Source organism: Petromyzon marinus, chromosome 59 (assembly GCF_048934315.1).
Source record: "Petromyzon marinus isolate PM22_M1 ecotype Great Lakes invasive population chromosome 59, UKy_Petmar_22M1.pri1.0, whole genome shotgun sequence".
Classification (NCBI taxonomy): domain Eukaryota; kingdom Metazoa; phylum Chordata; class Hyperoartia; order Petromyzontiformes; family Petromyzontidae; genus Petromyzon; species Petromyzon marinus.
The window spans coordinates 545,261-651,886 of NC_133725.1; the positions used below are offsets into that span (position 1 = coordinate 545,261).

Below are 106,626 nucleotides of genomic sequence, written 5' to 3' on the forward strand. Positions count from 1 at the left end.
TGTGGTTGACGTTGTGGTTGTTGTTGTTGTTGTGGTTGTTGTTGTTGGTGCCAGGTGTTCCTGCTGGACTTGTTGTGGTTGACGTTGTGGTTGTTGTTGTGGTTGTTGTGGTTGTTGTTGTTGTTGTTGGTGCCAAGTGTTCCTGCTGGACTTGTTGTGGTTGACGTTGTGGTTGTTGTTGTGGTTGTTGTGGTTGTTGTTGTTGTTGTTGGTGCCAAGTGTTCCTGCTGGACTTGTTGTGGTTGACGTTGTGGTTGTTGTTGTTGTTGTGGTTGTTGTTGTTGGTGCCAGGTGTTCCTGCTGGACTTTGTGGAGGCGACGCAGGTGGTGTACAGTCCGCACCGCGCCAGCGAGCGCAACCGAGCCATGGAGCGCATGGCGGAGCAGATCGCCACACTGTGCACCACCCTCAAGGAGTACCCAGCCGTCCGCTACCGCGGGTACTCACCGACTCGCTCACCGACTCGCTCACCGACTCACTCACCGACTCGCTCACCAACTCACTCACCGACTCGCTCACCAACTCGCTCACCGACTCACTCACCGACTCGCTCACCAACTCACTCACCGACTCGCTCACCGACTCACTCACCGACTCACTCACCGACTCGCTCACCGACTCACTCACCGACTCGCTCACCGACTCGCTCACCGACTCACTCACCGACTCGCTCACCGACTCGCTCACCGACTCACTCACCAACTCACTCACCAACTCGCTCACCGACTCGCTCACCGACTCGCTCACCGACTCACTCACCGACTCGCTCACCGACTCGCTCACCGACTCGCTCACCGACTCGCTCACCGACTCACTCACCTACTCCACTCACCGCTCCACTCACCAACTCACTCACCGACTCGCTCACCGACTCGCTCACCGACTCACTCACCGCTACGCTCACCGACTCACTCACCTACTCACTCACCTACTCCACTCACCGCTCTACTCACCGACTCACTCACCACTCCACTCACCGACCCACTCACCGACTCACTCACCGCTACGCTCACCGACTCACTCACCTACTCGCTCACCGACTCACTCACCGACTCGCTCACCGCTACGCTCACCGACTCACTCACCGACTCACTCACCGACTCACTCACCGCTCCACTCACCGCTCCACTCACCGCTCCACTCACCGACTCGTTCACCGCTCCACTCACCGACTCGTTCACCGCTCCACTCACCGACTCAATCAACTACTCACTCACCTACTCCACTCACCGCTCCACTCACCGACTCACTCACCGACCCACTCACCGACCCCTCACCGACTCACTCACCTACTCACTCACCGACTCGCTCACCTACTCACCGCTCCACTCACCGCTCCACTCACCGACTGTGCGTGTACTGTGCGTGTGCTGTGCGTGTACTCTGCGTGAACTGTGCATGTACTCTGTACGTGCTGTGCGTGTACTCTGTACGTGCTGTGCGTGTACTCTGCGTGTACTCTGTACGTGCTGTGCGTGTACTCTGCGTGTACTCTGCGTGTACTCTGTACGTGCTGTGCGTGTACTCTGCGTGTACTGTGCGTGTACTGTGCGTGTGCTGTGCGTGTACTGTGCATGTACTGTGCGTGTACTCTGTACGTGCTGTGCGTGTACTGTGCGTGTACTCTGTACGTGCTGTGCGTGTACTGTGCGTGTGCTGTGCGTGTACTCTGCGTGTACTGTGCGTGTACTCTGTACGTGCTGTGCGTGTACTCTGTACGTGCTGTGCGTGTACTCTGCGTGTACTCTGTACGTGCTGTGCGTGTACTGTGCGTGTACTCTGCGTGTACTCTGTACGTGCTGTGTGTGTGCTGTGCGTGTACTGTGCGTGTACTCTGCGTGTACTCTGCGTGTACTCTGTACGTGTACTCTGCGTGTACTCTGCGTGTACTCTGTACGTGCTGTGCGTGTACTGTGCGTGTACTCTGCGTGTACTCTGTACGTGCTGTGCGTGTACTCTGCGTGTACTCTGTACGTGCTGTGCGTGTACTCTGCGTGTACTCTGCGTGTACTCTGCGTGTACTCTGTACGTGCTGTGCGTGCGCAGGGAGTTCCCCCCCAATGGGCTGCTCGCTCAGCTGGTTCAGGACAAACTCAACGCCTATAAGGCCGACGACCCCACCATGGGCGAGGTGAACTCGCTCACCCGCTCACCTGCTCACCGACTCACCAACTCGCCCACTCACCGCTCACCCACTCACCCGCTCACCCACTCACCCGCTCACCCGCTCACCCACTCACACGCTTACCCACACACCCGCTTACCCGCTTACCCACTCACCCGCTCACCAACTCACCCACTCACACGCTCACCCACACACCCGCTTACCCACTCACCCGCTCACCAGCTCACCCACTCACCCACTCACACGCTTACCCACACACCTGCTTACCCGCTCACCCACTGACCCGCACACCCACTCACGCGCCCACCCACCCGCTTACCTGCACGCCCGCTCACCAACTCGCACGCTTACTCACCCACCCGCACGCTTACTCACCCACCCGCTTACCCACTCACCCGCTCACATGCTCACCCACTCACCCACCCGCTCACCCGCTTACCTGCACACCCGCTCACCAACTCCCCCGCTCACCCACTCACCCACCCGCTTACCTGCACACCCGCTCATCAACTCACCTACCCACCCGCTCACCCACTCGCCCACTCACCCGCTCACCAACTCACCCACCCGCGCACCCACCGCTACTAGGCCACGCTTAGCCCCGCACGACCCCGTGACCTTGTACGACCCCCTCGTTCACCGTGACCCGCCAACCCCAATTCCCCTCCCCCGAGGCCCCGGCCACCTCGAACCGCGACCCCTCCGCTGGCCTCTGCCGACCGGCCGAACCCCGCGGCGACCCCGCGGTGACCCCGCGGTGACCCCGCGGCGACCCCCGTGCCTGACCCCCGTGCCTGACCCCAGGGCCCGGACAAGGCTCGCTCGCAGCTGCTGATCGTGGACCGCGGTGTGGACCTGGTGTCGCCGCTGGTGCACGAGCTGACCTTCCAGGCCATGGCCTACGACCTGCTGCCCGTCGAGAACGACGTCTACAAGTGGGGGGCGGGGGGGCGGGGGGGCTGGGGGCGGGGGGCGGGGGGTGAGGGGGTGGTAGAGGGCAGGGAGGGCGGAGGGTTAAAGGGCAGACATCAGAGGGTTAGGGGAAGGTGATTGTGTTTGTCAGTCCGTGTTCAGTTGTCTCACCTGTGTGTGTCTCACCTGTGTGTGTCTCACCTGTGTGTGTCTCACCTGTGTGTGTCTCACCTGTGTGGGGCTCACCTGTGTCTCACCTGTGTCTCACCTGTGTGTGTCTCACCTGTGTCTCACCTGTGTGTGTATCTTACCTGTCTCACCTGTGTGTGTCTCACCTGTGTATGTCTCACCTGTCTCACCTGTCTCACCTGTGTGTCTCACCTGTCTCACCTGTGTGTGTCTCACCTGTGTGTGTCTCACCTGTGTCTCACCTGTGTGTGTCTCACCTGTGTGTGTCTCACCTGTGTGGGGCTCACCTGTGTCTCACCTGTGTCTCACCTGTGTGTGTCTCACCTGTGTGGGGCTCACCTGTGTCTCACCTGTGTCTCACCTGTGTGTGTGTCTTACCTGTCTCACCTGTGTGTGTCTCACCTGTGTCTCACCTGTGTGTGTCTCACCTGTGTCTCACCTGTGTCTCACCTGTGTGTGTGTCTTACCTGTCTCACCTGTGTGTGTCTCACCTGTGTATGTCTCACCTGTCTCACCTGTCTCACCTGTGTGTCTCACCTGTCTCACCTGTGTGTGTCTCACCTGTGTGTGTCTCACCTGTGTCTCACCTGTGTGTGTCTCACCTGTGTGTGTCTCACCTGTGTGGGGCTCACCTGTGTCTCACCTGTGTCTCACCTGTGTGTGTGTCTTACCTGTCTCACCTGTGTGTGTCTCACCTGTGTCTCACCTGTGTGTGTCTCACCTGTGTCTCACCTGTGTGTGTCTCACCTGTGTGTGTCTCACCTGTCTCACCTGTGTGTGTCTCACCTGTGTATGTCTCACCTGTCTCACCTGTGTGTCTCACCTGTCTCACCTGTGTGTGTCTCACCTGTGTCTCACCTGTGTGTGTGTCTCACCTGTGTGTGTGTCTCACCTGTCTCACCTGTGTGTGTCTCACCTGTGTCTCAGCTGTGTGTGTGTCTCACCTGTGTGTGTGTCTTACCTGTCTCACCTGTGTGTGTCTCACCTGTGTATGTCTCACCTGTCTCACCTGTCTCACCTGTGTGTGTCTCACCTGTGTCTCACCTGTGTGTGTGTCTCACCTGTCTCACCTGTCTCACCTGTGTGTCTCACCTGTCTCACCTGTGTGTGTCTCACCTGTGTGTGTCTCACCTGTGTCTCACCTGTGTGTGTGTCTCACCTGTCTCACCTGTGTGTGTCTCACCTGTGTCTCACCTGTGTGTGTCTCACCTGTGTGTGTCTCACCTGTGTGTGTCTCACCTGTGTCTCACCTGTGTGTGTCTCACCTGTCTCACCTGTGTGTGTGTGTCTCACCTGTGTGTGTCTCACCTGTGTGTGTCTCACCTGTGTCTCTCACCTGCTTGTCTCACCTGTGTCTCACCTGTGTGTGTCTCACCTGTGTGTGTCTCACCTGTGTGTCTCACCTGTGTGTGCGTCTCACCTGTGTGGGTTATCACCTGTGTGTGTCTCACCTGTGTGTGTGTTTGTCACCTCTGTGTCTCACCTGTGTGGGGCTCACCTGTGTGTGTCTCACCTGTGTGTGTCTCACCTGTCTCACCTGTGTGTGTCTCACCTGTGTGTGTCTCACCTGTGTCTCACCTGTGTGTGTCTCACCTGTGTGTGTCTCACCTGTGTGTCTCACCTGTGTGTGCATCTCACCTGTGTGGGTTATCACCTGTGTGTGTCTCACCTGTGTGTGTGTTTGTCACCTGTGTGTCTCACCTGTGTGGGGCTCACCTGTGTGTCTCACCTGTGTGTGTGTCTCACCTGTGCCTCACCTGTGTCTCACCTGTGTGTGTCTCACCTGTGTGTGTGTCTCACCTCTGCCTCACCTGTGTCTCACCTGTGTGTGTGTCTCACCTGTGCCTCACCTGTGTGTGTCTCACCTGTGTGTGTCTCACCTGTGTCTCACCTGTGTGTGTGCCTCACCTGTGTGTCTCACCTGTGTGTCTCACCTGTGTGTGTGTGCCTCACCTGTGTGTCTCACCTGTGCCTCACCTGTGTCTCACCTGTGTGTGTGTCTCACCTGTGTGTGTGCCTCACCTGTGCCTCACCTGTGTCTCACCTGTGTGTGTGTCTCACCTGTGTGTGTGTCTCACCTGTGTGTGTGTCTCACCTGTGTATCTCACCTGTGTGTGTATCTCACCTGTGTGTCTCACCTGTGTGTGTCTCACCTGTGTGTGTGCCTCACCTGTGTCTCACCTGTGTGTGTGTCTCACCCGTGTGTGTGTCTCACCCGTGTGTGTGTCTCACCTGTGTATCTCACCTGTGTGTGTGTCGTGTTCCAGGTACGAGACGACGGGGCAGGGAGAGACGAAGACCAAGGAGGTTCCCCTGGACGAGGACGATGAGCTGTGGGCGTCACTCCGACACAAACACATCGCAGAAGTGTCGCAGTGAGTACCATCAACACCATCAACATCAACAACATCAACACCACCATCACCATCAACACCATCACCACCATCAACACCATCAACACCATCAACATCAACAACATCACCACCAACACCATCACCATCAACACCATCACCATCAACACCATCAACACCACCAACACCATCAACACCATCACCACCAACACCACCATCAACACCACCAACACCATCAACACCATCACCATCAACACCATCAACACCATCAACACCATCAACATCAACAACATCACCACCAACACCATCACCATCAACACCATCAACACCATCACCATCAACACCATCATCACCATCACCACCATCAACACCATCAACACCACCAACACCATCACCACCAACACCATCACCACCAACACCATCACCACCATCAACACCATCACCACCATCAACACCATCAACACCATCACCACCACCAACACCATCAGCACCATGGTGTTGATAGTGATGGTACTCACTGGGACACCTCTGCTTGTGATGATAGTGATGATGGTGGTGATGGTGGTGGTGATGGCGGTGATGATGGTGGTGGTGATGGCAGTGATGATGGTGATAATGGTGGTGGTGGTGATGGTGGTGGTGATTGTGGTCGCGATGGTGGTCGTGATGGTCGTGATGGTGTCTGGTGATGGTGATGGTGATGATGGTGGTGGTGATGGTGAAGGTGGTGGTGATGGTGGTGGTGATGGTGGTCGTGATGGTGAAGGTGATGGTGATGGTGTCTGGTGATGATGGTGATGATGATGGTGGTGGTGATGGTGGTCGCGATGGTGGTCGTGATGGTCGTGATGGTGTCTGGTGATGGTGATGGTGATGATGGTGGTGGTGATGGTGAAGGTGGTGGTGATGGTGGTGGTGATGGTGGTCGTGATGGTGAAGGTGATGGTGATGGTGGTGGTGATGATGGTGTTTTTGGTGATGATGATGGTGATGATGGTGGTGATGGTGGTGGTGATGGTGGTCGTGATGGTGGTCGTGATGGTGGTGGTGTCTGGTGATGGTGGTCGTGATGGTGGTCGTGATGGTGATGGTGATGGTGTCTGGTGATGATGGTGGTGATGGTGTCTGGTGATGATGATGGTGATGGTGTCTGGTGATGATGATGCTGATGGTGGTGATGATGGTGGTGATGATGGTGGTGATGGTGATGATGGTGGTGATGGTGTCTGGTGATGATGATGGTGGTGATGATGGTGGTGATGATGGTGATGGTGGTGATGATGGTGGTGATGGTGGTGATGGTAATGATGGTGATGATGGTGTTGATGGTGTCTGGTGATGATGATGGTGGTGATGATGGTGGTGATGATGGTGGTGATGATGGTGGTGATGGTGATGATGGTGATGATGGTGGTGATGATGTTATCTCCAGGGAGGTGACTCGCTCACTGAAGGAGTTTTCCACCAACAAGAAGATGGCTTCATCCGGAGAAAAGGTGTGCAGCACCATCACCACCATCACCACCGCCATCATCACCATCACCACCGCCATCACCACCACCACCACCAGAACCACCATCACCACTATCGCCACCATCATCACCGCCATTATCACCACCATCATCACCGCCATTATCACCACCATCAGCATCATCACCGCCATCACCATCACTATCACCACCATCACCATCATCACCGCCATCTTCACCACCATCATCACAATCACCACCATCATCATCACCACCATCACCACCATGACCACCACCGTCGTCACCACCGCCACCACTGACGGCCGTGCCCCCCACGCCCCGTGCCCCCCACGCCCCGTGCCCCCCACAGACCACGATACGCGACCTGTCTCAGATGCTCAAGAAGATGCCACAGTACCAGAAGGAGCTGAGCAAGGTGACCACAACCACCACCACCACTACCACTACAACCACCACAACCACTACAACCACCACAACCACCACCACAACCACCGCAACCACCACTACCACCACCACTACAACCACTACAACCACCACCACTACCACCACCACAACCACCACCACTACAACCACCACTCCAACCACCACAACCACCACAACCATCCCCACCGCTCCAACCACCACAACCACCACCACCACTACAACCACCACACCCACCACCACCACTGCAACCACCACAACCACCACCACAACCACCACTACCACCACCACTACAACCACTACAACCACCACCACCACCACAACCACCACCACTACAACCACCACTCCAACCACCACAACCAACACAACCATTCCCCACCACAACCACCACAACCACCACCACAACCACCACCACCACTACAACCACCACAACCACCACAACCACAACCACCACCACCACAACCACCACCACCACAACCACCACTACCACTACAACCACCACAACCACCACCACTACAACCACCACCACAACCACTACAACCACCACTACAACCACCACAACCACCACCACAACCATCCCCACCACAACCACCACTACAACCACCACAACCACCACAACCACCACCACTACCACCACCACAACCACCACCACCACTACCACCACTACCACTACAACCACCACAACCACCACTACAACCACCACAACCACCACCACTACCACTACAACAACCACAACCACCACCACAACCACCACTACCACCACCACTACAACCACTACAACCACCACCACCACAACCACCACCACTACAACCACCACTCCAACCACCACAACCACCACCACTACCACCACAACCACCACTACCACTACAACCACCACAACCACCACCACCACCACTACAACCACCACCACAACCACCACCACTACAACCACCACTACAACCACCACAACCACCACCACAACCATCCCCACCACAACCACCACCACCACTACAACCACCACCACCACTACAACCTCCACAACCACTACCACCACCACAACCACCACCACCAGTACCACTACAACCACCACAACCACCACTACAACCACCACAACCACCAACACTACCACTACAACCACCACAACCACCACCACAACCACCACTACCACCACCACTACAACCACTACAACTACTACCACCACCACAACCACCACCACTCCAACCACCACAACCACCACCACTACCACAACCACCACCACCACAACCACCACCACAACCACCACCACAACCACCACTACCACTACAACCACCACAACCACCACCACAACCACCACTACAACCACCACCACAACCACCACCACTACAACCACCACTACAACCACCACAACCACCACCACAACCATCCCCACCACTACAACCACCACAACCACCACCACTACCACCACCACAACCACTACCACCACTACCACCACTACCACTACAACCACCACAACCACCACTACAACCACCACAACCACCACCACCACTACAACCACCACCACCACAACCACCACTACCACCACCACTACAACCACCACCACTACCACCACCACAACCACCACCACTACAACCACCACTCCAACCACCACAACCACCACAACCATCCCCACCACAACCACCACCACCACAACCACCACCACCACTACAACCACCACAACCACCACCACTACCACAACCACCACCACAACCACCACCACTACCACTACAACCACCACTACAACCACCACTGCAACCACCACAACCACCACCACAACCATCCCCACCACAACCACCACCACCACTACAACCACCACCACCACTACAACCACCACAACCACCACTACCACCACCTCAACCACCACCACCACTACCACCACTACCACTACAACCACCACAACCACCACTACAACCACCACAACCACCACCATTACCACAACCACAACCACCACTACAACCACCACAACCACCACAACCATCCCCACCACAACCACCACCACCACTACAACCACCACTACCACCACCACTACAACCACCACAACCACCACCACTACTACAACCACCACAATCATCCCCACCACAACAACACAACCATCCCCACCACAACCACCACCACCACTACAACCACCACAACCACCACCACTACCACCACCACTACTACAACCACCACAACCATCCCCACCACAACCACAATGACCACAACCACCACCACTACTACCACAACCACCACAACCATTCCCACCACCACTACGACCACCACAACCATCACCACCACAACCACCACAACCACCACCTACACCACCACAACCATCTCCACCACAACCACCACCACTACTACCACAACCACCACAACCATCCCCACCACCACAACAACCACCACAACCATCCCCACCACCATCACAACCACCACAACCACCACCTACACCACCACAACCATCCCCACCACCACAACCACCACAACCACCACCTACACCACCACAACCATACCCACCACCACCACAACCACCACCTACATCACCACAACCATCCCCACCACCACAACCACCACCTACATCACCACAACTATCTCCACCACCACCACAACCACCACAACCACCACCTACACCACCACAACCATCCCCACCACCACCACTACCACCACAACCATCACCACAACCACCACCACACCACCACAACCAAACACCACGACCGCCACCACAACCCACCACAACCATCACCACAACTACCACCACAACCACCACAACCAAACACCACGACCACCACCACAACCACGACCTGCACTACCAGCAACCAACACCACTACATGACCACCACCACCATCAACCTGCACCACCACGTGACCATTACCACCGCCCGTGCTACCGACCCGGCCAACCCGGGGTTCGATTCCCGCTCACGACCACCAACACCGCTGACGATGATCTCGACAGGTCCCGGGACTCCCCTAGGTCTACTCGGCCTCAAATGAGTAGCGGGTGGTGGTGCATCGTAAACATCGCCAGCGGGGAGGCGGCCAGGCATGCTGCTGCCCACCCCCCCACCCCCCACCCCCCCCACCACCCCCCCACCCCCCCCACCACCACCCCCCCCCCACCACGCCCCCCCACCACCCCACCACCCCCCCCCACCACCCCCCCCCACCACCCCACCACCCCCCCCCACCACCCCACCACCCCCCCCCACCCCCCCACCCCCCCACCCCTCCGCGCGCCACGGCGGCAGCCTCCGTAGGCGCTTGCCGCCCGCTCACGGCACTTGCCCCGGCGGTGTGTGTGGGCTACACGGGGGCCTTTGTCTTTGTGCCCAGTACTCGACGCACCTGCACCTGGCCGAGGACTGCATGCGCATGTACCAGGAGGGTGCCGACAAGCTGTGCCGCGTGGAGCAGGTGACACACACACACAGTGACACACACACTCACTCACACTCTCACACACTCACACACACACAGTGACACACACACTCACACACACTCACACACACAATCACTCACACTCACACACTCACACACACTCACACACACTCACACACTCACACACACTCACACACTCACAGTGACACACACACTCACACACACCGTGACACACACACACACTCACACACACACACTCACACACACTCACACACAACAACAACAACAACCGCTATTCGCCACTAAGTGGCGGTGACGTCACCACGACGCTTGTGCCAGGCCATGTGCACCTTGAGGCCACGTGAAGTGTCGAACGCCCGCTGGCAGGTCACAGGGCAGACCCAAGTGCCACAGGTCGACTGACTGAGATGACTGAGATGACTGGCTGATGCCCCCTACTGTGCCAACCTGCCAACCTGCTGTGCTTTAGCCACCCGGTGCTCCGCTCGTTGTTGTGAGCGTCGCTCCTCCGCCCTCCGTTGTTGTTGGAGGGCGACTGCCTCCAACTGCCCAGTAGCGTCCTTCATGAGCCTCCTCCACAGAGGCCGATCTTGACACCGCTGGTACCAGTCATCAGCAAGTCCACTCAGCTCCACGTCCTCCTGTACCACATCACTCCATCTCTTCTCTAGCCCGTGCCGCGCCCGTCTTGCCCCTCGATCCGGCCGAACAAAAGCTGTTTTGGCATGCAGTGGCTGGGAATGCGGGCTACATGACCCAGCCAACGCAGCCTTGCCTGCCGGAGGAGCTCACCGATGGGACCATGCCCAGATCTTTCAAGGATTTGTGAGCTCCTCACACAATCCAACCTGGTTAAACCCAGGATGGATCGTAGGCAGGCTAGCCTAAATGTTTCTAACCGGCGATGATGCTCCATTAGGGGGGTCCACGTTTCGCAAGCATAGAGAAGGGAGGGAATGACCGTGGCCGAGAAGACCTGAAGCTTAGTGCGGAGCGACAGACCAGGTAGCTTCCACACAGCGTTACGCAACCGATGAAAAGATATTGCCACTCGACTGATTCGGAGTGAGACCTCTGCTGTTAAACTGGAGCCGGTCGTAAGCACACTGCCCAGATATGGGAAACTTTCCACTCTCTCCGCAACTGCCCCATCACCGATTGGGAGTTGTGGGGGTGGAGTGTCCGATGGTACAAAATACCCAGGCAGGTGCTTAGTTTTGGTGGGGCTGATGGTAAAGCCCCATCTCTTAGTGGCACGCTCCAGTCTCAGCAGCAGCGTCTCCAACTCCTCCTCTGAATGAGCAGCTATTACCAAATCATCGGCATACATAACGTGGTTGAGCAATAGGGAGCCATCCCTTGACCGCACCCGGGCATCGATCAGCCTCCCATTGTAGCTGTACCAAATGGAGATTCCCCCGGTACAGCCATTGAAGGCTTCACGAACTACGTGGTCAAAATAGATGTTACATAATGTGGGAGCCAGAGGACATCTCTGTCGCGCCCCAAGGTGTACAGGGAATGGCTCTGACTCCCGACCACGTAGTTTTACCCAGGCCCGCTCACCATCATGAAGGTCCTTAATGATCATGAGCAGAGGGTTAGGGACTCCAAAAGCACGAAGAACAACCCAGAGCCCAGGCCTACTGATGGTATCATAGGCCTTGACCAGGTCAATAAAGCAGAGATGTAGGTCTTGTTGGAATTCCCTACACCTCTGCTGTAGCAGACGGACAGAAAATATGGCATCTGTGCAGGACCGCCCTTTCCTGAAACCGCATTGGGGCTCCGCAAGCCTCTCCTCAGCGTACCTGGCAAGGCGATGCTGAATAATCCTTGCCAGGACCTTTCCCGGCACACTGAGGAGTGAAATGCCCCTGTAGTTGTTACAGTCTGTGCGGTCCCCCTTCTTAAAGAGGGGAACCACCAGGGCATCCTTCCAATCCTGCGGAACCCGTCCAGTGGTCCAGACTGTTGTTATGATGTCATATAGGGCAGTCTGTGCACAAACGCCACCCTCCCTCAGCATTTCGTTTGGGAGATCATCTCTACCCGGTGCCTTTCTTGGTTTCAGACTCCGGATCGCCTTCAGTATTTCCTCAACAGATGGCACCTCAACCAGCCACTCACAGGGGGTAACTTCTTCCAATATTTGAGGCACCGCAGCCTCAGCAGGGTCATCCTCACTTTGTGCCACGATGTTTTCCTGGCTGAGGGATTTCCCTCCCCCAGGACCTCACAGAAATGCTCAGCAAATCTGCAAACCTGTTCCTGGGGGTCGGAGATTGGATCACCGTTTTTTTCCCCTAATGATGGTAATAGGTGTGGCGCTGCAGGTTACTTTTTTGATGGAGTTAAATGGAGATTTGTGATCGCGGGCCACTGAGGCAGACTCCATCTCCTCAGCAACACACACACACTCTCACACACACGCACTCACACGCACGTGTCCGTGTGTGTCACTCCGTGTGTGTGTGTGTCACTCCGTGTGTGTGTCACCCCGTGTGTGTGTGTGTGTCACTCCATGTGTGTGTGTGTGATACACCGTGTGTGTGTGTCACTCCGTGTGTGTGTGTCACTCCGTGTGTGTGTGATACACCGTGTGTGTGTGTGTTACTCCGTGTGTGTGTGTGTCACTCCGTGTGTGTGTCACTCCGTGTGTGTGTGTCACTCCGTGTGTGTGTGTCACTCCGTGTGTGTGTGTGTGATACACCGGGTGTGTGATACACCGTGTGTGTGTGTGTCACTCCGTGTGTGTGTGTCACTCCGTGTGTGTGTGTGTGATACACCGTGTGTGTGTGTGTTACTCCGTGTGTGTGTGTGTCACTCCGTGTGTGTGTCACTCCGTGTGTGTGTGTGTGTGATACACCGTGTGTGTGTCACTCCGTGTGTGTGTGTGTCACTCTGTGTGTGTGTGATACACCGTGTGTGTGTCACTCCGTGTGTGTGTGTGTCACTCCGTGTGTGTGTGTGTGTCACTCCGTGTGTGTGTGATACACTGTGTGTGTGTCACTCCGTGTGTGTGTGTGTGTCACTCCGTGTGTGTGTGTGATACACTGTGTGTGTGTCACTCCGTGTGTGTGTGTCACTCCGTGTGTGTGTGATACACCGTGTGTGTGTGTTACTCCGTGTGTGTGTGTGTGTGTCACTCCGTGTGTGTGTGTGATACACCGTGTGTGTGTGTGTCACCCCGTGTGTGTGTGTGTCACTCCGTGTGTGTGTGATACACCGTGTGTGTGTGTGTCACTCCGTGTGTGTGTGTCACTCCGTGTGTGTGTGATACACCGTGTGTGTGTGTGTGTTACTCCGTGTGTGTGTGTGTCACTCCGTGTGTGTGTCACTCCGTGTGTGTGTGTCACTCCGTGTGTGTGTGTGTGTCACTCCGTGTGTGTGTGTGTGTGATACACCGTGTGTGTGATACACCGTGTGTGTGTGTGTCACTCCGTGTGTGTGTGTCACTCCGTGTGTGTGTGTGTGATACACCGTGTGTGTGTGTGTTACTCCGTGTGTGTGTGTGTCACTCCGTGTGTGTGTCACTCCGTGTGTGTGTGTGATACACCGTGTGTGTGTCACTCCGTGTGTGTGTGTGTGTCACTCTGTGTGTGTGTGATACACCGTGTGTGTGTCACTCCGTGTGTGTGTGTGTGTGTCACTCCGTGTGTGTGTGTGTGTCACTCCGTGTGTGTGTGATACACTGTGTGTGTGTCACTCCGTGTGTGTGTGTGTGTGTCACTCCGTGTGTGTGTGTGTGATACACTGTGTGTGTGTCACTCCGTGTGTGTGTGTCCCTCCGTGTGTGTGTGATACACCGTGTGTGTGTGTTACTCCGTGTGTGTGTGTGTCACTCCGTGTGTGTGTGTGATACACCGTGTGTGTGTGTGTCACCCCGTGTGTGTGTGTGTCACTCCGTGTGTGTGTGATACACCGTGTGTGTGTGTGTCACTCCGTGTGTGTGTGTCACTCCGTGTGTGTGTGATACACCGTGTGTGTGTGTGTCACTCCGTGTGTGTGTGTCACTCCGTGTGTGTGTGATACACCGTGTGTGTGTGTCACTGTGGGTGTGGGGAGCGGTGGCGTAGTGGTTAGTGCTACCAGAGTTCCATTCCCGCTCACGGCCAACAACAGTGACAAATATTCCAACCGGTCATGGGCCTCCCCTAGGTCGACTCAGCCTCAAATGACTACCTGGTGGCGGTGTGCAGCAAACTTCGCCATTGGGGGAGACAAAGGCGGCCGGGCGCGGTGCCGGCCACCCACCCCCTGGTGTGCCGTGACGGCCTTCGCAGGCGCACTTCGCCTACAGCACTTGCCCCGCCGGCGTGCGAGCGCTACACGGGGGACCTTTATCTGTGTGTGTGTGTGTACGAGTGCAGGACCTGGCGACGGGGCTGGACGCGGAGGGGGAGAAGGTGAAGGATCCGATGCGCATCACCGTGCCCATCCTGCTGGACGAGAACGTCAGCACCCTGGACAAGATTCGCGTCATCTGCCTCTACGTGCTGCTCAAGAACGGTGCAACCTGCCCGCCCGCCCGCACGCCCGCCCGCTCGCTCGCCCACTCACTCACCTACTCGCTCACTCGCTCAATCACCTACTCGCTCACCTACTCGCTCACTCGCTCGCTCACCTACTCGCTCACTCGCTCAATCACCTACTCGCTCACCTACTCGCTCACTCGCTCGCTCACCTACTCGCTCACTCGCTCAATCACCTACTCGCTCACTCGCTCAATCACCTACTCGCTCACTCGCTCAATCACCTACTCACTCACTCGCTCAATCACCTACTCGCTCGCTCACCCGCTCAATCACTCAATCACCTACTCACTCACCTACTCGCTCACTCGCTCAATCACCTACTCGCTCACTCGCTCAATCACCTACTCGCTCACTCATCCGTTTGCTCATCCGCTCGCCCACTCAATCACCTACTCGCTCGCTCATCCGCTTGCTCACCCGCTCGCTCACTCACTCACTTATTCGCTCGCTCATCTGCTCGCTCACTCACCCACTCACTCGCCCGCTCGCTTGCTCACTGACTCGCTCACGCACTTGCACGTGCGTCCACTCGTTCATATGGTCGCCGACTTGCTCACTCACACACTCACTCACCCAACTGCTCGACCGCTCGCTCGCTCACTCATTCACTCACTCACCCACTCACTCAATCACCCACTCAATTACTCATTGATTAACTAATTCACTCACCCACTGGCTACTCACTCATTCACTAATTCATTCAACAACAACAACAACAACAACCGCCGTTCACCACTAAGTGGCAATGACGTCACCGTGGTGCTTGTGCCATGCTAGGTGCACTTTGAGGCCATTTCATTTACCCGCTCGCCCACCCGTTGACCCACCCGCTCACTCGCTCACCGATTCACCGACCACGTGGTGCGCGGTGCCGCTCAGCGGTTGGCGCGACGCCGCCCTACGAACCCGGCAGGGCCCCGAGGTCGGTGCCCGCTCACGGCCACCGACGCCGGCGACGATTATCTCGACCGGGCCCCGGACCTCCTCTAGGTCGACTCGGCCTCAAATGAGCACCCGGCGGTGCGGTGCGGAGCAAACGCCGCCACCGGGGAGACAAAGGCGGCCGGGCGCGGCGGCGCCGGCCACCCGCCGCTCCCCTCGCGCGCCGCCGCCGCGCCGGCCTTGGCAAGTGCCGCTCGCCGGCGGCACTTGCCCCGGCGGTCTGCCGAGGCTACACGGGGGACCTTTGCGTGCGGTGCCGGCGCGTGCAGGGATCACCGACGAGAACCTGCAGAGGTTGATCGACCACGCCAAGATCCCCTCGGAGGATGCCGACATCATCACCGCCTTGGCGCACTACGGCGTGCCCGTCATCGCCGAGGTGCCACCGCCACACCGCCACACCGCTACACCGTGACTCCACTCACCTGTGTACTCACCTGTGTACTCACCTGTGCATGTCTTACCTGTGTACTCGCCTGTGTACTTACCTGTGTGTGTCTCACCTGTGTACTCACCTGTGTACTCACCTGTGTACTCACCTGTGTACTCACCTGTGTACTCACCTGTGTACTCACCTGTGTACTCACCGGCGTGTGTGCAGACGTCCGCGCGCCGCAAGAAGCAGCCGGACCGCAAGGAGCGCGTGGGCGAGAAGACATACCAGCTGTCTCGCTGGGTGCCCGTCATCAAGGACATCATGGAGGTGATCGCCACCTCCATCGCACGGTCGTGAGACCCACCCTACAGCTCACCCTCTCGCTCGCTCACCCTCTCTCGCTCGCTCGCCCGCCCACCCTCTCTCTCGCCCTCTCTCTCGCTCGCCCTCTCTCTCGCTCGCCCTCTCGCTCGCCCGCCCGCTCGCTCGCCCTCTCGCTCGCTCGCCCTCTCGCCCTCTCGCTCGCCCTCTCGCTCGCCCTCTCGCTCGCCCTCTCGCTCGCCCTCTCGCCCGCTCGCTCGCTCGCCCTCTCGCCCGCTCGCTCGCCCTCTCGCTCGCCCGCTCGCTCGCCCTCTCGCTCGCCCTCTCGCTCGCTCGCCCTCTCGCCCGCCCTCTCGCTCGCTCGCCCTCTCGCCCGCTCGCCCGCCCGCCCGCTCGCTCGCCCGCCCGCTCGCCCGCTCGCCCGCCCGCTCGCCCGCTCGCCCGCCCGCTCGCTCGCCCGCCCGCCCGCCCGCCCGCCCGCTCGCCCGCCCGCCCGCTCGCTCGCCCGCCCGCCCGCCCGCCCGCTCGCTCGCTCGCTCGCCTGCTCTCTCGTTTGCCCGTTTGCTCGCCCTCTCGCTTGTTCGCCCGTTCGCTCACCCTCTCGCTCGCTCGCCCGCTCGCTCACCCTCTCGCTTGCTCGCCCACTATCTCGCTCGCTCACTTACCCTGTCGCTTGCTCACCTTCTCGCTCACTCACCCTCCCGCTCGCTCACTCACCCTCTCGCTCGCTCACGCTCTCGCTCGCCCTCTCACTCGCTCACTCTCCTGCTCGTTCGTTCACCCTCCTGCTCGCTCACTTACCCTGTCGCTTGCTCACGCTCTCGCTCGTTCGTTCATCCTCCCGCTCGCTCACTCACCCTCTCGAGCGAGTGAGCGAGGGATCGAGCGGTTCAGGGTGACATACACAATATTATTGTTGTTGTGAATAGGCAAGCGGCTGACTCAATGGGTGAACAGGTGAGCGAGTAGGTGAGTGATGGAGATAGTGAACGGGTGCGAGCGAGCGATTTGAGTGAACAGGTGGGTGAGCAAGCGAATTAATAGGTGAGGGTGTGAATATGTGATGAAGGGAGGGAGTAGGTGAGCGAGTGAATGCATAGGTGAGTTAGCGAGAGATTGAGCGAGTGAGCAGGTAGGTGAACAGGTGAGCAAGAGAGCAACAAAGTGAATAGGCGAGCGAGTGAGTGGATAGGCGAGCGAACAAATGGGCGTACGGGTGACTATGCGAGTGAATAGGCGGGTAAATAGTCGAGCGAGCGAGCAGGCGAGCGAACGAGCGAGCGAGCGAGCGAGCAGGCGAGCGAACGAGCGAGCCGGCGCGTTAACCGGTGCCGCGTGCGCCCTGCGCGGAGCGAGCAGGACGCCATCGACGACAAGCTGGACGTGAAGCTGTGGCCCTACATCTCTACGCGACCTATGACCTCGGGCGGCTCCGGGGCCGTCAGGTGACCACCCCCCTCGCCGCCACCAGCGTGGCCATCGCCGCCAGTTCGGCATGGTTGTGTGGTTGTTGTGGTTGTGTTGTTGTGTTGTTGTGTTGTTGTGTGGTTGTGTGGTTGTGGTTGTTGTGTGGTTGTGGTTGTTGTGGTTGTGTTGTTGTGGTTGTGTTGTTGTGGTTGTTGTGGTTGTGTTGTTGTGGTTGTTGTGGTTGTGTTGTTGTGTGGTTGTGGTTGTTGTGTGGTTGTGGTTGTTGTGGTTGTGTTGTTGTGGTTGTGTTGTTGTGGTTGTTGTGGTTGTGTTGTTGTGGTTGTGTTGTTGTGGTTGTGTTGTTGTGGTTGTGTTGTTGTGGTTGTGTTGTTGTTGTGGTTGTGTTGTTGTTGTGGTTGTGTTGTTGTGGTTGTGTTGTTGTGGTTGTGTTGTTGTGGTTGTTGTGGTTGTGTTGTTGTGGTTGTTGTGGTTGTGTTGTTGTTGTGGTTGTGGTTGTGTTGTTGTGGTTGTGTTGTTGTGGTTGTGTTGTTGTGGTTGTGTTGTTGTGGTTGTGTTGTTGTGGTTGCGTGTGGTGGTGGTGGGGAGCGGTAGTGTAGTGGTTAGCGTTACGCTGAGCTACCAACCCGGTGACCCGAATTCGATTCCCACTCGTGGCCAACACCGGTAACGATTGTCTGAACCGGTCCCGTGCCTCCCCTAAGTCGACTCGGCCTCAAATGAGTACCTGTGAGACAAAGCGCGCCGTGCCGGCCTTCGTAGGTGCTACTCACGAGCAGCACTTGCCCCAACAGTCTGTAACTGTCTGTGTGGTGGTGGCTGTGACCGTGGTTGTAATGTGTTTCGTGAGTGCGTGGTTGTTGTTGTTCATTGCAGTTGAATGCTCATGGCTGTGTGGTCGTGAATGCTTGACTGGTTGCATGGTTGTGAATACGTGTTGGTCGTGGTTGGTAGTAGTCTGTAGTGGTTGGTCGTTGTCGGTAGTGGTAGGTAGTGGTTGGTAGTGGTCGTGCTTGATCGTGGTCTGTAGTGGTTGGTAGTGGTAGTGGTTGGTAGTGGTTGGTAGTGGTCGTGGTTGGTAGTAGTAGTGGATGGTAGTGGTAGTGGTTGGTAGTGGTCGTGGTTGGTAGTGGTCGTTGTTGGTAGTGGTCGTTGTTGGTAGTGGTAGTTGTTGGTAGTGGTAGTGGTTGGTATTGGTCGGTAGTGGTAGTGGTTGGTAGTAGTAGTGGATGGTAGTGGTAGTGGATGGTAGTGGTAGTGGATGGTAGTGGTAGTGTTCGTGGTTGGTAGTGGTCGTGGTTGGTAGTGGTAGTGGTTGGTAGTGGTAGTGGTCGTGGTTGGTAGTGGTTGGTAGTGGTAGTGGTCGTGGTTGGTAGTGGTAGTGGTTGGTCGTGGTTGGTAGTGGTTGGTAGTGGTCGTGGTTGGTAGTGATAGTGGTTGGTAGTGGTTGGTAGTGGTTGGTAGTGGTAGTGGTAGTGTTCGTGGTTGGTAGTGGTAGTGGTTGGTAGTTGTAGTAGTAGTGGTTGGTAGTGGTAGTAGTAGTGGTAGTAGTAGTGGTTGGTAGTGGTAGTGTTCGTGGTTGGTAGTGGTAGTGGTTGGTAGTGGTAGTGGTTGGTAGTGGTCGTGGTTGGTAGTGGTAGTGGTTGGTAGTGGTAGTAGTAGTGGTTGGTAGTGGTAGTGGTTGGTAGTGGTAGTGGTTGGTAGTGGTTGGTAGTGTTCGTGGTTGGTAGTGGTAGTGGTTGGTAGTGGTCGTGGTAGTGGTTGGTAGTGGTTGGTAGTAGTAGTGGTTGGTAGTGGTAGTAGTAGTGGTAGTGGTTGGTAGTGGTTGGTAGTGGTTGGTAGTGGTAGTAGTAGCAGTAGTGGTTGGTAGTAGTAGTGGTAGTAGTAGTGATTGGTAGTGGTAGTGTTCGTGGTTGGTAATAGTAGTGGTAGTGTTCGTGGTTGGTAGTGGTAGTGGTTGGTAGTGGTAGTGGTTGGTAGTGGTAGTGGTTGGTAGTGGTTGGTAGTGGTAGTGGTTGGTAGTAGTAGTGGTAGTGGTTGGTAGTGTTCGTGGTTGGTAGTGTTAGTGATTGGTAGTGGTAGTGGTCGTGGTTGGTAGTGGTAGTGGTTGGTAGTAGTAATGGTAGTAGTAGTGGTAGTGTTCGTGGTTGGTAGTGGTAGTGTTCGTGGTTGGTAGTGGTAGTGGTTGGTAGTAGTTGGTAGTGGTAGTGGTTGGTAGTGGTAGTGGTTGGTAGTGGTTGGCAGTAGTTGGTAGTGGTAGTGGTTGGTAGTGGTTGGTAGTGGTAGTGGTAGTAGTAGTGGTAGTAGTAGTAGTAGTGGTTGGTAGTAGTAGTGGTAGTAGTAGTGGTTGGTAGTGGTATTGGTTGGTAGTGGTTGGTAGTGGTAGTAGTAGTGGTTGGTAGTGGTAGTGGTAGTGTTCGTGGTTGGTAGTAGTAGTGGTAGTGTTCGTGGTTGGTAGTGGTAGTGGTGGTGTTCGTGGTTGGTAGTGGTAGTAGTAGTGGTAGTGGTTGATAGTGTTCGTGGTTGGTAGTGGTAGTAGTAGTGGTTGCTAGTAGTAGTGGTTGGTAGTAGTAGTGGTGGTGTTCGTGGTTGGTAGTGGTAGTGGTTGGTAGTGTTCGTGGTTGGTAGTGGTAGTAGTAGTGGTTGGTAGTAGTAGTAGTGGTTGGTAGTAGTGGTAGTGGTTGGTAGTGGTGGTGTTCGTGGTTGGTAGTGGTAGTGTTCGTGGTTGGTAGTCGTAGTGGTAGTAGTGGTAGTAGTAGTGGTTGGTAGTAGTAGTGGTTGGTAGTGATAGTGTTCGTGGTTGGTAGTGGTAGTAGTAGTGGTTGGTAGTAGTAGTGGTGGTGTTCGTGGTTGGTAGTGTTCGTGGTTGGTAGTGGTAGTGGTTGGTAGTGGTAGTGGTAGTAGTAGTGGTTGGTAGTAGTAGTAGTAGTTGGTAGTGGTGGTGTTCGTGGTTGGTAGTGGTAGTGGTTGGTAGTGGTAGTGGTTGGTAGTGGTAGTAGTAGTGGTTGGTAGTAGTAGTGGTTGGTAGTGGTAGTGTTCGTGGTTGGTAGTGGAAGTGTTCGTGGTTGGTAGTAGTAGTGGTGGTAGTAGTGGTAGTGGTTGGAAGTGGTAGTGGTTGGTAGTGGTAGTAGTAGTGGTTGGTAGTAGTAGTGGTGGTGTTCGTGGTTGGTAGTGTTCGTGGTTGGTAGTGGTAGTAGTAGTGGTTGGTAGTAGTAGTAGTGGTTGGTAGTGGTGGTGTTCGTGGTTGGTAGTGGTGGTGTTCGTGGTTGGTAGTAGTAGTGGTTGGTAGTGGTAGTAGTAGTGGTTGGTAGTAGTAGTAGTGGTAGTAGTAGTGGTAGTAGTAGTAGTGGTTGGTAGTGGTGGTGTTCGTGGTTGGTAGTGGTAGTGTTCGTGGTTGGTAGTAGTAGTGGTTGGTAGTGGTAGTAGTAGTGGTTGGTAGTAGTAGTAGTGGTAGTAGTAGTGGTAGTAGTAGTAGTGGTTGGTAGTAGTAGTGGTAGTAGTAGTAGTGGTTGGTAGTGGTGGTGTTCGTGGTTGGTAGTGGTTGGTAGTAGTAGTAGTGGTAGTAGTAGTGGTGGTTGGTAGTGGTTGGTTGTAGTAGTTGTTGGTAGTGGTAGTGTTCGTGGTTGGTAGTGGTTGGTAGTAGTAGTAGTAGTGGTAGTAGTAGTGGTGGTTGGTAGTGGTTGGTTGTAGTAGTTGTTGGTAGTAGTAGTGGTGGTTGGTAGTGGTTGGTAGTAGTGGTGGTGTTCGTGGTTGGTAGTAGTAGTGGCAGTGGTAGTAGTGGTTGGTTGTAGTAGTTGTTTGTAGTGGTGGTGTTCGTGGTTGGTAGTGGTTGGTAGTAGTAGTGGTGGTTGGTAGTGGTTGGTAGTAGTGGTGGTGCTCGTGGTTGGTAGTAGTAGTGGTAGTAGTAGTGGTTGGTTGTAGTAGTTGTTGGTAGTGGTAGTGTTCGTGGTTGGTAGTGGTTGGTAGTAGTAGTGGTGGTTGGTAGTGGTTGGTAGTAGTGGTGGTGCTCGTGGTTGGTAGTAGTAGTGGTAGTAGTAGTGGTTGGTTGTAGTAGTTGTTGGTAGTGGTAGTGTTCGTGGTTGGTAGTAGTGTTCGTGGTTGGTAGTGTTCGTGGTTGGTAGTGGTGGTGTTCGTGGTAGTAGTAGTGGTGGTTGGTAGTAGTAGTGGTGGTTGGTAGTAGTAGTGGTAGTGGTTGGTAGTAGTAGTGGTTGGTAGTGGTAGTAGTGGTTGGTAGTAGTAGTGGTGGTGTTCGTGGTTGGTAGTGGTGGTGTTCGTGGTTGGTAGTGGTTGGTAGTAGTAGTGGTTGGTAGTAGTAGTGGTGGTGTTCGTGGTTGGTAGTGGTGGTGTTCGTGGTAGTAGTAGTGGTTGGTAGTAGTAGTGGTTGGTAGTAGTAGTGTTCGTGGTTGGTAGTGGTGGTGTTCGTGGTAGTAGTAGTGGTTGGTAGTAGTAGTGGTTGGTAGTAGTAGTGGTTGGTAGTAGTAGTGGTTGGTAGTAGTAGTGTTCGTGGTTGGTGGTGTTCGTGGTTGTGTCCACGCAGCTCGCGCTACGGCCACTGGCACGAGTCACGTGGCGCCTCTGAGTACCGCAGCGGCCCTCGCCTCATCGTCTTCTTTGTGGGCGGCGTGGGGCTCAGCGAGACGCGGAGCGCCTTCGAGGTGTCCCAGGGCGGCACCAAGTGGGAGGTCATCGTCGGTGAGCGGGGAGACGCGCCGACACGACTCGCCGGGACTCACCGACACTCACCGACACTCACCGACACTCACCTAAGACTCACCGACTCACCGACACTCACCTAAGACTCACCGACTCGCCGGGCATCACTGACACTCACCTAATACTCACCGGCTCGCCGGGACTCACCGACACTCACCGACACTCACCTAAGACTCACCGACTCACCGACACTCACCGACTCACCGACACTCACCAACACTCACCTAAGACTCACCGACTCACCGACACTCACCGACTCACCGACACTCACCTAAGACTCACCGACACTCACCAAAGACTCGCCGACTCGCCGGGACTCACCGACTCGCCGACTCGCCGGGACTCACCGACACTCACCTAAGACTCAGACTCGCCGGGACTCGCTCACTCGCCGACTCGCCGGGATTCACCGACACTCACCGAGACTCACCGTCACGCTCACCCCATTCACCGTCGCTCTCACCGTCTTCACCGACCTCACCACCGCCGTGACCCTCGCCGTGACCCTCGCCGTGACCCTCGCCGTGACCCTCGCCGTGACCCTCGCCGTGACCCTCGCCGTGACCCTCGCCGTGCGTGTGCCCCTGCAGGCTCAACTCACCTGCTGACTCCACAGAGGTTCCTCTCCGATCTCCGCCACCCGGACTTCCGCCAGGGGTCGCGCGTCTCCTTCGGCGGGGCCGGAGCCCCCGACAGCTGAAGCCCCCACCCACACCGCCCCCCCCCCACCACCTCCCCCACCACCTCCCCGACACACCCAGACACCCAGACACACCACCCCCCAGGACCCCCGCGTCACTACCCCCTGACCTCTTCCCCCGTGTCACGACACCCCCCCGCGTGATCCCGAGCGCCGCCCGGCACCGCACGCTGTTGAGTGGAAGTGAGGTCTCGCCGTCGTCACCGTCATCGCCGTCGTCACCGTCATCGCCGTCGTCACCGTCATCGCCATCGTCACCGTCATCGCCATCGTCACGGCAGCCGTGCGCGCCACACACACGTTGTGAGAATAAAGCCGTTGTCGTCATCGTCGGCGTCGTCATCGTGACGTCGTAGTCATTGTGACGTCGCCGTCATCGTCATTGTGACATCGTCGTCATCGTCATTGTGACGTCGTCGTCATCGTCATTGTGACGTCGTCGTCATCGTCATTGTGACGTCGTCGTCATCGTCATCGTGACGTCGTCGGCGGCGTCTTTGTTGTGACTTCATTCATCATCGCCGCTATAGACGCTGCGTAAAGCGTGCGTTTAGTACTCGCCGCCATCATCGTCATCATTACTACTGCTACCATCATCACTACTAACACCATCACCACCATCATCAACATTACCACCACCATCATCATCAACATTACCACCACCATCATCACTACTGCCATCACCACCACCATCATCATTACCACCACCATCATCACTACCCTCATCACCACCATCATCACTACTGCCACCATCATCACTACTGTCACCACCACCATCATCACCATCATCCTCATCACCACCACCATCATCATCATCATCACTACTACCACCATCATCACTACTGTCACCATCACCACCATCACCACCATCATCATCCTCATAACCACCATCATCACGACTGCCACCCTCACCACCATCATCATTACTACTACCACCATCACCACCATAATCACCACCACCATCATCACTACTGCCACCATCACCACCATCACCACCACCGCCATCATCATTACTACTACCACCATCATCATCATCATCACCACCACCATCATCATCATCACCACCATCATTATCGTAGAGGTCATCACCGTCTTTCGTTCACCGATGAGGTGTGTGTCTGTGTGTGTGTGTCTGTGAGCGAGGGCGTTTGTGTCTGTGTGTGTGTCTGTGTGTGTGTGTACACGTGTGTGTACAAGTCTGTGTGTGGACACGTCTGTGTACAAGTCTGAGTCGGTGTGTACCCACGCCTGTGTGTGTATGTGTGTACACGTCTGTGTGTGTGTACCCACGTGTTAGTGTGTGTGTACCCACGTATGTGTGTGTATACGTCTGTGTGTGTACAAGCCTGTGTGTGTGTACCCACGTCTGTGTGTGTACACGCCTGTGTGTGTACACACGTGTGTGTGTGTGTACACGCCTGTGTATGTGTACCCACGTCTGTGTGTGTGTACCCACGTCTGTGTGTGTACACACGTGTGTGTGTATACGCCTGTGTGTGTGTGTGTACCCACGTCTGTGTGTGTACACGCCTGTGTGTGTGTACCCACGTCTGTGCGAGTGTGTGAGCGGTGGCGTAGTAGTTAGCGCTACGCTGCGCTCCGAACCCGACGTCCAACACCGGTGACGATTATCTGAACCGGTCCTGGGCCTCCCCTAGGTCGACTCAGCCTTAAATGAGTACCTGGTGCGGTGTGTAAACATCGCCGCTGGGGAGACAAAGGCGGCCGGGCGTGGTGCTGGCCACCCACCCCCTCGTGTGCAGTGCTGGCCTTCATAGGTGCTCGCTAACAGCACTTGCCCCGAAATTGTGTTAAAGGTTATACGGGGGATATTTGTCGTTATGTGTTTGCGTACACCTTTGCATGCGTATGTGTGCGCGCGCGTGTCGGCATGAATGTGTCGTGCGTACACACGTGTGTGTGTGTCGCATGTGTTGGCATGTGTGTGTCGTGCGTACACACGTGTGTGTGTGTGTCGTGCGTACACACGTGTGTGTGTGTCGCATGTGTTGGCATGTGTGTGTCGTGCGTACACACGTGTGTGTGTGTGTGTGTCGTGCGTACACACGTGTGTGTGTCGCGTGTGTTGGCATGTGTGTCCAGCGTGTGCGTGCGTATTTGTGTACGCGCGTCTGTACATGCGTGTACCTATGTATGCGTGTTAGCATGTGTGTATGTATGTGTGTATGTGTACGTTCCCGTGCGTGTACGCGCGTCTGTACGTGCGTGTACGCGTGTTGGCATGTGTGTGTGCGCGTGTGTCTGTGTGCGCGTGTGTGTGTACGTGTGTGTGTGTGCGCGTGTGTGTGTACGTGTGTGCGTGTGTGTGTGTACCTGTGTACGTGTGTGTGTACGTGTGTGTGTACGTGTGTGCGTGTGTACGTGTGTGTGTGTACGTGTGTACGTGTGTGTGTGCGCGTGTGTGTACGTGTGTGCGTACGTGTGTGTGTGTGCGTGTGTGTGTGTGTGTACGTGTGTGTGTGTACGTGTGTGTGTGTACGTGTGTGTGTGTGTGTGTACGTGTGTGTGTGTGTACGTGTGTGCGTGTGTACGTGTGTACGTGTGTGTGTGTACGTGTGTACGTGTACGTGTACGTGTGTGCGTGTGTGTGTACGTGTGTGTGTACGTGTGTGTGTGTACGTGTGTACGTGTGTACGTGTGTGTGTGTACGTGCGCGTGCTGCATGCGCCGAGGCGGTGCCGGGGGTCTCTCCCGCGTGCCCTCACCCCCCCCCCCCCCCCCCCCCCGTGAGCTATGCACGCGCGAGTCGCCTCGTGTCGTCGTTGTGGTGGTGATCGTCGTGATCGTCGTCGTGTTTCGTGTCCCCCGTCGCCCCCTCGTGTTTCTCGTGGTGAGCCAGGGCGCATGCAGCACGAGCCCTGCTGTGCCGTCTGTGTCACCGCCGCCACCGCCGTCTAAAAGCCGTCAACGGGTTCGACTTTGTGTTGAGAGTCCCCAGGCAGGGACCGCGCCTGTGAGCGACACCGCTCACAGGCGACCTTGCGAAAAGGAGCCCCATGCTCTGAATGCGCGATGGCTCTACGTACTCGCGGAGACGCACAGAGATCCAGAGACTTTGTGTCGAACCAGAGAGACCCACAGAGACCCATACTAAAACTAAACTTTATTATTTTACCAGGTAAGGCCCACTTGAGCTATAACGCCCTTTTTCAAAAAACACCCGGCCACAAATGAGAGCACAACGAATTGACTAATCGTGTGTCAATGTACAGCAGCCAAATACTCTAAATGTGTGTGTGGTGTTTCTCAAAGTGGAGGGGGGAAACCGGAGGACCCAGGGAGAGAGACACGCAAACTCCAAATATACAACAGGCGCTGTCAGGGTCGGGATCGAACCCACGACCTCCTGCATACCACGCGAGGGAGTTGACATCTCCTAGCCAACGCCTCGAGTCCGGGCTCCCTGACCCTCCAGACAGCGTCAACCCTCGCTCTGACGCCAGCCTCGACGTCAAACCCGGCCCCTGGACCCGACTCCCAGCCCTGACAGAAGCTCCACAAACTCCAACCCCTGACCCCCTACACCCAGGGCACAATACAACGCAGAGCCATAGCCCTGAGCCCACACCCTGCCCACACCCTGCCCAGTCCCTGCCCACACCCTGCCCAGTCCCTGCCCAGTCCCTGCCCACACCCTGCCCACCCCCGGCCCACACCCTGCCCAGTCCCTGCCCAGTCCCTGCCCAGTCCCTGCTCACACCCTGCCCACACCCTGCCCTGTCCCTGCCCAGTCCCTGCCCACACCCTGCCCACACCCTGCCCACACCCTGCCCTGTCCCTGCCCACACCCTGCCCTGTCCCTGCCCACACCCTGCCCTGTCCCTGCCCACACCCTGCCCACACCCTGCCCAGTCCCTGCCCAGTCCCTGCCCACACCCTGCCCACACCCTGCCCAGTCCCTGCCCACACCCTGCCCACACCCTGCCCACACCCTGCCCTGTCCCTGCCCACACCCTGCCCACACCCTGCCCAGTCCCTGCCCAGTCCCTGCCCACACCCTGCCCACACCCTGCCCAGTCCCTGCCCACACCCTGCCCACACCCTGCCCACACCCTGCCCTGTCCCTGCCCACACCCTGCCCACACCCTGCCCAGTCCCTGCCCACACCCTGCCCTGTCCCTGCCCAGTCCCTGCCCACACCCTGCCCTGTCCCTGCCCAGTCCCTGCCCACACCCTGCCCACACCCTGCCCTGTCCCTGCCCACACCCTGCCCTGTCCCTGCCCAGTCCCTGCCCACACCCTGCCCTGTCCCTGCCCACACCCTGCCCACACCCTGCCCAGTCCCTGCCCACACCCTGCCCACACCCTGCCCAGTCCCTGCCCACACCCTGCCCACACCCTGCCCAGTCCCTGCCCACACCCTGCCCTGTCCCTGCCCAGTCCCTGCCCACACCCTGCCCAGTCCCTGCCCAGTCCCTGCCCACACCCTGCCCAGTCCCTGCCCACACCCTGCCCTGTCCCTGCCCACACCCTGCCCACACCCTGCCCTGTCCCTGCCCACACCCTGCCCTGTCCCTGCCCACACCTTGCCCACACCCTGCCCTGTCCCTGCTGCGGCGGCGTGGCTGCGAGTGACTTAGCTGTGTGACTTGTTCCCGCTGGTGGTAAGAGTGTAGACTAAAAGATTTCGCGTTTCCGTGGCGATGAGACCGTACCGATGCCGATAGCGACGGTAATTTGCCACATTGCACGCTGACTGCCCCTACTGGATCCAGTAAAAAAAAAACCTTACTCGGCCTCACGGGCACCACGCCACGGATCTTGTGATTCATTGTCGTGGCTTTGTGAGAGAGAGGGGTGGGCGACGTGATGACTCGAGACCCCGACACCTCTTGATGACCACGCCTGGGCTACGCACGGTACAAAACGTACAAACATACACCCCTCGGAGCGAGTGTGAGTGGGAACCCTGGGAGGGATTGTAATTGGGACAACCCCTAACCCCAACACATCCCTAACCCTCGAACCATTAATCCCGATCCTAACCCTCTAACCCGCACCCTGAACCCTAAACTCTCTAACGATCACCCCCTAACCACTAACCGCTAACCCCTAACACTCTAACCCTGCATACTGTACATGGCCACTCCGGAGCACGCGGGCCCGCTGCTCTGACCCAGGCTCTAATTGACCCCTTGTCACGTGACCCGACTCCACAACCGTCAACTCAAAAACGGGCAGCCCGCGTGCGTCACGTGACCCCCCCTTTCTCTCCGCCCTCACACCACGAGTGACTGCGGTAGCAGTTTAACACGTGCTAGCAGTTTAACACGTGGTAGGCGGCTTTCGCGACCAATATCATCCATAAGAGGTTTTTGTGGGGGTTAGATAGCGTAAATATACGTGTCGTTTAACCCCCCACCACCCGACACAGCCAACCAGTAAGAGTTGTCACGTAAACGTCACTGGCGCTCCTCAAAAGATGCAGAGATTCAAAGGAAATACCACGCAGTTAAAGTAACTCATCACATTAAGTCACTTAAAGCTCATCAAATACTAGACAAAGCTAGTGAATTGTTGCTGAGAGAGAATACAGCGCAATAGAAGTGAACTAAGTCACATTTATAAAGCTCCAATATCCTTACACGTAAAAATTAGTAACAGTGTCTCTGGAATATAATCGACAATTACACAGCAATCAGCTAATGTATTTAACAAAACTTACACTACTGAAATGAACAAATTTGCTAGACTAACAAAACTCTCAACTAAAAATGAACATTTTATAAACTAAACAGTTATCAACAGGACTAACGTTGAATGATCCAGCGATATGGTTTCAGTCCTGTCTCAAGGCCCTAACTTTGCTGATGCCCTCACGTACAAATCCCTATCGATGAGACAATTGCTGAAATGGAATCAGCCGTTAGACGTCTCCCCCACAATCAAGCATCAACTAATACGTTGTTTAAATGCATGCCTATACAGGGCACCATACTTCAATAGGGATTACCGTTGGCACGGCTATTTTAATACACACAACGAACAGGAAAGATCGGTGTGCTCGCATAATGCACATGCATCATGTACGTCGACTCAAGAGCGCAGAAGCGTGGTCACCACATCTACGCCTCTATATAAGGAACGAAACAGGAGGACTTCTCCACAAATCTGGCTGTCGCCTGATGAAGCTAGTTGTAATTACTGGCGAAACGTCGTACTCGGATTGTAAATGTTGTGGCTTGGCTCTCCAGCACACCGGTTAGTGCTGTACTAGTGACGAATTGGCCACGTTCTGTTGACGTGACAACCCTTACTAGTTGGCTGTCGGGTGGTGGCGGGTTTAACGACACAACATTTATATATTTACGCGATCTAATTCCCCAAAAACCTCGATGAGTGATCGTGACCTCGGGGCAGCCTTTGCTTCTCTGACCCGCGGTGCTTGTTATATCAAAGGCACGGGGTGGCAGCGAGCCGGAACGTCTATCCCCGTGGGTCACCCGGGTGGTGCTGAAGCCCATTTCGTGTGTACGTTGAACTTCTTTCGCACCGTACTCAGTCAACCGTGATCATCGGAGGTGCAGTGTTGAGTCTATGGGCAGTGTTGAGTCTATGGGTAGTGTTGAGTCTATGGGTAGTGTTGAGTCTATGGGTAGTGTTGAGTCTATGGGCAGTGTTGAGTCTATGGGTAGTGTTGAGTCTATGGGTAGTGTTGAGTCTATGGGCAGTGTTGAGTCTATGGGCAGTGTTGAGTGTATGGGCAGTGTTGAGTCTATGGGTAGTGTTGAGTCTATGGGTAGTGTTGAGTCTATGGGCAGTGTTGATTCTATGGGTAGTGTTTAGTCTATGGGTAGTGTTGAGTCTATGGGCAGTGTTGAGTCTATGGGCAGTGTTGAGTCGATGGGTAGTGTTGAGTCTATGGGCAGTGTTGAGTCTATGGGTAGTGTTGAGTCTATGGGCAGTATTGAGTCTATGGGTAGTGTTGAGTCTACGGGCAGTGTTGAGTCTATGGGCAGTGTTGAGTCTATGGGCAGTGTTGAGTCTGTGGGCAGTATTGAGTCTGTGGGCAGTGTTGAGTCGATGGGCAGTGTTGAGTCGATGGGCAGTGTTGAGTCGATGGGCAGTGTTGAGTCGATGGGCAGTGTTGAGTCGATGGGCAGTGTTGAGTCGATGGGCAGTGTTGAGTCGATGGGCAGTGTTGAGTCGATGGGCAGTGTTGAGTCGATGGGCAGTGTTGAGTCTGTGGGCAGTGTTGAGTCTATGGGCAGTGTTGAGTCTATGGGTAGTGTTGAGTCTATGGGTAGTGTTGAGTCTATGGGCAGTGTTGAGTCTATGGGTAGTGTTGAGTCTATGGGCAGTGTTGAGTCTATGGGCAGTGTTGAGTCGATGGGCAGTGTTGAGTCGATGGGCAGTGTTGAGTCGATGGGCAGTGTTGAGTCGATGGGCAGTGTTGAGTCGATGGGCAGTGTTGAGTCGATGGGCAGTGTTGAGTCGATGGGCAGTGTTGAGTCTATGGGTAGTGTTGAGTCTACGGGCAGTGTTGAGTCTATGCGCAGTGTTGAGTCGATGGGCAGTGTTGAGTCGATGGGCAGTGTTGAGTCGATGGGCAGTGTTGAGTCGATGGGCAGTGTTGAGTCGATGGGCAGTGTTGAGTCTATGGGTAGTGTTGAGTCTACGGGCAGTGTTGAGTCTACGGGCAGTGTTGAGTCGATGGGCAGTGTTGAGTCGATGGGCAGTGTTGAGTCTATGGGCAGTGTTGAGTCGATGGGTAGTGTTGAGTCTATGGGCAGTGTTGAGTCGATGGGTAGTATGTACGTATGAACTTATTTCGCACCGCACGTAGCCCACCGTGCTAAACTCGTCTAACAACAGGCACACAAATGTAAAGACGAGAGAGACATTCCCTAGTCGAGTTGATTTTTTTATTCATAAAATCCACGCACGCGTGCACGCGCAAGGACTTCACTGGTACAGCAGCAGCGGCGGCGGCGGCATCCCAAAGCGACGAGTTGCAGCCTTAGGAAAAAAACCACATCGGGCCGCCAAGACACAGACGAGAACCGTTCCAGATCGGACACGGCGGGGGCGGTGGGGGGCAGGGCACCCCCCCACCCCAAACCCACCCCCTAGTCACAATCACAGCAGCAGGCAGTGCAAATGTTACAGACCCCCCCCACCCAGCCCGCACAATCGCTTGCGAAGCAATGGACGAATGAATGAATGGATCGATCGATGCCCGAAAGACACCGGCGGAATAGCAATCTGCGTGGAGATCTCTCCCCCCCTACCCACCCCGAGCGGTACAGCAGCAGCTGCAGCCTTGCAGCACAGCAGCAGAGCCGCTGGAGTGATTTTTTCCCCCTACACTGCCAGAGGCGCGGTGGCGAGCGTAAGGATCGGTCTCCGTGCCCACCGTTGCTCGCATGTCGAGAGAGCTGGACGACGACTCCTCAATATCGGGGCGGAGGTGGTGGCTCGAGGCCACGTACACGTGGCCTGTAATTCACCAACCCTCGCTGCTGCTGCTGCCGCTGCCGTACTCCACCGTGCTGGATTACAGGCAGCCTCGTGCAGCACCGCCATCAAGCTAGTCACACGGCTCGTCACAAGGCTCGTCATACGGCTCGTCACACGGCTAGTCACAAGGCTCGTCACACGGCTCGTCACAAGGCTCGTGACACGGCTCGTGACACGGCTAGTCACAAGGCTCGTCACAAGGCTCGTCACACGGCTCGTCACACGGCTAGTCACAAGGCTGGTCACAAGGCTCGTCACACGGCTCGTCACACGGCTAGTCACACGGCTCGTCACACGGCTCGTCACAAGGCTCGTGACACGGCTCGTGACACGGCTAGTCACAAGGCTCGTCACACGGCTCGTCACAAGGCTAGTCACAAGGCTAGTCACACGGCTCGTCACAAGGCTAGTCACAAGGCTCGTCACACGGCTCGTCACAAGGCTAGTCACAAGGCTCGTCACACGGCTCGTCACACGGCTAGTCACACGGCTCGTCACACAGCTCGTCACAAGGCTCGTGACACGGCTCGTGACACGGCTAGTCACAAGGCTCGTCACACGGCTCGTCACAAGGCTCGTGACACGGCTAGTCACACGGCTCGTCACAAGGCTAGTCACACGGCTCGTCACAAGGCTCGTGACACGGCTCGTGACACGGCTCGTCACACGGCTAGTCACACGGCTCGTCACACGGCTCGTCACACGGCTAGCCACACGGCTAGTCACCTGGCTAGTCACACGGCTAGTCACACCGCTAGTCACCCGGCTAGTCACACGGCTAGTCACCCGGCTAGTCACACGATTCACCTCCACATGCTCCCCCCCACCCACCCCAGCAAGGAAGGCTGTCGAGGTCTATTGTATTGTGGAGTGGGTTGTTATTGTTGTTGAGTTAGCAGGCCTGACACAAGCTGTTACTCCACCATTAACCGCTTGCTGTACACCATGCTGCACGAAGACGATCGATTCTTGAACTCACGACGCAGTTTTTTTTTATAAATGCACAAGGGGTTGTTCACATCGCCTACCACAACGTGAAGCGTCTTCGTGCCAACAGTGACCTCACCCATGCCGCGTGACTCTACCTTGTGACGTCACCCATGCCGCGTGACTCTACCTTGTGACGTCACCCATGCCGCGTGACTCTACCTTGTGACCTCACCCATGCCGCGTGACTCTACCTTGTGACGTAACCCATGCCGCGTGACTCTACCTTGTGACGTCACCCATGCCGCGTGACTCTACCTTGTGACCTCACCCATGCCGCGTGATTCTACCTTGTGACGTCACCCATGCCGCGTGATTCTACCTTGTGACCTCACCCATGCCACGTGATTCTACCTTGTGACCTCACCCATGCCGTGTGACTCCACGCGCTGCCATACAACTCCACGTTTGGTGGGCAATGCGCGGAAGCGATTTCTTTCACATTTGTGACATCCACCAATGTTCTGTCGTCGTTCAACCGCAAGGAATAATAAATATTGCATCTTCCCTCGGTCCACACTTTTGATGTCTGCCACTTAATCGCAGACCACACGTACAGCGCCACCATCCTATTACATAAAGGGCTCCACCAAACGGTCACCGCCACCTTTGCTTGCATTCCACGCAACGTGCAGCAGAGTGCAAAGCCATGCAAGTCATTCCACATCATTCGTTAACAGAGTCATTCCGTATGCTCAGTCACGGTAACGTGGCTTCCCGGATACACGGCCAGCCCATCGGCTGCTAACACTCAGCATCCCAGGATGGGCTCGGCACTCTCAAGAGAACACACCTGTCTCTCAAAATACTGGGGGTTAATTCAGGGTCGGGGTGGGCCCTGTATATATTAGTAGCGTGATACTGCGTGCCCTCGAAATGAGGGGAGTGGATATACCGCAGTCATGACGTCAGATCGTAGCAATGCGCCACTGTCACACGGTTACCGCTCGCTCTCGTCGAGAGGACGACTCGGAGGTGCGAGGCGGAACCACAGACAAGAAGGAAGGCAGCAGCCACACAATAAGTCAGCGCCAACAATTGCCCGAGCTCTGCGGTCTTTTATATGCGGTGTTATCGGCCAATTAATGGAGCGTTTATACGTGTGGGAGGAAACCAGAGCACCCGCAAGAAAGACCCACGCGTGTGAGGGGGTAAACACTCGATCCCATGCAGGCAGAACGGGGTTGAGCGCACATCGTTGCTGTACCGCCATCTCCTGGCAGAGCCAGGTTACAACTCCGGCTTGACACCCAAGGGGAAGGGAGTTTCACACAGCCACCTGTGTGCGGTGATCCACCAACCCCTCGCTGCCGCTGCCTCCACATCTCTGGATGACAGTGCGGCGCACGCCGCTTGCGGCCTAACGTCCATCCCCCTGCCGCCGCCCGGCCAAACCACGGCGCGTCCCTCGCACAGCGTCCCCCGCACAGCGTCCCCCGCACAGCGTCCCTCGCACAGCGTCGTGTCTCTGCAACCAAGCGTAGAAGGCGCAAACCCCCAAAGCCCACAAACGCAACGGGCGCGCAGCAGAGCGCTGCTTGGCCCTCGTCATTAAGGGCCGCGTCCCCTCCACACGCCGCTGCGCTGGGGGGGGCAAAGACCCCCGGTGCCGGCGGCTTTTGGGCGCCGGCGGGGATGGCCCCCTAGTGCCGGCGGGGATGACCCCCGGGCGCCGGCGAAGATGACCACCGCGCGCCGACAGGGCCCCAAGCTCCCTAGCGGACGCTTTGGCGATGGCTGCAGATGGTCCAGAATTGGCGCGGGATTTTCCCAGTGGGTTTCTAGCGACGCATTTTGAACGTGTGCTACGTGTTGCTCGACACATATATATACACATATATACACACACACAGCGATTGCTTTCACGGTATACATTCAGAGCAATGTAAAGAATAGTACGAGCTGTAAAATGAGGCAGAATTTGGTCTTAAAAGGAAATAATGGGAGTTTGTAGGGGAACAAAAATTGATATAAAGGGGGCAACCCACCTCCACCCACCCCACTAAATTACTCCGGTATTTTGAGGACACGTTGCATTACTCTGGGTCGGGGACACAGCCGGTCAAACGGCATGCACCACACGCAGCGCCTTGCAAGCTCACGGCTTACGGCCCACGTACGAGCCTATCCCACCAAATGCGTGCAAAGAATTGAGCAGCGCTGCCGCCCATCGCACGAATGCGTTGGGGTCATCTCTCAGTCACGCCTGAACGCGTTGGGGTCATCACTCAGCCATGCCTGCACGCGTTGCGGGTGACTGGACACACACAACACCCCAGTGGCCGCTCGCCTGGATACACGGACGGGTACCGGTCAGCGCAGTGCAGTCGGAATTTCAGAGGTGACCGCTTCGATTAAATCTCCCAAGCGCCGGCAGCAGACAACAACGGCGCACATTTCTTAAACCCCCCGTACCGTACCCTACCAACTGCCTCGGACCACCCAGCAGCAAAAGCGGAGGCTTCGCGGATAGTCAAGCTGCAGGTCGTGTACGGTGGGGTAAAGCGTGGGTACTGCCTGCATGCCGGCCGGGAGGAGTCAACGCAGACGAGGAGCGGGAAAGGCGGAAAGCGGCCGCGGTGCCGAGCCGGCGCTACCGACGATTGCCAAGGCTCTGCCATCCTCTACGCACGAAGGTGGTTTCGGTCAATTAATGAGAGTTTATACACATGGGAGGAAACGGGAGCGGTCGGACAAAAAAACCCACACAAACCCCGTGCGTGCGAGGGGTGGGGGAACACACCCGTCAGAGATGGAACACATGGAGATTCAGCCACATTTCTGCCGTTACCACAATTCTCCTGGCGAGCCAGGGAAGTGGGGGGGGGGGGGGCTGGGGGTCCGCCTCCCGAGCGCTCCCCTCCTCCGGCAGTCGAGGGGCGAGGCACCGCTCCTTTCCACCAGCGGCGTGACGCGAGATTCCAGGTGCTCGCGCATTCGACCTTCGTCGCACGGACGTGCCGGCGCTCCTCCCCCGCGGACTCCACACCGCCGGGGGAGGAGAAGAGACGGGCGAGGGAGGGCAGCGAGGGAGCTGCGGAGGCTGTCGGCCTCAGCAGATGGTGTCCGTGTTGAACGCGAGCTGAGCCTGCGGCGAGACGGAGGGCGGTTTTGGGGGGTGGAAGCCAGCGGGAGAATGAGGAGGGAAGGAAAACCGTGGGGGTCCCTCGAGGCCCCCGACGTGCGATGGTCCCTCGCTTGTGTGTTGAACTGGCGGTACGGAGTCTGGCGAGTAGCTGGTCAGGGCAACGGTCGTTTGCATATTTTTGTTGCGAATGTTAACCCGAGCACTGGTTTGTGGGCATTAACCTCTTGTGGTCAAATGTGTCCGATTTTCTCCAGGGTGAGAACATCTTGCCACGGTGGCTAGGAGATGTTAACTACCTCGCCTGGTATGCAGGAGGTCGAGGGCCCGATCCCGACCCAAACGCCTGCTGAATATTTGGAGCTTGCATGTGGTCCCTGTGGTCATGTAGATTTTTCTCCAGATCCTCTGGTTTTTCCCTCCACAATTAGAATCAACGTTTAGAGTATTTGGCTGCCGCTATAAATTAACACGTGATAAGCCACTTTGTTGAGTTATCATTTGTGGCCAGGTCGCTTCAGAAAAATATCTACATAGCTCAGTGGGCCTCACTTAGTAAAATTTAAAACAGTTTAGTTAGTTAACAAGTGGTACGGAAGCTGGCAGGTGGTTATCAGGGCAACATGCATTTGCATATTTTTTGCGAATGTTAATATAATGAGCTCTGAGAATAAGTTTTTTCCCATTTTTTCTGGCAACAAAAAAACACCTTTTACAAGGAATCATGTCTGCATTAACCACAATACTTGTGGTAAGAATGCAGAAAAAAGGGGAAAAACCTATTCCCATATTTTGGTACTGGCAAAGGAGGTCCCATGATATAATGTGTTCTGGTTTGTGTCTCCAACTTTTGGGCATTATTAATAACCCCTTGTGGGCAGCGAGTCCGGTTTTCTGCAGGGTGAGTCGCTAACAGCACAGCACCACTTTACACTCGAGTCTCACTCAAATTGGATCAAGTCTACGGGAGATACCGCGACCCCCCATGCTACGCAGGGGACGGACGGACAAACGAACGAACAGAACCGATGGGATGAACACGGTTGTTGTAACTTGCCAACTCGCCCATTACTGGACGTCCAAATTCCTCCTACAGTCTACAAAAAGATTCAGAATTCATTAAGGCTGTCAACCTCAGCGGGAAAGCGTTGGTAAAGTAGTAATAATAATTATAATAAGCAGCTCACCCTGTCCTCCTCGAAGCTCACGAGGCCGTCCTCGTCGCCGCTGACCAGCTGCTCGTCATCGCCGGCGCACGGCCCGGCCCTTTCATCCTCCTCCTCCTCCTCGTCATCGCCGCGCCGCCGCCGTGGCGCTTCCCGGATGAGCGCCTGCAGCTCCGCTGAGCGGGCAGCACCGCGGCACAGCCAGGCCGGAGCCGGCGGCGGGCAGGCCGGCGACAACGGTGGGCAGCACGGGGGGCAGCAGGGGGGGCAGCAGGGTAGGCAGCCTGCGGCGCCGCGGCCCGGCGCGACGGGGCCCGAGCCGCTCTCCTGCTGCTCGAGATTGTCGCTCTGCTTCTTGGCGAAGTTCACGAACACCTGCGGGTCGCAACCGTACCGGCACCGTGACCGCACCGCACCGTGACCGCACCGTGACCGCACCGTGACCGCACCGTGACCGCACCGTGATGGCACCGTGACCGCGCCGGCGTAGTGACCGCTTCGGCGCCGTAGCCGTACCACACAGTGACATTCCAAGTTCCCCCGCCCTCCGCTGACTTTTGTCAGGATCTCAGCGAAACGGCCTCAGTGTCTCTGACACGGCCGTCGTGAACTCCCCCCCAGAGAGCGACACACACACACGCACTCACGTTGTCGAGCGTGGTCTGGCTGACGGAGTAGTCCTCCACGCCCAGTACGTCCAGCACCTGCTCCATCTTGGTGAAGACCGCGGCGAGCGACAGAGTCTCTGACTTGAGCTGGTACTGCACCTTGGTGTGGTGCCTCTCCTGCACGCACCCCGCGTGGGTATCGCACACACCGCACACACGCGGGTGTCACACACACACACACACCGCACACGCACGGGTGTCACACACACACCGCACACGCGCAGGTATCACACCGCACACATACCGCACACGCATGGAAATATGAGCAGATGTTGGAAATCAGCCGAGCCATGGGAAGGCAGCAGCCGCCACCCAGTGAGGACCCGGTGCTACCAACAATTGGGTCTCCGTGCGAGTCTACGGCTCTACTCGATGAGTCGCCGTCACCTTGAGCACGGCGTCGGGGAAGCTGCGACTGAAGAATCGCAGCACCTCCTTGACAAGCAGCGTGGAGCGCGTGCGGATCGTGATCATGTAGCCGTCGCCGAACCTGCATCGTGGGGGGTGGAGACACGGCACGCAACAACATCATCGCCATCATCGTCGTCATCGCCGTCATCATCGTCCGCCGCCGTGGAGTGTCCTGGTTAAAACCGGGAGGGGGGTTTGGTGGGCTGCCCACCTGTTCTTCAGGTGCTGGATACTGCCCAGACACTTGAAGTGACCGTTCACCATGATGGCCAGCCTGGTGCAGAGGGCCTCGCACTCCTCCATGCTGCGTGGAGAGGGGGTGGCAGGGGAGAGACGGGAGCGATCAAGCGAGTGGGTGAGCGAGCGAGCCAATGGGTGAGCGAGTGATTCAGCTGGGGATTTGAGGACAGCGCTGTACGGAGACAGTGAGTGGGCGAATGAGCCAGCGAGCGAGCAAATGAGTGAGCGAGTGAGTGGGCGAGTGAAAGGGTGAGTGAACGAGTGATTCAGCTGGAGATTTGACGTCAGCGCTGTGCAGAGACGGTGAGTGGGCGAGTGAGTGAGCGGGCGAGCAAATATGAGGGAGCGATTTCGCTGTGCGCAAGACAGAGACAGGGCAGGGGGGTAGGGTGAGCACCTGTGGGAGGTGAGCACCACGGAGCGCCCCGTCTTGATGATGTCCAGGATGAGGTTCCACAGGAAGCGCCGTGCCTTCGGGTCCATGCCCGTCGTCGGCTCATCCTGCCACGAGACGGCACGGGAGATCGTCTCGCGAGCATCTCAGCCGGGAGGGGGTCGCTCCCCTCGGGTGTCTCGTGGTTTGCGTCCGCAAAGAGGTCATCGTTTTCAGAAGCTGTCAGTGGACCTGATAGCACTTTCTACTGTTTTACTATTTTTTTTATTTTACCAGCTAAGGTAGCTCTTTTTCAGAAGCGACCTGGCCACAAATGATAGCTCCACTAAAATGGCTTATAATCCATAGAGTTAGATCGCGTAAATATATGTGTCGTTAAACCCACCACCACCCGACACAGCCAACTAGTTTAACACGTAGTAAGCCTACGTGTTAAACTAGTAAGCCTACGTGTTAAACTGGCTTACCATCATCGTGTGGAAATTTATAGCAGCCAAATACACTGAACGCATGAAGTTGATTCTACATGTGGGGGGGAAAAAACGGAGGACCCGGATAAAATTCCACGCGACCACGGGGAGATAGATACGCAAACTCCAAATCTACAGCGGGGGTCATGGTGGGGATTGAACCCACGACCTCCTGCGTACTCAGCCAGGTAGTTAACATCTCGCCACAACGGTGCTTGTTTTATTAATTTATTTCCTTTTAAAATCGGATTCGACCGAGGTGGCCCACTGAGCCGACACAGCTGAGATCCTGGGTGTGAGCCAGGTTAATGCTGTCGATGCTGTTGAAGAGGGCAGTCATGATGATGGTGGTGGTGGTGGTAGTGGTGGTAGTCGTGGTAACATTGGCTGTGGCCGTGGCGGTGGTGGCGGCAGTGCTGTGGCACCAGGAAGATGAGGGGCGGGTATCCGATGAGCGCGATGGCGGTAGACAGCTTCCGCTTGTTGCCTCCGCTGTAGGTGCCGGCCGGTTTGTCCGCGTAGCTCGTCAAGCCCAGCTTCTGCAGGGCCCAGTTCACTACCTGCACACTCACACACACACAAAGATCCGCCGTGTAGCCTTCACAAACTTTTGGGGAAAGTGCTGTTAGCGAGCACCTATGAAGGCCGGCACGGGAGTGGGTGGCCAGCACCCCGCCCGGCGATGTTTACACACCGCACCAGATACTCATGAGGCAAAGTCAACCTAGGGAGGCACAGGACTAGTTCAAATAATCGTCACTGATGTTGACTGCTAGCAGGAATCGAACACTGGTCACTGGGTTTGTCACGTGGCGCGCTAACTGCTACACTACCTGCACACACACACACACAGACAAGATCACCCGTAGAGCCTTAACACTGTTGGGGAAAGTTCTGTTAGCGAGTAGCACCTCTGAAGGCCAGCACGGCACATCGTCTCACCCACACAGTAGATTTTTGCAACAAACGCTACGCGTAACTTCTGTTGATAGACTCTGATCATAGCGTCCCCTCCAATAGCGCCTCCCACATCACCCAGCATAGCCGGGTCTCTATACATTTGTTGATACAATACAAACGGGGATTTGATTTACGATCGTTTATTTGGTTAGGCCACTACCTAACGATCTGGCTAAAATTCGTGTCAAAGCCTTGCACCAGCCAGCACAGCCTAACAAATAAAATTTCCACGTGGTGCTCTCGCGTTTGTGTTTGCATGTATGTAGCACCTCCATGGCACCGTACGTAGGCAACTGTGCTAATCGGAGGTGCGGCACATTTTTATATTTTATATTTGTTTCAGGATCTTGTCCTGATGATGGTCGACACAGTTCAAACATCCGTCGTATCTCGGTGACTTTGACGACGACGATGACGGTGGTGACATTGACGACAATGGTGGTGACGTTGACGACGACGACGACAATGATGACGCTGACGATAGCGACGATAACGACGTTGACAATAACGACGACGATGCCGCAGTCTCACCCTCTTCTCGTCCCTCCAGGGGATGCCGCGCAGGCGCGTGTACAGCTCAAGGTGCTCGCGTGCCGTCAGCTCGTCGAAGAGCGCGTCGAACTGCGGGCAATAGCCGATTGTCTGCTGCACCTTATGCTGGTCGCGCAGCACGCTGGGAACATAGGGCACAGCAGCAGCAGCAGCATTATCAGCAGCAGCAATGTTAACAAGCAGTATCTTCATCATCAGCAACAGCAGCAGTGGCAAAATCGTTATGATCATCAGCCGATGCTCATCGTTGCAAACAGAGCAGTAGCTGCATTACCATCAGTGCGGTGGAAGCAGTGAGGAGTAGGAGCCTACCTAGGGCCATTGAAGAAGGCCTCCTAACCTACTTCCTGCTGTGACGAAGTTGATGGCTCACGGAGAGATCTGATCGTGGGGCGAGGTGGTGCGGTGGAGGCAGTGGGGAGGAGGAGGCGACAGTGAGGAGGAGAGGCCCACCTGTGGCCGTTGAGGAAGGCCTCCCCTACCTTCCGCTGTGATGGGGTTGGTGGTTCACGAAGACATCTAATCGTGTGGCGTGGCGGTGCGGTGGAGGAGGGTCCCCATCTGTGGCCGTTGAGGAAGGCCTCCCCTACCTTCCGCTGTGATGGGGTTGGTGGTTCACGAAGACATCTAATCGTGTGGCGTGGCGATGCGGTGGAGGAGGGTCCCCACCTGTGGCCGTTGAGGAAGGCCTCCCCCCCCGTGACGCTGGCATCTCCTGTCAGCATCTTGAACGTGGTCGTTTTGCCGGCGCCGTTCACTCCCAGGAGGCCGAAGCACTCTCCGGGCCGCACGCCCACGCATAGCCGGTCCACGGCCAGGATGCGGCCCATCTTGCGCGAGTGGTACACCTGGACGGTAGTCCACGGCATTCATAACAACGACGACGACGATAATTTTACAAAAAGTCGCCGCATGAACACCGAGCATCTCGATAGCGCCTCCTTACATCACCCGAGGACGCCCCTCTCCTTGGAAGGGGTCGCTCCTTTAATGGCAGGGGTACCGTGGCAGGGGTACCGTACGTATGTGGGTATGTTGAACTTCTTTCACACCGTACGTAGCCAACCGTGCTAATCAGAGGTGCAGGGTTTAGTCTGTGGACAGTGTTAGCCTACGGGCTGTTAGTCTATGGACAGGACGTGTGTGTGTATATGTATGTAGAACTTCTTTCGCACCGTACGGAGCCAACCGTGCTAAAATCGGAGGTGCGGGGTAAGGACAATAAACTAATAAACAACAACAACAAGCAGTCCTAAAGAAATACGTTTTCACAAACCAACCACCGGTCCCACCACCGCTCACTAGGGGCAAGACGCCATGACAGACGAAGCCGGCGCTCTGTGGTCTGCCAGTCAGGGGGGGGGGGCGGGGTGGGGGGGCACACGAGGCGAGAGGCCGGAGGCTGCGCACGGAGAGGGGGGGACGCGTTGAGGAGGAGCTACCTTGGTGAGGTTGTCCACCTTGAGGACGTCGCAGTCGGCGTCGCCCCTCAGCACGCGCCTCCTCTCCGCGGAGACGTCCACGTCCTCCCGCTCCACGGGCTGGCTGCTCACAGGCACGCGCCTGCAAAGACAACGGACCGTTGGTGCGAGTGCCGTCAGCGAGGAGTTGCAGCCCTTATGAAATCCGGTGTGCCGCACGAGAAGGGGGCGGGGGGTCGGCGCCACGCCCCGGGCCGCCTTCGTCTCCCCAGTGGCAATGTTTACACGTCGCACCGGGTACTAATTTGAGGCAGAGCCGACCTAAGGGAGGTCCAAGACCGGTTCAAATAATCGTAAGGCCCACTGAGCTGTGTAGCTTTTTTCAGAAGCGACCTGGCCACAAATGATCACTCAACGAAGCTGCTTATCACCACCACGTGGAAATTTATAGCAGCAGCCAAATACTCTAAAGGCATGTTTCTAAATTCTGTCCGGCCGAACAAAATCCGCTTGGGCATGCGGTGGCTGGGCATGCGGGCTTCACGACCCAGGTTACCTGGGGTAACATGCAGCCCCGTTGCCCGGGTAACGTGCGTGACGGACTCCTCACCTGGGCTTGCGCAGGAAGTTGTACTGGCACATGACGGTGATGAAGAAGCCCACGACCCCCTCCACCGCCATGGCGACGAGGCTGCGGGTGATGATGTCCCACTTGAAAGGGGACTTGGCCTTGTCGGCCTGACCTGAGAGCACGCACACACACAGGGGTCGCGCACACACACACACACAGGGGTCAGAGACATTGAGCCGGCACCAATGAAAATCTGGGTTCGAGCCCTGGGTCTGGCTTTCTCTCTCTCTCTCACAGGGGATGGGGGCATAATGGCCAGGTCAGAGACGCTGAGCCAACACCTCTGAGATTCTTGGGTTCAAGACTTGGGTCTGGGTGTATCGATCAGTGGTTCACAATGGCCGTTGTCGCCGTGCCAGCACTGGTGAAATATCGGTTTGAGCGTTGGTGGGGGGGTTTCTCGTCTCCGGCCACGGCCATTGTTGAACCCCCGTGGGGTGCCAATGGTGGCACACGCACCGATCTTGATGTAGTACTCGTTGATGTACTCGTTGTAGGCCAGGTCCATGAGTCCGTGGCCCAGGTTGTAGTTGGGGAAGATGAGGAAGATGGTCTTGAGGTATTCGTTCACGGCCTTCAGGTCCTGCTCACGACAAAAAGACAAAGATTTCCCCCGTGTAGCCAGTGACAGACTGTTTGGGTCAAGCGCTGTAAAGCGAGCAGCATCTATGAAGGCTGGCACACGGCACACAAGGGGGTGGGTGGCCAACCCAAAGCCCGGCCATCTTTGTCTCCCCAGCGGCGATGTTTACACACAGCGCCAGGTACACATTTGAGGCTGAGTCGACCTAGGAGTTGGGCCAGGACCGGTTCAAATAATCGTCACTGGTGTTGGCCATGAGCGGGAATCAAACTCGGGACGCCGGGTTCGTAGCGCAGCGTGCTCACCGCTACACACCCGCTCCCCATCCTGCTCACAACAAAACAACAGCAACAGCACACTTGAGACCGTTCATCAGAACACAGGCGGTGGTGGCTACAATGCTGAGCACGGCGTGGCCTGGAATGCCGCACCGTGGAGGCAGCAGCGAGGGTTGGTGGATCACCGCACAAATGAAGCCCTTCCAGTGGGTAGGCGTTGAGGAAGAGCTGTACCCATGTTCTGCCAGGAGAAGGCAGTACATCTCTCCCCTCTCATCTCACCCTACTCTCCTCCACGCACTCTCCAACCTCTCCCCTCTCATATCACTCTACACCCCTCCAAACACTCTCCTGCCTCTCCCCTCTCGTCTCTCTCTACACCCCTCCATGCACACTCTCCTGCCTCTACCCTCTTGTCTCTCTCTACAGCAGAGCAGAAGAAGATGACTGTCAATCCTGGGCTTCAACAAGGGCAGGGATGGATGGCGTGGATGGCTGGGGTATGCGAGCCTTGGACAGTAGGCGCAGCAGAGGCGAGGGAGAAACGGCGGGGGGCAGCAGCGCCCTCACCTTGTCGTGCTCGAAGAGCTGCAGCATGAAGGTGGCGACGGTGGCCGTGATGCCGATGAAGAGGTTGATGACGATGAGGAAGACATAGGCCGTGCTGGGAACCTCGAACCAGAACGACGCCGGATACATGATGGGGGTGATGGACCAGCTGTGTGCACGCACACAAAGATCTCCCATGTAGCCTTGACAGACCATCAGGGCAAGTGCTGTTAAAGAGAATCCGTGAAGGGCAGCACAGCAGACGAGGGAGTAGCGGCCAGCACCACGCCCAGCTGCCTTTGTATCCCTAGCGCTGATACTTACAGGTCGCACCAGGTACGTATACACACACGCGCACATACGAAGACAAACATCGCCCCGTCTAGCCTTCAAAGCTGTTGGGGCAGGTGCTGTTAGTGAGCGCCTATGGAGGCCGGCACGGCGCGTGAGCGGGTGGTGTGGTCAGCACCACTCCTGGCTGCCTTTGTCTGTAGATGTTAACTACCTCGCTTGGTATACAGGAGGTCATGGGTTCGATCCCGACACCGATGCCTGTATATTTGTATTTTGCATGTCTCTCTTCCTGTGGTCACATGGATTTTTTCGCTGGGTCCTCTGGTTTTCCCCTCCACATTTAGAAACATGCGCTTAAAGCATTTGGCTGCTATAAATGTCCACGTGATGATGACGATGAGCCACTTCGTTGAGCTATCGTTTGTGATAGCCAGGTCTCTTCTGAAAAGAGAGCTACATAGCTCAGTGGGGGGCCTTACCTGGCCTAACAAAAATCGTTCGTATTTGGTGGCTATGAATGTCCACGTGATAAGCCACTTTCGTTGACCTATCATTTGTAGCCAGATCGCTCCTGAAAAATACCTATATAGCTCAGTGGGCCTTATTTGGTAAAATACAAAAATTGTTTAAATCACTTTTTTAGTTTCTCCCCGGCACTGTGATATGGGCGTACGTCGTTCCGTGTCCTATGGTGCGTGCCGTGCCGTGTCTTGTGCCTGTGTAGAGACGGCCGGGGTGGGGGGAGTGGGGGGAGTGGGGGGAGTGGGGGGAGTGGGGGGAGTGGGTGGAGTGGGTGGAGTAGGGGGAGTGGGGGGAGTGGCATCGTGCTTCCTCACCCGTAGAGCAGGAAGAGGGCGAGCACGGCTGGAAAGTTGGTGGGCGAGGTGTAGGCCGGTAGATCGAATACAAACAGGATGATGATGCAGAACGTGGCGGGCACCAGGTAGTTCAGCTGCAGCACAAGCGGCACACGGCCACACACTTGCTCGGTCGACCGGCGATTCGATAAGTTAGCCAGGCAAGACGTTTATTGGTCGGTCGGTCGGTCGGTTGGTCGGTCACTCAATCAGCGAGTTGGTAAGTTAGTCAGGCAATAAGTTCATTGATCAGTCAGTCGGACGGTCAGTCAATCAGCGAGTTGGTAAGTTAGTCAGGCAATAAGTTAATTGATCAGTCAGTCAGCCGGTCAGTCAATCAGCGAGTTGGTACGTTAGTCAGGCAATAAGTGTGTCGGTCAGTCAGTCAAGTCAATCAGCGAACCGGCAATTTAGTCGGGCAGCGAGTTGGTCGGCCAATCAGTCGGTCAGTCAGTCAATCAGCGAGTGGGCGAGCGAGTCACTGCGAAATTTCGCACCGCATGCGAGACGCCACTGACCATGTCCCACACGTAGTTGGCAAGCCAGTAGATGACCGGGTCGCAGCCGCTGACGAACTGCAGGTGCTTGGCCTTCGTGGACTTCTCAGCCACCAGAAAGACCACGAAGCTGGCCGGCACGAACGACATGGCCACGATGATGAAGATGGCGATCACCACGTCCGTGCCCTGCAGCCTGACTCGACAGCAGCAGCGACAACGACAACAGCCGCCGTTTGCCACAGCACGTGTGCTCCCCACTGCCACCCGGCGCTCCGCTCGTTGTTGCGAGCGTCCCTCCCCTGCCCTCGTTGTTGTTGGAGGGTGGCTGCCTCCGACTGCCCAGTAACGTCAAAGTGCGCCTCGTCTCACATTGCCTGGTGGCGCCCTTCACAAACCTCCTCCACGGAGGCCGTTCTTGAAACAGCTGGTACTAATCATCGGCAAGTAAAACCAGCTTCACATCCTCCTGTATCAACCATCTATTCTCCAGCCAAAGCCACGCCCATTTCATTATTTACTTCGTATTTTGCCAGGTAAGGCCCACAGTGCTATACCGCTCTTTTCAGAAGTGACCTGGCCACAAACGAGAGCTCGATGAAGCAGCTTATCGTGTGAAAATTGATAGCACCCAAATACTCGAAACGCGTGACGTTGATTCCAAACGTGGAGAGAAAAAAAACAGGACCCGAAGAAAAATCCACGCGACCACGGGGAGAGACACGCAAACTCCAAATATACAGCAGGCGTGAGGGTCGACTGGATTGAACCCACGACCTCCTGCATACCAGGAGAGGGAGATAAGCATCTCGCCATCGTGGCACCCCTACAACTCTGTTATCCTGCAGGGAGGGCAGTGTGACTCACAGGTAGTCCAGGGAGAGGCTCGCGCTGGTCTTGTTCATGGGGTGGTTGATGAGCGTTATTCCTGCAACGGGGAAACCGCACGAGCCACCGATCAGTGACCTCATTGCAGATCATCTCAGATTAGCACAGTTGGCTACGGACAGTGGTGCGAAAAAAGTTGAACACACACACGTACACATATCTCTACGAGAATCATCGTTATGGACAGATGGACGGACGCAATGCACGTCACGACTTTCGACCCTAGGCTGGACGGGAGTAAAAATGGTCACCGTAAGCGGCAGGGTTTCCCTTGCTCTTGGGCAGGTTGGCGCGCAGGATGGCGTTGTTGATGACGTTTAAGTAGGTGGGCATGCTGTGGTAGCCCTTGTGGTTGTAGTAGACCTACACGGGGAGGGACACGAGGTCACCGGCGGAGGCCACAGCCAAAGAGAAACGTACGGTAATTGCAGTCGCAAACGGCATTTCTTATTTACTCGTGCTGCTGATTCGGGCGCCATGATGGCAAGATGTTAACTCCCTCGTCCGGTATGCAGGAGGTCATGGGTTTGATCCCCACTCTGACGCCTGCTGTATATTTGGAGTTTGCGGTGTCTCTCTCCCCGTGGTCGCGTGGATTTTTCTCCGGGTCCTCCGACTTTTCCCTCCACACTTAAAATCTACGTGCGTTTAGAGTGTTTGGTTGATATAAGTTTGCATATGATGACAAGCGACTTCGTTGAGCTATCATTTGTGATAGCCAGGTCGCTTCTGAAAGAATAGAGCTTTGTAGCTCAGTGGGGGGGACTTACCCAGTAAAATAAAAAAAAATATTAAATAATGTTTCAAGTGTGATGTTGCTGCAGCAGAAATGCGAACCTGTGCTGCCCGTCGCACGGCAATCTTGCGGATCGAGGCGGGCGCCTTGTTGACGAAGGAGTGTGGGATGGACTTGCGGATGTTACCGAAGGTAATGGCGCCATACCTGACGAGACACCAATAATCAGTGCAGCCAACTGCAGCTGCCAATGGTCGATTCCTGACCGTCTCGAAGGCTCCACCAGAGACTGCCCTGTACGTCTCAGCATTGCATCAGAGACTGGTCTGTCTGTGACTGTCTAGACACCCCCATCATAGACCTGTCTGTCTGTGACTGTCTAGACACCCCATCATAGACCTGTCTATCTGTGACTGTCTAGACACCCCCATCATAGACCTGTCTGTCTGTGACTGTCTAGACATCCCATCATAGACCCGTCTGTCTGTGACTGTCTAGACACCCCATCATAGACCTGTCTGTCTGTGACTGTCTAGACACCCCCATCATAGACCTGTCTGTGACTGTCTAGACACCCCCATCATAGACCTGTCTGTGACTGTCTAGACACCCCCATCATAGACCTGTCTGTGACTGTCTAGACACCCCATCATAGACCTGTCTGTGACTGTCTAGACACCCCATCATAGACCTGTCTGTGACTGTCTAGACACCCCCATCATAGACCTGTCTGTCTGTGACTGTCTAGACACCCCATCATAGACCTGTCTGTCTGTGACTGTCTAGACACCCCCATCATAGACCTGTTTGTCTGTGACTGTCTAGACACCCCCATCATAGACCTGTCTGTGACTGTCTAGACACCCCCATCATAGACCTATCTGTCTGTGACTGTCTAGACACCCCCATCATAGACCTGTCTGTCTGTGACTGTCCAGACACCCCATCATAGACCTGTCTGTGACTGTCTAGACACCCCCATCATAGACCTGTCTGTGACTGTCTAGACATCCCCATCATAGACCTGTCTGTGACTGTCTAGACACACCATCATAGACCTGTCTGTCTGTGACTGTCTAGACACCCCCATCATAGACCTGTCTGTGACTGTCTAGACACCCCCATCATAGACCTGTCTATGACTGTCTAGACACCCCATCATAGACCTGTCTGTCTGTGACTGTCTAGACACCCGCATCATAGACCTGTCTGTCTGTGACTGTCTAGACACCCCATCATAGACCTGTCTGTCTGTGACTGTCTAGACACCCCATCATAGACCTGTCTATCTGTGACTGTCTAGACACCCCCATCATAGACCTGTCTGTCTGTGACTGTCTAGACATCCCATCATAGACCTGTCTGTCTGTGACTGTCTAGACACCCCATCATAGACCTGTCTGTCTGTGACTGTCTAGACAACCCATCATAGACCTGTCTGTGACTGTCTAGACACCCCCATCATAGACCTGTCTGTGACTGTCTAGACACACCATCATAGACCTGTCTGTCTGTGACTGTCTAGACACCCCCATCATAGACCTGTCTGTGACTGTCTAGACACCCCCATCATAGACCTGTCTATGACTGTCTAGACACCCCATCATAGACCTGTATGTCTGTGACTGTCTAGACACCCGCATCATAGACCTGTCTGTCTGTGACTGTCTAGACACCCCATCATAGACCTGTCTGTCTGTGACTGTCTAGACACCCCATCATAGACCTGTCTATCTGTGACTGTCTAGACACCCCCATCATAGACCTGTCTGTCTGTGACTGTCTAGACATCCCATCATAGACCCGTCTGTCTGTGACTGTCTAGACACCCCATCATAGACCTGTCTGTCTGTGACTGTCTAGACAACCCATCATAGACCTGTCTGTCTGTGACTGTCTAGACACCCCCATCATAGACCTGTCTGTGACTGTCTAGACACCCCCATCATAGACCTGTCTGTGACTGTCTAGACACCCCCATCATAGACCTGTCTGTGACTGTCTAGACACCCCATCATAGACCTGTCTGTGACTGTCTAGACACCCCCATCATAGACCTGTCTGTCTGTGACTGTCTAGACACCCCATCATAGACCTGTCTGTATGTGACTGTCTAGACACCCCCATCATAGACCTGTTTGTCTGTGACTGTCTAGACACCCCCATCATAGACCTGTCTGTGACTGTCTAGACACCCCCATCATAGACCTGTCTGTGACTGTCTAGACACCCCCATCATAGACCTGTCTGTGACTGTCTAGACACACCATCATAGACCTGTCTGTCTGTGACTGTCTAGACACCCCCATCATAGACCTGTCTGTGACTGTCTAGACACCCCCATCATAGACCTGTCTATGACTGTCTAGACACCCCATCATAGACCTGTCTGTCTGTGACTGTCTAGACACCCGCATCATAGACCTGTCTGTCTGTGACTGTCTAGACACCCCATCATAGACCTGTCTGTCTGTGACTGTCTAGACACCCCATCATAGACCTGTCTGTCTGTGACTGTCTAGACACCCCCATCATAGACCTGTCTATCTGTGACTGTCTAGACACCCCATCATAGACCTGTCTGTCTGTGACTGTCTAGACACCCCATCATAGACCTGTCTGTGACTGTCTAGACACCCCCATCATAGACCTATCTGTCTGTGACTGTCTAGACACCCCCATCATACACCTGTCTGTCTGTGACTGTCCAGACACCCCATCATAGACCTGTCTGTGACTGTCTAAACACCCCCATCATAGACCTGTCTGTGACTGTCTAGACACCCCCATCATAGACCTGTCTGTGACTGTCTAGACACCCCCATCATAGACCTGTCTGTCTGTGACTGTCTAGACACCCCATCATAGACCTGTCTGTCTGTGACTGTCTAGACACCCGCATCATAGACCTGTCTGTCTGTGACTGTCTAGACACCCCATCATAGACCTGTCTGTCTGTGACTGTCTAGACACCCCCATCATAGACCTGTCTGTGACTGTCTAGACACCCCCATCATAGACCTGTCTGTCTGTGACTGTCTTTACACCCCCATCATAGACCTATCTGTGACTGTCTAGACACCCCCATCATAGACCTGTCTGTGACTGTCTAGACACCCCCATCATAGACCTGTCTGTGACTGTCTAGACACCCCCATCATAGACCTGTCTGTGACTGTCTAGACACCCCCATCATAGACCTGTCTGTCTGTGACTGTCTAGACACCCCATCATAGACCTGTCTGTCTGTGACTGTCTAGACACCCGCATCATAGACCTGTCTGTCTGTGACTGTCTGGACACCCCATCATAGACCTGTCTGTCTGTGACTGTCTAGACACCCCCATCATAGACCTGTCTGTGACTGTCTAGACACCCCCATCATAGACCTGTCTGTCTGTGACTGTCTTTACACCCCCATCATAGACCTGTCTGTGACTGTCTAGACACCCCCATCATAGACCTATCTGTCTGTGACTGTCTAGACACCCCCATCATAGACCTGTCTGTCTGTGACTGTCCAGACACCCCATCATAGACCTGTCTGTGACTGTCTAGACACCCCCATCATAGACCTGTCTGTGACTGTCTAGACACCCCCATCATAGACCTGTCTGTGACTGTCTAGACACCCCCATCATAGACCTGTCTGTCTGTGACTGTCTAGACACCCCATCATAGACCTGTCTGTCTGTGACTGTCTAGACACCCGCATCATAGACCTGTCTGTCTGTGACTGTCTGGACACCCCATCATAGACCTGTCTGTCTGTGACTGTCTAGACACCCCCATCATAGACCTGTCTGTGACTGTCTAGACACCCCCATCATAGACCTGTCTGTCTGTGACTGTCTTTACACCCCCATCATAGACCTGTCTGTCTGTGACTGTCTTTACACCCCCATCATAGACCTATCTGTGACTGTCTAGACACCCCGTCAGAGACTTCCTGGAGCACCTGTGCAAGCGGTACTGGTTGGAGGTGAACAGCAGGTACTCGGACACGTTGCGCCCGGTCACGTCCTGCAGAATGTCTCCCGTCACCACGGTGGTGCTGGGCGGGTGTCCGCCGGCGCCGGCCGGGCAGTAGAAGCCGGTGCCGTGCGGGGCGCACACGCAGCGCACCGCCTCGTGCACCGAGCCTGCGGCGGGGCGAACGGCACGCGGCCACACCACCACAAAGACAAAGATCCCCCGTGTAGCCTTAACAGACTGTTGGGGCAAGTGTGCCTCGTTCACAACGGCCGTGTCCGAAACACCGAGCCCAGAACTGGGCTCACCGAGTTCCTGGGTCCAAGCCCTCGACACGGGCGTGTGTGTCTCTCTCTCTCGCAGGGTTCATAATGACCGCGCTCCTAGTCGCGTGCCACCTTACAATCTTCTACCAGCGACCTTGAAAATCTCCCGTGAGCGATAAACGTCCCTGGCCGCAACCGTCCCCATCGCTCTCACCGGACGAGGAAGAGGAGGTGCCGGTAGTGCCGGTAGGTCCAACACCGCTCGTTCCGCCCCCCCGATCGGTCACCGCCGCGGTTGCCGCGGGAGCCGCGGCAGCCGCGGCGGTCCCGCCAAACGGCACCGGCGGCGGCGGCGACGGAGGAAGCGACGGACCGGCGCTGGGCTCGGCCACCGGCAGCGGCACGAAGTTGGAGAGCGGCACGCCCTGCGTGAACGAGTCGAGGCACATGGACTCGAAGCGGCGCGCCGCCAGCGAGCGCGCCGCCTCGCTCAGGTTCGCCGTCTGAACCGCCGCCACCTCCGCCGCCTCCGCGCTGCTGCCGTTGGCGCCGGACGCCGCCGTCGCCGCCGGCGCCGCGGGGCCGGCGGGGCTTTTGAGGACGCATGTGGCGCCCAGCCCCGAGGGCAGGCGGAAGGTGGACACCAGCTGCTGGGGGCGGGCGTCGGGGGAGCGAGCCAGGCTGGGCAGCGGTGGCGTGAGAGGAAAACAAGATTTTAGTTAAAGAGGGAGCTGCGTAAAGGGTCGCATGCTGGGCTCAGAGGGTCAGAGTGCCGAGCCGGCACCCTGATATATCCTGGGTTACAATCCGGACTTTAGCCGCTCGACCACCGCGATCAAAGCCGCGTTTCTCAAGTGTGGTGGTCTCACGGAACAGAGACCTCACGGGCTCGCATGCATGTTCCACAGACTCACAGTCTTACATAGGAACCTGTAGTATCACACAGCAGATGCCATGGACTCACGCAGACCAAGCTGTGGTTAGATCGGATTCTCAAGCGCAGTGGGAGTTGATAAACTCAGCCTGGTTAGCAACGGCTACACAAAAAAACAAAAAAATATATAAACACCTCAAATTAAATTATTTTCCACGCTTAATTTTGCCGAATTCCATCTCTGACGATGGATGCACTCGGCTCCGTGACGAAAGATCGATTCTGACCCCCGCGACGCACGGTATTTGGTAGCAGTGATGGACAAGCACGATCACTAACCACACCTCAGCACGTGTGACGATAACAGCGCCGTGTACAGAGGACCGCAGAGCTTGGGCAACTGTTGCCGGCTCAGCGCCGAGTGGCTGCTGCTGCTACTGCCTCCACTCGTCTAGTGGTTCCTCCTCCTGATGGCCCCGAGTCGTCCCCTCTGTCTCTCCCTCTCGGAGTCTTCTCCCCACTGAGACCACCCCCCCCTCCCCTCATGCCCACCCCACCCCCCTCACCGGTACTCCTTGCGCTCCTCGTTGGCGAAGGGCACAAAGTTGCCCCGTGGCTGTGTGTAGTTGTGGTACTGCGACGGCGTCAGCACCAGCGGGGGGAGGTCGCCTGGGGTCACACGGGCGGAGACGGTGCATGGATGAGTTCAAGATTAAACTATAAACTATTAGAGGCCCATAACTGAGCTGTGTAGCTCTTTCTCAGAAGCGACCTGGCCACAAATGATAGCTCAACGAAGCGGATTATCATCATCAGCGTGATGTTAATTCTAAATGTGGAGGGAAAAATCAGAGGACCCGAAGAATAATCCACATGAACACGGAAAAAGGGACACACAAACTCCAACTATACAGGCGTCAGGATCAGGATCAAATGCATTACCTCCTGTGTACCAGGTGAGGTAGTTAACATCTGGCCACCCATCTCCACGTGTAGCCTTAACAGACTCTTGGGGTGAGTGCTGCTAGCGAGAAGCACCGATGAAGGCTGGCATGGCACACAAGGGGGTGGTCATACCACCACGCCCGGCTGCCTTCGTCTCCCCAGTGCCGATGTTTATACGTCACATCAGGTACTAAGGTGAGTCTAGCATTGGGGAGGTTGAGGCGAGTGGGTGGTGGGGGGGGTTGAGGCCACGCACTGATCTCGGGCACGGACAGCGCCACCGTCATGGCGACGCAGACGAAGAACGCGGGCAGCAGGATCTGGGAGAAGAGCCCCTTGGTATTGCGCTTGGCGTGGTGCAGCCGCTTGACCAGCAGGCCGTGGAACTGCCGCAGGCGCAGCCACGACTCGTCCAGCGAGTAGCTGCCCTGACCGTCGAGCTCCGGGGATGGCGTGGCACGCGGCTCTGGCTCTGGATCGACAGTGGCGGCGCACGGACACGGTAAGCGCAATTACACAACACAATTAGGTGGCTACACGTGAAATATTAGATGTACGAATGCAGAGTGCACCCCCCCACCTCCCCAATCCCTGTGGAGCTTTTAACAGACTGTTGACTTTGAGCTGACCTACGAGAGGTCCGGACGAGGCTCCGGTACAACGGTGCGCTGTGTGCGACTGCTGCTCGACACCCCATAACGAAGAGAAAACAAAGCTCTCACATTCAGCATTAGCAGACTGTTGGGACAAGTGCTGGTAGCGAGTAGCACCTATTAAGGCCGGCACAGCACAAGAGGAGGTGGGTGGTCATCACCACGCCCGGCCACCTTTGTTTTCCGAGCGGTGATGTTCACATACTGCACCAGGTACTCATTTGATGCCGAATCAACCTAGGGGAGGAGGCCCAGGAACCCGGGAATCAAACTCGGGTCGTCATAGCGGGAGCACGCCCTAACCGCTACACGACCACTCCCCCATATATTAGATGTACAGTGATGTACATATAATAAAAACTAAACTATAAAACTAAAAAATTTTACTTGACCAGGTAAGGCACCACTCAGCTATGTAGCTCTTTTTGCAGAAGAGACCAACACAAATGATAGCTGAACGAAATGGGCTTATCATCACGTGGAGGGGAAAAACCGGAAGACCCGGAGAAAAATCCAGCGACCAGGTCGGGATCGAACTCACGACCTCCTGTATACCAGGCGAGGTAGTAAACATCTCGTCACTGTGGCACACCCACGTGCCGACCACCCCCCCTCTCCCCACAATAGCCGGGGCCCTCTCACCGTGCAGGCTGGCGGTGTCGTCATCGTCATGTTCGGCGCGGGCGAACAGCGGGCCATACTCGCCAGACACGTCGGTGTAGGCGCTAAACTCGTCCCCGCGCACCGAGCCCACCGACGACGACGACCCGGGCGACGTGCCGCTCGTCCCTCCCTCGTCGTCCTCCTCGTCGTCGTCCTCGTCGTTCCCCGCCGCAGGACGAGCTCCGCGGGCGCCACGGCCCGGCGAGCGTGCGGAGCGAGCACCGGTTTTGCCGGCGGTGGCGGCAGCGGAGTCGTCGCCGCCGCCGCTCCTCGCGTCCTCTTCTGAGACAGCGGCCGAGGGACGAGAGCGGTGCCTCGCACAAAACGCCGAGCGCCTCGGCCCCGCACGCGGCAGCATCGCACTAAGGCTGGCGATGATGGTGGTGGCGCTCGCTAACACCGCCGTGACCCAACAGTCTGTTAAGGCTGTACGGGGGATCTTCGTCTTTAGTGGTAGTGGCGGTGACAGTGGGGCGGCACGGTGGCGAGATGTAAATTACCTCGCCTGGTACGCAAGAGATCGTGGGTTCTATCCCGACCCTGACGCCAGCTGTATATTTGGAGTTTGTGTGTCACTTTCTCTCCCCGTGGTCACGTGGATTTTTATCCAGGTCCTCCGGTTTTACCCCTACAGATTTAGAATCAACATCACGTGTTGAGAGTATTTATCGGCTATATATGTCCACGTGATAAGACACTTCATTGAGCTATCATTTGTGGCCAGGTCGCTTCTGAAAAAGAGCTATATAGCTTAGTGGGGCCTAACCTAGTAAAATAAATTTAGTTTATATAGTTTAAATAGTTTTATGGTATTATCGGCCAATTAATAAGCACTCACATGTGGGAGGAAACTAGAGCACCCGGAGAAAACCTACACATGCGAGGGGGAAACACTCTATCCCCGTACAGACGGAACAGATGGTGTCCACGTTGTTGCTGTACCGCCTTCTCCTGGCAGGGCCAAGGTACAACTTCCTCGTCTGCAGCAGTGATGGTGATGATGGCAGTGGGCAGCAGTGGGAACGGTAGTGGTGGTGTGTGTGTGTGGTCGGAGATCTCACCATCCATCGCCTCCTGGGAAAGGTCCTCTTCCGACACCTTCAGGAACACCTCCTCCAGCGTGGTGTCGCTCAGACCAAAGCTGCTCAGTTCCAAGTCAATCAAATTCTCCTCCAGGGCCTAATAAGAAACAAAGACGAAGATCCCCCATATAGCTTTTTCAACAGAACGTTGTGGGGCAAGTGCTCTTAGCGCGTAGCAAGCTATGAAGGCTGGCCACCACCACGCCCGGCCCCCTTGGTCTCCCACAGAGATGACATTTACACGCCACACAAGGTACCTATGTAAGGCCGAGTTGACCTAGGAGAGGCCCAGGAGCGGTTAAAACATATCATCGTTATTGGTCATGAACGGGAATCAAACTCCAGTCGCTGGGTTTCGTAGTGCATCGCGCGAACCACGGCGCCACCGCTCCCCCAATAAGGGATCACACACAGACAACGCCAAGCATTTGTTGCATCAAGAGAGCAGAGATGGCAGGGTGGTGGTGGCGGCGGCGGCGCAGTGGTACCGCTCGTCTTGTGCCTCAAACAGCTCAACAAAGTGGCTTACCACATTATCATCATCATCATCGTCGTGTGTAAATTTATTGCAGTCATGACGTTGATTATAAATGTGGAGGGAAAAAACCACGGAGAGAGAGAGAGACACACGCAAACTCCAAATATACAGGCAGGCATCAGGATCAGGATCAAATCCACGACCTCCTGCACACCAGGCGAGGGAGTTAACATATCGCCAAGATCATGAACATCTCCTGCTCACGTTAGTTTTTAACGGAGACCCTTTGTGCCGTTGTGTGCGCGCTGGCAGACATGATCGAGTGAGCGATCATCAACACGTTCGTCGGGCACGACGTGGTGGAGCCCGGCAACGACGCGCAGCTCTTCCCCTACCCCTGCTACACGAGCTACAAGCGAGTGCTCCTGCTCCAAGCCGGCTACCGCTAGACCAACCAAAGGCCGCTGTGAATGATGATGATGATGATGACCTCAGTTGGCCTTACCTAGTAATTCATTTATTTTTCATTTATTTCCCCGCGTGAACGATCGGAATCGTGGCGGCGGCGACAATAACGGCGCCGTCGCCGCTCACCCACCTGGAAAAGCTTCTGGAAGCAGCCCTTGCGCACGGCATCGGCGGGCAGCACGTACGACAGCTCGGTGCTCGAGTCGGAGAGCAGGGTCGCGGCGGGAACCACGCGGCAGATGAAACGCGTGACCCGCGACTCCCGGCATGGGCTCTCGCCCCCCCCGCCGCCGCCGCCGCCGCCACCACCGCCACCGGCACCCCCCGCCACCGGGGAGCTTCCGCCGCCCTTCCCGCGCGACGACGACGATGGGGAGGAGGACGAAGAGGCCGACGAGGTGGCGGCGGTGGCGTCGGTGGTGCAGCCTTGCGGCTCCGCTGGCAACAGATATCATTGTCGTCATCATCACCACCACCGCAATTGTCATCGTCATCCTTGTCATCGTCAATCGTCGTCATCCTTGTCATCATCGTGCCTCATCGTCGTCATCATCATCGTAATCATGAATCTTCATTGTCATCATCACCATCGTTTTAGTCATGAGCCACATGTGGTTCAATGGCAACACTTCAGAGACTGCTGCTGCTGGTTGTGCTGAGTAGGCCCCCGCCTCCCAGATGAGGTTCACGTGACGAGCCAAAGGCACAACACCCACGTACATTCACTCACTCTGCAAACCAGGGGGAGGGGAACATACGGATGAACTTCTAATCGCACCGTACGTAGAAAACCATGCTAACCGGAGGAAGGACAACAAGCTAAACACAAAAATCAGTTCTAAAGAAACTCGTTTTTAATCTACAAATCAAACTCCACGCAGAAAGGCACCCGAATCATGACTCGAGGCCATGTGAGGCAAGAGCGTTACCACTGCTGCCACCCTGCCACCTGGGCCTCCCCCACCCCCTCCAAAAGGAACCTGAACGCCTCTCCCCCCTCCGCCACCCCTCAACCCCTCCGCTCACCCCTCAACCCCACTCTCACCCCCACCGCCCCTCGCCCCCTCTCCTCCGCCCCCTCTCACCGCCGCTCTGCTGCTTGACGAGCGTGAGGTGGTACCCGTCGCCGAAGGTGCTCTTGAGGAAGAGCGGCGAGCCGAAGCACTTGAGCCGCCCGTGGGAGATGATGGCGATGCGGTCCCCCAGCAGATCCGCCTCGTCCATGTGGTGCGTGGACAGCAGGATCGTGCGGCCTTCACCGGAGACGGCAAACCACCCCCCCCCCCACACACCATAAGGAACCTCCGATTAGCACGGCTGGCTACGTACACTGCCAAAAGAGGTTCAACGTACATACTTACTAAGAAAAGTTCAATGGAACGCACACTCAGGGCCCAGTGCCATCAGGACACGCACCGTGTTCACTCCTTTCCCGTTCCGAGACGTCTGCAAGTTGCAGGGTGGGGGGGGGGGGATCCCGTTCACCCCCGAATCTCGGAGCTGATGTTGTGTACGTCACCGCAACGGAACCGGAAGAAAAACTGACGACGTACACATACGTCATCGGAATGGGAAAGGGTTAGATCGTGCGAGATGCTGCCCTGCCAACCAATGTGCGCAGCTCCTACCACTGCCGAACGTGAGCCCCGTAGCAAATAGGCCGAGCCACCTGTCCCACCGGCGTAAGGCCTCCCCCCGCCCCCTTCCTCACCGCCGCTGCGTCCGCCACGGACATGCTTTGGGAGCGGGTTAAGGCCTACCAGCCTCCTCCTCTGTTCGCCGATCGCGGGCACCTCACCCTGCTTGTACTTGAGGATGAGGTCCCAGATGGCGCGGCGTGCGTACGGGTCCACGCCGGCCGTGGGCTCGTCCAGAATGACGGCGCGCGAGCCGCCCACGAAGGCGATGGCGACCGACAGCTTGCGCTTCATCCCTCCTGACAGCGACAGCGCCTTGCTGTGCCGCTTGTTGCTCAGCTCCAGGTCCTCGATCATCCTAGGAGGTGGAGGAGTTGGGGGGGGGGGGGGAGAAAATCATCATCGTTGCAGTTCACACATTTGAATATTTGAACCGGTCCTGGGATTTCCCCAAGGTCGATTTGGCTTTAAATTATCACAGGGTGAATTGTCCGAACATCGGCACTGGGGAGACCAAAGGCGGCGAGCCGGCTGGGAGTGGTGTTGGCCACCCACCCCTTTGTGGTCCGTACCGGCCTTTATAGCGCTGTCCTCCAGACAGTCTCGTCCCTTCACCTGATGAAGGCTGCTTGTGTTGTGGCCGAAACGTCGTGAGAATATTATTGTGTTATTTTATTTTATCAATTTATTATTTTATTCTCATTCTACATGACTTTACTGAAAGAACCAAGGAAGATTTATAGGCGCTACTTGCAAACAGCACTTGTCCCAACAACGTGTTAAAGGCTATTACAGTGATGGGGGGGGGGATGTCTTTGTCTTATATAAACATATACCCACCACTGAGCCGTTGTAGATTTGTAGGGAAACATCATCTGCTCCCATCATCATCACCACTCCGTGTGTCTGTGCCGTCCCATCTCAACAGGAGGCGTCGTTTTCTCTGTGAGCGCGCATGCACATGTGCGCGTGCGTGCATGTGCGGGTGCACGCTTGCGTGTGCACTTACGGGCGCGCGTGCATGCGTGTGCATGCGTGTGCACGTGCCTGCGGGTACACGTGCACGCGCCTGCGGGTACACGTGCACGCGCCTGCGGGTACGCGCCTGCGGGTACACGTGCGTGCGTGTGCGTGCGGAGCGAGGCCAGGAGGGGGGTGGGGAGAGTGGGACACTCGCTTGTCGGTCTCGATGCGGATGTCATGGGCCTGCATGCCCTTGAGGCGCGAGTAGAACCACAGGTGCTCCTCCACGGTGAGCTGGTCGAACAGCACGTTGTGCTGGGGGCACATGCCCAGGCTCTTGCGGATGGCGTCCATCTCCGAGCGGATGTCGTGGCCGTAGATCCGCGCCGAGCCCGACGTGGGCGGAAAAAGCCCCGTCAGGATGGACCTGGGACGGGCGCAGCAAAGGTGAAGACATTGCGTGTGTGCGTGCGTGTGTGCGAGCGGTGGTGTCGCGGTTAGGATGCTGAGCGACAAACCCGGCGACCCGAGTTCGATTGCTGCTCACGGCCACCAGCACCAGTGACTATTATCCGAACTGGTCCTGGGCCTCCCCTAGGTAGACTCAACCTAAAATAAGCACCTGGTGCGGCGTCTAGTAAAATATCGCCACTGAGAATACTAACGCGACCTTGGCGTCGTGCTGGCCCCACCCATCCTCTCGTGTGCCGTGCCGGCCTTCAATGGGTGCTACTCGCGAACAGCGCTTGCCCCAACGGTCTGTTAAGGCGAAACGAAGCGTCTCCGTCTTTGTGCGCGTGTCGTACATGGTGGTGGTCTTGCCGGCGCCGTTGTGGCCCAGGAAGGAGACGATCTGGTTCTCGTAGAGGTTGAGCGACAGGTTGTTGAGCGCCAGCTTCTTTCCCGTCTTGTAGACCTTGGTGAGGCGCTCGATGCACACCACGAGGGGCAGGTGCGTGGGCTCCTTCTCCATCCCACGCGCCTCGTCTGCGGCACACAGCCAGGAGTCACGAGCGCAGCCGGGGGTCGCGCGCACGGCCGCAAGTCGCACGCTGCCGAGAGTCGCGCAGCCAGGCACGGGTCTCACCGCGGTGGCGGTTCTCCATGGCGCACGCCTGGTCGTCCTCGGTGATGCTTAGCCCCGCGGCGCCACCGGCGACGCCGCCGCCACCGCCGCGTCCCCACGGCCAGCCGCTCCACTCCCAGGCGTCGGCGCGGCCGCTGCCCAGCCAGTAGGAGCGCTGCAGGGGGAAGTACCAGGGCCGGGGCAGCCCGTACGTGCCTAAAGGCAAAGACAAAGTTTCCCAGTGTAGCCTTAACAGACTGTAGGGGCAAGTGCCATTAGCGAATAGCACCTATGAAGGCCGGTACGACACACTGAGAGGTGGGTGGCCAGCACCACACCAGGCCACCTTTGTCTCCCTAGTGGCGGCATTTACACACCGTGCCAGGTACTCATTTAAGGCTGAGTCGACCTAGGAGGCGCTCAGGACCTATTCAGAATATCGTCACCACTGTTGGTCGTGGTGAGAGAGAATCTAACTAGTCAGCGGGTTCGAAGCGCAGCGAGCGCTAACCAATACACTACCGCTCCCCCCACACACAGGAGTAACACACAAACAGGGGTCACACACACAGGGTCACAAACACACACACGGTGTCACAGTGCAGCGAGCGCTAACCAATACACTACCGCGACCCCACACACAGGAGTAACACACACACAGGGGTCACACACACAGGGTCACAAACACACACACGGTGTCACAGCGCAGCGAGCGCTAACTGCTGCACCGCCGCTACCCATTCGCGCGCGTACGCACGTACCTGGGTGCACGGCCTCGATGTACCAGGTGAGCACGCCGTATACCACGCTGTCCAGCAGCAGCATGAGCAGGGCGAGCGAGAGGTTGAAGTCGTCTCCCTCGACGGGCGACTGGCGGAAGGTGTGCCACTGGATGCCCACGCCCGCCACCTCGTACAGTGCAAAGTACTTCGCTCCCAGGCCAAACGCCGTGGTGGACATGAGCGACTGAGCAGGAGGGAGAGAGAAAGAGAGAGAGAAATTCACAGTTTGGATGTTGCATCACCGTCATCATTACATGGTGCATGCAAGTGGTGTGGCAGAAGGAGAGAGGAGGCAAGAGGAGTCTGTCCATGTGCGAGTGTGTGTGTAGTCTGGCCGCGTGTGTGTGTGAGGTCTGGCTGTGTGTGTGATGTCTTCTGGCCATGTGCGAGTGTGTGGTGTGGCAGCGTGGGGTCTGTGCATGTGTGGTTTGGTCACGTGGGGTCTGTGCGTGTGTGGTGTGGTCACGTGGGGTGCGTGTGTGGTGTGGCTGCATGGACTCTGTGCATGTGTAGTCTGGCCGCAGGGGTCTGAGCGTGTGTGTGGTGTGGCCGTGCGTGTGGACCACACCAGGAGCCGCCGCCCCAGTGAGACTCACGGCGATGCACTTCTCGAAGGCCGTGATCTTGTCGTGCGCCACCTCCTCACGGATCGCGACGTACATGTACGGCACGTAGCTCAGGAAGTACATGATGCCCCCGCACGCTGCTGCCATGCGCGCCTTCGAGTACAGCACGCTCACCAGGAAGCTGAGTATACACACAAGACGAAGATCCCCCGTATAGCCTCAAGAGACTTTTGGGGCAGGTGCTGTCAGCGAGTAGCACCTGTGAAGGCTGGCAAGGCACTCATTTGAAACCGGTCCAGGGATTTTGCTTGTGTTGAACCAATATTGCCAGAAAGCCCGATTCTGTCGATGAAACAACGAATGTCGAAACCGGTCCAGAGCTTTTGCTTGCGTTGAACCAATATAGTCAGCAAACCCGACTCTGCAAGCGAGACCCTGTGTGCCAAAACCTTGAATTGGGATGTGTAAAACCGTTTTTTTTTACGTTGAGAGATAAATATGTGGGGACAACAGACTGTCTGCTTAATTCACAAGTAAATGCTCATAAATTGGCCGATAACACCTTCATGTACAGAGAACTGCAGAACTTGGGCAATTGTTGGTGCTGGGTTCATCGTGCAACGGCTGTCTTCTCGCTCCTCGTCTGTGGCTCGTCCTGCTGGCACCTCCAAATCGTCCAGTCTCTCTCTCGAGTCGCCCATTCTCTCTCTCGAGTCGCCCATTCTCTCTCTCGAGTCGCCCGTTCTCTCTCTCGAGTCGCCCATTCTCTCTCTCGAGTCGCCCATTCTCTCTCTCGAGTCGCCCATTCTCTCTCTCGAGTCGCCCATTCTCTCTCTCGAGTCGCCCATTCTCTCTCCCGAGTCGCCCGTTCTCTCTCTCGAGTCGTCCGTTCTCTCTCTCGAGTCGCCCATTCTCTCTCTCGAGTCGCCCATTCTCTCTCTCGAGTCGCCCATTCTCTCTCTCGAGTCGCCCATTCTCTCTCTCGAGTCGCCCATTCTCTCTCTCGAGTCGCCCATTCTCTCTCCCGAGTCGCCCGTTCTCTCTCTTGAGTCGCCCGTTCTCTCTCTCGAGTCGCCCATTCTCTCTTTCTCTCTACGAGAGCGCGGAGCGACTACCGTGCAGCGGCTGCGCAGTGCTTCAGCTTCATCGCCTGATGAAACTGGTTTTGTTGTAACTACCAGCGAATCGTCAAAAGGACTCAAATAGTAAATGTTGAGGGTTCAATCTCCAACACACCGGTGTGCTGAAGTAGTAACTAATTGGCACGTTTTGTTTACGTGACAAAGCTCGCTGATGGGCTGTGTCGGGTGGTGGTGGGTTAACGACACGTTCATATTAAGGTAAAAATCTTTATTATGAATTTCTATTAATTAAATTTAGTTATTTCTATTTTCTGCAACGTCGCCGATGACCGTGTTTGCCCGCTGCCGCCGCTGGCGCTACTGCTGGTTACTGCCACTCACCAGAACATGACGGTGGCCAGGGCGTAGATGGTGAGGAAGAGCCAGATGATGAAGATGTCGCTGTGCATGAGCACCTGGCCATACTTGAGGATGACGGTGAGCACTGCCACGGTGATGGAGAGCTGCAGGAAGCCCGTGATGAACCACGCCACCCAGTGCACCGCATTACTCAGACCCATCATCTTCATCACCTGGAGATGGGAAAACCGGCATCGTGGCAATCATCGTCATCGTCATCATCAAAACAATCGTCATCGTCATCAGCATCGTCATCGTCGTCAGCATCACCGCGTTACTCAGCCCCACCATCTTAAATGACCTTGCTTCAGGGATCTGGCATCATCGTCACCATCACTGTGACAGTGTTTTTTGTGCGTTAGTTTGTTGTCCTTCCCCCGCACCTCCGATGAGCACAGTTGGCTACGCACGGCGCGAAAGAAGTTCAACGTATGTAGATCATAATCGTCGTCACCATCGTCAGCACCGCGTTACTCAGCCCCATCATCGCCTGGCGACGGGGACCTGGAATCAGCATCATCAACATCATCATCATTGTTGCCACTGATCCCCACAAGCCTACTCAGGGGATGATCGTCCACTTTGCCCACCGAGTAGGGCAACGGCTGTGTGCCTCCACTCCCGTCCACTCCCCGGCGGCATGCCGGAGTCACCCGCAGCATTCCCGCCGGTGCTCAAACCCTTACCTCTTTCAGACGATGCTCCTTCTCGGCCACGATGTGCTGGATCATCATTGCCACGGAGTAAACCCAGGAGATGACCATGCACAGCGGCATCATGTGCTCGATGACGAACAGGAAACTGTGGCGCAGTTGCACGTGAGAGAGGGAGAGAGAGAGAGTGAGGGGAACGGCATCACTGCCGATGCCAGGCGGCTACGCGTTCACGGCTACAAACACAAACCGATACGGAGAACAGACTCAACCACGCTGGGAGCAGGAGCACTCACAGCTGGGAGCAGAAGCACTCACAACCCTCACGGTAGCCGGCTGGGAGCAGGAGCACTCACAACCCTCACAGTAACCAGCTGGGAGCAGGAGCACTCACTCATCACGCGTGTAGCAGGGGTAGGGGAAGAGCTGCACGTAGTTGCCGGGCTCCACCACGTCGTGCCCGACGAACGTGTTGATGATCGCTCGCTCGATCATGTCTGCCAGCGCGCACACAACGGCACAAAGGGTCTCCGTTAAAAACTAACGTGAGCAGGAAATGTTCACTACCTTGGCGAGATTTTAACTAGCTCGCTTGGTATGTAGGAGGTCGTGGGTGGATCCCAACCCTGACGCCTGTACATTTGAAATTTGCATGTCTCTCCCCATGGTCGCGTAGATTTTTCTCCAGGTCCTCCGGTTTTTCCCTCCACATTTAGAATCAACATGCATTTACATATTTTTGCTGCTATAAATTTCCACATGATAAGCCACTTCGTTGAGCTATCATGTGTGGCCAGGTCGCTTCTGAAAAAGAGCTATATAGCTCAGTGGGCCTTCCTAATTGTTGGTAGTGCCAGCTACGGTGCAGATGAAGATCAACATACATACATATCTTGATTTGAAGCTTTCGTGACTGCAGGAATCTATCAGTTGTCTCTTGCGGAAGTAGGCCTACTTCAGCAGTTGTTTCTTGCTGTGGTTGTCCCACCTGATGACGATTACTTTGTGTAGCGATCAAAACGTCGTGATCTATTATTTTTCTACCCACGTGACTTACCGAAAGAACCAAAGAGTATACATACATATGTACTGCCCATAGACTCAACACTGCACCTCCGATGAGCACGGTTGGCTACGTACGGTGGTGCGAAATAAATTAAACGTGCATACGCAAGTACATACACCGCTTATGCTGCTGCCCCACCTCTCTCTCACCTTGGATCCACACGAAGCCATAGAAGAAGTAGTACTGCCCACCGGAGTTGGGTCCGGGCCTCCAGTAGGCGCGCCGGATCTCATTGGTCTTCTCCGTGAAGCTCGAGTTTTGACGGATCTTGTAGATGACGTGCGGCGGCAGAGCGCCGTGCCGGTCTGTTTGGAAAATGACACCTGGTGGGGGGGGGGGGACATGGACATCAACAACGATGACGACGACAACAACCACAACAACAAAGGTGACAAGAACAACAACGACATCGACAACAACGATGACGACAATAGCATAGGTGGTGGTGGTGGCGCAGTAGTGACGCTCATGCCTCAGGGAAAGAAGGGTCCCCCCGGGTTTGATTCCCAACTCGGGCGCCTTTTGGTGCGGAGTTTGTACGTACGTATTGTATATACGTTGAACTTCTTTCGCACCGCACATAGCCAACCGTGCTGATCAAAGGTTTGTACGTTGTACAAACCTCTGAATAGCACGGTTGGTGACGGTATTGAGTGCGTGTATACGTTCTCCCCTGGGACCTGCAACACGTTTTCGTCCGCATTCTACAGCGAGGGGCCGCGGAGGGCGAGGAGGTTCGGGAGCTCACTGGCAAAGACGGTGACGTTCTCGTGGTAGGCGCGGTTGAGCGTGTAGTTCACGATGGCGTCCTCCGTGGGGAACCCGCGGAATACATCGACGCTCACCTGCAGCGAACGCAACGACAACATCGTCATTGTCGTCATCATCAATATGAAAACTAAACTATTATTATTTTACCAGGTAATTGTTGCATAGTGTAGAATAGTGCCGTGTATAGTGTAGTAGTGTAGCGTGTCGTAGTGTAGAGTACGTTGAACTTCTTTCGCACCATAGCCAGCACTACCAACAATGAGGAAGGCCCACTGAGCTATATACAGCTATACTCATTGGTTCTTTCGGTAAAGTCACGTAGTTAGAAATAAAATAAAATAAAACAAATCACGACGTTTTGATCGCAACACAAGCGGTCGAAACGTCGTGATTTGTTTTATTTTATTTTATTTCTACCTACGAGACTTTACCGAAAGAACCAAAGAGTATGGATTCCTGCAGTCACGAAAGCTTCAAATCAAGATTGAACTATATGTAGCTATTTTCCAGAAGCGACCTGGTCACAGATAATAGCTCAACAAAATGGCTTATCATCATGTGGACGTTTATAGCAGCCATGTTTTCAAAATATGGAGGAAAGAACCGGAGGAACCGGAGAAAAAAATCCACGCAACCACGGGGAGGGGGAGAGAGAGAGATACGCAAATGCCAAACATACAGACGTCAGGGTTGGGGTCGGGATCGAAACCACGACCTCCTGCACACCAGTCGAGGTAGTTAACATCTCGCCACCGTGGCACCCCTATCATCTTAACGATAGACAAAATCACCACCGTCAAAATTTTGATTGTATATTGTGTATTTCAGCAAGCAGGGCCCCATGAGCTATTAGGCTCTATTTTAACTGGGCGTCCTGCGATGGTACCGATGTTGAACAGTATAGATAGTTGCGAGCATGGTTACGCAGGGTCGCAATACAACCAGCGAGTATTGGTATCTGTGCGTCACATGCTATATGCATGTATGTCTGTTGAACTTCTTTCGCAGCGTACGTAACCAAACGTGCTAATCGGAGGTGCGGGAAAGGAACTTGAGTTTCAGGAGTGAATGGAAGTTCTTCACGGCTGGCAATCATTGAATTCCCAAATCAATCATGACCGGAGATAAATCAATGTCATCGTCAATATCATCACCGTAGACAAGTCATCATCATCCGTGGAATAGGTCCACACGGACCTGGGATCACATTACCATTATCAACAACTTAAATACCAAAATTGACAATATTTTCATCATTCTCAATTGCATTAATGAGGCAGAGACACAACGCAACGACAACATCGTCATTGTCGTCATCATCAATATGAAAACTAAACTATTTTTATTTTACCAGGTAATTGTTGCATAGTGTAGAATAGTGCCGTGTATAGTGTAGTAGTGTAGCGTGTCGTAGTGTAGAGTACGTTGAACTTCTTTCGCACCATAGCCAGCACTACCAACAATGAGGAAGGCCCACTGAGCTATATACAGCTATACTCATTGGTTCTTTCGGTAAAGTCACGTAGTTAGAAATAAAATAAAATAAAACAAATCACGACGTTTCGAACGCAACACAAGCGGTCGAAACGTCGTGATTTGTTTTATTTTATTTTATTTCTACCTACGAGACTTTACCGAAAGAACCGAAGAGTATGGATTCCTGCAGTCACGAAAGCTTCAAATCAAGATTGAACTATATGTAGCTATTTTCCAGAAGCGACCTGGTCACAGATAATAGCTCAACAAAATGGCTTATCATCATGTGGACGTTTATAGCAGCCATGTTTTCAAAATATGGAGGAAAGAACCGGAGGAACCGGAGAAAAAAATCCACGCAACCACGGGGAGAGGGAGAGAGAGAGATACGCAAATGCCAAACATACAGACGTCAGGGTTGGGGTCGGGATCGTAACCACGACCTCCTGCACACCAGTCGAGGTAGTTAACATCTCGCCACCGTGGCACCCCTATCATCTTAACGATAGACAAAATCACCACCGTCAAAATTTTGATTGTATATTGTGTATTTCAGCAAGCAGGGCCCCATGAGCTATTAGGCTCTATTTTAACTGGGCGTCCTGCGATGGTACCGATGTTGAACAGTATAGATAGTTGCGAGCATGGTTACGCAGGGTCGCAATACAACCAGCGAGTATTGGTATCTGTGCGTCACATGCTATATGCATGTATGTCTGTTGAACTTCTTTCGCAGCGTACGTAACCAAACGTGCTAATCGGAGGTGCGGGAAAGGAACTTGAGTTTCAGGAGTGAATGGAAGTTCTTCACGGCTGGCAATCATTGAATTCCCAAATCAATCATGACCGGAGATAAATCAATGTCATCATCAATATCATCACCGTAGACAAGTCATCATCATCCGTGGAATAAGTCCACACGGACCTGGGATCACATTACCATTATCAACAACTTAAATACCAAAATTGACAATATTTTCATCATTCTCAATTGCATTAATGAGGCAGAGACACAGGACAATCAATCATCATCAGCACCATCATTATCAAGTTCAAATTCATCACCATTACCAACGTGATTATCACCTCCAATCAGCATGGTTAGCTACGTACGGTACATGCATTATCGACCAGTCATCCCCATAACCATTTCAGACAAATCACCATCATGAACATCACAATTATTCATAGTAAAGTTGTTTGGTTATATCGCGTTAATATAAGTGCGTCGTCTGAATAATATTGGTCGCGAAAGCCTACGTGTTAACTTAACATCACAACCATAGCCACCGTCGTTCACCTTGGACATGAAGCGGGCCCACCCGCAGGCCGCGTTATCAATGACGTCCAGCTGCTTGAGCACGACGGAGGCATTGGGCAGGGGCTGCGTGGCGCCATCCAAGAGGCCCTGTCGGAGGTGGCTGCCCGACAGGTTCAGCAGCTCCGGGTGACGCGACAACTCCTCCACCAGCTGCGGCGCAGTGGCACGCGGGAACAACCAAAACGCGCTCACACCGGGAATAGCGACGCGATGGCCTGTTGTTAGAGGCTTGCCGATGACGGGGTACCGGCGGTTTCAAGATCGGCCTCTGTAGTGGAGGGGGGCTCGTGAAAGACGCTACTGGGCAATTTGAGGCAGTCGCCCTCCAATGTTAGCGGAGGGCAGGGGAGCGAAGCTCACAACAGCGAGCGGAGCGTTGGGCGGCAAAAACGCGGCGCGTTGGCAAAGTCGGGAGCACTGATGGTGCTTCTGCCAGTCATCTCAGTCAGTCAACCCATGGCACTTGGGTCTGTTCGGTGACCTCCTGCCAGCGATCATTCGACACTCCACATGACCTTAGAGTGCACCTAGCCATGGTGACATTACTGCCACTTCGTGGCAAATGTCTGTTGTTGTTGTTGTGCGAGTTAGGAACTCTCCTGGCTACAGGGCTGTGTTTGTGTGTGTTAGGGGTACGGTATTAGGGGTTCTCACCTGGCGCCCCCAGCCCATGTGGTCGTGGAGCTGGCCCCCGTGCAGCACCGCGCGGATCTTCTGCGAGGCGTTGAGCCACAACTGGGCGTAGCGCGTCACGTTCCCCAGGAACGCAAACGTCTCGTTCGCCTGCGGACGATGCGGCGGGGACGCGGTCGGGACACGGGGACCAAGGTGGGGACACGGGGACATAAAGACATGGTGAAACAGTGGGTACACAGGGACACAGTGGGGAGACAGGACACAGTGGGGACACAGGGACACAGTGGGGGTGGTGAATTAACGAGTGGACATATTGAATAATAGAAATTGAATACACGTAGTATTGGTGCTATAGTTCTTTCAGCACAAGTGGAGTGAGATGAGAGGGGAGAGGTAGGAGAGTGCGTCGAGGGGAGTGGAGCGAGATGAGAGGGGAGAGGTAGGAGTGCATGGAGGGGAGTAGAGCGAGATGAGAGGTAGGACAGTGCATGGAGGGGAGTAGAGTGAGATGAGAGGGGAGAGGTAGGAGAGTGCATGGAGGGGAGTAGAGCGAGATGAGAGGTAGGAGAGTGCGTGGAGAGAAGTAGAGTGAGATGAGAGGGGAGAGGTAGGAGAGTGCGTGGAGGGGAGTAGAGTGAGATGTGAGGGGAGAGCCAGCCAGGGATGAGTCCACGGAGTATGTTGGAGATGGTGAGGAGGGCGATGTTGTCGTTGATCTAGGATTGGGTTGGGGTTCAGAGGGATCGGGGGATGTCTGTGCAATGCCGACCGCTGCGGTGAGTGCGTGGACGGACGTGTCAGCGGCGAGACCCCTGCTCGGTGCACTCCGCATCACCTTTTGGATGACCTGGTCGGCCTGCGATCCGGCGGGCGCAAACAGAACCTTGGGGTTGCTCGTCATTAGGTGCACAAGCAAGCCCAGGTTGCGCTGCTCCTTGCTTGTGAAGCCCAGGGAGCTCATGTTCCCCTGCTTCAGCGCTTCCGGGTTGATCTCTCTGCGAGCACAGCAGCAGCAGAACGCGGCAGGTCAACGAGATCGCAGCCGGGGCTACCACGCTGGCGATGGCCGTGACGCTGTACGTGGCGTGGCCTGTAATCCAGCGCTGTGGAGGTAGCAGCGTGGAGGTTGGTGGATCACCGCGCAAATGCTGAGAAACTCCCTCCCCGTGGATGTCGAGGAGGAGCCGTAACTCTGGCTCTGCCAGGATAAGGCGGTTCATAAAAGTTCTAGAAAAACACATAAATGAATCTAAACTATTACCAGGTCAAGCCCACTGAGCTATTAGATCATTTTTTTAAAGCGACCTGGCCACAAATGATCGCTCAACAAAGGGGCTTAAAATGCGGAAATGTACAGCAGCTAAATAATAGAATTGCGTGATGTTGCTTCTCAATGTGGAGGTAAAAACCGTAGGACCCAGAGAAAGAATCCACGCAACCACGGGGACAACACGCAAACTCAAAATATACAACGGGCGTCAGGGGTCGGGATCGAACCCACGTCTCTTGCACACCAGGCGAGTTGGGTAACATCTCCTCGCCACCACGGCACCCCCTTAAACAGCATCCCCCGCCCCCCATACAAGAAAGCCGACGTCATCGCTCCGCGTCTCCGCTCGTGCCGGCGCGGCGCTCACTCACCGCTTGTTCCCACACAGGATGGGTTGCAGCCCGGCCCAGAGCCGCACAAATCCCGAGAAGTGGTTCTTGCCGCCGCCGTCATCCGCCGCGTCGTCGTCGGCGTCGTCGGCGTCATCGCCGTTGGCGTCGTCGGCCACCGCATCCTCGCGCGGCGCTCCCTCCGTGCCGTTCGGCGGCACCGCCGTCGTTGTTGCATTCCCTGCCGCCGCCGGCACACGCACGTACGTACGCACATATGTTGAACTTCTTTCACACCATACGTAGCCAATTGTGATAATCGGAGCTACGTAGTCTATGGGTCATGTTGAGTCTATGGGTAGTGTTGAGTCTATGGGTAATGTTGAGTCTATGGGTAGTGTTGAGTCTATGGGCAGTGTTGAGTCCATGGGCAGTGTTGAGTCTATGGGTAGTGTTGAGTCTATGGGTAGTGTTGAGTCTATGGGTAGTGTTGAGTCTATGGGTAGTGTTGAGTCTATGGGTAGTGTTGAGTCTATGGGCAGTAAGTATGAATGTTGAACTTCTTTCGCAGCGCACGTAGCCAACCGCGCTAATCAGAGGCGCGGTGGTGACGTCGCAAGGAGGGAAGCGCGGTGGGAGGAGTAACTTCTCGGGCACGGAAGCAGCGGCGTCATCACCCCACATATCACAACCTGCCCATAACTGGACATCTGTGGAAAACAGCTTTGTAGCTCATCGAATTCCTCCAGTCTAAATAAAGACTCCCATTCTGATCACAACGCCACCCCCCGTTTCATCACGTAAGGAGTGTGTGGAAGGGGGGAAAGTCGGCTGTCCTGAAATGCCACGCTTGTTAAAACAGGGCCCCCTACAATCGGTATACATTTTTACGTGAACTATATTTTCTCTAGGTAGATATGAACACGAATAATACCAATGTTGGGAGGGTTTCAAGAAGGGCGACCGCCGCACCCCCCCCGCCACCCACCACCTGGGCCAGCCACGCCGCTTCTCACCCGTGCCGAAGGTGGTCCCGTTGCCAGCTACGTGCCCGTCGGGGTCCTGCGAGGAGGAGGTGGCGCCGGTCCCCCGCCTGGTGGCGCAGGCGCCCTTGGGGAGGAGGCGAGCTAGCCCCGAGAGCAGATGGATGTCCCGCAGCAGCTTGTGCAGCCGCCCCACGTCCTCCAGCAGCTCCTGCAGGCGCTGCCGCGTGCCGCTGGCGTTCATGCGCTCGAGGTCCAGCTGCCGCATGGGGGTGGTGGGGGGAGGGGGTGGCGACGCGTCAGCGAACGGCGCGGCTGCTGCCGTGGCGTGGGGCCCGTGATCGACCACAGGAATCAGAATCTTCGTCTACAAATGGAGAAATCCGATGAGCTGTAAAGCTCTTTTTCACAGGTGTCCAGTAGGGGCGAGGTTTAGAACGTTACGACGACAAACAATAGGAAAACATAATAGGAGTGCAAAATATAGGAGAGGAACGCAAATCACTAAAAATATATATATATATGTTTATCTTACCAGGTAAAGCCCACTGAGCAATTAGCTTCCGTTTCAGAATTGACCTGGCCAAAAATGATAACTCAACGAAGTGGCCCATCACGTGGGAATTCATAGCAGCCAAAACCTTTAAATACTACACGATGTGAACGTCGATCATAAATGAGGAGGGGAAAAAAACTGAAGGACCTGGAGAGAAAAAAGATCCACGTGACCACCGGGAGAGCACGCAGCAGCGAGGGGGTTGGTGGATCGTCGCACCCTGGCACGACAGGAGAAGACCGCACAGCAAAGTGTGCGGACTATTCTCCATCTGTTCCATCCGTGTGGAGTAAAGTGCTGTCCCCCACACATGCGCGAGTTTTCTCCAGGGCGCTCTGATTTTCCTCCTCCCACGTACAAAACACGCACTTCGTTGGCCGATAAACACCTCCATATATAGAGGACCGTGGAGTTCAGGAAACTGTCGGAGTGCCGGCTTCTCACCAGCGCGTGGCTTACTGCCTTCCCACTCACCTGTGGCTCCTCCTCCTGGTGCCTCGGAACCATTATGTCTGTACGTCAGCATTACAAGTCGAAATTATTATATTATTCTTTATTTGAAGCTTTCGTGACTGCAGGAAAAAAATAACAGCTCACGACGTTTCGATCGCCACACAAGCAACCGTCTTCAGGTGAAGATTATTTGAAGACGATTATTTTTTCTACCTACGCGACTTTACCGAAAGAACTAAAGAGCATTATATTATTATCACCATCATTATAAGCGACCGTCCATGACGGCTTCTTTTCCCCCCACGCCATTTCGCTACCCTACCTGCTGCACCACCTTGGCCGGCTCCACCTGCTGCCTCAGCTCCAGCGCCAGGCTCGAGAACGCCGCCAGCGCCTCGCCGCCGGCGCCACCGCCGTCGTTCCGCCGCGGAGGAGCGCCGGCCGCGCCATCGGCCGCCTGCGTCGCCGCCCCCGCCGGGCACAGGCGGGACCGAACCTCGCGCAGGCCACCCTGGGCCGCGGCGCCAGACGGCCGCAGCAGGAGCGGCCGTGGCGGTTCCCCTTTGTCGGTGGCGCAAGCGAGGCGGAAGAGCTGCGTTGGGGTGAGCAGGACGTTCTGCGGGGCGGCACGCAGGAAGGGAGGAGAGAGGGAGGCGTTGTTTGGTTTGGTTGTTTGGTTAGTTTCGTTACTGTCGTGCGTGAGCTGTGATCCATCAACTAAAACTAAACTCAACCAGGTAAGGCCCACTGAGCTAAAAAGCTCCTTTTCAGAAGCAACCTGGCGATCACAAATTATAGCTCCAACAAAGTGGCTTATCACCACGTGGACATGTATAGCAGCCAAATACTCTTGAACGCGTGATGTCGATTCTAAATTTGGGGAGGGAAAAACCGGAGGACCCGGAGAAAAATCTACGCGACCACGGGGAGAGAGACGTATACAGGCGTCAGGGTCGGGATCGAACCCACGAACTCCTGTCTACCAGGCGGGTTCGTTAAACATCTCGTGGCGTGGACTGTTTGGACGAAGACCTCTCTCCTAAACCGTCGGTGTGTCTCACGGTCCCACGATTCCGATCTGCGTAGCACCAACGGCACGAGCCGATTTCATCGCTCCGTCTCTCTCCCCGGTGGCCATCCACCTCGGGCGCGATCCGTCCTTGGGCTGCCGCTCCTCGGTCGTTACGCAGAAACCGGCGGCAGTCGTCCTCGAACCACCGCGCTGGGTCCTGCCCAGGCCCCCCTCTCACTTCAATTGTTAGCAGTCAAGTTAGAACCCAAGCAACCACATGGGTTGCAGGAGAGGTGTCCAGACCTCGATTTGAATATGTCCTAACACTGCACGGCCACCCTCACATGCCTCAAAGGGCCAGAGGAAAACACAAGCCGCTACTCGCCCATCATGACAACAATGCTGCCGATAATGATGCTGTCGCTTAAAACTCACACGTCTGTGCAAAGGGGCAACACTCGACCCCGTACTGATGGAACGGTGGCATCCACACTCCGCTGTGCCACCTTTCCCTGGCAGAGCCAGGGTACGGGCTCCTCCTCTACACCCACCCATGTGGTAGAGAGGGAGCTTCGCAACATCCGTGCGGTGATCCACAAACCCTCTCACTGCTGTTGCTGCTGCTTCTACAGGGCTGGATTACATATTTTGGATTTGCTCTCCAACACACCTGTGTGCTGTACTAGTAACGAATTGCCACGTTATGGATTAAAAGCTACGTGCAGCAGCAGCAGCGTAGACACCACCACCCGGCCGATGATGACACGACCGACTACTATCGCTACCATTGCCGCCGCCGGCGCTACGAAGCTCCACCGACCTGCAGAGCGCGCACGAGCGAGGCGCCGCTGCTGTCACCATCGCCACCATCCTCCCCCCCTGGCCGATTGCTGCTGTTGCTGCTGCCACCGCCGTTACTGCTGCCGCCGCCGTTACTGCTGCCACCGCTGTTACTGCTGCCGCCGCCATTACTACTGCTGGCATTGGCGAGCCCCAGCGCCTGTGCGAGGGCGAACAGCAGGGCTGGTCTCTGCGAAGCCAGCGCCGGGTCCTGCAGCGCCTGCTGCAGAAGCCCCCTGTGCAGGTTCCTCCACTTGGACACCAGCTGCTCCTAGGACAGCAACCGGTCAATGGGGGGTCATCGGGAGGTCACTCATTCTCCAATGCTGCCACACCCCCATTGTTTAGAACATCCTCCCGCTAGCGATGTTCAGGAGCTCGATGCAAAATGTCGAGGTCTGCCGATGCTTGCCATGACGGGAGGGCTCCAGGAGAGAATTGGTGTTGTTTTACCGCTCCTTCTCCTCCGTTGAAGGAGCACAAACTACAATATATTACTTATACAGTTCATAGTTTGGGTTGCATGGCCACAATCACGCTCCTGTGGCTTAGGCTTCCCCTAGGTCGACTCAACCTAAAACGAGTACCTGGTGCATTGTGTAAACATCACCACTGGGGAGACAAAGCCGGTCGGGCGTGATGCTGGCCACCCACTCTATTGTGTACCGCGCCCGCCTTCATTAGGTGGTACTCGCTGACAGCACTCGCCCCAACAGTCTGTTACAGGCTACACATGGGGGATCTTTGTCTTTGTGTCGAGCTGTCCACTTACCTGGAAGGCCGGGATGCTGTTGGTGGAGTCCCTGGAGGAGTCGCCCTCTTCCTTGTCCCATGCTTCCTTGGGCACCAGAGGGTAAGAGCCCAGGAAGAGGCGGTACAGCTGGAGGAGAGCCATCACACGGTCGTCAGCTCTGTGTGGTGAGCGCCCTCCACGTGCGTGTGCGCGCCTGAGCCTTCGGGAGGTGCTACTCGCAAACAGCGGAGTGGGACAGTTGTGGAAAGAACGGAGGAGTTCCCAGAGTGGGGAGTGGTGGTTACCGCACTGCGCTACAAACCCAGCGACCAGAGGTCGATACCCGCTCATGCCTAACACCGGTGACAACTTTACGAATCGGTCCCGAGCCTCCACTAGGTCGACTCAGCCTTCAATGAGTACCTGGTGCAGTGAGTAAAACATCAGCACTGGGGAGAGACAAAGGCGGATGGGCGTAGTTCTGGTCACACCACCCTCTCGCGAGCCGTGCAGGCCTTCACGGTTGCCATCCCACAAACAGCACTTGCCCCAACAGTCCCGCGAGGGCTACACGGGGGACCTTTGTCTTGTGTGTGCCCACCTCTCGTGTGTCTATGGGCGAGTCCAGCAGAGCGGCGGCCGCCCCATCGCTCAGCGAGAGGTTCCGGCTCAGGAAGTCACGGAAAGTCTCCGGGTCTCTCAGCAGTGTGGAGAGCGTCAGGTCTGTACAGGGGCGAGGGGCCGGTGGTTGAGACAGGACACGGGAGATCACGGGCGGCTCACAGCTCCGAGACACAACAATGGGGCGCCGCGGTGGAGAGATGTTGACTACCTCGCCTGGTATATAGGACGTCTGCTGTGTACGTGGAGTTTGCTGGGCAGTGTTGGTGGCTATGCTGCTGCACGTGGCGTGACCCGTGACACAGCACTGTGGAGGCAGCAGCGAGGGTTGGTGGATTGCTGCACAGATGTTGTTGAACTCTCTTGTATGTATCTAGAACTTATATTGCACCGTACGTATCCAACCGTGCTAATCCCGTAGGCATCGAGGAGGAGCCATACCCTGGATTGCCAGGAGAAGGCGGTACAGAAAAGGTACACTCCACCGATTTTAAAGGACCGATCATTGCTCTCTCGCACGGCGCTAATTGGCCGATAACACCTTAAATATACAGATCGCTGCGTGGCTGCCTTTCTAAAGCGTTGAAGTTGAAAGCATTATTATATTTTTTGTGTTTTATAGAGCCACCGTTTTTTCATCCAGGGCATCTCAAGAGTGCCTTGCACACGATAAGCTACTTGCATCGTTATGTCATCTCAATATAATTTGAAAGGGCACCCCCAGTGGCAGCTGTCCCTGTGTGGACACGTTGACTGCCAGGAGCATAAACCGTCATCACGCTTACGGCAATCATACGTCCAGCGGCTTTTGGCTAGTCATTGAACAAAGATGGTTACTGCATCACGTGCTTTCAGATGCGCTTCTGCGGCCATCTCGAATCCTCTTCCATCCAATATTAGGAAGCCACTGGAGCTATGCACTTTTAAAATCCCCTAGAGCAGGGGTCTCAAACTCGCGGCCCGCGGAACGATATTTTGTGGCCCCCTAATTGACATCAATTTTTTATTTATTTTTTGTGTTTAGTTTGTTGCCCTTCCCTCGCACCTCCGATTAGCAGGGTTCGCTACGTACGGTGCAAAAGAAGCTCAAAACATATACTCTAACACAAGGTGATTGGCACTGCTTACTGCAAGGGATCCGATTGGGCCACTCGTCACACGACACGACACTCATAGCACAATCAGAACACAACTGGGAAAGAGACCGCGCGCGCGTGCTGCGAATCCGGCGACGAGAGTTTGATCCCTGGTAATGGCTAACGCGAGGTGGCGAGTGACACATAATGACCCGATCCTAGCCACCCCCCCCGGGCACCCCCATCCCCACTCACTGTGGGCCGCGTTGAGGCTGCGCTCCAGGGGGCCGGGCTGCCCCCCCAGCTCCGCCGCGTGCTGCCGCAGCGCCCCGAGCTCCACGTCCAGGCTGGCGCGCTCAGGGGAGAGCAAGTCCGTGTCGGCCGTCACCTCGCCCAGCCGCTCCAGCAGCTGAGTCACCCTGGGCGCGGGGGCAGACGACGGCACGGATCGACGGCGGCGACGACGGTACCCGCTCGCCGTGGCGAGGGCGCAAGCGGTCCCTCGTGAAAGCGGCTCGCCGGTGAACCGTAACCGTTTGGTCGAGGTCAAGGGGTCAATGCGGTTGCATCCACTGATCTCATCAAGGAGCATAAACCATCATCACATAAACTCCGGTCATCCTCGCAGCAGCGGCGGCTTCTGGCTCACCATCGAACAAAGACGGTCACCGCATTACACTTTCAGATGCGCTTCTGCGGCCGCCTGGAACGCTCTTCTGTCCGATATTAGGAAGCCACTGGGAGCTATGCACTTTTAAGTCAAGTAGATTGACAAACTCATTTCTCTAGAACTGCTTTTTGTGTTTGGTTTGTTGTTCTCCCACACTTCCGATGAGCCTGGTTGGCAACGCACAGTGCAGAAGCAGTTCAACATTCATACATGTCAATGGATTTAGAAACATGCATTTAGGTTATTTAGATTATTTTGCTGCTAGAAATTTCCACGTGATAAGCTGCTTTGTTAAGCTATCATTTGTGGCCAGGTCGCTTCTGAAAGAAGAATAATAATAAGCTCAGTGGGTTTTATCTGGCAATATATTTGTATATATATTTTCTGCGATTTGCTTACCTTTCCTATACTTTGCACTCCGATCGTGTTTGTGCAACAAGCGGCGAACGCACTACCAACTGAGCCATGTCACAACGCCCAATAATCCACAGAATATGGTCAAGTTTAGCCAGGTGGTGGTGGCTACACACGTGCCATGTAATCCAGTAATCTGGAGGTAGTAGCAAGGGGTTGGTGGGTCACCGCACAAATGTTGCAAAACTCCCTTCCCGTGGGTGGCCATCAAAGGGGAGCCGTACCCTGGCGCTGCCCAGAGAAGGCGGCACAACAACAGCGTGGACTCCACCTGTTCCGTCTGTACGGGATATCGTGTTTCCCCCTCGCACGCACGCGTGGGTTTACTCCGGGTGTTCCAGGTTCCTCCTCCTACTTGGAAACGCTCATCATTTGGCCGATAACACCTTCATATAAAGGGCCGCAGAGCTTGGGCAATTGTCGGAAGTACCAGTGTACCACACGGCTGCTGCCTTCCCACTCCTCGTCTGTGGTTCCGCCTCCTGGTGCTTCCGAGTCGTCCTCTCTCTCTCGCTGTCTCTACGAGAGCGCGACATCACATGCAAGGGCATCGGCCGACCGATAGCGTTTACGCCGCCGCTGCCAAAATCACCCCCACTCCATTATTCATGGCATCGCCACGGCGCCCGCTGAGCATCTGCTTACGCGAGAGCGCACGCGGCTCCTTCGATGGAGGTTAAGCGAGGGCCAGATTCAGAATGAGTGCGGATTTTGCGAGGATTTAATAATTATTTATGGCAAGGAAAAATTAAAACACTGCAGCGTTATGTACGTCGGGCCCGTTTTCTCTGCACGGATGCGAATGCTGGTGCGATTACAGAAGACCCGAGAGAAGCAACAGAAGCGTGGGTTTTAAGAAGGAGGATGTTAAACACTTTGCGGACTCACATGGAGTTGCGGTACTCCAGGAAGCCGAACGCATCCCTCTGTCCATCGGGGCAGATGGACTGCATGATGTGCACGATCCCCGCCGAGGTTAAGGGCGAGGCTGAGTAGTACGCTTGGAGGGGGGGGGGGGGGGGCGAGACATTGGGGAGGTGCACACACATGCACATGCGCACACAGACAGGAGGGGGGCAAAGCAGAAAGCAGAGGATATCCAAACGCGGAAAGGGAGGAGACGGCCACAGGCAGACGTTCAGCGCAGAGGCGACACCCGCGCTTGCAGGGCGCCGAGCAAGGCGCCAGCAGCAGAATCAGAATCCGGTAAGTCTTTGCCCAAGGTCAGCTTCTTCGTTGAAGTGTCCCCACATCTGGTGTCCCATTCTACATTGTACAGCAGTAGGTTCAGCCTCCTGTGTCTTGCCCTTTAGGATTGCGATTTGATTGTTTCAAGGACTTCCCCCCCCACCCCCCGACTATATTCCCAGTCTCAATTTCTTCTAACTCTCTCTTCCTGAGCAACACACTCGAGAAGCAACTCCCTGCGGGGCACAATTGGGAGCCTACTATCATAGAGTGCAGTTGTGTCACTACGGTTCTCCATGGCGAGTGCGATGTTTTTAAAAACAACGGCACTACTACGCCTCTCCAAATAAAACCAACGCCGAACCGCTTGTGCGTTCCAAGATGCAGCAGTTGACGGGACCTACACCCTGCAACTTGCAGACGTCTCGGAATGCTAAAGGGTTCATGAGAGTTTACTAATTTAGTGGATCTGAGAGGTGGCCGGGTGGCTTCGGGGCCAAAGCGAAGAGTTGGCACCGCCGAGATGCCGGGTTCCAATCCCACTTTAAGCCGTCTGATCGACACCGGCGCTCCCGACTAAGAGTCGACGCCGTGAGCCCAGTCATTATACAGGATGCTCTGTCCATGATACCGACATTCCCCTCATAGCAGGGGAAAGTGCAGCACCCCCTAGTCTGTGGACGAGGTCACTCGAAGGGGATCTCTGAAGTAGTTCTGTGATAACTCCCTCCACGGGCCATTCATTTTACCTTGCCGATCTCATCCAGGAGCATAAACCAGTCATCATCGCAGCAGCAACAGTGGCTTTTGGCTGGCCATCGAACAAAGACTGTCAATGTATCGTGCGGGGATTTCAGATGCGCTTCTGCGGCCGTCTGGAACGCTCTTCCTTACGATATTAGGACGCCACTGGAGCTATGCACTTTCAAATCTAGATTGACAAACTAATTTCTTTCTAACAGCTTTGTGAGTTTAGTTTGTTTTCCTTGTCCTGCACCTCCAATTAGCGCGGTTGGCCACGTACGGTGCGAAAGAAGTTCAACATAAATACTGCAAGAGATCCGATTGGGCCATTCGTCACATGACATGACAACGCTAGCACAATTATAATACAATTGGGAAAGAGACCGCGTAGGCTATGAATCCGGCGACCCAAACTCGATTCCTGGTTATGGCTAACGTCGGTGGCAAGCGATATCTGAACCAGTCCTGGGCACCCCCGCTCCTGCCTTCAGTGACCAACACTGACTAGCATGTATAGTCAAACTACCCCCATAGCCGAAACAGGGCAGGGGGAGGATTGATAAAGGGGCTGTAAATCAATGTTGTTGTTGTTGTTGTTTCAATGATTGAGGGATGGGTGATCATCAAGGGCAGGAGCAACATCACAGCAGTGCGAGTTACAGTACAATGTCACATGTCCGACCGTCACATGTCCGGCCAAATCGATTAACCGCCCACCGCCAGAATTTGTCCAGTGGTGTAGACGTTCACAAATGCGACCTTTTTACAGATCCGCCTATGCCTCAGTCCCCAGAGTCGGATATGTGACGCTGTGCTGTACAAAAGGTGGGGGGGGGGGGGGGGCGAGATGAGGAGTTCACAGCAAACACAGCAAAGCCCCTCGACAGAGCTGCAGAACGGCACCACTGGAGGATTGGGCAGTGGAGGTCCATTGAGCAATGATCCAGCGTGTGCGGCGTGACGAGATACATGCCCCGTGTATAGTTTAACCAGGTGAGCTCCCAATGGAAATAAAACTCCTTTTTTTGAGGGACCGAAAATTTATACGGCAATTTTACGAGTTGTAAGATGCCGCGGGGACTGATATTTATCAGTCCTTGCGAGTATCTTAGCCATACTACTCAGTGTTCTAGAGGGAAGGGCGGGGGGGGGGGGTATTTTCCACCCCGCAACAACACTACGTTTCTAAATATAGGACACAGTCATATGTTGAATTTCTTTCGCATCTCACGTAGCCAACCGTGCCAATCGGAGGTCACTTCTGCCACTTCTCCGACACGCACTTTCCTATTGTGATTTGCGCATGACTATTGGGGACGACACACGAGTGCACTGCGGGCAAAGTTCCCCTTGCCTGCAAAAAGCGGGTTATCTGCAAGTCCTGTTCCGGGGCCCCCCCAAGCGAGGAAAAAAGGTTGCGGGGAACGGAGGCAAAAATGCTGCTGGCGACATCACGAATCGGCCCTGCCGAGTTGGCGCTCTTGAAAATCTTGAAGCCAGGCCGGGGGGTTGGGGGGGCCGAGCGAGGGGTTAATGGCCTCTAAAAAAAAAAATCGCTCGCGTTCATGAAATGTGCAGTCCATTTGGGTCGTACCGAAGATCTGAACGAGGAGTACAGGCGATCTCGCTACCGTCAGGCGCCATAGTGGCTAGAGATGTTAACTTCTTTGCCTGGTATATAGGAGGTCGTGGGTTCAATCCCAACCCCAACACCTCCTGTATATTTGGAGTTTGCATGCTCTCGTGGATTTTTCTCCGGGTCCTTCGGCTTTTATCTCCACATTTAGAATCAACGTCAAGCATTTAAAGTATTTGGCTACTTCTATAAGTTTCCACGTGATAAGCCACTTCCTTGAGCTATCATTTGTGATAGCCAGGTGGCTTCTGAAAAAGAGTACCTGGTAAACTAAAATAGTTTCATTTTTTGTTTTAACAAGCCACCCACACAGGCTGGCTTCAGGATCTTTCTCCAGCTACATATATAAAGATCTACCCTTAGTGAATCATCTTTAGCCTTGCGGTGGTGGCGCACGCCTTTTATTCTGCGGTGTGCGGGCAGCAGCAAGAGTTGGTGGACCACCACGCACACAACTGTTGCGAAACTCCCTTTCGGTGGGGTTGGGGCGTAGAGAAGCGGCCGAGCCCTGGTTCGCTAGGACAAGGTGGTACTCGGCGAACATGTATGGGAGAGCGTTTCCTCCTCGCACGCGTGGGTTTCCTCCGGGCGCTTCCGTTTCCTCCCACACGCCTAACCGCTCATTAATTTTCCGCGAACGCCCCGATATATTGAGGACCGCGGAGCCAGTAGTGTGCGCTCGCAAATTACGAGCTGGGCGGTGGTGGCTACGCCGCACGCGGCGTGGCCTCTAACCCAGCACGGTGGAGACAGCAGCAACGAGGGGGTTGGTGGATCACAGCACAGATGTTGCGAAACTCCCTTCTCATGGGCGTCGATGAGGAGCCCGTACCCTGGCTCGCCATAAGAAGGCAGGAAAGCGAAGATGTGGTCTCCACCTTTTCCATCCGTTTGGGAAGGCGCGTTTCCCCCTTGGCACGCGTGGGGTTTTCTCTGGGCGTTTCAGTTTCCTCCCACGTGCATACATCGCTCGTCGTATTGGCCAATAACGCTTAAATATATGTAGAGGACCGCAGAGCTTGGGCACCTGTTGGCAGCTCCGGATCACCGCGTGTGGCTGCTGCCTCCTCGCTCGCTCGTGGTTCCTCCTCGTGCCTCCGAGTGTTCATCTCTCTTCGAGAGTGAGCCAACACCGTGTGACGGTGTGCTACAGACTGGTATCAGGAGATTTATCCCGCTATATACAGTAGACTCTCGATTATGTGCGCTAATGATGGAGAGGATGGCCGTGGAGAATTCAAAATCGCGGATAAAAAATATAACCTTTTTCCGCGAATCAAAATGCCACTCAAAATGATGCACAGCTGACGATTTCAATTGTTACCCTTTTGATTTAGAACGAATGCTAACGATCGATCGACCGACCGATCAATGCGCATGCTCAGTGACAACACTTTCCTGCTACCGCGCAGAAGACTCGGCCTACTAAGTGGACAGCAGAGCCACGCCAATAAACATCATTCAACTACTGTACTGTACTGTAGAAGCGATAACGTGGCTTTTGGATTAACCGGAGCATGTATTTCTTCGGTTTAATACACGCGACTTGTGGAATAACAACATAGAACTGTATATCTACGTGACTTTACCGAAAGACCCAAGAATATGAATTCCTGCAGTCAAGATTTAATATAGAACTGTTTTCAGATTATTCATTTGAGCTTAAGGGAAAATCCATGAGTTATTAATTCACGTCAAAATCTCAGGTGCGCAGTATAAACCGCACGTTGATAATCCAGAGTCTATTGTATATCTCATCATCATCACGATCCATGGGCAGATAGCCCGTAGGTGTCCACTGTACATTTCGTCATTGGTTTTCACGTTCCTCTGTCTTGTACCGATGTGGCTCAAGTAGTGGCCACATCTTTCTGGCACCAATCTCTTAATATCGTCGTCAAGCCATTCTTCACTTGGTCTTACCCTCTTTCCGGTTCCTTCCATTTTTCCGCGAGCACACTTGTATTTTTCCTGCTGTTTGCCATCCTACATGTGTCCAATTAGTGCCAGTTTCCTTCTCATCACGCCTGCCTTCCTGCCTGCATCATCAGGTTGTCTTCTTCTATGTGCTACCTTTGTCTTACTTCTACGTTGGTCACTCGTTGGGTCCAGCTGAGATGCAATATATCTAGCCTTGCAGAATCATCTTCGTCATCGTGTCTCCAGCTATGGCACTCTTCGGAAAGTTTATTAAATGTACCAGAACATTTGAAACAACCTGACGACATCCCGACCTTGACAAAATACTTTTGGCGCGGGGGGGGGGGGGGGAAACACTGTCCGAAACCACCAGGATTGTCCCAGAAAAAAATCCAGCACCCTTGGCAACTTCACGCGTGACATTCGGAGGAGCGATGGTGTGCAATGTGGTTCAAATGGCTTTTGCGGACTCAAGTGACTTTAGTGCGAGCCGGTCTTCTTTTTTTATGGCTGCTGATGATTTCACATTCAGGTGGTCAAGCCAGATAACCGTGCCGGGCGCAGCGGAGTAGTGTATCATCGCTGCGATGTCTCCTTCGTATCTGTGGATTGGGTATTTGCTTTGTTATATATTGTACGGTCTGTTCTTGATGATCGCAGTCGTGCACTGGAGAGTTTTTTTAATGTTGCATTTGTACATCAGGTATCCGCATCTGCCATGGTTTGTGCAGTGGATGCGATTTAGGGTGGACCATGAGCAGCTTCATCAAAGATCAAACCCAGGGATCTTCTACATTGGGTCTTTCACAACAGGCTGTTTGTTTGCGAGTTCTTTTGAACTCCATTTCGGTTCTCCAGGCTTCATCGCGGTTGAATTCGCATTGTTCAAGGTGAAGCGGTCATGGGTCCAGGTGTCGGCCGGTAAGAGAGAGAGCACGACAATGGCCAAAGTGCCTTGCAAGGAAATTCTGTGGCTCCAAGCCAGGCAGCCAGTGCCCTCCGCTCCAGGTTTTCTTAATTGCAGGTGACATGAGCAGCTTATTAATTAATTATAGGACAACAGGAGCACTGTTGGGGGGAGGTAGGGTGGGGGGCAATGTGTAATTAATGCGTGGGTGCTGGGCCGTCACCGGACCCGTTCTTGTGCGATGCTCATCTTCACCGACTGCCCTGAGAAGGAAGTGAACATTCCACATTCCCTTGGCAGGGGAGCAGGACCTCGAGGAGGACAATGAGCGTTTGACTGCCCACAAATTCGTACTTGTTTTTATTCACCTGCCCCTCAGGAATGACGAAGATGAGCCGAGCCACCCTTAATGCATCAAACATAGTCAGACCTCGGAGGCTAAGTGGGAATTTGAATTCTGCTTATGTGTGGGATGAGGGACCACCGCCACCACCACCACCAGGGCTTGCCAGGTGTGGTAGGCGTGGCGGGGCTGCAGTGAGGTGGTGCCAAGGAGGTGGCGGTGCTGAGTGTCTCCCCCTCATATGGAGCAGCCCTGTGCTAGGTTTTCTCTGGGGTCTCCGGTTTCCCGAGTGTCTCCCCCCTCGTGTACAACAGCAGCGCGGTGCTGGGTTTCTGCGGTGTCTATGGATTCCTCCTCCAAACACGAATCCAAACTCTATCACTCATGGAAGCACAATGCAGTAGCACCCTCCTAAAAAAAAGGAGTTTTAAGTCTGAGTGAGGCTTCCTGGGTAATTAAATGACATCATCATCATTATTGTTATTATCGAGATTAATTGGCATCAATCGCGCATGGGGCGTTCACGGTCAGCTGCTGTGCAGCTCTCCGGCTGTGCGTTTGGTTTGCACCGTGCGCCGTGTGGCACGACGCCCCGGGAGGCTCCTTCGACGACCGAATTCTCTTCCCAAAGGAGCTCCCCCCCACCAAGAGTCAAAAGCGTCAGACGGTCGTGTGTCGAACAACCACAACAACACGTAGCGGTACAACTTGACAACACAGCAGGGATATAATTGGCATCGTTATTATTGATCATTACGAATAGGCGAGATCATCATTGTAATAATTAGTGCTACAAATACGAGCGGCCGTGTGTCCTCCTATGATGACATTCTGCCAGCTCTGAACGCGAGAGATGTCGGCTCATCCTTACAGGAGTGCCAAAAGGTTCATGCGGCACCTCGGGAGAAACTTACAGACTGCCGCGGGGCCCCACAACGCAGACGTCCAGAAATAAACGGAGGTGGAGGTTGGTGGTTGGTGATGGTCATGAAACGGAAGCAAACAAAAAAAACAGAATAAAATGATGGAAAAATTAAAAAACACGAAACACGAGACAGGGGTGGCCTTGTTAACGGAAACACAACGGTGGCAGCAGCAGCAATGGTGGCAAAATGAAACGTGACAAACATCAAAAGTAAGAAAATATGGCGATGGAATGGTTTATAAAATGCGGGCAAAAAACGACCTGGGATGCGTCCAACGCCGGACGACGGTCTGGCGAGTATCGCCGGGTTATTTGCCGGGGATCACCGGGTATCGGCAGGTACCGGCCACGCTTTACCTTCGTTGACGGAGATGGTTGGCTTCTTCTGCCGAAGTCCAAGCAGAACGAAGAAGAGCGCCAGCGGTATGAAGACCTCACAAGCTAGCACCCACTGTGTCACACACACACACACGCACTGTGTCACACACTGTGTCACACACACACACGCACTGTCACACACTGTCACACACACCCACTGTGTCACACACCGTGTCACACACACACTGTGTCACACACACAGTGTCACACACACAGTGTCACACACACACAGTGTCACACACACACAGTGTCACACACACACAGTGTCACACACACACGCACCCACACGCCGCACATCCCCGGGCACACCCATGGTCTATCCACTGCTACAAGGGGCGCCTCGGTGGGGAGATGTATGTACGCATGTTGAACTTCTTTCACACCGTACGTAGCCAACCGTGATGTATGCGAGATGCGGGGGTAGGACAAACCAAACACAAAAAGTTCTGAAGAAATTAGTTTTCAATCTATATTTAAAAATGCATATCTCCAGTGGCTTCCTCATATCGGAAGGCAGAGCATTCCAGACGTCCGCAGAAGAGCATCTGAGAGCGTGTGATGCAGTAACCGTCTTTGTTTGATGGCTAGCCAAAAGCCGCTGCGAGGATGACCGGAGTTCGCGTGATGGTTTATGCTCCCTGACGAGATCAGCAGGTTAATGTGGTTCACTTATGGCAAGCACTTTGTGTTTAATGAGTGCAGACCTTATACATGTGGGATATAAACTGAAACACCCAGAGAAAACCCACACGTGCAAGGGGGAAACACACTATCCCATACAGATGGGAAAAAGTGGAGACCACATTTTTATTCCTTCCCTGGCTTCTCTTGGCGAGCCAGGGTGCAGCGGCCCCTCCCAGAACGCCGCCGAGAATGGAGTTTTGCAACATTTGTGTGATCCACCAACCCCTCGCTGCTGCTGCTGCCTCCACCGTCCTGGGTTACAGGCCACGCCACGTGCAGCATAGCCACCACCGGCCAAGCTCATTGTAATTTGCGAGCGCACTCCGCTCGCATGAAAAACACAGCCCCAAAAAAACAAACGTGTGCACTTTTTCTGCCTGAATGTCCCGGCACTTATCGATGTATGGTAAATGGGGCATTTAATTAAATTCCTGTACAAAATAAAACTGCTGTCTCACCTCGCATCTCCCTACTCAAGTGCAATAGTGTGCCAATGTCATCGTCGCAGGGTACAAGTTCAATCCCATCTACCCATCGGCATTAGAAAGGGGGCTTTATCCAGCAGTGGATTTATCGTGGCTGACAATGATGATGTTGCTGGTCCAATGGTTTTTCAACTCCAGTACTCGCTACCTCACACTTACAGTACAGCTTTGTGCAATTACCAACCATCAAGGGCATTGGAGTGTTTGCAGTGGCTGTTTTCTTTTTAGAATGAACAGAAAAGATTGCTAAATGCAGAAATGGTGGAGGATAGGGAGCACTGGAAGTTGAGATCTTGACCAACATCATCCCGATCATGCTCAACCACTGCTGGACAAAGACCTCAATCCAGCAGCCCATTGCATCTCGGTGGTGAGAAGAGAACTACCTCGCTAGGTATGGAGGAGGCTGTCGGTTCGATCCCAACGCTGACACCTGCTGTATATTTGGAGTTTGCGGTGTGTTTCTCTCTCCCAGTGGTCGTATGGATTTTTCTCCGGGTCCTCCACTTTTTACCCCTTCACGTTTAGAATCAACGTCACGCATTTAGAGTATCTGGCTGCTATAAATTCCCACGTGGTGATAAGCCACTTCGTTGAACTCTCATTTGTGATAGCAAAGTCGCTTCTTAAAAAGAGCTATATAGTTCAGCGAGTCTTACCCGGTAAAATAATAAAAAAAATGTTGAGTTCATATGATAGTGGAAAATACACCGTGAACAAATACTCTCATTAAACCTCTCCGGTAGGGTGCACAGACGGTGGTCAACCAGAACAAAACCACAGAGCATGTAACACACTTCAAGGGTCCCATGGATTTGTGTTTTCCCTCCGGGTCCTCCTGTATTTCCCTCCACATTTAGAATCAACAATTGTTTAGATCATATTCTTTGGTTCTTTCGGTAGTCACGTAGATAGAAGAAAAATAATAATATATAAATACAAATAAAAACCAAAAACCATAACGTGTTGATCGCCACACAAGCGTCCGAAACGTGATGACGACCGCTTGCGTTGCCATCGAAACGTCGTGGTTTTTAGGTTTTCATTTATATACTTTTTAATTTTTATTCGCTTTATTATTATTATTTTTCTATTTACGTGAATTTACCGAAAGAACCAAAGAATATTAATTCCTGCAGTCACGAATGTTAAGTCAAAATTGAAGCGTTTAGATCGTTGAGATTATTTGGCTGCTACAAATTTCCACACGATAAGCCACTTCGTTGAGCTATCATTTGTGGCCAGGTCGCTTGTGAAAAAGAAGCTAATATCTCGGTGGGCTTTACCTCTTGAAGTAAAAAGAGTTTAGTTGTATTTGTATTTTTTTTACGATTTGTTTAACTTTCCTATACTTCGCACTCCTATCGTGTGTTTGTACTGTTTGTTGTTATAACGTTGTGACCCACCCCGACCGGGCATCTGTGAAAATAAGAGCTTTAAAGCTCATCGGATTCCTCCAGCATGAACAAGTATTTTGATTCTGAAAGGAGGCGGCATCATCATCATTATTATCACAGCGATGCACTCACTATTCCACGACTCCTGACGCAATTGTCTGGCTCACTGACCACCTCAACGTACATTTACAGCTGTTGCTGCTCTCCACGTCAACATCATCAGCCACGGGAAGCAGATGAAAACGGACACCTACCATGTCATGAACATTTATATCAGCGGTTGGCCCTTAATAAATAACGTCACGCAGCGGTGTTTAAAGGGCCGCATAGGACTGCAGATCCGCAGGTTGCCGAGCCCTGATTTATATATTTTTTAAACTATTTTTTATTTTACCAGATAAGGCCCACAGAGGTATACAGCTCTTTTTCAGAAGCGACCTGGCTATCACCAATGATAGCTCAACAAATTGGCTTATCATCATGTGGAAATTTATAGCAGCCAAATAAATACTCTAAGCGCACGTCGATTCTAAATGTTGAGGGGAAAAACCGGAGAACCCAGGGAAAAATCCACGTAACCACAGGGAGAGAGACACCGCAAACTCCAAATATACAGCAGCAGGCGTCAGGGTCGGGATCGAACACGGCCTCCTGCAAACAGGCGAGCGAGATAACAAATCGGCACCCAAAGCACCCTTGTATAAAAAAACGTCCACTGAGAAAAGGTACCGAGAAGGAAGTTCAAAGTTCACCACCTTGTAACCGGGCAACGATGCTGTTGCCATCTTAAAGCAGGTGATGACGTGACCACACGCGAGCTGCTTCGTGTGTTCTTGGTTTTATTGCCTACACACTCGCCAATGGGCGTAGCGGAGTTATCGGTCGTCCTGGGAACGGGAGTCCAAGTCCACGCGTGCCCGCTCGCAGCACGCTTCTCAACTTCTGCTCGCGTAGAGCAGCACGAAGGGACGCAGCCCCCCTCCCCCCTCTTGCGATCGATCGCTCGCTCCACTGCTCGTGAGGAGGGGGGTCCAACTGGAAGGTGTTTTTGGCCTACTCTTCCATGCTGCACAGACATCTTGCAGGATTGGGGAGTTATCCGCACCACTTTACCCCAACCGTATGCGACCCACCAAACATCTCGTGGGGTCTGCACTCATGTTGCTGGCTGGACGGAGGCGGGAGAGGATTTAAGACGCTTGCCCAATTGATGAAACTGCCTCGGAAGCCAGCCCCTTCCATTATCTCCTTTCACCTCTTTGCCGATGACACTCAAATTTTCTTCTCCTTCAAAACATTCACCCGCGATCTTCCCCTCCGCATCTCATCCTGCCCGACAGCCATGGATGACCGAACATTTCCTTTCCCCTACATCCTTCCAAAACCTCGGTGCTCTTATTTCCATCCTCTCGCTCACCCCCCCCCCCTGACCTCTTCCCAAACTCTTGGTTCCACTTTCACTTCCCACATTGCCATCACCACTCGCACGCGCGCCGTTGGCATCTGTACAACATCAGGGGAAAATCCACCCACTCATCACTAGCACTGCTGCCAAACTACTCGTCCACTCCCCCTCGTCTTCACTCGTCTGGATTGCTGCAGCTCACTCCTGGTCGGTCTCCCTGCTTACGCCTTTGTCCCTCTCCCACACATCCAACACGCAGCTGCACGGACTGTACTCAACCTTCCGTACACATCTCACTGCTCTCCTCCCCTTCAACAACTTCACTGGCTTCCTGTCTATCACCGCTGTCTTTTTAAATTCTTCGCACTAGTATTCAAAGCTTAGCACGGTCTTGCCCCACCCTACCTCTCTTCTCTGATTTCTTTAAATGTCCCTTCACCAGGGGCGGAGCCAAGATTTTGACTTTGGGGGAGCGGACTTCAATATTCTGAGACATCCAGTTTATATTTTCCACTGGGCGCCACAAATGTATAAAACAAATTTTATTGGATTTGAACGCAGAATTTATTAATAGGTCGGAGCCGCTGATGTGGCTAATAAGTTCGATAAGTTCGAAAGGCTGCCGCTCAAGCAGCCTGCAGGGCAGCACAAGGTGGCAGCACGAGGTGACAGCCAGCATTTTGCAGCAGCCGGATATCCTGTTATCCCGATTACCGACTTTCCCAAAATTTCAGGGGGGGCTAAGCCCCCCCCCAGCCCCCCCTGTGGCTCCACCCCTGCCCTTCACGCTCACTTCGATCTCAATATTCCAGTCTCCTCACCGTTCCATCACCTCCCTGTGCCCAGTCTCGCTTCCTCTTTTCTTCCCCCTTTGCACCATGGAACAAAATCCCACTCCACGCCAGACTCTCACCCACGCCAGACTCTCACCCACGCCAGACTCTCACCCACGCCAGACTCTCACCCACGCCAGACTCTCACCCACGCTTTCCAACCTTTTGCTCGGCCCTCAGCTCCTTTCTCGTCTCAACTGCTTTTTCTCTTGTTAACTACTCCCAGCCCCCAGTCATCTTCCTTCCACGACCCCAATTCCTGACGTCTCACTTTCTGTATGCACCTAACCACATCTCTCTCCCAGCACGACAATGTGCTCCTCCATCAGCTCCACTATCCAGCCACCCTTCGCCTACCCTCATCCATGCCCATTTCACCACTTCAAGCACGTGCCCCCATACCCCACTGCCTCTTGTCCACGCCGCACCCATCAGACACCCTCACATTCCACCTTATTCTGCTTTACCTACCCCAGCAACATCAGCTGCATTCCCAGCCCCCGTCTCTCCATCCATTCCATCAACTCCCCCACTGAACGCCGTCGGCTTGCATTTTACAGCACCCTTTCCAGACCGAAATAGAATTGAATCGGTGTGATACCGAATCGTGGTGATGTGTCATTATCAGTGTTCGCTGCACACACAGCTTGTAATAAAGATTTTTGGGTTAGATCGCATAAGTACAGACGTGTACTTATGTGATCTAACCCAAAAAACCTTTATTATGAATAATATTGGTCGCGAATGCCTGTGTGTGAAACTAAACTATTTTTTTTATTTACCAGGTAACGTTTTCAGAAGCGATCTGGCCACAAATGATAGCCGAACGAAGTAGCTTATCATCGTATTGAAATTTAATCGCAGCCAAATACTCGAAACTCACGTTGATTCTAAATGCGGAGGGAAAAAACCGGAGGACCGGGAGAAAAATCCACGCGACCACAGGGAGAGACATGCAAATTCCAAATATACAGCAGGCGTCAGGGTTGGGATCGAACCCACAACTTCCTGTATACCAGGCGAGGTAGTTAACATCTCGCCACCATGGCGCTTACACAACACACAACCACCACCATCATTATCATCAACGTCCACGCGTATCCGCCCTTCCGTTCTCACACGGGGAGAGCAACACAGCAGCAGTAGCCGGCCAGCGGAGTCCGGTGAGTGTGCAAAGCGGCTCAGAAACTCACTCACATCTCCGGCGAAATTCATTATTCATGCGACCCTACGAGTCCCCCGACTGTCTCACACGACCGCTTAGCACGGCACGTATCGTGCCAGTGGGCGGCAGCGTGGCGCAGTGGTGAAAACCCATGCCATCACAGCAACAAGAACCCGGGTTCGATTCCCAACTCTGGTGCCTTTATACCGTGGAGTTCGTGCGTTTCTCGAACCCATGTTCTGCATGGGTTCCCTCTGGGTTCTCCAGTTTCTTAAAACAGCTAAAAAGAAAACCCCATACAACAGCGTTCTTCACTCATTTTCTGAGAGGGGAGGGGGGTACTTTCTCCGACAAGACATCATCAGTGTAAGGGGCCGCCACGCATTTGAAACCATTTGGGGTTTGACAGCAGCACGATGATGATGATGGGTGGGGGTGTTTGTATTGTCGGGGGGCCGCACATCAGTTGGCCCCCCGCACTAAAGGCCACCAAGGCCCCGCCACTAGCCCCGCGTGGCCTTGCAACGAAGACCACTGCCATACAATGTAACTGGTAATAGCAGAAATAAAATCATCCCAATGCTGAAAAGTGACACTGCAACTGACCCAATGGGGATCACTCATTGCTGAAGCAGTAACGTCTCCCCCCTACCGCAACAACTGGGCAGGAGCGAGTCTTGCCTCCCTATTGGATCGGGCAGTGGCATAGCTATTGAGTGTGCAGGCGGTGCAACTGCTCTGAGGCACACAGGCTGGCGGGGGCCCGGGTGCTGGGATAGAAAGAAAAAAAAATCGAATGGTTAGTTTTGTAGAAGAGTCGCTCGTGCCAACTGCAGCATCATCATCATCAATCACGCACTGCTGGATGAAGGCCTCCTCCCATAGTCGTCGTCGTCGCCGTCCCTCGCGATCCCTGCAAGGTTGTAATGCTCCCGAACCGTATAAGGCGTTATGTAAAAGAAAATGTACACAAGTGTCCGACACACAATGGAAGATGTATTGTTTACACGATCAGCAGAGTTAATACAGCAGCCTACACACACACGGGCCTATTTAATCGCTATCATCATGTTCATATTAATCGGCATCGTGTTTATTGTACGTTACTGCTACAGCAATGAGCATGGCACCGTGCTAATAAACACTTGCGATCGTGACAGCAGCAGGCAGACGCAGAGCAGGAGGTAATTTTACTGGAACGTCATTCAAAGAATGTTTTCCCGACACAACCACACAAGAAACGTAGCTCTGCAGGGAATGTGTGTGCTGCTGCTGCTGATGTGTGTGCTGCTGCTGCTACGTGGAGCAATACTTCACTCGTCATAACACACAGAACAAAATAACAAGGCAAAGATCCTCCAGGTCGCCTTTAACAGAGTGTCAGGGCAAGTTTTGTTTGCGAGCACCTATCAAGGTTGGCACAGCACACCTCCCGGGCGACTATGCCTCCCCACTGCTCATGTTTATACACTGCACCAAGCACTCGTTTAATGCCGAGTCGACCTAGGTGAGGCCCAGGACTGATTCAGATATTTGTCAACGACGTCGGTTGATACACACAGCACACACGCAGCACTCACGCAGCATACACACACACGGTGAACACCATCACACCGCCAATACGAGCAATCACCGTCATCAGATGGTGGTGGTGCTGGTGGTGATGCTGTGAATGACAATGATGATAATGTAGATTGCGGTTGTGTTGTAGGTTTGTGTGCAGCACCCACGGCTCACAACGCAGGAAATACCACAATCATCATCATTGGTGAAGAAGATGATGATGGTAGTGTGGATGATGTGAATTACACAAAGCTCCCTACACATCATCAGCTGGTCATGACCATCAGCTGATCAGGGTGATGATGACGACGATAACGACAATGACGACTGTATGGGTGAAGACGGCAATGTTCAATTGTGTGGGCACACACAGATAATGGTGGTCGTGGTCCTGCGTGGATGATGTGGATGATGTTGATGCTAATGATGTTGGATGGTGGTGATGCAGGCTGTACACATTAGCATCTTACAAGACACTGCCAATACCATCATCAGTACCGGGATCATGAGAGCTGATGAGGATAATGGTAGTGGTGGAAGGGGTGTGTGGATGATGATAATGATGTTTGATGGTGGTGATGAAGGCTGTGCACACAAGGTACTTACAAGACACCACCAATACCAACATCATCATGACCTGATGTTGAAGATGGTGGTAGATAATGATGAGAACGCAGATGGTGATGATGTGTACAAATATACATGCACATTACAACACATCACCCACACCACGAGTACGATCATCAGCTAATGATGGTGGTGATGGTGTGGATGATGATGTGCAGTAGACACAGCTCGCAACATGACCAGAACAATCATCATCAGCTGGTGATGTGGATGATGGTGGCGGTGTCAACGTGAAGGACGCTACTGGGCAGTTGGAGGCAGACGACCTCCAGCAACAACGGAGGGCAGAGGAGCGACGCTCACAACAACGAGCGGAATGCCGGGTGGCTAAAACACGGCTAGTTGGCATAGTAGGGGGCACGGTTGGTGCATCGGCCAGTCATCTAGGTCAGTCGACCCATGGGCACCTGGGTCTGTCCCGTGACCTCCTGTCAGCGATCATTCAACATTCCACGTGGCCTAATAGTGCACCGAGCCTGGCACAAGCGCCTTGGTGACGTCACCGCCCCTTAGTGGCGAGTGGTGGTTGTTGTTGGTGGTGTCAACGTTAACGTGACCTGTTCCAGCTTCCAGAGGCCACTAAATTCAGAGTATTGAACAAAACAACACTGCTAAATCCACTGCTGGATGGGGGGGGGGGGGGCTCCCCATGCTATGATTGAGGGTCGTGGGGGTTATTTGACCATTTTTATTATTTGTTTTTATTAAAATTATTTATCCAGGAAAGACACAAAGAGTCGCAGGGCTGTTTTCCTGGGGGATCCTGCGACTAAATTGGGGGTTTTGTTGTTGATATCCTCAGGTGTTTTCAGCTAATTAGTGACGAATTGTATTCATTATACACGTTTATTATACACCAGAAAACCCACAAGCGTGATTGGGGCAACAACACCGGTCCCCCATACGGATGGAAACAGACGGCAATTAATCAACTTGGTGTACCGCCTTCTCCTGGCAAGTCAGGATATGGCATCTCGACGCCCACGGGAAGGGAGCTTTACAACATTTGTGCGATGCACTAACCCTCACTGCTGCCTCCACAGCGCTAATTACAGGTCACATGCACCACTGCCCAGAGGCTCTCCGTGTTAGCCTGCGGCTCTCCGTGCGAGTTTGTTGCAAATCTCTCGATGAGAGCTCCATAGATCGACGTGATAGGATATGGGTATCTGTGCGAGACTATTGGGGTCTCCGTGTGAGTCTATATGGGGTCGTCTGTTAATATCTGGGTTGACTGACGAAGGTGGAGAACACAGAAGTGCAATACAACGGAGGTGTTCTGCACTGCCCAACAACCAACGCATACCTGATGATGTAGCCTATAGCACCTGTTATGCACGGTGGGCACCCATCAAAACCAAACACGCACCTCTCGTTACCACCGTTACATATTGACGGCACCACAGGTGTCAAACGCAGGCACGGTCACCTTATCTGCCACATCGCGGATAAGAGGATTAACCGCGGATAAGGGGGGGGGGGGGCGGCGATTTCCCCCTCATACAAATGCAAAAAAATGTCAAACACACCACGCTCCACTCACTCGCAACGTCCACCCAAGACAATCCGGCGACGCGACACGTTGCAGAAACTTGCCCGATCGATCGTCCCCTCAAGCAGTCGAGCGCGATCACTCAACGAGAAAACGGCGCAGCCGCCGCTGAGGGGCTTTTTGCTAAATCCATCTGTGCGGACCGCTGTGCGTCTCTCACCGGGCCGCGCCGTTTGAGGGTGACATTCTTCCACAGCAGCAGCCCGAGCTGATGAGCGAAGCCCATGGTTGTCGCTGCTGCTGCTGCTACTGCAGCTGCTGCTGGTGATGTTCTCAGTGGTGGCGGCAGCGGCGTCTCTGCCTCTGGTGATGTTCTCAGTGGTGGTGGTGGTGGTGGCGGCGTCTCTCCCTCTCGTCTCCGCCTCCTCCTCCTCTCACCCTCCCCGCCGTTGCTCCTCAACACCGCGCTTATCAATGCTAGGAGATGCAATCTCCCCGGTCTTATATAGCGCAGGTGCTGTGTGTGTGGGGGGGGCTGTGTGTGGGGGGGGGCTGTGTGTGGGGGGGGGGCTGTGTGGGGGGGGCTGTGTGTGGGGGGGGGGGCTGTGTGGGGGGGGGGGCTGTGGGAGGCCCTGCACGCGTCAATGCTACCATTTACAATCACCCACCGCTTTAAATTGCAGGGGTGTGGGGGGGAGAAGGAGGGGGCGGGGCTGTAGGGGGAGGGGCTTGCAGGTGTTGGGGGGTGGGGGTTGGGGGAGTTTCCGATACGTGGGGAGCGGTGGTGCAGCGGTTAGCGGACGCGCTACGAAACTTGGCCCACCCGAGCCGGGTTCGATTCCCGCGCGTGGTCAGCACCCAGCGAGGTTTGTCTTGACACCGCTCCTGTGCCCTACCCCCCCCCCCTAGGTCGACTCAGCCTTAAATGTGTACCTCGTGGCGGTGTGTTAACGTCGCCGCGAGGGAGACAAAGGCGGCCGGGTGGGCGTGGTGCTTGGCCACCCCCATCCCCCTCCTGGTGTGCCGTGCTGGCCTTTACACAGGTGCTGGTCGCCAACAGCACTTGCTCCAAAACGTCTGTGGAGGCTATACGGGGGATCTTTGTCTCTACATAGACCCCCACACACCGCCCTCTCTTCCCCCCCCCAACACACAAGCGCCCCGCCCCTCTGGTCCCATTTCCCGCCAAATCCACCAACCGCCGCGCGCGTGCCAATACACACGTCATTTGCCCCGCCCTCTTCATATATACGTAAGGGGGGGGGTGAGGGGGGTATGACGTCGCCTCCTCTCAGTGTGTTGAATGGGAGTGGGGGGGGGAGTTGGGGGGGAGAGGGTGGGGACCTTGAGGAAATCGGGGGGGAGGGGTTAAGGGGGGGCGAGCGTCATTAAGCCACGCCTTCACATTCCCCCCTCCCCTCCGCGCCCCTCCTCCCGTTTCCGGTGCGCACGCGCGTATCACGTGGTCAAACCCCCACCTCCCCTCCGCACTTAATAACCGTGACGTCACCCTTTAGGATACATGGCGGTGACGTCACGACATTCCCATAGGAGAAGTTTTAAATGTTGCCGCCAAATTGGTTCCATTTAAACCGGGTTAGGATCGTCCAGGTTTGTGTTCAATTGTTCCCCCTCACGATCATCACCTCATCATCATCATTACCACCTCATCATCACCATCACCACCTCACCATCAAGCCACTAGAGCGATGCACCTTCACATCATCTAGATTGGAAACTAATTTCTTTAGAACTGCTGTTCGTGTTTAGTTTGTTGTCCTTCCCCCGCACCTACGATTAGCGCGGTTGGGGGCCGTACGGTGCGAAAGAGGTTCAACATACATACCATACAACATATGTCGTGCATATGTTGTACGGTATGTACGTACAGACATTAAAAATACACATGCACGATTATTTTGCTGCGAGAAATGTCCACGATGATGATAAAGCCACTGTGTTGAGCTAACATTTGCGGTCAAGTCGCTTATGAGAAAGAAGCTCGTACCTGGTAAGATAAAAAAAAAATTGTTTAGTTTCATTGTCATATTTCTGTTAAGTATTTTTTTACCTGTCCTATACTTTGCTTTATAGCGCATGGGATTCCTCCTGCGATCTAAACAAATATTATTTATTCTTATATTTTGTAAAAATGTGGATGTTTGTCGCCGATTTAAAATACTCCCGCCTCTCGCACAACTCCATGTGGGGAGAGGGCGGGGCTATTCCGTTTGTGGGCGGGGCCACTCGCTGCGTGGGCGTGGCATCTGAGCAGTGGGCGTTGCTGTGTGGGCGGGACCAACCAGCCAGTAGGCGGGGATATTTGCTGAGTGGGCGGAGCTACGTGAACTATGGGCGGTGCTAGATAAGTGAGGGCTGGGTTTCAGTTTTCAATTTATTTATTTTGGTATAGCCCTGTGAGCCATTCGGGTGCAACCACAACAAACAAAAAACACGAACAAGAAAAACATCTTAAAGTGACTATGTGACTGTGCAAACAGAAAATCCATGAAAAAAACCAGCAAAATATTCCTTAAAAAAGCACCGTACACCAACGCTGTGTGCAAAAAATCCCAGTGGGATACAAGTCAAACAACAACAATCACAAGAAAACTTAGATTAAGGTCATCAGTCTAACTCCGTACTACAACAAAACAAGCATGTCCAAACCAAAAACGTTTTCTAAATCACCAAAAAATAAAGCCATAATTGCAACGTAACAGTGATCATAGGGAATGTGACCGATTTTTTACAATAAACTACATAAATAACATGTAACACCTAATCCTAGAGCCATAGCTGGCTGCATGAGTTACTCCACAACAACAGAAGCATCAGTCGGCGTATCAAATTTTTCAATGCACCTTTAAGATCAGCACGCTAAATCAAAATACAGAAAATACTTTGCAGCGTCATCCGGAGGGAAACATTTTATTTTACTTTACGCCAATGAATAGCAGTGGCAGCTAGGGGTGTACAACTCCTCTAGAGCAGTTATGAAAGAGGATCTCATTGGTAGCGATTCAAGTTGCAGTTCATTGGCAATAGCATTCCAGACCCTGGGGGCATCAACAGACGGGTGAAGTCGGCAGTGACGTGGTGGCCATTATGAACGCGGTTGACCCCGTGAAGACCATCGCTTCAAATTGCTTCCTTCCGACCAAAACTCCCTGTTGGACAGCATCGCGACGCGAGCTTCCGAATGTAAATGTTTGCAATAGCTCTCTGCTCGGAGCTTACATTGCTCACGGAACGTTTTCTCGGGTCGCTGGCAGACACTTGAAGTAGGCGTGCGACGAGTAGCCACCACGGTCATGGCGAGAAGGAGTTCTGGATGTTGCGTACTCGGTGCAGGAAAAACAAAAAAACATTTCCCGGAATGCTGCCCAGAGAAGACCCGGATGAAATTAAATCCGGATTTTACTTTCCGACCTTGCATCGACTACAGACATGCAACTGGTGATTGGTGGCAACTTGGAATTGTTCTAAAGTCTAAACTTGTGCAGATCCCATTATTCGAATGCACATAATACTCCCATTACCTTTCCTCCTTTCTATCAGCGACATGAACGGCGTGCGAATGCGCGCGCGCGTGTTCGTTGATTGTGATACGTGCGTGGCCGTTATGGTCAAATTACTGCTGGGCGGGGCCCTCTACACACCGTGGAGGGCCGTGGGTCTTGTTATCGACCCAGAAATGTACCGTGGCCTCATTAACAACAACAACCGTCCTTCACCACTAAGGGGTCGTCCATAAATGACGTCACGCGATTTTGGACGATTTTTGACCCCCCCTCCTTCGTCACACAGCGTCACAAAAAGTCAGACCCCCCCTCAAATATGACGTCACAAAGCTCTGCCCCCCCCCCCCCGCCAAAAAAATAAAACATGCTTCAAATCGCTATAAACTATTGTCATTTTCTTTGGTTCTTTCGGTAAAGTCACGTAGAATGATAATAAAATAATAAATTGATAAAATAAAATAACACAATAATATTCTCACGACGTTTCGGCCACAACACAAGCAGCCTTCATCAGGTGAAGGGGGGCGAGACTGTCTGGTAGGACAGCGCTGGAGTGAAAGAGCCACGTTCAGATACGGCCTTTAAGCTGTGTGAGAGGAACAAAGCGCCTTGACAAAGGAATTAGCATATTTATTTAGCATTGAAATGGCTGAATAATTAGCTTGTGACTGGTCACAGAAATAGCTATGTTAAAAGTTAAAGCATACACACCCGCAGAGGCACCCATTCAGCCATTTCAATGCTAAATTATATGCTAATTCCTTTGTCAAGGCGCTTTGTTCCTCTCACACAGCTTAAAGGCCGTATCTGAACGTGGCTCTTTCACTCCAGCGCTGTCCTACCAGACAGTCTCGCCCCCCTTCACCTGATGAAGGCCGCTTGTGTTGTGGCCGAAACGTCGTGAGAATATTATTGTGTTATTTTATTTTATCAATTTATTATTTTATTATCATTCTACGTGACTTTACCGAAAGAACCAAAGAAGATGAATCATTGCAGTCACGAAAGCTTTAAATCGAAATTTAACTATTGTCATTGTAGTGCGTATTTAACGTGGCGCTGCACTCTGATGTTGTAGGAGAAAACATTTATTAAAACGTCTATTTAATTAAGTAGAACGTGTTGCCTATATTTATTTAAAGTTGCGCATTTTGATGTGACGTAATATTTCTCAACCCCCCCCCCCTACGTCACAAATCGTCTTCAAATGTCTGACCACCCCCCCCCCCCCTAGGTGCGTGACGTCATTTATGGACGGCCCCTAAGTGGCGGTGACGTCACCACGGGGCTTGTGCCAGGCTAGGTGCACTTTGAGGTCACGCAAAGTGTCGAAGTCAAGGAGAGCCACGTAACAGACCCACGTGCCGCGGTTTGACTTAAATGACTCTGTGCGTTTTATCGGCCCGGCGCTCTGCTCGTTGTTGTGAGCGTCGCTCCTCTGCCCTCCGCTGGTTGCTGCAGGGCGACTGCCTCCCAACTCCCCAGTGGCGTCCTTCACGAGCCTCCTCCTCTACGGAGGCCGATCTTGACACCGCCGGTACCTCCTCGTTCATGCTTAGGGGCCGTCCATAAATGACGTCACGCACCTAGGGGGAGGGGGGGTTTGAGAAATGTGACGTCACATCAAAATGCGCAACTTTAAATAAATATAGACAACACGTTCTACTTAATTAAATAGACTTTTTAATAAAAAATAATAATAATCCTACAACATCAGAGTGCAGCGCCACATTAAATACGCACTACAATGACAATACTTTAAAGCGATTTGAAGCATGTTTTATATTTGGGGGGGGGGGGGCAGAGTTTTGTGACGTCATAATTGAGGGGGTGTGTGACTTTTTGTGACGTCATTTATGGACGGCACCTTATGACTATCTCCGGTTTGACAGCTACCTGGTCTGTCGCTCCACACGAAGCTTCGGGTCTTCTAGGGCACAGTCATGCCCTTCATTTTCTGTGCTTGTGAAACATGGACCCAACTAATCGAACATCTGCGCAGGTTGTAAACACTCAAGGTGGCCTGCCTACGATCTATCATGGGTTTAACCAGCGGGCTGGATTGTGTGAGGAGCTCACATATCCTTGAAAGATCTGAACAAAGTGCCATCAGTAAGCTCCTCCGGCAGGCAAGGGGCCATCCATTGAGTAGGTACGCAAACATCTGTCAAAAGTTGACCCCCCCCCCCTCCCTGTACGCACGCGGACTTTTTACCCCCCTCCCCCCACTTGCGTACGGACGCTTGACCCCCCCCCCCCACCCAAATCCTATAGAACGGCCGATATTTAATCCACGCAGAAACGGTCAAGGATCAACAATATGAACGTGTTTAAGCAAACAGATAGTCCACCGCCGGCTGCATTGAAGAATTAAGTCGCGTGCCTTGGCCACTGATGTTGCTGAGCTGCGTGATAGCTGCAGTCAGGGGCACGGTGGCACACAGAGAGTGACGCCTCTCCCATGGCCCCGCCTCTCCCACGGCCCCACCTCTCCCGACAGGACTTGTTGTCTCACAGCTGAAGACACTGAACTGTGGCTCATTTGAAGGTCAACGTAGACAAATTATTATCGAGGGTTCACCCCCCCCCCCCCCCGTTTCCGATGCGTACATTGTCAGTAGACCCCCCAAACGCAAGCTACGCATTTGGGTTAACCTCCCCCCTCCATGCGTACGGACTGAATGGATGGCCCCCAAGGCTGCGATGGCTGCGTCATGTAGCCCGCATGCCCAGCCACCGCATGCCCAAGCAGCTTCTGTTTGGCTGCATTGAGGGGGCTAAACGGGCGCGGCACGGGCTAGAGAGGAGATGGAGTGATGTGGTACAGGAGGACGTGGAGCTGAGTGGACTTGTCGATGACTGGAACCAGCGGTGTTAATATCGGCCTCTGTGGAGGAGGCTCGTGAAGGACGCTGCTACTGGGCAGTTAGAGGCAGTCGCCCTCCAGCAACAACGGAGTGCACAGGAGCGATGCTCACAACAACCACCGAAGCGCAAGGCGGATAAAATGTGGCAAATTGGTACAGTAAGAGATACGGCAAGTGCATCGGCCAGTCATCTCAGTCGGGCAACCCGTGGCACCTGCTGGGTCTGTCCCGAGACCTCCTGCACCTAGCCTGGCACAGAAGGAGGTACATCTGGTGGTGCATCTACCGGTCATCTCAGTCGGCCAACCCGTGGTACCTGCTGGGTCTGTTCCGAGACCTCCTGTCAGCAGCGAGCCTTCGACACGTCACGTGGCCTCAAAGTGCACCTGGCCTGGCACGGGTGCCGTGGTGACGTCACCGTCACTTAGTGACGCATGGCGCGGGTATTGGTGCTGGTGTGTGAGGTTCGGTAGTGTAGCGGTTAGCGCGGTTAGTTACGAACCCGGCGATCCATATTAGATTCCCGCTCACGGCCAACATCAGTGACGATTGTCTGAACCGGTCCAGGGCCTCCCCTAGGTCGACTCAGCCTAAAATTAGTACCTGGTGCGGTGTGTAAACATCGCCACTAGGAAGATAAAGGCGGCCGGATGACGTGCTGACCACCAACCCCCTGTTGTGCCGTGGTGGCCTTCATAGGTGCTCGCTAACAGCCCTTGCCCCAACAGTCTGTTAAAACTACACGGGGGATCTTCGTCTTTAAGTGCCGAAATTCAACATGTCGGCACTGACTGTGGACGGCAGGGGGCAGAAAAGGCCCCTGCAGTGACGCGCCCGGAGTGTTCCAGCCACGTGGGCGCGCGAGTTGATCACCATCAGCCACGGTCGATCCACTGCTGGATGAAGGCCTCCCCGAGCCATCGACACCAGCCGCAAGACTCGCATAGAGACCCACAGACTCACATAGAGACCCATAAACTCACACAGAGACCCACACACTAATACAGAGGCCCATAGATTCACGCAGAGACCCACAGACTCACACAGAGACCCACAGACTCACACAGAGACCCACAGACTCACACAGAGACCACAAACACACACAGGGACCCACAGACTCACACACAGGGACCCACAGACTCACACAGAGACCACAGACTCACACAGAGACCCACAGACCCACACAGAGACCCACAGACTCACACACAGAGACCCACAGACTCACACAGAGACCCATAGACTCACACGCAGGGACCCGCAGACTCACACAGGGACCCACAGACTCACACACAGGGACCCACAGACTCACACATAGACGACAGACTCACATAGAGACACACAGGCTCACACAGAGACCCACAGACTCACACACAGAGACCCACAGACTCACACACAGAGACCCACAGACTCACACAGAGACCCACAGACTCACACACAGAGAACGACAGACTCACACACAAAGACCCACAGACTCACGCAGAGACCCACAGACTCACACACAGAGACCCACAGACTCACACAGAGACCCACAGACTCACACGCAGGGACCCACAGACTCACACAGAGACCCACAGACTCACGCAGAGACCCACAGACTCACACACAGAGACCCACAGACCCACACAGAGACCCACAGACTCACACACAGAGACCCACAGACTCACACACAGGGACCCACAGACTCACACAGAGACCCACAGACCCACACAGAGGCCCACAGACTCACACAGAGACCCACATACTCACACACAGGGACCCACAGACTCACACAGAGACCACAGACTCACACAGACACCCACAGACTCACACAGAGACCCACAGACTCACACACAGAGAGCCACAGACTCACACAGAGACCCACAGACTCACACACAGGGACCCACAGACTCACACAGAGACCCACAGACTCACACAGAGACCCACATACTCACACACAGAGACCACAGGCTCACACAGAGACCCACAGACTCACACAGAGACCCACAGACTCACACAGAGACCCACATACTCACACACAGAGACCACAGGCTCACACAGAGACCCACAGACTCACACAGAGATCCACAGACTAACGCAGAGACCCACAGAATCACTGCTGCTGCCACGCTCCCCTAATTAGCCCGGCCATTAACCACCGCCCCTCCCTCCACAGCGCGTGCCAGCCCGGCTTGTACCACTCAGCCCGTGATGGATAGCCACGCACACAGGGGGGTCGTGGGGGGAGGGTTGGCTCTACTTTTGTGAGTCTGGGTCTCTATGTGTGAGTCTATGGGTCTCTGTGTGATTTGTGGGTCTCTGTGCGAGTCTGTGGCTATCTGTGTGAGCCTGTGGGTCTCTGTGTGAGTCTGTGGGTTTCTGTATGAGTCTGTGGTCTCTGCGTGAGTATGTGGGTCTCTGTGTGAGTCTGTGGGTCTCTGTGTGAGTCTGTGGTCTCTGTGTGAGTCTGTGGTGCCGTCTCTTTCTCTGTGTGAGTCAATGGGTCTCTGTGCGAGTCTATGGGTCTCTGTGTGAGTCTGTAGATCTCTGTGTGAGTCAATGGGTCTCTGTGTGAGTCAATGGGTGTCTGTGCGAGTCTATGGGTCTCTGTGCGGGTCTACGGCTGGTGTTGATGGTGATTGCTCGGGGAGGCCTTCATCCAGCAGTGGATCGATCGTGGCTGATGGTGATCAACTCGCGCCTTCACGTGGCGCGCCTCGATAGCGACCTGTTCACAGCTTTTGCGCGCAAAATTTTGGGCGGAACGTTCAACCGGGGAGCGGTGGCGCAACATGTATGTTGAACTTCTTTCACACCGTACCTAGCCACCCGTGCTACTCGTAGGTGTGGCGGGGGGAGGGGTGTGCAGGCTAAGTCAACCTAGGGGTGAGACAAAGATCCTCCAGTATAGCCTCAACAAACGTAACAGACTGTTGGGTCAGGTGCTGTTAGCGAGTAGCTCCTATGAAGGCTGGAACGGCACACGAGGGGGTGGGTGGTCAGCACTACGCCCGGCCGCCTTTGTCTCCCCAGTGGCAATGTTTTTACACGTCGCGCGAGCTACTCATTCGAGGCTGAGTCGACCTAGGGGAGGCACATGACCGGTTCAGATAATCGTCACTGGTTGTCGGCCACGAGCAGGAATCGAACTCGGTTTGCCCGGGTTCGTAGCGCAGCGTAGCGCTAACCGCTGCACCACCGCTCCGTAGCCAACGTTGCTAAGCGGAGGTGCGGCGGGAGGAGGGGGGGGGGTGTGCAGGCCGAGTCAACCTAGGGGTGAGACACTCCCACCTGCACGCACACGCGGCAGTGGACAGCGCGCCGCGCTACGGACACGGCGCGCCTCCCCCACGTGGTGGTGGCGGCGTCGTCTCGACACGTGACTCGACAAGTCTCTCGACACGTCTCTCGACAAGCCTCTCGACACGTCTCTCGACACGTGACTCGACACGTCTCTCGCGGTGTCACGGCAGAGACACCGGGCAGCCGGCACGGGCGGGCAAACTCCCCTCCATACCGTTCAGTGGCCGATTCAGCCCCCCTCCCCCCTCCTTCAGCCCCCTCCTCCACCACCACCTCCCCCCCCTCAGAGCGGTGTGAGTGGGGTGAGTGGAGTGAGCGGTGTGAGTGGGGTGAGTTGGGTTGAGTTGGGTGAGTGGAGTGAGCGGTGTGAGTGGGTTGAGTTGGGTGAGTGGAGTGAGCGGTGTGAGTGGGGTGAGTTGGGTGAGTGGTGTGGGTGAGGTGAGTGGGGTGAGTGAGTGGTGTGAGTGGGGT

General features: G+C 54.6%; 2 protein-coding genes across 5 annotated transcripts in view; one reads left to right on the forward strand and one right to left on the reverse strand.

Moving 5' to 3' along the window:
* The window catches only part of LOC116955337 (syntaxin-binding protein 1-like), a 58,262-nt gene extending 29,622 nt beyond the window's left edge, over nucleotides 1–28,640 (forward strand). For both annotated transcript variants that reach the window (XM_076052965.1, XM_032976359.2), the window contains 13 exons: nucleotides 292–440; nucleotides 2,048–2,132; nucleotides 2,931–3,061; nucleotides 5,495–5,602; nucleotides 7,011–7,074; nucleotides 7,418–7,483; nucleotides 10,789–10,869; nucleotides 15,228–15,366; nucleotides 16,604–16,713; nucleotides 16,936–17,037; nucleotides 18,391–18,476; nucleotides 22,994–23,148; nucleotides 23,760–28,640. In XM_076052965.1, coding sequence (XP_075909080.1) covers nucleotides 292–440; nucleotides 2,048–2,132; nucleotides 2,931–3,061; nucleotides 5,495–5,602; nucleotides 7,011–7,074; nucleotides 7,418–7,483; nucleotides 10,789–10,869; nucleotides 15,228–15,366; nucleotides 16,604–16,713; nucleotides 16,936–17,037; nucleotides 18,391–18,476; nucleotides 22,994–23,148; nucleotides 23,760–23,869 — 1,386 coding nt within the window. In that variant the 3' untranslated portion in view covers nucleotides 23,870–28,640. The remainder of the gene's footprint in view (nucleotides 1–291; nucleotides 441–2,047; nucleotides 2,133–2,930; nucleotides 3,062–5,494; nucleotides 5,603–7,010; nucleotides 7,075–7,417; nucleotides 7,484–10,788; nucleotides 10,870–15,227; nucleotides 15,367–16,603; nucleotides 16,714–16,935; nucleotides 17,038–18,390; nucleotides 18,477–22,993; nucleotides 23,149–23,759) is intronic.
* A 3,101-nt stretch (nucleotides 28,641–31,741) lies between these two features.
* On the reverse strand, nucleotides 31,742–96,847 carry ABCA2 (ATP binding cassette subfamily A member 2). 3 transcript variants are annotated; one of them, XM_076052962.1, is made up of 50 exons: nucleotides 96,706–96,847; nucleotides 86,814–86,907; nucleotides 79,682–79,793; nucleotides 77,965–78,128; nucleotides 76,614–76,735; nucleotides 76,052–76,159; nucleotides 75,260–75,550; nucleotides 73,750–74,043; nucleotides 72,452–72,677; nucleotides 71,478–71,676; nucleotides 70,672–70,831; nucleotides 69,855–69,983; nucleotides 69,180–69,350; nucleotides 66,381–66,477; nucleotides 65,782–65,955; nucleotides 64,961–65,063; nucleotides 64,600–64,714; nucleotides 63,896–64,086; nucleotides 62,463–62,613; nucleotides 61,846–62,050; nucleotides 61,106–61,300; nucleotides 60,825–61,005; nucleotides 60,233–60,445; nucleotides 59,217–59,413; nucleotides 58,504–58,671; nucleotides 57,549–57,856; nucleotides 56,452–56,569; nucleotides 55,370–55,669; nucleotides 54,331–54,546; nucleotides 53,696–53,798; nucleotides 52,470–52,936; nucleotides 51,976–52,159; nucleotides 48,119–48,224; nucleotides 47,533–47,644; nucleotides 47,261–47,321; nucleotides 46,415–46,589; nucleotides 45,876–45,991; nucleotides 44,767–44,914; nucleotides 43,795–43,918; nucleotides 43,315–43,447; nucleotides 42,726–42,846; nucleotides 41,953–42,131; nucleotides 41,263–41,404; nucleotides 40,197–40,331; nucleotides 39,305–39,408; nucleotides 38,879–38,971; nucleotides 38,644–38,746; nucleotides 38,236–38,373; nucleotides 37,610–37,963; nucleotides 31,742–36,425 (listed from the first exon to the last, which is right to left on the reverse strand). In XM_076052962.1, exons 1-50 carry the CDS (start codon nucleotides 96,769–96,771, stop codon nucleotides 36,390–36,392), a joined length of 8,202 nt encoding a protein of 2,733 aa, XP_075909077.1. In that variant the 5' UTR covers nucleotides 96,772–96,847; the 3' UTR covers nucleotides 31,742–36,389. The 3 variants fall into 3 exon arrangements, with proteins under 3 accessions (XP_075909077.1, XP_032832382.2, XP_075909078.1); XM_032976491.2 differs by having other exon boundaries at nucleotides 55,370–55,672; XM_076052963.1 differs by lacking the exons at nucleotides 77,965–78,128; nucleotides 79,682–79,793; nucleotides 86,814–86,907; nucleotides 96,706–96,847 and having other exon boundaries at nucleotides 55,370–55,672; nucleotides 76,052–76,244; nucleotides 76,614–76,673.
* Nucleotides 96,848–106,626: the final 9,779 nt, after the last annotated feature.

What these genes read in the sequence shown, in the direction of transcription:
- ABCA2 (XM_032976491.2), bottom strand. Translation starts at nt 96,771, where the DNA reads ATGGGCTTCGCTCATCAGCTCGGGCTGCTGCTGTGGAAGAATGTCACC. An exon ending in CATGGAGAACCGCCACCGCG is followed by an intron (nt 61,006 to 61,105) that starts GTGAGACCCGTG and finishes TGTGTGCCGCAG; the next exon opens with ACGAGGCGCGTGGGATGGAG. An exon ending in AACCAGTACCGCTTGCACAG is followed by an intron (nt 48,225 to 51,975) that starts GTGCTCCAGGAA and finishes GTGTCTCGTCAG; the next exon opens with GTATGGCGCCATTACCTTCG.